The 144179-nt window shown below is 42.0% G+C and overlaps 2 protein-coding genes across 5 annotated transcripts; one reads left to right on the top strand and one right to left on the bottom strand.

Annotated features, from left to right (window-relative positions):
- The first annotated feature begins 10505 nt into the window (after positions 1-10505).
- On the top strand, positions 10506-58461 carry FBXO38 (F-box protein 38). 4 transcript variants are annotated; one of them, XM_037508994.2, is made up of 22 exons: positions 10506-10593; positions 18497-18690; positions 21828-21961; positions 25008-25171; positions 25354-25519; positions 27742-27879; positions 29046-29183; positions 30189-30282; positions 31765-31895; positions 35218-35388; positions 37334-37476; positions 37970-38180; positions 43755-43874; positions 45889-46068; positions 47596-48105; positions 53053-53153; positions 53357-53459; positions 54185-54351; positions 55458-55603; positions 56172-56275; positions 56750-56863; positions 57588-58461. In XM_037508994.2, exons 2-22 carry the CDS (start codon positions 18563-18565, stop codon positions 57764-57766), a joined length of 3342 nt encoding a protein of 1113 aa, XP_037364891.1. In that variant the 5' UTR covers positions 10506-10593; positions 18497-18562; the 3' UTR covers positions 57767-58461. The 4 variants fall into 4 exon arrangements, with proteins under 4 accessions (XP_037364891.1, XP_037364889.1, XP_037364892.1 ...); XM_037508992.2 differs by having other exon boundaries at positions 47596-48330; XM_037508993.2 differs by lacking the exon at positions 10506-10593 and adding an exon at positions 15220-17160 and having other exon boundaries at positions 47596-48330.
- A 31160-nt stretch (positions 58462-89621) lies between these two features.
- Positions 89622-139675, bottom strand: HTR4 (5-hydroxytryptamine receptor 4). The gene is made up of 6 exons (XM_054693971.1): positions 139471-139675; positions 138921-139104; positions 137601-137801; positions 120041-120194; positions 114632-115200; positions 89622-89712 (listed from the first exon to the last, which is right to left on the bottom strand). The coding sequence occupies exons 1-6, from the start codon at positions 139673-139675 to the stop codon at positions 89622-89624; spliced, it is 1404 nt and encodes a 467-aa protein (XP_054549946.1).
- Between the last annotated feature and the right edge of the window lie 4504 nt (positions 139676-144179).

The raw sequence follows: 144179 nt of genomic DNA, 5'->3' as shown, positions 1-144179 counted from the left end.
CTGGAAAAACAAACATCCCAGGACCAAGGACAACATTGTTAATGCTGGCCTTGGTTTCCTTCAGGTGATAAAGGGAGGTAGAGATTGGGGAAATGGAGAGTGGTTTAATTTATGGACAACTTAGAAGGGCAGCTGTTTAACTTCAATGCAGGGATGCTCATCCAGAGGATTGGGCCATAAAGATAAAGATGTAACAAATGGGGAAAGAGAAAGCAGTTAGATAAGGAATGTGAAGATTCCCCACTCAGTAGCAAAGTAAGTGAGACAGCTGACTGGTGGAGCTTTAGAATAATTAGGGAAAGAAGGTCTATATTCCCTGAGACACAACTCTGCTTTGGCTTCCTTGCCCCTCCCTGGCCTGGTTTCCTGGCCTGGGAGTACTACTTTATTTCTGTTCTTTTTCTCCTCAATAAACTTTTTCTTTCTCTAAACAAACTTGCCTCTTCTAGTTTGCTTGCCTGAGCGTCTGCGAACTTCCTGCTGCACCTTCGTGAGACACCAACCCGTGCGGGTCTAGTGGCTGGGGCTCAGCGTTGCCCCTGCAGCCTGGGATCTGTTCCTGGCTGAGAGACTAGGCCTGACAATTCCGGTATCAATATAGTAATACAGTTTTGAGAAAACCCAGTGGGATATGTGGCTGAACTAAGGTAAGGCCTCTACTACAGTAGCCTCCCTCATTCATGATTTTACTTTCTGCAGTTTGAGTTACCTTTGGTACAAAAATACTGTGATATTTCGAGATAGGTGATGCAATCACATAACTGTTATTATTACATATTGTTATAATTGTTCTTTTTTATTATTAATTATTAATCCTTTACTGTGCCTAATTTATAAATTTAACTTTTTAATAGGTATGTATATATGTCTAGGAGAAAATACAGAATATAAAGGACTCTGTGTTATATGTGGTTTCAGGCATCCCTGGGTGGGAGAGGGTTTGGAACATATCCCCAGTAGATAAGGGGGAACTATTAAATAAACTTTAAGACTTGGCTGGATGCAGAATTGCACTCTTCTTTCTGTCTCCTAAGATGAAACTAGTGAGTTCCCTTGCTCATTAAAACTGCCAGCTACCAGGGCCTCCCCTTGTGGCGCAGCGACTGAGCGCTGGGTTGCAAGGCTTCCCGCAGCCTCTACAGTGCCAGTTCTATCCCAGGCCACCTGCGAGGGTCCCACAAAACAAACAAACAAACAAACAAAATAACAAAAAAAACTGCCAGCTACCAATATGGAGTGGTCTGCCTCTTTGCTTGGTCTCTCCTTGCCCTACGATGTTCCTGAGATTGAGATCCACTACTGAACTAACATGAGTAATGCTTCTTTTTTAAAGATTACAACTTTAGTCTTAGCCTATTCTTCCCTCCTTCTGAATGAGACCTTTTAAGACACCAAATAGCAGAGTGATTTCAACTTCCTGAGGGCATCCAATCCAGAGCAAAGTCCCTTCCCTTACATCTTCCTCAAATCAACCTCAGGAACCCAAATTCTAAGATAAATTCTTTCTATTGTCTTTCTACTGGGATGCCCTCAGGCTTCCCCAACAGGCATTCCCTCTTGGTGCAATGAATAGTAAACCCAACTCATCCAACCAAAGTGTTCCAGTGGTCTTGGCTGGGGCGCACTGACAAATGTAAAACTTGAAAATGACAATAAAAATATCAGACTTACTCAAGCCCTCTTTTTCTCACTTCTCTTGGAACACTTGATAGAGACATGAAGGATATGAAACAGATGGTACCTGAACTCTTAAATTAGGGGTAGTATATATTTCATTCATTTATTTATTCACTCCTTGTCTCATACGGTACGTCCCAAATATATTTTTTTAAAGATTTATTTTATTTGTTTGTTTGTTTGTTTGTTTATTTATTTATTTATTCATTCATTCATACAAGCACTGGGTACAGTCAGAAGCGCGGGAGGGTGAGAGAATTCACCAGAGCCAGAGCAGGGAGCAGAGCAGGCAGAAGGACTGAAGTACACTGCTGAGGGGAGCAGCGGGCGGCAGGAGAGGTCTGCGCACCATGTGGGACCCTCCTCCAGTGGCCGGGGAGCAGCCGGGGATCGAACTGGTGCTGCAGAGGCTGCGGGCAGCTTCGCAACCCAGCGCTCAACCGCTGTGCCACGGGGGAGGCCCACGTCCCAAATATTTCACATAGGTAGCTGATGTTATTCAGTAAATTCAGACATACAGAATGAAGGGCAGCTCTCTAAGAACTATCATTAATACAATGCTTTGACAAAAGAAACATCTAAAGACAATGCAACCCTAAGGTGGGAGGAGTGTATATTAAGTGGCAATGAGATTTAACAGAACACCCTTCCCTCAACAGCTGAGTCTCTTTCCACCCTTTCTTCAACCATAAATGACAATAATCCCTTGTTCTTGGGTCCTGCCTGATTCCCTGTCCCAATATAGTCTGACCTTTGCTGGAGCCTCTTCATTCCCAACCCCATTCTCAGTTCCTCTCCCCTACTGATGGCAGGGTCAGTTTGGACTCAGGACCTAAAGAAAAAATAAAAGAAATAAATCTGTATTTTTCCCCGTTAGTCTTACATTCTTTATATTCTTACAAGCAATGCTAGTACAATCCTCTAGGAAATCCACGCCAAGTCACTCTTGGTCAAACCTACTGTTTCAAGTAGAGCTTGCAGTGTTATTCTCATAAGAGACAATTAAAAGATATGTCACAATGACAGGAATGGTAGCACCAACATTCAGTGGGCTAAGACCCTGCAATGCACTGGACAGTCCTACACAAAGAATGGACCCAACCAAAATGTCAATAGTTCTCTTTTTGAGAAGCAGCTCGCCCTTTTGTTCCTTTGGCTGGCCCAATAATAAATCAACACAAGGAGATTATTAGTAAGAGACAAATTTAATTCATGCTCACAGACTTCCATAAGACATGGATCTGACTAGTCAGGCAAGGTTATATAGTTTTTAGGAAGTGGGTAATAAATTTGCAAGGAAAAGCGAGGACAAAGAAACTTTCAGATTTAGATATGATTTGGAAGGAAATTTTAGAAAGGGTTTATTTACATAGGAAAACAGATGTCAGATGTCGGAAACCCCAATACAAAGAGGTGCTGGGAGAAAAAAAATCATTTCATGCTTTCAGGAAGACAGATAATTGGGCAAAGCATCAGTCTTTGGTTTGTCATTTTCCAATTACCTTCAATTAAAAATATTCAGCATGTCACTTAGTTCACTTAGGGGCAAACTATAAGAATACATCACATCACCCCTGCTTCTCTCCAGCCCCAACCAGATATTAGCAATCAATGATAGTGTGTGCACTGAGCTGGATATGACCTCAAATTCTTTCTCAAATTAACAATCCAGGCGTGCCTTGCCAGCCAGATATGGCCTGGAAGATAAAGCCTATTCGCCAGTTCTCCTTTACCCTTTTTTTTTTTTTTTTTTTTTATAAGACCAAGGGAGACTCTGCCACCTGGCATCATAGTCCTATTTCATCCCCTATTCCTGCAGCCATGCCTTGGTCTTCTGACTGCTCTCCCAGTTCTTCTAAGATAAAACCCCTATCAGGAACATGAGCTTTATGGCCAGACCCTGCACCATCCCAACAGGTCTCTCTGAAGCAAACGCCTGACTGCCAGCATTACCTCCTGAACACCACTTGCTCCAGTGTAGCAGGTGAGCTGCACCCCCTAGTGGGGAAACCACTTATTGTAGGCTGAACTTAGCTGAGTAAGACCCAAAAGAAAATCCAAATCATAGTGACTGATATGAAGGATTCTGACAGCAGCCAGAACAAAGAGGGACACATTTCTATGGCTCCTGCACCTAAAAAGCCCAGAAAAATCTTTGGATGCAGATATGGATAAATTCAGACTATCAAAAAATGTTGCAAGAAATTTTTCTTTTCATTTTTTGTATCTATTCATTCATTTTCCTTGATTATGTTTCAATCTCAGACAGGCTTTGCCCACCCCAATCTACCCCCATCCCAATGGTAGTTTCTAGAATTACACTTTCAGAAGAGAACTTTCCTTTCTCCAAATTTCTAACACTTAAGGACTTAAGGCTTCATTAGACTAGTTGGGATAAGATTTCTCAATCAGTCTTTATGGTAACAAGTATGCTTAACTCTCACTAAAATGGATTGAATGGAAGGAAGGCAGTGCAGGATTCAGGATGGGGGCAGCTACCATGTGGAGGAGGTGAGGATAAAGAATTGCTCTCTCAGGCAAAAACAACAAATGCTTTGACACTATTGGTTTTTGATGCCATTTTCCTTCTCTGAGTCAGTTTGTTGTCAGGCCTGCCCAAAGCTCAATCCCCTGATTTTTCTGCCATTCCTACAGTTAACTATTAGTCTTATTATTAACTACTTAGTCTTATTTTGATCAGAAAAAGCTCTGACACTCCCAGGAGCTGAAATATTTTATCTTGGTAGAAAGCAAGGAAATATCACCCAATGATCTAAGCCTCCTGGAGCACACACTTTCATACTCAAACAAAACAATGTGATTTCCCATTCCACAAACTGTGGAATTGTATCCTCCCAATTTCAGAGGACCCCAGGCATTTGTGTTCTCACGGTTACTCCTTGCTCTGTATCCCTAATTTTGCAGAGTTCTCCATCAGCCCTTCACTTCTCCTTCCAACAGAGATATTTCACTCTCTCCCACTCTGGTGCATGTTAGACTCCCCTCATCTTCCTTGATCCCTTAAACATTTTCATGGTTCTTTGGGTGACATGTTTTCTGAAGGTTTGGGACAATAGAGGAGGATAATGGCTAACACAGCATAGGAAACATATCAGGATTCAGTTTCCAAGTGAAACTTCATTTAGGCTAAACAAGAAGAAGTGGGTCTGCGCAACTGGAAGGATGCAGGGGATCTTACTTCAAGCACAGGAGTATCTATGGAGTCAAATAAAACCAGCAACCCCTTCTCCATCTCTGCCCTCTGCTACTCCTTAACTTTCCTAACTGTTGGATTCATCATTTGTCACAGTCTCTATCTGCATGATAAGAAGGTTTATCTTGCCACTCCAGCCCTGTTCCTTGCAGCCCAAAGCCAAAAGTAAAAGGGTTAAGGGTGTTAAGGAGGGCATCCTGGGGCCCAAACACCTCTCCAGTCAATATGCAACTGCAACCCATAGATATGGGTTACACAGTGAGTTTTTAAGTGATTAAGTGTTTAATAACCCCTAAAGATTAAACTGAAGCACAGACATGATTAAATCACATCTATTTAATTCTTTTGAGTCTAGAAATAGTTGTCATTTCAAATATTTGTCATAATTTAAGAAAATATAGCTTAATTAAGAATATGATGGATGTCTTATGATTTCAATTTAAATTTTTAATTGAATATTGATTAAAAGTTAGAATTTTCAGTTGAAAGGATATGAATTTTATTAAGACTACTATTAACATTTTGAGAAGTTACCATTTGCCATACTTATATTTAATTGAATAGTTGTAACATTTATTTATTTTAGAAGGTTTTGTTTTGTTAAATAATTGAAGTGCTTAAAAGGAAAACTTGAGTATTATTTATCCTTCATTCAACAAACCCAAACAATGTGCCTACCTTCCCCTCCTACCCCCCCACCCCATCTTTATATTTTTGAGAAAGTGATTTACCTGTCTGGTTATTTTATTATCAGTCTCCCCTCACCAAACCTAAGGTAGAAACATATCTATATCCCATCATCGTTTCCTTGCACTTAGTCCAATGCCCGGCCACAGTGCGTGCATTCAGTAAATATTCCAGCTAAAAGTGCAATCAGCTTTTAAAAACTGCAAATATCCCAACACCCTCCTACCTCCCTGAAACATTTTGGAATTTAAGGACCACTATTTCTGCCCCAGATTTGGGATCACCATGACTAGCTAAGCAACATCTGCCTGTTCTTTCCTTGTGATACCTGAATGAGACAGATCCACTTGTCAGCAATGGTGGGGCGGGAAGGTTGGGGGGGGGGTGCTTATTCACTCAATCTAGGGCAGGAGAGCTTTAGGTGTGTGAGTGGAGACAGTAGGTCCTGTGTGCAGGTGCTATGCTGTTCATGAAGGGAAATGAGACTGACAATCTAGGCTACAAATGAGGCGTGCTGAGCTTTGGGAATCTGCTTTACATGTTTCAAATGTATGTTTTAAGGTTTAAAGTTTAAGCAAAAAAGAGTTATTCAAAGTTCTGAGCTTAGGACTGACACAATCCACACCATGCCTGAAGGAGATTAATCAGGTTGCCATTCCGAGGAAAACTTAAAAAAGTATTTAAGTTCACCATTAGGCATAGTAGTCAGACAGCTTAAATTTTACAATGACTGCAATATATTAGCTGTGTTGCTTTTTGCAAAAACTTAACCTCTCTGAAACTGAGTTGCATTATTTATAAAATGTGGCTAGCCATACTTAATCTTAGAATGTTCTGAGGGCTTAAATGTGATGATGAATTTTCAATGATCGGTAGTGTGGTATTGTGACTAAGATTGCAAAAACAAAACAAATATACTAAGAACAGAATTTGAGAGTAAGTGGCTAGAGACACAATTTAGTAATGACACAGAAACTATGTGTGGGCAGAGAAAGTGAGTTAAAAAGGGGGTTTGTGATTATTTTGAGTGAACCTGACACTTCGACACCTCCATGACGCTCAGGCATCCTGGCATTTCACTATGCAGGAATTCCAGATTTCACTGGTGTGTACTTTTACAGGCTGTCTCCCAGCCTGCCTAAGAGCACAGACGGTTACCCCAACATTCCCAGTCTTAGTGCCTAACATATTCCAGGTCCCATACAAACTTTTTAATAAATGTTGGCTGATGGTAAATATAAATAATACTTGGCATTTCAAACTATTTTCATTTCTAAAGAGTAGCTCCTTTACTGGCATACTTCTAGAGATCAGGCTAAAAAAACCTGCACAGGGAAAACATAGTAAGGTTAATCATTAAAAAAACTTGAGTTTCCTAAATTTCATCCCTAACCATTAACAATTTCAATCCTTCTTGTCACACAAACTAAATTTTATTCAGTAAGGTCCAAATTAAAATTGAAAAGCAAAGGCTTTGCTGCTGAATGCTTGTTCAGAGCTCATGTTTATTAAAACCTCCCATGCCGGTATTTGTTTTGTGTTTTTGTTTTGTTTTCCACATCTACCACCTTGTGGTTTGTTTTGAAACTGCAATTTTCTCTGCAAACACCTACATACAATATCCTTTCATAGGATTTCTTTATGTAACTATCCTTCACTCTATAATTCTTCATTCAGCACTTTGGATGATTTAGAATGTTTTGCAAATGGACTTCAGAAATACCATATGCTAAGAATTCAGCCCTTGCAGATGCAGCTATAGCAGAGAAGGAAATAAGGTCTCTAAATTATCAAGGAATAGCTAGCCTTTGAGGATACTATTCTAAGTTGATTACCCACTTAGATTCCCTCACAAATACAAACAAGAGTAAGGACATGGAAAAATTGGGATCCTGTACACTGTTGGTGAGAATATAAAATGGTTCAGTTGCTATGGAAAAAAATTAAGTAGAATTACTGTAAGATCCAGCAATTCCACCTGCGGGCATATATCCAAAAGAATGAAAAGTCAAATCTAAATGATATTTGCACTCATGTTCATTGAAGCATTATTCAACAGCCAAAAAGTGGAAGCATTCCAAATGTCCATCCATGGAGCAATAAAATGTGGCATATTTTTGCAGTGGGATATCACTCACCCTTAACAAGGAAGGAAATTCTCACATATGCTACAAGAAGGATGAAATGGATAAAACCGAAAGATGTACTAAGAGAAAGAAGTCAAACACAAAAGGAAAAAAATATTGTATGATTTTACTCACATGAGGTACCTAGACACAGAAAGTAAAATGGTGGTTGCAAAGGGTCAGGAAGGGCAGAATAGAAGCTGTTTGATTAGAGAAAGACACAGAATATCAATTTTGCAAGATGAAAATGTCCTGAGCTGGATGTGGGTGTAGCTGCACAACAATGCAAAGGTACTTAAGGCCACTGAACTGGACACTGAAAAATTGTTTGAACATAAATTTTGTTTTGTATAACTTATCACAATTAAAAAAAAAATCATGTAAAGAATCACTCCTGTGCAGATTCAAGACTGTTTGTACTTGACAATCCTAAAACTTACAATTGAAATGCTTGCCTGTGGTCTTTCTGTCAGTAAATAGAGGCACTCACACTTGAACTTGATCTTTCTGGTTCTAAAGTCTGCATCATTGATCACTAAATGCAGTTTCTCAATTAAAACAGTAATAGTATCCTTCTCAAAAGACCCCGCATTTAAATTCATAACTATGTTTGCCACATTACTCAAGTCCAAGGGCGATGGGGTGACCCCAATGTGCTTCCTGCAGTTGTGCACTTCACGAGGTCAGCAGCCATAGCCACCCTGCACAAATCCAGACCTATAAGCTCAACTAGAACTCTTAAACGCTGGACCTTCTAACAAAGGGATTATCTATTTTCTAACAGCCAAAGTAGTTCCAAGGGAGATCAGAGATCTGTGTTAGAATCTATGGGACTCTTTAATCTGAGAAGATACTTAAAACATTAAAAAATGGGGATTAAGAATTCAAAAACACCACAGTGATCTGAGGTCATTCAGTGGAGGGCAAATGTCCCAGTGGAACAGAGTGCCCTGATGGTGCCACTGGTGACAGTGTGGAACACTAATTCAAGACCCTAATGAAAACCTACATCACCTAGGAATAAAAAAAATCTCAGAGATGAAGTGATATATATCACATACTCTACTTCAAATGTTAAAGCTAAACTAGTTTTGATGTCTAATTATACACAGCAGGCAATCATAGAACTCAGAAAATCTCTTTAGAACTCACTCTAGTTTGTGGGTATGCTTTGCTTCTCTTTCAAAGTAGCAAATATATCTCATTTGTACTTCTAGCCCCACCATGGGGCTTCTTACAAGAGGAATGTTAAGCAAATGAAAAAATATATTCAATTAAAGATTCAACCCAGTTGCACTGAAATAAATCTTACTGAAATAAATCTTACTGAATGTCTTTTATCTATGCCAGGCTTAGTGCTAGACACCTTCATATACAGCTCCTATTTGTCCTTTAGAACAATCTAGGTAACTGAAAAAAAACAAAGAAACAAACAAGGATTTGTTGTTTACTTATTTGAAATCAAATATGAAAGAAAAATATGGAAACATGGAATTCGATTTTATCTTCACTTACAGGAAGAAAGAGCTCTGAAAGCGGGGATTAAGATGAATAAATACATCAATATAATGAAGGTTTGCTGCTGGTTTTTCTTTCCCAAACCCCAAATCAAGTAATATGATTTTATTTATGGGAGAACTAGAACTGTAACTGCTTAAAACAAGCTGAAACCTCTGGCAACAAAGCATAATAGGGTAAGAGGGAAAAGTAAGAATAGAAAGGATCAGAGGTTCCCTTACTTCACCTACAGTCTTTTCTCCAGCAGAATGAGTCACCCCTTTGTCTTCTCAAATAGTGTCTCACCTAGTTTCAATGCATATTACCTTTCCTAAGGGTTATCTGTATCTATTTTACTCTAGGTATTTTAAGCCATTTTTACTTCACATAGGGGAAATAAAACGCAAAATCGAAGATAAAAACCTTGTTTTAGTGCCACTGTGTGCCACGGAGTAAGTCAGTCACCCTCTCCGAGGATTTTTATCCATTAAACAACCAACTAATAGTGTTCAAGTCTTCTGCACTCTTATAAGTCTGTCTGACCCATCTATCCACTTTTGAAAATGAGTATTGAAGTTCCCAATTATATTTAGAAAACAGTATTTCTCCTTTTAATTCTGCTCATTTTTGCTTCACATATGTGGGGGTCCTATTGTTAGGTGTGCACAAGTTTCTCATTGCTACATCTTCTTGCTGTAGTAAGCCATTTATCAACATGTAATATTCCTCAATGCCACCTGTAAACTTTTTTGAATTAGTTATTTAATCAGAAAAAAAAAAACACAACTAAGTTGATTTCTGCTCTTACGTCAGAGTGAGAGTTTTTAATGACACTGGTGCGAAAGCTCTTGGGATACTATAAAACACTGTTAATTGCGTTCAGAGACGATGCACCCAAAGCAGAGAAGGGGTGACTTAAAAATAACATCGTGACTGACCTCAAAACACAAACACATCCCCCCACAGTAGGCACACGTTTTGCGTTGTTAGCAGAAAGAATTCTGGAAAAATCTCTACTATTACTCAACCTTCTTGCAAATGATAAACGCGGCATTTAAAAGCGTATTTAACACCTCACAGCCAGGGACACACCTCGGAGTCGCGACTCTTTCCAGGCGTCGGAATCACGACTTCCGGCGCGGCGTTGCGTCACGTCAAAGACCAGCCCCCGGGCAGTCCCGAAACGCCACACTTAACATGGCCACCAAGCGCGCGCTCTCCGCCACACCCAACAGGGACGCACGGTGCGCGCCCCGCCCCGGAAGACAATATCCCGGAAGTGCCCCAGCAGCGGCGGAGGCGGAAGCGGCGCGGCGGGGGGGTCCGCGGGAAGTGTCTTGTCGCTTTTCTCCCGCCCTCTCAACCACAATAACAGACGGTGGGCCGGCGTAGGTGAGGCAGCGACCGAGGGGGCCCGGGGATTGGAGGCGGGCCGCATAGCCTGGGGTGCGTGCGGCTGGGGCGGAGGCGGCGGATGGTGGATTTGGGGCTCCCCACCGCTTGGATTGCGGGCCACCTTCGGGCCTAGAGTCCAGAGAGAGGGGTTTTTGGATTTGTAGTTCTTGGCCTTCTAGGCCCTGGTTGTGGGGTTTGCCACCTGGTCTAAATCTGGCGGAAGATCCCGGCACACAGAACCATTTCTGGACCTCGATTTCCCCCACAAAATGTGGGATTTGGCCTGGAAAACTTCCGGGCTCCCTCCCATTCTGGGCTTCACGAATCCCATGTTTTAATGTTAAATCAGTGTTTACGCCAGAAAATTGAGGAAGGCCTATACTCAACGTACTAAGGGGATGTCCCTGAGCAGGACGCAGTGACTACATCTCTGAGAGGCAGCCATCCCGGCGATCAGGAGCCCCGAGTTCTAGTCTTACCCCCTCCACTGACTGACTTTGTGACCTTGCCCGTGTTCTTTAGCCTCTCTGTGCCATCTGCTTCTCTGTAAAACGAATGTGTTGGATGCCGCTCGTGCCCTTCCTAGCTCTGAACCGCAGATTCTCAATCCTCTTTCAAGGAGTTTTTCCTGCATCCTGAAAAGCCAGGAGTTCAGTGATCTAGATGTCTATCGTGTTTCTTACCAGACATCAAGCTTGCCAAGGGCAACTGGGGACTTAGAAAGGTGCCTGTGTAGTGGGAAACACTGTCCAGAGACTTTGTTCTATAAACTTATACCAGCAATATAAAATACACACCAGTGTGAAAAATGGGAACCCTTGGTTTTTGCCCTAGAGCTGCTCTGAATTTGCTGGCAAATTACTTCCTCTCTGAACTTGAGCTCTCTCATTTGTCAGATGAAGCTGTTGGCTACTGGTTCTTAATCATCCTCCCAGCATACTTGAAAGAGAAAATAATGGCTTCATGAGATCATGATTTTCTGGGTGAGGGAAAAGGTGGCATGGGGAGGGCTCATGCCATGTATGTAGTCCAAGAGATTGAAAAACCAGTGCTTGTAATTTTTAACATTCGTCTTGACAGTTACTGGTTCAGGTGATCCCAAAGACTCCTTCTATTTTTAAAATTTGTGATTGCTTTGACTCTGATGTCCTCTTTGTTAAAGAATATGGCTGTGTGTGTGTGTGTGTGTGTTTGTTTAGATGACTGTGTGCCTGGAAGTATATGATCTTCAGTTTAAAGAGATGATAATATAGACTAGAAAAGGCAAAACTAAATTTCAGTAAGGTAAAGTAATAAAGTGAAATGAAATTGGATTTAAACTGGAGTTGAAGACCTGGATCCTTGCTTCTTTACTGGTACTAGATGACTGTGACTCTGGACAAGTCAGCTTACCTCGCTGGTCCTCACTTTCCTTGCCTAGAAAATGAAGATTGACTGGATGGTTCTGAAACCTTCTCAGATCTGTTATTTGTTTGCTTGCTTGTTTGTTTGTTTGTTTTCCTTTTCCTCTGAGCAGATTTGTGTGGTGTTTCTTTAAGTAAAAGAGGCTGTCTTAGGTAGTAAATATAGAGGTGCAGTGTTGTGAGGAATGATATCAAAATAAGTGGCATGTTTAATTACTAGGATATGAGCAGTAGCTTTAACAGAAACTTAAAAAAAAAAAAAGGCATTAGAAACCTGAAATACAGGGAGGCCTTGACCACATAAAGTGATTGCGGACACTGGGGGATTTTTTTTTTTAATTTTTATTTTTTAAAGATTTATTTATGCATACAAGAGCTGGGATGCAGGCCAGAGATGCGGGGGGTGAGAGGATTCACCAGAGACAGAGTGGGGAGCAGAACAGGCAGATTGACTGAAATACACTGCTGAGGGGAGCAGCGGGCGAGACAGGAGAGGTCTGCTGCGCCATGTGGGTTGCTTCCTGACCGGCCGGGGATTGAACTTGTGCTGCAGAGGCTGTGGACTGCTTCATAGTGCTTAACCCCTTGCGCCACCAGGGAGGCCCACTAGGGGATTTTAAATGGGAAAAAGATGTTTTCAGTGAGTGTGATGAGTGTAATGAAGGGTAATTTAAATCAGAGTGAATTGAAATAGGTGAAGTTGTTAGCAACTGGTTGTAGAATCTGTCCACTTTGAGGTTGTATCAACTTGGTCTTAGTGGGCAGTCACAGTTGAATGAGGGGATGGATGGAGGGAGGGAGGGATGGAGGAAAAGAGGGAGGAATAGATAGATATTAGCCTCAAGAAAGATGGAGTTTTTCCCCAGTATTGTCAGTAGTTAGAGACAGAATGAGAAATTGATTCAAAATTGTGTAAAAGAAGGGGTTGCTAAGTTTTCTGGTCAGTTGCAAGATGAGTTGGTTTATCTCTGTCTTGTGTGTAATAAGAGACAAATATATCCTGAGAGTCTGTGATCTGAAGATGGGAGTCATTGGTAAAATAAGTCAGGAAGTTGCTGACATGATGGAATAGGTAGAGGAAGATTTTAGTTGTGATAGATTGAGGGAGTAAAGAAGTTGATTTTTGTGGGATTTTTATAGGTATCAGCAATTGTCAGAATTGTGAATAATAAGGATTTAAACTTTCAAAATACAAAGAGTAGTAAGGGAAAATAACTTGATTTTGCAAGCTGGAAAATGTTGGTGCTCCCTGCAAGAGGTGAAGATAGTCTTCAGGATTCAGGATTAAAAGAGAGGGATAAATTTGGGATCAATCAAAATGAACCAAATTAGTAGAGGCTAGTATACTTTTGCTTGGGATGGGAGGAGATAGATTTAAACTGTCATGTTGTAGATTTAAGGAAGACCCACAAACAACTTGGGCTTACTATGTAGATGGAGCTTCCAGAACAAAAATCATGTTTCCTGTGGCTTATCTCTGCTGAAAAAGTGCATGAGGACCATAGGATACCTAGGGCTGCCATTGGCTGCTGTGAGGAGCCGAAATTAGCTGCCCACATACTCTGGTTCGGGAAGGGAGGTGTGGTCAGTGGCAGTTTATCAGCACCAGCAGTCCATCTCTATGCACTGGGGTGTAGCTTCAGAATGCAGACGGGCAGCCGCCACGCAGAGGACTGACTGGATGATGATAGGCTATGTGCTGTAGACTGGGAGTCTGACTTCCCTTTGAGCTCTCGCACCTATTATGTGCCCTTACGCAAGTGACACTGGTTCAGTTTGTCCAGCTGAAAACTGAGGAACAATCTTGGATACGGACCTTTGCATCAGCTTTGGTGTGTCTGGGAAGCCTTTGAAATTGTGTAGGTATTTCAGCATCTGTGAAGCCGTGTGTCTGGGTATGTTTTGTTTTTCTTTTGGGGAAGAAGATGGACAGCTTTCATCATATTCACAGATAGTTTAGTGACCCGCAAGTGGGCGACTAGGAAATCTCTCAGGACCCATTTAACTTGTAACATTAAGGGAGCTGTAACTGTCGGAATGAGTTTTCCTGAGGTTCTTGCTAATCCTGGAAATAAAGCCTAGTGCTGCAAAATACAGTCTTCTGATACCTCTGTTCATCTGTTACATATGTGCTTCTGTCCCTCACTCGCCACAACTTCTCTGCTAGGTCTGTTCCAATTCGTCCTCTTTTTCTGTTGCTGGAAACTCGAGTTTTCCTCCTTTTCTTTTTTTAATGTACTCCTGCTTTTGATTCTTCCCTATTCTGTGGTCCTTCTCTACCTTGTCAAGTTGCTCAGGTGGCAAATGGTGATAGTTTGGAGGTAGGTGTGGGAAGAAACCAAGACACAGAACAGTCATGGCAGTTCTCTATTCTCAATTGCTTTTTCCCTCATCCCACTAAAAGCAAACTAATTAAGAGAGAGTGTCATACTAGAGAGAGACCATTGTCACTTGGGACTTGGCATGGTGTTTTCTTCTCTTATAGGGACACTAGGCCTCAGTGCCCAGAGGAAATGCTTGGCATAGCCTAGCTGGGTACTTGAGTGAAGATATAGCAGGCTTTACTTGAAGCACTTCTGTTGTCCTTTAAAGAGTTTGAGTGATGGTGAGTGGAAGTAACATTTTATCCCCTGAACATTTCCTAGAGGTGTTTACCTAGGCTGGAGAGGCCTGGTATATTCCTCCTTGCTACACGTTCTGATCTGTAAAGCCCCTACGTATGGGATGGAGATCTTACCCACTGCCCAGTGCTAACTCCCAGCATCCCTTCCTCACCACACCTGAGAGCAGGAAATGTCACTGCTCCCCCTGCCAAGTAGGTAACTTCAAGACCAAGTCTTTAATTTTAGCCATGCTATAAGAAACATGTGTATAATTTCACCTAAAATTTTCCTGGTACTGCTAGTTTAGTTAGTATTAATACATACTGTAGGTTAAATAGATTTTTGTGGGCCTCCCCTGGTGGCGCAGCGGTTGAGCGTTGGGCTGCAAAGCTTCCCGCAGCCTCTGCAGCGCCGGTTCGATCCCCGGCCGCTGGTGAGGGTCCCACATGGCACGCAGACCTCTCCTGCCGTGCCTGCTGCTCCCCTCAGCAGTGTATTTTGTCAGTCTGGCTGTTCTGTTCCCTGCTCTGGCTCTGGTGAATTCTCTCACCCTCCAGCACTTCTGTCTATACCCAGTGCTTGTATAAATAAATAAATCTTTAAAAAAATAGATTTTTGTGGGCTTGCTGGTGATTGCCCTCTGTATGATACGTAGCATCATACCTAAATATTTGGCTGAGTTCCAAGCAAGTGAATTTTTATAAACTCAGTGACATTTAAAGGGCAGGCTATTCACTCAAAATTCAAGTGGAGGTAGTGTATTAAGGCAGCTAAATCTGGTTGACACAGAACCACAACATTGTAAAATAATAAGGACCAATAAGTCAATTACAAGATGAGGGAATGGTGTGGATTTGGTGAAGAGAAAAAGGGAGACGGCTAAGGAAGGTTTTTACTTCAGGGATGAAAAATCAAATACGTAGTGGCTGCGAAGGGTTCGAATTGTCAGTTTCATCAAAGCTGAAGCCTGTGCTGAAATAGAGGTGGAGGCTTGTCTGAGTGCTGGAGCGATGCACGAATGGCTTGGTCTGTGCTGGTTAATAATCATGTTGAGGCATTTGTGTGCTGCACTGTAGCTGTTTTATGAAAAAATCTAATTGCATTTTTGCCGGAGTTATAGGCTTGTTGCTGAAATTACTGAGTGTTAGTAAACAAGTGTGCTCATAGGAGCATGAAGTGCTTGGCCGCCTTGAAGCTACTGTTTGCATCTGGAATAAAGAAAAGACTGACAGTCATACACATCAGACATTTGAGGATTTGTTCTGATCAAGGACTTTTTATCATGTCAGGGCAGGAGACTGAGATTCTTTTCCTTTCCCCGGCAGATATCTGGGTGATAAACTTACAGACCAGTTATGATAGTGGAAGCAAGTGTTAGGCCTCGCAGGGTGAGTAAGAGAAGGTTTCACAGAGGATTTAACATGTAGGATTTTGAAGGTAGATTAGCAGTTTTTCTAGGCAAAAAAGGGAAGGGAAGGACATTGTAGTCAGTTAACAGCATATTGGGAATGAAAGATCAGTGTTTAGGGGACCAAGGATATTGGCACAGTTGGTGTTAGCATGGTGAAAAACGAGTTGCAAGGATTGAGTGATGAGATTAGAAGGTACTTTCAGAACACATGGAAAGATTTTATGCCATGGAAACTAGCATTCCTCGTAGGCTGATTCAATTTTTGTTTGCTTTTTAAGAAATGTCACATACATGACCAGGCTAAAGATTTGAAACAATGGAAAAGACTACGAAATGTAAAAACCTTGTTTCTGCTTTCTTGATGTTGTTCTCCCTTCCCAGACGTAACCACAGTTAATATAAGGTCACCTAGCCTCAGTGCAAATACAAGCATTCGTGTCCTTTTTCTTTAATGCCAGTAGTAATATCTTAAGCATTATTTCTACACCTTGCTTGTTTTTCTTACTGCATGAACAAGGAAATGTTGATAACTCTTATTTCAATGTGGAGTATGTCAGGATAAACATTTATTCAGTAATTACTACCGTGGGCCTACTCTGTGGTAGGCTTTGCTGCAGGCATTGGGGAAACCTTCGAAGTCATCCACATGGGTGTTAACAGAGACCTGATAGCCAGGGGGGTGGGTGTAAGATCACTGTTGTGGCAAAGTTGATAAGAAAGCCTGTCGAGTAACTGGGATGTGAGAGATCATGATATATTGAGGATGGTTTTGCAGCTTCTAACTTGAGAATTGGTTAGAATACACAAGGGAAAACAGTTGTGCATGCATGCTTGTGTGTGTGAGAGAGAGAGAAAGAGAGAGAGAGAAGGGGACAATTTGTAGTTGGGGAAGGTCATTTTGGACTTTTTTTTAAAATCAGTCACCTTATTATACTTAAAAAGGAAATTTTCTATAGGGAGAAATGCCTTTATGTTTTTAATTCTGACTAATTCTTAATCTTCTTTTAGTGTATTTGTAGTAGTGGAAGGAGATGGACCAACAAAATGCCAAAGGATGAGAAAGTTTTAAAGAAGTGGTCCCCAGCACCCCATACTACAAATGAATAGGAGCAATGAAAAGAAGATATTGAATTTGCATGATTAGGAGGTCAGAATAACCTGAGAGCAGTGCCAGGCGCTGTCATAGCTGGACAGTGCATCTGGGGAGGGCTGTGAATAGGAGAGGGGCCAGTCTTATAATCAGGAGAGACCCAGTACACAACATAGATATACAAGCCTAAGAAATACGAAGTTTGGTTTAGCCTAGGGGTTTGCTCCCCTTTACCATTGAAACAAAGAAGCCCCAGAACTACACACAGTAGTCCCTGAGGGGAGGATATAATAATGTGTACTCACGCTAACCACAGGTCACCAAGAAAAGCTTACACTTGGCTGAGTCGGCTCTTCAGGAAATAGACACATGCAGGCAGCTTTAGGAACTTTAGAGAATCAAGAATCATTATGAGGAGAGGGAAGAAGTTGCTGTGTACAAGGGACCAAGCACTGTGTAATCTGGAAACCCACTAATTTGGAACAGCAGTTCCGTGCATCACTGTAGCACGATTAAATTTCACCTCAGAAGCCATGTTGTTTGAGATTGAGTCCAGATAATTTTTCAGAATTTTACCAGTGATAATTCATAATGCTGTTCTAAAGAACACTTTTCACATAGTCCTCTCTTCCTCCGATCAACAGAATAAAAAACCTCTGGGTGGCCCATCTTCTGACTTGCCTCCTCCTCCTCTGCCCTTCCCACTTTATTACTCCTGCTTTCTACTGAACCCCCTTCTTCCTCCCTAGTTAAAACTTATTTTAAAAACAAACAACACACATTTGATACACAAGTGAAGGGAGGGGAGGGTGATTGTTTTCCCTCTGAAAATGCACATCAGTTTGTACTGTATTTTGAAGAGAAGGTTTTTGTCAGATCCGTAAGGGAGTGACCCACTGCTGGAATCTAATCCCCTTATGTTATAGATAGGAAAATGAAAAATTTCAAGGGCTCATTCATAGTTTGTGGCAGATCAGGATTAGAAGCCACGAGTCCTCTGTTACCTTCTGCTATGTCAGGTAGTCCTGGAGTAACATGCTGCCAGAGCTGCCTGTGGTTTTACCTTAGTGAAGTGTAATGATCCTGCCTTACATAGGAAGAAATTGATGCTTGGAGATACTGAGTGATTTAGTGAGAAAGCATCACAGTAAATTTTGGAATCCTGGAGTCCTGATTCCTGGAAGTGCTGATTCCAAGTAATGCATTTTTCTATTCTCTACTGTACTTCAGAAAAGGACATTCTGTGCCTCTGGTGTAAAATGTCTGCTAGTTTGAATGTGGAAATAGTACTACCTTAGTGTTTTAAAATAAATATTATCTTACCTGGGTTTTATGGGGATAATTTCTGTGTCTGGATTTGATGTGCTTTTGTTTATTCTCTGCTTGTTTGCAGGTGCTTTGAAATCAAGTAACTAAGAGGGAGGCCTTTGTGTTCTTTGAGACTGGCCATAATACTGCAATGGGTCCAAGAAAGAAAATTGTTAAAACATGTCTAGTGAATAATGAAATCCCGGAGGAAACAATATCAGATGAAACAAAGGATTATATGAATCAACTTTCACATGAAGTGCTCTGCCACATTTTCAGGTAAGCTTTTGTCTGATTGACTTCCATCTACCTGGAATGTGTAAGTGGGAGCACACCCCAGAGCTGTGCTGTCCAGTCAAGCAGCCACCAGCTATAGCTGGTATTACATTTAAATTAGATTAGATTTAAAACCCAGTTCCTCAGTGCACAAGCCATGTATTCAGAGCGAGAATGTGTCTGTCTCTGCAGAAAGTTCTCTAGATTGTGTTCACACTCCAATTCTTACTGACTGATAGGTTTGTTGATTTGTGTTATTATATATACTAGCTTGTTTGTACAATATAAGTCAGTGTTTCTGGCCTTTTTGACAATAACTCAGTGAAAAACAGTTTATTCAGATTGTAGACTGTAAGTGATTTAAACAAAAGTTTTGTGAAATAAAGATTTGGGAATGAAGAGAACCAAGATAGCTGTTGTTGGATAAAACAGACAGATTCCATCTGCAGACTCCATATGTGGATTCAAGTATTTGTGGGAATGTAGTTTATGGTAAATTGTATTCACATGAATGAGGAAAAGCTCGGTGGGTTCTCCAGATGTCATGTCACAACTTAAAAACCCTTTGGAAAAAATTAAAAAAGCACGTTCTTAGCTCTCATTATATGACAACTAAATTCTTAATGGATCTATGAATTAAACAAAAAAGCTTTTAAAATTCTGGACGAAAAGATAGGTAAAATTACTTCTGCGGGGGCCTCCCCAGCACAGCAGTTGAGTGCTGGGCTGTGAAGCTGCCCGCAGCCTCTGCAGTGCCGGTTCGATCCCCGGGCACCGGCGAGGGTCCCACATGGCGCGACAGACCTCTCCTGCTGCACCCACTGCTCCCCTTAGCAGTGTACTTCGTCATTCTGCCTGTTCTGCTCCCTGCTCTGGTGAATTCTCTCACCTTCCTGCACTTCTGACTATACCCAGTGCTTGTATAAATAAAGAAATAAATCTTTAAAAAAAAATTACTTCTGCGGTTGGGTATTAGATGTTACTTAGGTAATGATAGGATATATTCCGAGCAGATTGGACAAAATTTTATTTACCTCATACTCAGGTAACAGTGGCTTACAATACTATACATGACAGAGGTATAGATTCATTCCTCTTCAGTTGTATGTTACCACATGGTCCTACCACCTACTGCCCATAGTTCTCTACCACTTGGACCATGTTTTAAATCTTTGTGGATTAGGTAACATTTTGTAGTTCAAACAGAATATTCAGATGAAACAAATAGAAGGACCTGACCCTGGTTATGAACAAAACATGGAGCAGACTGAAAGAACTGTGAACTTGGTTCTTGAACTTGTTATAAGCACTTCAACTTGGTAGGAGACATTTATTCTAAATATAAAGAGATTTTGCTTTGTGAAACTAAGGCTACTAAAGTTTTTATCTGAGGCCTCACGTTGTAGTAGTCTTATAGTCACTACTTAGCATTATCTACATTAAACAGAAAATTTAAAGAAGCTTATTCTTTCCTACCTGCCATGTTAAATACGTCTTTTCTAAAATGTATTGGAACTCTTAAGCTTCAGCTCTTTTATTGTCTATGAAGAAAAAATACATTTGTTTTTCTAAGGCGAATGTGATGCAGAAGAATCTTCATGTGATGATTGCTGTTGTTTGTATTTAAAAGGGGTGTGATATTAACTCAGGTAAATACATTGGATAATAATCATAACAATTGGTGATTTGTGAAGACATTTAGTGATAAAGCTTGACTTGGAAAACAGATTCAGTATTTTTCATTGTTTATAATGAATGGTCATATAGTTTCTGAAAATTATCCTACTTGTGGTGTCTAAGTATTAGAGACTGTAAGTTAGGGTTATGCCTTTTTTGTTGAAAATTTGATTCGTTTTTAAGGGGAAAATGAGAAGGTTCAGAGGTTTAAAAAAATGGAGCAAATATTTAGTAGATGTACTAGAATTTTTCCCTGAGATTTAGCATACGTTTTGGGATTTAGATTCATACTAAACTGTTAATATCCCTGTTTGTTCTTCTCCTGACATGGATGTTAACTTTTTGCAGATTAACATTTCAGAGCTCATTTCACCACTTGTAAACTAGAGCAGAACTACTACCTGCTGTGTCAGTGCACATTCTAGCAGGAAACAAGATACACTTGGCTGAAATTTGAAGTTGATTTAAAGAAGGGGCTATTTAAGGAAGTGTTGGTAGGTTTGAGGAGACCTGTTAGGAATGTTGAAGAATTGAAGAATTCAGTGAGGGCTTAGTGCCTTCAATCAACTAAGGCCTACCCGGAACAGCAGAGCCTTGTAAGGGAAGGAAATGGTTGGGGGAGCGCTATGTGGCAAAGAGCAACCTAACTTGTAAAGTTGTGAAACAGTCGTGCGGTCCATAATCTGTGACATAATGCCAGCTCCATAACAGGCAGCTTTTACATATTTTAATTTGATTTTTAATCAGTCTAGCTATGTTTTGGAAGGATGTTAAAGGAAAGGGGGAGCTTTCTGATCTTTCAGAGTTTATATTGGTGTTAGTAGGAGCAGAACCCAAGTGGAGGTTAGTTGAAAAGTTTCAAGAAGGAAGAGATAAGAGGAGAGGTTGGAAAAGAGAAAGTTGTAATTAAGATGAGGTGTTCTTTCTTATATGCTTATGCAATACTTTTATCAGAGTGTGTGAACTAAGATGGAAACTCTTATGTACAATTAAATTAGTATACCTATTTGTTAATGAAGAAAATAGTAATTCCTGCATAAGGGTAGTATTGAGAAGTAGCAGAGAGGAACCTTTTTAGCCACTATAGGAAATGGATTCTGTAAAAGCTATGAAGTAATTTTGGTCTTGTTCATATTGATCAGTCTCTTGAATCATTTTCACATTCTCTTGTCATCAGACCTCAAAATACACTGAGATTTAGCATCTTCCTACCTTTAAAAAAATATTTTCTTTGGCCATGAAAACTTAAAGGAGAAAGAAATATTATTAAATACCCTATGGAGGGAGCTCGCATTATTTGCTTGAATATTTGCCAACTTAATCTGTTTTTAGATAAAAGTGATTATATTTATGAATCTTTTCATTTGAGGAGCAGAAGAGTGGAGGAAGGGGAAAAAAATAACCTATAAGTGAGAGGAAGTACTTACTCACTTGATAAATACGAGTTTCTTTCTCTCACAAAGGTACCTCCCTCTGCAGGATATCATGTGTATGGAATGTCTCTCCCGGAAGCTAAAGGAAGCAGTGACCCTATACCTCAGAGTTGTGAGGGTCGTGGACCTCTGTGCAGGGCGGTGGTGGGAATACATGCCAAGTGGTAAGTGAACATAGCCTGGACAGGGTAGTAGCACCCTTCTGGAAACTATATGAGCGTTCTTGTTCTTATCAAGTGTTACTTGTGTTGAGGAAGGCAATGGAAGTAATCTCCTCAGGTGGGAAAGGCAGGGTTTTATCTGGTTTGTTTAGGTTCTAGGTTTAGGTTCGATAAAATTGATTTGCCTGAGGCTTTATACTGTTTTAATGGTCTGCTGTCTTTAATTTTACAATTCTCAAGAAACTTCATTAGTCTCTTCCACAAATAAATGATTAGGGAATACTTACTAACAAAATGTAAGTATCATATTAGACAAATGTCTTTGCTCTGTAATGCAGGTTTTCACAGTTTTCTTTTACCCCTTAACTGCACTCTCTGATTAAACAAATGCCTCCTGTTGTATAGCTGCTCTAGTAGGCCACACATTGTACTTCTGGAACTTTCACATCTTTAGCACTTTTCTAGGCTTATCCTTGGCCTCGGAGATTCAGGTGAAGAATTCAAAGTTAGTGACCTAATCCTAATACATGGGCCTCAGGTAAAGAGACCATCAGAAAAGAAAGTTGATGACTTGAGTTAAGCAAAAGTGTACATGAAGGGAGGAATTAAAATTAAGGGCCACTTAGGCTTTTCAGTTAACAACAGTCCACTAGCTCGTGCCCTTTAGTTATGGTGGGTTAGTAGTTTTAACTCTTTTTAAATAATCTTTCTTCACAATCATCAGATTTTGAAATGTGATATTGGAGCCAGCAGTGAGCCTTAAGAAAAATGAAGATTAGAGAATATACTTGTTTCGTTTTGTTCTGTTGTTTGGATCAGGACAGACTGCCTTTGGGATGCCTGGATATTGTGCACTTTGGGGTGCTACAGCCTCTCTAGAGGGCCATAACTCATAGCAGATGGCCAGAGTGGGTATCAGAGGTACCTTTTGGTGAACATTGTGAAGACCTGAAGCTAGAACTTAACTTTGCAGGAGGCAAACAGCCACTTATACTTTAAAGAAACTTATACATTAAAGAAACTGTTCTAAGGGAAGAGGATTCCTTATTCCAGAGAATGGCCATTGATAGTAGGAAAGAAAAAAAAAATTAGGGCAGTGTGAAAATGACTGTCTTATTGCTTATCTTATCTTTGTTTTAATAGATGTTAGGCCAGCAGAAATTTTGGAGGTAGGATTTTAATGCACTTTAAAAAGAGGCAGGATAGCAAAGCTCCCAAGTCATGCAGTCTTAGGATTAACATCTCTGCCCCTTATCAAGTTAGAAAAGAATTTGTCTGTGAAGTGCTCACTTCTTTCAGGCTGTGATAAATACCTGTGAGCTTGAGACTTTCCATTCCTGCAGTGAATTGAAAGAGCATAAACAGTCTCTAGCCTGGGCTAAGATATCAACCTGTCTGTCTACTAATGCCATCCTGGCCTAGTCTGTGATGTTTAAATTCTGGTTCTTCAATATATTAATGTTACCTGAGGTTTTATATAGTAATTTATAGTTTATGTATGGATCTCTTTCTGTTATCTCACCATTTCTATAAAGAAGGAGGAACTAGAACTTTACCCATTGTTTGGTGGGAGGCAATCTGTAATGTGTGACAAAGAGTATGGTCATTGGCAGTGGTCAGATTTGGTTTTGAATTCCAGCTCTGTCATGCTATAGCTCTTAAACTCAATTTCATTTTCTACATTTGTCAGTAGGGTGATAACCTTTATCATTGGGTTGTAAGAATAGATGAGAGAACATATAAAATGGTTAACACATTGCATGGCTCTATCAGGGAAGTTACTACGGAGGATAGAAGTAAGTAATCTCTGAGGTGCCTTCTGCTCTTCAGTTTTAACTTTAGAATAAAGATACACTGTCACCTGGTCTAGCCTTGTACATAACTTTTGAAAACGAGTTATGTAAGCCTTTGTGATTTGGGAGGTCTCATTTTTATTTGAGAATATTTATATTTGTGAGTAGAGAGTTGACTTTCTATTAAAAACAAAAGACCTTAGAAAATAAAGTAATTATCTGTACGAGGTTTGTCTCTTACTTGTCACACTAGCAGCTCCTGCTGTGGGGGTCACCTGCCTCTGGTCCCATTTGGTTGATTCTCACTATAGTGAGCATAGTGAGCTCCTAGATAAATACCTTTCTGTTCTCTCAGCAGCCTCTTTTTCAGACAAATGAGTCGTCTGAGATGTCCAGTGAGTGATAGTTAAATGCAGGACAGAGCAGTGGATCAGCTAATAGAAAGTAGTTTGAGACGGGTTTAGTTTAGAACTGGTCGCTTCCTGAAGAGCAGGATCATCTCTTACTCGTTTATGTGTGTGTCTGTGTGTGCCTGCTCTGCAAACTCCTGGCTGTTTTAGGGGCCAGAGAGCTTTTTAGGGGGAGGGGGAGGGTGGTTATTGATGAGTTAGGTGATTTTTCCTGAACCGCTGGCCAGATAGGTCCAAATTATCTGAGTTAAAAGTGTATTGTTCCTAGGGCCTCCCTGGTGGCGCACTGGTTGAGCGCTGGGTTGCGAAGCTGCTCACAGCCTCTGCAGCGCCGGTTTGATACCCGGGCACTGGGTGAGGGTCCCACATGGCATGCAGACTTCTCCTACCGCCCGCTGCTCCCCTCAGCAGTGTACTTCATCAGTCTGCCTGCTCTGTTCCCTGCTCTGACTCTGGTGAAGTCTCTCACCCTCCCGCGCTTTTGACTGTACCCAGTGCTTGTATAAATAAATAAATAAATCTTTAAAAAAAAAAAAAAAGTGTATTGTTCCTAGTTGAAGATTTCCGTGCATTAAAAACAGCAGCAACTACAAAAAGTCAGTAAGACGTTAAAAGCCTCAACTATGAAGTGTTAATTCAGAATAAGTGTTTCTGATACATTTCCTCTGTACTAGAAAAGTGTATATTCTGTAGTAACCACTCATTCAGCTGTAGTGTTAGCTTTATGAAAATTTACAAAGCAAATATTTTTGTTGCTGGCCTAACTTTTGATAAAAATTACAAGTGCCTAGTAAATATTGACAAACAGAAAATGAACTTGGCTCTAAATACTTCTGAACTTCTCAGGCTTCACAGATTCCAGTTTTCTAACTCTGTTGAAGAAGATGCCAGACGTCGAACAGCTATATGGCCTTCACCCTCGATACCTTGAGAGGCGAAGGGTACGGGGCCATGAGGCTTTTAGCATTCCAGGAGTTCTGGAAGCTTTGCAGGCATGCCCAAACTTAGTGGTGAGTGCACCTGGATGATTATCTGACCTCAACTGATTGATGAAATAATAGATCAAAGAATGATAGAAAATGCAGCTTCATCCCTAAGAAACTCAAATTTTGTTATGTACTTAAAGTATTATAGCAGCGTTGGATGTTAAATTGTAGCCCTTTCTTATGTTGACTTCTGCATTATTTTCTAGGGTGTGGAAACTTCTCATTTGGAATTGGTAGAATCCATTTGGACATATATGCCACATGTTCATATTTTGGGCAAATTTCGTAATCGTAATGGAGCATTTCCAATTCCTCCTGAAAATAAATTGAAAATTCCTATAGGAGCCAAAATTCAAACTTTACATTTAGTTGGTAAGTACACTTGTGCAAGGTGTGACCTGGAAATGCCATATAATTACATATTCACCAAAAGGGGATAATGGGAGTTTTATATCTGGCATTGTTGACTAATGATGATGGCAAAAGAAATGCTTGTGAGACATTTATAAAAATTTAGATTTCCCATTAAAGAGTCATGCGGCGGGAAGAGGGGAGTGCTACTTCACAACCTGTCTGTTCCCTTTTTGAAAACAGATTGAATAGTTGAAAAGTTGTGCAGTTTTATTTGCTTCAGTGAGTTGGAATCCTGCCCTTCTCCAGTTACCACCTTTTGGTCCTAATTCTACTCTCTGGAGGAGAGTTCTCCAGTACAACTTTCTGTGGTGATGGAAAGGCCTATATTTTTACTCCTTCATTTTTGTTAGTATAGTCTGACTTTCAAAAATTTTTATTAAATATTAAAAAAATGTTGAGTGCTGTGTTCCAAACATTTTAGGTTTTGGGAATAGTCGCAAAGAACTGGGAATTTCTGAAACAGGGTCAGGGGTGAAGGCAGAGTAGTAGGGGGATAAGGAGTTGGTCTTAAATAAGACTGTACACAGTTGTGGAAGGAGAATAAAACTCTGAAGCAACATTCCATATGTAAGATCAAGGAGTGGTTCTGATTAGGGACCTGATTAGGGACAATATCTAGTTTGATATTGTTTTCAGATCATAAAGGGACTCCTTAAAGTCAGAAACTATTTTATATCTCTGTATTTTCCATGGTGTCTGTCACAGTTCATTGTAAGTATAAATATTTGGTAATTTTTATGGAAATGTATTAATTTGTTTGTTGGTTCATTCACTGATTTAACACCATAATGGTGATTCAAGGTGTATAGCAAATTAATGAACATGCTGGGGAGGATGAATAATTGTGTCCTTTGTTTATAGAATGGATTTGAGGCCAAATGTGGGTTGGGTATAACATACAAGCGCATTGTCTGGATCTTTCTCGCCCTTGCTACTTTGGGTTTCCTGGTCAAAAAATTGTCCATGTCATGGTAGATGCTAAACAGACCTTCAAAACTGCCCCTTGCGTCTCAATCTGCCCTTCACTTCCTCTGCCTTTTTTCTTTATTACTCATCCCCAGTTTTCCTTGCTATCTGTTGCCATACGATGTGAATGCAGAGTTCAAAACTAAAGTTAGCTATCCCTTGGGGGGAGAACCAAGTTAAGGGTAATCCTTACAGTAGGTTAATTCTCCACAGATGAACTTGTGAAGAACCAAACATTCAAGTATTCCATTTTGCTTTCTGTAGTTACTGTTACTAGCAGGGCTTCTACTGGTGTGAGTTAATGTTGCATTAAACTGCTTTTGTCACCTACTGCTTATTAAATGCCATCCCTGGATTCTTGGATTTGTCTCAGACATTTGTGTCATTTCCTTGACTTTTTTCTAGCCTGTAGTCTTTAGAATCTGACAGGTTCCACAGCTGGCTTCCTTCCATTCTGAACTTACAAGTTCTGTCTTCTTTCTTCTTCCACATCTCCTGACTTTGCCTCCACTCTACAAGCCCTTTCTTCTGGACATGTGGGTGTGATTCCTGGTGTTATGCCACTTGGGGGTCAGAAGGAGAGATACCTTTATCAATTTGAAATATTAAATAAATCAGTGTTGAGTTTCTCAACTTTCTCAAGTCATGCTCACTGGTTTCCATCACACGTTGACAAATCCGTGTGATTCACATATTTGTAGAAACAGCTTTACTCTCTATCTTTGAATGTCATCCAGAAGACTTTAAAATTAACACCAGTTAGCTTGCTTTTGATTGAGAAATTTAGTTTTCCTGCTGTGGGGCAGTGGACACGGGTAGTCAGCTCTCAGTTTTATGTATTCCTTTTATGTCTTCACAGTTTTGCTTTTAGTAACCTCTTTGCATTTTTGCATCTACATAGCAAATTTGTCCTAACAGAGTTGCAGGGTTATAAGAAAGACATGTATAAAGCAGAAATACTTCTCCTGTCCCATCTTCCCATATGCCTTTTCTAAAGAAATAACAAACTAGTCTGTGTATGGTTTGTTTAAATTGTTCTTCACAAGCTTGTTTTGAATAAGCCCATCAGATAGGCTTTCCTTACGTAATTTGTTCCAGTGAAAATAATCCATGAAAGATAAATTGTCAACTTGAAAAATAGACTCTTGATTTTATACACAGAATACAAGCCTTTTAGTGATTTTTCTTGTTTGTTCTTTGTATATATGTTTTAGGGGTGAATGTTCCTGAAATTCCTTGTATCCCAATGCTAAGGCACCTTTATATGAAGTGGGTAAGACTCACTAAACCACAGCCGTTCAAAGACTTTCTTTGCATCAGCTTACGAACTTTCGTCATGAGAAACTGTGCAGGTATGGTAGACTGACTCATATCTTCTGCTAGACCCACTTGAGAGCTACATTTGCAAATGAACTTATATTATGCTATCACTATTTGTGTTTTGTAACTTAGTTTGTGAAGATAAATGTACATTTTTATTTAAAAACTTTGTTATTAGACAAATGATTTGTGTTTGACTCAGAGCAAAAAAGAAAAAAGCGTAAGACCATCTCTACATATTACTTTTAGGTACTTTTATAGGATTGTTTTAATAAATGTCTGTCTACTTTCTTTGTCTCTGCTCTCCTAATCATCCTGCATGTAAATAGTTGCCTGCTCTAGTCTACCTTAAATACTGCTTTTACGATGGTACTTTCTTGTTCAGAAAACTCCGCTGATACTCTGCTGTAGGGCGTCAAGTGGGACTATCCTGCTTCAGAGTTTGTAGTGCCAGGGCTCCTCTTGAGATTCTATTTCTTACTCCTCTCTAAGATTTACCTTCTTTTAGAGTCACACCTGCCTATTCATTATCACACACAGCCATTCCAGCTTTCACCTCAGTGTCTCTCTGTACTGTTACTGTTCCTTGTCCTGGGGTATGTACTTCCTTCCTCCTCCTTTTAACTTGTAGACATCCTTCAGGTTCTGCCTCCTATACCTTATCTTCCTCTTCTCTTTCTTTTTTATGGAGGGCAGGAGATCATATACTTGGCCTGCCTTTTTATCTTTCAGAATTACTAATGTTGGCTTTCTCTCTGTGGTTAATTGCATGCTCTGTAATAGGCAGGATCATATCTTCTGTGATCTTCCCTAACACTGAATATAGTACTGGACACATTGAAAGATATTTAAATGTTAGAGCTTTTCACTTGAGTAGAGAGTCAACTTTTCAACTTGATTTTTTCCTCCTCACTTATTTTGGGTCCAAAACTATTGAGACTTAAGGGAATTCACAAAAAGTCCTAAATATCTCTCTAGTATAACTGAAAAATCTTTCTGCTAACCAAGTATGTGATTAACAAGATAACTAATGCTTTTATTTGTAATAAAACATGTAAATTGCAGAGAGCCAACAACTTGGCTGTCCTCTACAGATACAGAATTTCAAAGTTAGTCATTTCATGTACGGGTTAGAAAATTCATCTTTAAGGCAATTTACATTGTTCCACTGAAGATTTTTTTTGTTTTTTTTCCTCAGGACCTACAAATTCCTTGAAATATGTCCCTTTAGTAACAGGCTTAGCCTCTGCCCGAAATTTGGAACATTTGGAAATGGTTCGAGTTCCTTTCCTAGGAGGTCTTATCCAACATGTAGTAGAAGACAGTTGGAGATCAGGTATTCAGTTTTCTTTTGTTACTAAATATTGAAAAAATTACTTTTGAAACTTCATTGAGCTTTTATTTTGTTTCTCCGAGTCTTTTTAGAAGAAAGTGCTTGTTAGTAATTGTGTTTTCTCTCTGGCTTATTTGATGGACGTGAGTAATCATGTGCACGGGCAAAAAGAAATTATTGTTAATACTGTTAAAATATGAGTAAGCACTATATTTTCAGGCATTTTTGTCAGTTAATCAAATCTGGTACAAATCCACTACATGTGCTGTGTCAAAGGGATGGAGCAGACTCCCTCAAGAAACAACGGCATTATTTTTATTCATAGCAGTGCTGTTCGTAATAGACCCCCACCCCCATGGAAACAATCCAAATGGATATCAGCAGTAGAGTGGAGAGTTAAATGTGGTATATTCGTAGTAGATTAGTATGCAGCAATCAGAATGAGCAAGCTACACCTCTATGCAGTAATGGAGATGACCATCCACGTTACACTACTCATAAAATGTTTAGTTTTAATAGCTAGACACAGAAGTATGCATACTGGGTGATTTTATAAAAGTTTAAAACAAATCAATCTTCTGAAAATTCATTCAACTATATGCATTAATAATTGTGCACTTCTTTGGTATATATTTACAAGGTTGAAAAATATTGAAAATTTAATTAAAGTTAAACTCGTGCTGGTCTTATTCCATCTGACATGTCAGAGGTTCAGACTTTGGCTAGAAGATGTCAGAATCCCTTCTTTACAATTCCCCCATGAGCTTCTGGCTTTAAGAAAATCTTTCTTAAAAGTCTAAATCATTTGGAGTAATTTTCAGATGCCATCAGAATGTCTTTTCAGAATCTCCTTTTAGGCATTGACTATTATAATTCACCTTGAGATATTAATTTGAATAGACAAACTTAAAATTTAAAATGACTCTTAATGTTTTACTGAGTGCTTTACTGAAAGTGCTATGGTCAAAAGAATGATTGTTGTTTTTATGCCTTTTGTCTCCTAACTAGGTGGTTTTAGAAATTTGCACACTATTGTTTTGGGAGCCTGCAAAAATGCTCTTGAAGTAGATCTTGGTTACCTCATCATCACAGCTGCCCGTAGGTGTGTTTCCTTTTCAGTGTGTCTTTTGTCTTAGAATATATACTATTTTCTGTTTTTCAGAAATTGGGGCAAATATGTGTTTGAAATTTTATCATAACTTCTTCAGGTTTAAAATGCAAAAGAGTTGTTTAAATAGCTGTTGGGTATCACTTAATGGTAGTGTTTTGTTATAACTGAAGACCAATTGAGCTGTACTGCAAACCCAATGAGCTATAAAAGGGCTGATCTCATCAGAGAAAGGCAACTATCTGGAAGTGCTTGAGAGTCCAGGGAAAGTGAGCATGGAAGTCTGATGTCTGCAGTCTTGTGATAATATTTACTCTGTAGAAAGTGTTTCAAATCAGCTTTCCAGGGACCCAACCTTGTAACAGTTTAATGTTTTCTCTCATATTTTCCTATCATCTTAAGCCATATTTACTGTTTCCTATATAGCAATATGTATCCAATAGAATATACTATTTCCTATATATTTAAAGTCTGCCTCTATTTTAATATCTACTATATTTTTATATTTAAAAGGAATTAACCATTTTTTCATTGTAATCAAAGCAAAACTCTAACAATAGAATATTAAGAATGAATAAATAAAACAAAACTGTGTGAATTTAAGTAAGCAGAGGTTATTACCTACTATAAAACATGCTTTTTATTTTTCTTTTAAAGATTTATTTATTTATTTATACAAGCACTGGGTACAGTCAGAAGCGCGGGAGGGTGAGAGACTTCACCAGAGTGGGGAACAGAACAGGCAGACTGACGAAATACACTGCTGAGGGGAGCAGGGGGTGCAGCAGGAGAGGTCTGTCGCGCCATGTGGGACCCTCGCTGGTGGCCGGGGATCAAGCCGGTGCTGCAGAGGCTGCAGGCAGCTTTGCAGCCCAGTGATTAACTACTGTGCCACCAGGGGAGGCCCCTATAAAACATGCTTTTTAGTACAATGGGACATTAAGAACTATCATAAATAAGATATTATAGAAATACCAGCACCAACTACAGATTGTCGGCCTTGACTCAGTCAGATCTAAGAAAGCACTGGAAAGAATTTAAAATTCTTACTGTATAGTTCATTATTAAATATAATGAACACACTGTGCAAGCTATGCTCATATTTAGCAAAATACTCCTTTAAAGGAAACTGGTCTGATATTTTTTAATGGAGAGGGGAAAACTTTTTTGCATCTTCCAACTTTAGGAAAATAAACTTGAAGAGTGTTTACTTAAGGAGAAACCATTGATTCTGATGGCTTTCAAATTTTTTTAATTAAGCTGTTTTATTTTTTAAACTTATTTAAACTCCTATTTGCAACTTCCTTTTTTTTCCCTTTTGCCATCACCAGCTCTTGTCCACTGGTTTTTGAAAGTGGTTTATATTATTGAATTGTCTGCTGTATGAATGTCTAGTATTTGTTTTTAGCCTTCTAATTTCTTACTACACAGTGATGACGACTTTCATTTCACCTGCTATGTATCTCTTTTTCACAGGTTACATGAAGTTCGGATCCAGCCTTCCCTAACCAAAGATGGCGTCTTTTCTGCCCTCAAGATGGCAGAGTTGGAGTTTCCCCAGTTTGAGACCCTTCATCTAGGATATGTAGATGAGTTTTTGCTGCAGAGTAAGACTTACGCCATTTTATTCCTTAGAATTCTATAAGGAACTAACTTATTTGACACAGTGAAACTTGATTTGGGGTGTGCTGCAATTTTCCGAATATAAGACAACTTAAAATCTTGGGTGCTTTCACTTCTTGACAAATGAAACTTTTTAAACTTGAAGTGACAGTGAGTCTTTTTCTGTATTACCTCTGACTGTAGTATATTAAAGAAAACTAATAATTTACAGTGTACCAAAAGAAGATCCTTATCTACATTTGATATTGTCTTCACTGTACTGCCCAAGTTTCTTTCCCATTCTTCATTTTTTTCACAGAATTCCATCCTTGATTCCATTTGTTGAGTTTGATCTGCCATACTTGAAGCTTTTGATGGTCCTCTCAGATGAGGTTCCATTCTCTGCCCATGTTCTTCATTTCCATAATAAGCCCGCTCTGGATTTTCCAGATAGTGTGAGCACATAATGGTCAGTATTCATTTAATGGTGATTGCTGTTGGCAGGCTTATTCACAGCATTTTCTAAAATGTATTTACAATTGGCACCTCATTCCTTTGGGTTTTAATGCATGTCAGTTCCTTAGTCAAACTTTTCCCCACATGGTATCAGTCAGACATGCAAGAAAGTGTCCACCACCAGTGTGTTTTCATTTTTGCAAGAATTAACTTCTCCACTGTGCAATTTGCAGCAAGTATTTCTTAAACTCTTTTTTACCATTTGGCATATTTTCTTTTGGATCTAATTTGCATCATAGAAGAACATTAGGCTTCTTCCTCTGGTCAGAACAGTCAGTGTCAGAGAACTTGACTCTTGCCTATATAATTTTGTGGTATGTCATAATAATAGTTACATTTTTTTTTTTTCACTTTTCTTGGCAATTCTTGTTTAATACAGGTGAGAGATTGAAAAGTCAAATCATTATTTTCTAGCCAAATTCACACAGCCCAATAATTCTTGTAATTTTTATAGCTTTAGAAAAAATCAGCTTCTCACCAAGTTAGCTTTAAAATGTTAAACTGATATAATAATTTCATTAAAAATTAATGTATCTGATACTAAGTTTTTCTGGTTTGGAATGAGGTTGCTAACATTTGGCATGTTTCTACTGTATCTGTATAGTAACTTAAAATGATTAGTGCGGTGATTGGTATTCTTTTTCTGATCTTGTTTTTTGTTCTTCTCAAATGTTCAATGCTTGACACATTTTGCATCCTAATTTAAGATGGCCTCACTTAGGAGCCCTGAAAGATGATCTTTGAGACGTTCTTTACAATTAACTATTTCCCTTACAGTGTTTCTCTCCCCTCGACAAACATTTCCAGTAGAAAAACACTTTACTCTTTTGATGACCAGCATCTTTTACTTTTAAACATAACTTGTTTCATGTTTATTTCATGTCTAGTGATCTTTTACTTTTGATCTTTATACGCTACTCTTCATATTTGATGCAGTACATCCATTTCTTCCATATAGGTATTCACCTGGGTGTCGTTCCTCCAAAGACTTCCTGGGGTTCTCTGCTTCAGAATAGGCTGCCAGGTGTCTTTCGCTGACTAGAGACAAGCAAGAGTCACTTGTTCTGAGGAGTTAAACCAATTAAGAAAAAAGGGGATTGGTCTTCATTTAACAAAGGAAAAGTATGGACTTTATTATAGTCTCTGAGAATTAGAAAGCATCCAACAAGTGGTAGCTTTTACTTCTAGTTGACTGATTGAGAGAAAAGAAACCAAAATGACTTCTGAGTAATAATATCAGGATTTTGAAGAGTGAGACCATCAGGAGACCCTCTAAGAGCAAGATAAGGGGGTAGTCTGAAAGGAATGAATATGAGGCATGGGTTTGTCATATTAGATGTAGCATTTATGCAGATAGTGCCCAAGGAACAGAATCTGGTCAAGATTTACCCTATATTTTAGGATGAAGGCCAGTTTTGAGACCCATGGCAGGAAACAAATTTTTACCAGGAGGTAAAAGAAAATCGCTTGGCTGAATTGTGAAGGGTGGATGAATGTGAATTCTGGAATACCGGTAAATAACAAAAACAGGGACCACAGGAAAGAGACCACAAACCATATAGAAAGTGAAGCTGGGGCCTCCCCGGTGGCGCAGTGGTTGAGCGCTGGTTGCGAAGCTGCCCGCAGCCTCTGTAGCGCTGGTTCGATCCCCAGCTGCAACCCGACCACCGGAGGAGGGTCCCACATGGCGCGCAGACCTCTTCTGCAGCCCGCTGCTCCCCTCAGCAGTGTACTTCGGTCCTTCTGCCTGCTCTGCTCCCCGCTCTGGCTCTGGTGAATTCTCTCACCCTCCTGCGCTTCTGACTGTACCCAGTGCTTGTATAAATAAATAAATAAATCTGTAAAAAAAGAAAAGAAAAGAAAGTGAAGCTGGAAGACTTTGGAGTAGGTGGATTGTCTTAAACATGTTCTGTGCTAAAGAGTTAAATCCCGGTGCAGGACAGCTTCACCAGAGCAAGGGGGTTTTGTTGTATTTTGTGTCACTTGATTGCAAGGACTGTGGAAGACATCTGTGAGTTCCTATATCCTCAGAACTCTGGGCAATGGAAATATAGCTATAAACTAGACATAATCCCTCTTTTCCTTCAAGCTCCTCATAGTCAAACAGACCATCCTGGAGAGTAAAGGGCAGATGGAGGAGAGAAATAATAGGACACAAGGAGTGAGATGTGATATACAATGGTGTAATATAGAATGCAGTGTTCTCTTCACTTAGCCCCCTCCTTACCCCCTAATCTGTGTGGCAGTATTAAGTTCTGAAGCCCCATGGCATAGAGAGGATGTGTTTGAGGCAGAAATCTGTTTTCTGGGGATAGGTGATATTCTCTAACGAATGTCATAGCAATTGTTAAAAATGAATCTGAAACTCCAATGTTTAGCCTTCTCTACATCGGGCCTCAACAGACTCCCTTTTTCTGTAAGAGAGTTGGAATTTTAAGATTTTATTTTCTTTTTAAAAATAAAACTGGAGAATACTAAAACTTCACCTTCAGTGTGAACTGATAAGGTATCTCCCTCAGTTGTGCTGTAAGATATGTCACTGTCTTTTTTTCTTCTCTAAACAATTGGCATTTTTTCTTATTAGCTGTTCCTTGACTTTTAATATAAAGTCTTACTTTGCAAAAGAAGTAAAACCATACATACTAAGTACCTAACCTAAAGTGTACCCAAACTGGAACTTGAAAAGACGGACAGGTAACACAGTGTAATCATAGAGCATGACCACGCTAGATGTTAAGATAATGAATTGGCAATACTCTGTGACACTTAAGAATCTTCTATTTTCTTTTTTTTAATTGATTTTCTTTCTAGGCAGAATGGCTAATGCAGATCTAGTGAAGTATGGTTTGGCTGACGTGGTAGAAAATCCTGGTATCATCACAGATATAGGAATGAAGGCGGTCAATGAAGTTTTTTCCTGTATTAAATATCTGGCAATTTATAATTGCCCTCATCTACATAACCCATACAATTGGATTTCAGGTACTGTAGGTTTACATATAACTGTATTTTACTGATGTTGAAATAATGCATCTTTGTTTTCAGTGTATGTGATTGCATGTCTAATGCCAGTGGATATTTTATATGGATTGTTCGTACACATTCTGGGAACCTTTGATAACAGTGGAAGTATATTCAGTACCTCTTTGAACTCCTGAAATTCCCTGCCTATAAATGAGCACTACCCAGGTTGTGGGTTCAAGCGCCCTGATCCTTATACTTAATTGACATCATTGACTTATTTGACGTGACATTAAAATTAAGAATTGTTACCTGAGATATCGGTAGCTGCTTTCTCTGAATTACCTTCAAAATGTCTCTGAAAGATAAAGTGAATATGTATTTTAAAATAGCTTAAATCAGGTGACTTTTTAACCATTAACTTGAGGTGAAATTTTCTAAGGACTTAAAATCCTAGGGTATTTCAGATGCCCTCCTCTCCTCATCTGAACCCCTGGATAGAGAAGTGTGAATTATTTGCACCTATACTTTTCCTTATGGGATGGAGTTCATTTTCTTCCCTGAGTAATAACTATCTGTTGCTTTAACTACTCTTCTTAAATACCTAAATTCACAAATCTTTATTTATTTTTAAAAGATTTATTTATTGTATTTATTTATTTATACAAGCACTGGGTACAATCAGAAGCGCGGGAGGGCGAGAGAATTCACCAGAGCCAGAGTGGGGAGCAGAGCAGGCAGAAGGACCGAAGTACACTGCTAAGGGGAGCAGCGGGCAGTAGGAGAGGTCTGCGCGCCATGTGGGACCCTCCTCCGGTGACCGGGGAGCAGCCAGGTATCGAACCGGCGCTGCAGAGGCTGCGGGCAGCTTCGCAACCCAGCGCTCAACTGCTGCGCCACCAGGGAGGCCCTCACAAATCTTTAAATAAATTCAGAGCCTGAGAATTTTCATTGTGACATCCACTTTAACCAAAGCCAAATCCCCTCACTACCTATTCTGCTGTCTGAGGTGTCTCTCATGCAGACCACCGCCCCACACAAAGCCCATCTCCACCCTTGTAGGGCTCTGGGGTCTCTGCTGAGATCACTTACTAAGAATGGCCATATCTCACCTGCCGGAAGTGGAATTCTGTCCCTGGTGCAGCAGCACCAAGGAGTTATTGTGGATTATAAATTTAGGTTGTAACAGGCTTAGATCACTTTTTAAAAAATAACATTTATTGGGTTTCTGGTTTGTTTGTTTTCTTAAATACAGAAGAGTTTAAAGAAGAAAACAAAAAAATGGCCTATAATCCCATCACTCAGAACTCCTGTTAACACTTAAAAAATAAAAGTAATACATGCACTTGATAAACAGTATCAAACAGTACAGAAAGGTACAAAATGAAAAGTCTCCTCTTCTCAAAGGTAACCACCATCAATGGTTTCTTGTATATTCTTCTAAACAAATTCTTCTGTGCATAATACAGCCTATACATGTATAGTATTTAAAAATAATTTATATATTCAAAAGGATCTCACTATGTGTACAGTGTCCTTTAGTTTTTTACTTTTCTTTTTTTTTTTTTTTTTTTTTTCACTGAGTATATTTTGGAGAGCTGTTCCTGTGGACAGGCACTTCCTCCTTCATTCTCTTAATGGCCGCATAATAGTCTATTAAACGAATGTTCTCAAATTTCTTAACTACTGTCCTGTTGCTGAATGGACATGTAGGTTGAGTGGCTCACATTTAAATGAAGGCTCTCTTAGTTTTAACTTAATGATTTTCCTAGGTCATGTAGTTCTCACAGTGAAATTAGGTAAGGAACCATCAAAGTGTAGAGTCAGCACGTTTTACAAATCATGAGATACCGGAAACATTAATTTTAAGAAAATGGATGTGAAGCTTCTATGATCTGTCATAAAATTCATCAGTAATGGAGAAAATATTACTCCCTTTTCTCTGACCATGTGTTTTCTTCAACAGATCACTCAAGGTGGGCTCGATTGGTTGATATCAACTTAGTACGGTGCCATGCTTTGAAGCTGGACTCCTTCGGCCAGTTTATTGAATTGTTACCTAGCCTGGAATTTATTTCACTGGACCAGATGTTTCGTGAACCACCCAAAGTAAGTTACATTTGACCGAGCTTTTGTTTATTTTGATACTTCAGATTTTTTTCTTTTTTGTAATATACCTTCACAGTCTCGTTGAATGGAACTTTTTACTACCATCCTCAGTGGAGGCATTAAGTTATATTATAGTGACACATGGCCTCTTTTTTTTTTTTAAAGATTTATTTTTATTTATACAAGAACCTGGGGTACAGGCCAGAGGCTCAGGATTTGAGGTCAGAATACAGGGTTTCCAGTCTGTTGTGTCATTTACTGGCATGCTGTGTGCATCTCATCATCTGTAAAGAAAGATTAATGACTTCCATCGCATCAAGTGTCATAAACCTTAAATGAGAGCCTTTATGCATATGAAATGAAATTATTCATAAGTAAAGTGCTATTGAAGTACTCTTATTACTACCTTAATAAAGAAGACATGAAGGGCTCACGGAAATGAGGTGTTCTCTGTCAACCCAAGTTCATGAGCACGTGTTTTCTCTTGCCTTAGGGTTGTGCTCGAGTGGGTCTGAGTGCAGGCACAGGGATCGGGGTGTCCTCAGCCCTCGTCAGCAACCAGAACTCTAACAATGACAATGATAACAATGCCCAGAACAATGCCAACATCCACGACAACAATCACCACCACCCAGATGACTCGGATGAGGAGAATGACTTCCGGCCAGACCTCCAGCCAGGAGAGCAGCAGTTTGCAGCCGACGGTAACCCAGATCTTTTGTGAGCTCCAGATAGAAATGATTTTTACTTTGGACAAAAAAAAAAAAAAAAATTGCTGACTTTATCCTGTTCACTTCTCCCTCTATTTCAGCTTATCTCTTTCCACATTGAGGAGACAAATGAAGGGGAGGATGAAATCTGCCTAACTGCTTGTTTAAAACAAACTAGCTTTGTGATGCTCCTTGTCTCTAGACTCTGTAAGGGGACTTAGGGGATGGGAAGGGCTCATCAGTGCCATGGAAATTACAGTACAAGTGAGCCTTAGTGGCCTGACTTAACTGAGCTTTACATTCAGAATTTAGGAAAGAAGTATCTCTTAACATCTCTGTCCATGCTCTCTCTCTCTTCTCTACAGAAGTCTCCATTTTGGCTTTTGGCAACGTCACCAGCGACTTTCTTAGGAAAGATGGTCATTTCCGCACTTTCATCTTACTTGACATCTCAGCAGCTTTTGCTGCCCACTTCTGCCATCCTGATCTTCTTTCTTCTATTGGCACCTCTGAAACCATTTTCCTGCTCATGCCTGAAACTGGACATGCCTCCTCAGTTTCCTTTGCTCGTATCTCTATTATTTTACTTTTTTACTTTTGTTATTTTACTTTTGTCCTTGGTATAAAGGATATAAGTTCGTTATAAAAGGCAGATTCCACAGGTCTCCAGGTGGACTCTACAGTCGCTTGCATTTATTATTTCACATATATCATAGTCTTTTAAAAAAAAAAAAAAAGCTAAGCTGGCGAAACAATGTGTAACTTTTGAGCGATGCAAAAGAATCAAGTAAAGGAAGGAAAAATAAAATGAAATGAAACAAACAGCAAAAACAGAAAGCCCCAGAATAAATTGAGATTCAAAAAAATGGATCAGTAAGAATTAGTGTTAGTTGAAATGCTCAAATTAGGGCCATGCTCATTAGGAGAAGTTTAAAACAGTTTAAAAGTTACTTTAGTTTGAAGTTAATATTGACATGTTGACCCTCTTTCATTTAGAATTTTAAAACTTTCCATGCATTGGCCTCTTCTTGGTTTTGGACCATCCCAAGAAAGAATGGGCCTTTATTGCCCTGTTGTATTTAGCCTCACTTGCTTGCATGAAGTAACTGACTTTTAAGGGATGGGCATTTTGCTAAATAAATTAATTTGTATAAATTAAGTGACTTTGCTTATAAACTGCTGTAACAAAACCATGCTGTTATCATTAAAGTGATGACTCCAACAAAAAAAATTTCATTTTCCCACAGATTATGTTCTCAAAATTGTATAACTTGGTAAGGATATTACCTACTATTTGTTTTTTCAAAAGCCTTACTCAGAATGCTCGATTGTAGGCTAGTGTTCTTAACCTGAAAATAATAAGCTTATTACCTGAATTTTGCAGTTCTTTAAAACAGAGGAATAGATGTTCATATCTTGTAACAATTCACATTTGCCTAGCATAAAAATACCACATGCCAAAAATCATCCCTCTGTAATTGCTAAACATTTTGCCAAATTATTATAATATTATTATCTTGTAGTAATTATAACCACAAAAATCTAGTTTTACCCATAAGTCACTTAACTAATCTTCCCTCATGATTTTAAACATAAATCCCAGGGGGGCCTCCCTGGAGGTGCAAGGGGTTAGGCACCACACTGTGAAGCAATATGCAGCCTTTGCTGCACAAGTTCGATTCCCAGCCAGAGAGCAGCCCACAAGGCACAGCAGACCTCTCCTGTCTCGCCCGCAGCTCCCCTCAGCGGTGTATTTCAGTTGATCTGCCTGTTGCGTTCCCCACTCTGTCTCTGGTGAATCCTCTCACCCCCCGCATCTCTGGCCCGCCCGTAACCCCAGCTCTTGTATGCATAAATAAGTCTTAAAAAACAAGACAAATCGCAGGTGCTATTTTTTTTTTTAAGATTTATTTTATTTATACAAGGGTCGGGGTACAAGCTAGATGCGTGGGAGGGTGAGAGGATTCACCAGAGATAGAGAGGGGAACAGAACAAGCAGACTGACGAAATACACTGTGAGACAGGAGAGGTCTGCTCGCCATGTGGGTTGCTCGGAGGCTGGCGGGGATCGAACCGGCACTGCAGAAGCTGTGGACAGCTTCACAGCACTGCGCTCAACCTCCTGCGCCACTAGGGAGGCTTGCAGGTACTATGCTTTTAAAAATGATATGCTGCATCCTTCCTCTCCTTCCTCCCCCCCACCCCCCATTCACTTAAATGAACCTCAGAGTGAAATACTTTGCAGCTTTTTGGCAGTGATGCTAACACCTGAGTGCATCAGAATCACCTGGAGGGCTTGTTCCACCACAGATAGCTGGGCTCCTTGAGAGGTTCTGTCAATAGTTCTGGGTGGAACCATGTAACAAGTTCCCAGGTGATGCTAATGCTAGTCCTTCTGGGTTGGGAGCACATTTGGAGCCTGATTTATGGAAAATCTGTAATTTTGAATCCTGAGGGTGAGGTATCTAATCGTGTTTTACCCAAGAGAGAATAGTTAATGTATCTGTAAAAATAGTTAATGTATCTGTTCAAGTTCATTAAAGTTTATGATTATATTTTGTAACAGGAATATTTTTAGAAACAGAAAATACATTGTAGCTGAACAAATACACTTGGTAAATATTGATGTTTGATATAAAGATAGCTTATATAATTTGTTAAGTTAAAACCATTCTAAAAAAAGATGTGATAAAGTATTTAGAAAAATGAAAATCAAAATCAGCAAATCTCTTGCATTTCTCCCACGCAAAGATACCACCTTCTCATTTAATTACCCGAGACATAAATTGTCTATACCTTTTCCTTCCCACCACCTACCTGCTTTCCACAGTCCAGAGTCCTTTAGCAAGTCTTGTTGACGCTCTACCTGTCTTACCTATGTAATTTAATAGTTTTCAAACTGGTCTCCCTACTTTCTCTCTTGCTCTGTTAAATTAGTTCTTAGATTATCTAGGGCCATCTTTAAAAATGTAAAGCAGACAACATTGCTTCCAACCCTTCCAATAGCTTCCCACTGCCTTGGGAAAAAAATCCAGTTTCTTGACTCGGGTTATAAAGTGCAACATGATGTAGCCTGTCCTCACCTGTGCTCTTCCCCACACTCACTCTCCATGCTCAGTCCTGCTGAACTGCCGCTACCTGTGCATTGACTGCGGCCTCTTAGAACGTTCTTCTCTCCATCTTTGCGTGACTGGCTTCTTCTTGATACCTAGGTCTTAATGTAAATGTTCATCTTAGAGACATCCTCCTTTACCGCCTTAAGTAGTCACCAGTTCATTCCTTACCTCATCAGCCTCATTTAGTTTTGTTACCTCAGATATTACTATCTTGTGTTTTTATTCATTGTTTATTTAAAAGTAACTTTATCCCCTTCAACTGGAATAAGCAGGGGGGGACTAGGGATCTTGAATGTCACCACTATTCTTCACACCTGGGAACAGAAACACATTATAACATTATAATAGATGCTGTATAAAGACTTGATGAGTAGGTTCTATGGGAAGGAGTTCAGTTTACAACTTTTGGTTATTTTAAATACGTCTGCCAGTTATTCTGGCAATTTAAAAAGCTGTTTCTTGTTCAGCATCTTGAAAACCTCATCACGCAGACACATGGATGTATTTATGTTCTAGTGGGTCCCTTTTATTTATATAAGAAAACGTTCTAAGCTTTTTAGCAAGGCTTTCTAAACTTTTCACACTCCGGACCCAGGTAACTTTTTCTTTTGTTTTGGCTTTCTTTTTTTCCTTTTATACCATTTCAACACAAACACCTGTTGTTTTTATCACTGGACTACTTATAGTCCTCTGGAAAATGTTACATGCTTCTTGGTAGGGAAGTATTTGAATTGTGACCTCATCCCTGTGAAACCTTCCTGCCCAACAGAATTAGTGCCTCCTTTTTTTATCTATGTTCCCTATGTACTTTTCACCTGTTTCAGCACTTAGCAAGTATATTCTCACTTTGTTCTCTGTCTCTAACATCTGCTAAACTTTATGCCTCCTTTGAGAGCAGGGATTATACATTTCCCGTCTACTCATAGTTCTGGTAGTATAGGGGACTCTGGAAACAAACTTAAGTTCAAAGTCTTGCAGATTGTTAATACTGCAAAGCCTCAATATTCTCAGCTGCAAAAATGAGGTTCTTCGTGATGTCCTATAGATTGCCGCAAGAAATAAGATATGAAAATATTTAGCAAAAAGCCTGATATAGATGATGTACACTTTAATTACTAGCTGCTGTTCACAGTTGTCCATAAAACTGAATGAAAGAAGAAAGTTGATTGGCTTTTACTGTGGAAGGTTTCTAGACAAGGTCACTCCTCATTTGGTGCTAAATGAACTGTAGATACTGAGGGCTAGAGCTGAACAGAGCTGGGATACTAAACAAAAGAAGGGATGTGTGGTCATGTATATTTAAGGTGAACACAAGCCCAGTTGTCTTTATGAAACCTCAGACCTCATCACAAAATATTCTCATGATAGTTATCTGAATGATGTTTTCCTGCCTTGTTCGTTAACTGTAAGGATTAGTCTTGTTTCCTTAAGTAGATTCTTCAGTTCTCTCGGGGACAGCATTGTTTTTTCCATGGCTGGCTTATTTCATCCAATGGTTGGCTGGTATCCGACACTCCTAGACATTGAGGATGTAAGTGGTAGTAAACGGGGTTGGCACAGTCTCCACTGCCCTCTGGGTCACTGCCAGGCTGTAAATGAGAAGGGCAGTATTGGTATTGTTTGGAGTCAAACTGAGTTCAGGCACACATGCTTCGGTAGTAAAAGGGTATTTGATTGAGTGCCTTCAGGGATTTGGATTTAATCTTAGCAAAGCCAGGATTTATTTTATTTGGGATCCTCTTGGAAGGTGACCATTTTATCTTAAAATGCAGTAAACTCTTTGAAACTTGTCTTTATGAAATTGTTCACTGGGTTTATCCTCTGAAATAATATAAAAAAAAATCACAAGTTCCTGTTTATTGATAAAGAGTTGCATGCAAAGAATGTATTTGAATGATAAAAGTTTAAAATGTACTGGTATATTTGTTAATAATCCTTGCCATACAAACCAAAAATGATACTGCAGCCATTGAGGAACAGGAAAAGAAATACATAGTTTGATCTTGCCTATCGAGTACATGCCCCTTTAGCTGCCAGGTACCACAACACTCATTGCTGCTGAGGCGCCATCAGGTCTGCTGGTAGTTGCCTCTCACCAGAAGGCAAGTAGTATAGAAGGGGAAAGAAAGCTGCTTCCTAGAGCCATCCCTGCTTACATCTCCAAGAGTGAACGCGCTGCTGCTTCTTCACTGGTGCCCTTCTCCCAGCTTCATCTCCCAGCACTCAGCTTTGTCCACCAAGTGATCCTTTCCACTCCATGGTTCCTCTTCTGTAGAATATGTGGGCATTTCTTCTAATGTCTGTGTAATGAAGCACAATTATATGCTCTTTCCCCAGAGTGGGCCTAGTAATCAAGGGGCTGTTCATTCTTCAGGGGCGCTGGTTTTTCATGGCACTGTGGAATTTTAGACCTCTCCTTGTTTTACTGTGACTGTGTTTGTTTTTGTTTAAGCCCTGAATGAGATGGAAGACATGGTACAGGAAGATGGAGAGGTGGTGGCTGAGAGTGGACTTGAGACTCCAGCTCACAGTCAGGCAGTTATTCCTGTGGATGTTGACGAGGAACAAGCAGGTAATCCTGTGACTCCCCTCAATCGTGGTTCTGTAAGCTAGGGCCTGACTAATGAGGAATGGAAAATACTGAGAATGATTATTTTATAACATTACACTTAATGATGTGGTACATGCTGTTACTGAGGTCTGTGTTAATGTTCTTGGTATAGATGGGTGTGTGTGCAGAAGGAAAGCCCTCAATTTCTTGACAAGAAAATAAATGAACTGATTAAATATTCTGCTCATCCATGGAATTCAGAAGAAAATGAATCAAAGGAATATATATATGTATTTTTCTTCTAATGACAAAGTAAAAAAAAAAAATGAAGGGGAACCTTCATTTCGGTGAGAAGTGGAGAGGCTGGCCTGGTCCAGTAAAAGATCAAGATCCATTTTCCGTTGGGTGATTTGCAGCAGGCAGCAGTCTTAAGAAACCTTCCTTTTACAGATGGGGAAACTTACATTCTTTCAAAAGTTTAATTTGCTGAAGACCTCCAAGACAGAAATCAAGAGACAGAATTGAAAAAACTCGTTTTTTCACTTCTGGTCTGTTAGCATAATGTTGTCTTTGAATTGAAAATGTCTTTAACTACCCTTGTTTTAAGTCTTACAGATACAGTCACTTACTAAACAAATGTTTACTGAGTGCCTACTCTGTCAGACATTATACAGTGTGACGAGTGTGGTTCCCTCCATTTATTGATGGAGCAAAATCAGTTATTTATCAGAGAGAATTGGGTTCTAGAGCTAAAAGCTTACAAGCTGTATTGCCAAGAAGATGAAACAATTTTTACATAAATATACATACTCAGATAACCAAATCATCACATGCTTCTAGCCTTTCAAGGATGTATCTGCAAATTCCAACCAGACAGACCTACATCAGTTAAGAGAATTCTCACCAGCCCAATGAATATCTCAAGTTCGCCTTTATTTGCTTTGCCGTCATGCATACATGGGCATAATTAGGAAAATAGCCTTTTTTTTTTTTTCTTTAAGTATAGCTTAAAGAAAACTCTGATAGTTTTTCTTCAGTCCTTAAGGACTAAGCTCTTTTATTTACATGGGCAGGAGGAAGTCTTGGGGCAGCACCTGTAAGTCTAAGTTGGGGTCTGGGTGTTCTATCCTGCCAGGCTTCATGAGAACAATTCCTGATGACCTTGCAATGAGGCACACTCACGCGGGTAGTGTAGCTTCACATGAAGCTTGGGAAGCATAGAGGTGCTGAATATGTTGCCGATGGCTGCAACCTCCATACTGTTTCAATGACAGATTTCTTAAAAGCATCCTTGGACATGCAGTGGGGGCAGTTGGTACAGTAAACAGGTTACATGTGGCCACAGCCCTTTTGACACAACTATTAGTCCTTGTTTTCTTGGTCATCTGGGAGCAAGAACCCAAGAGCTTTAGCCTGTTTTTCATATGATTATGAGTTACTTTGATCATTAGTAGGATGATTTATGTGACTTTTTCAAATAATGACAGTCCTGAAGGGAGGTGCCATCTGATCTTCATTTTAAATTTGCCTTTAAAAATGAGTGTAATGGTGGCTCTCATATTATCCTACTTAGTGCTTACTTACATCATGCTTTGGACTGAAGTGCCGTCACAGTATCTCGTCCAAGTATATACTCCATTAAAAAGAGTGATCTTGGGGCCTCCCTGGTGGTGCAGCGGGTTAAGCGTCAGTACTATGAAGCTGTCCACAACGACTGCAGCAGGAGTTTTGATCCCTGGCCACGGAGCTGACCCACATGGCGCAGCAGACATCTCCTGTCTCTCCTGCTGCTCCCCTCAGCAGTGTATTTCAGTCAGTCTGCCTGTTCTGTTCCCCACTCTGTCTCTGGTGAATCCTCTCACCCCCTGTACCTCTGGGAGATACCCAGTTCTTGTATGCATAAATAAATCTTTTTTTCTTTTTTTTTTTTTAAGAGTGATCTTTGTGAGCCCAGATTCCTGGAAACAGTACTTTGAGTAAGAACCTTTCTTGGTCAAAAATAATGGTTAGGCCTGTGCTTTTTTTTTTTTTTTAGGACCCAGTGGTCTTCAGCGTGTAGTAAAACCAACCCCAATTACTGTTCATGATTCAGAGAGTGATGATGAGGAAGACAGTCTAGAACTCCAAGAAGTCTGGATTCCTAAAAATGGTGCTCGGCGTTACTCTGAGCGTGAAGAAAAAGCCGGAGAGTCAGTGCAGTCCAGGGAACTGTCAGGTGAGAGATTACGTCTTCCTCTGACCTGTAGCGAGAGACGTCTTGAGGACTGACACACTTGGCCTTCCTATAATGTATTCCCGCCACAGCCTGTGGTGCAGTTCACACACTCCTTATGGAGTATGACAGGAGGCAGGAAAGGCTATGGGCCAAGTGAGAAGGGGATCGGGTGGTGCTCTTGAGGGCAAGCCTAGCACAACAAAATGCTGTGGAGTCAGGGCTTGGGCAAGAGGGTGTAAGGATCGTGAGTCCTGCAGTGGAGGCTTTAGGAAGTCGTGGCACGAGGGTATTGAATTAGTGAGAGGCTGCGCTTCGCATGAAAGATGACCGCTGAGTCGTCAAAGCAGTAAGAAGGCAACCTGCCCCGGTTGCTAACCCTTGCAGGTGTGCTTAGTGAGAGTTGGTGACTGCTTTGGTGATCGAGGGAGTCCTGGAGCATGTTCTTACCATCCCTTGCCTCCCTTTAAATCTAGTCAGTAGCTTTCTGCCATTTGCCTCACCAAGGAACTATAATTCTCTTAACTTTCAGGTTCATATTTCTTGTCTTCTCTTCCATTCTGTTTCTCAGAACCAGATGCTTACCACTTTTAGCAAAGGGTGAGGTTTTTAAATTGCCCACTTGTTTTCCTTTGGGTCCCCTACTCCTTAATGTTTTGCAATGTTCAGTATACATTTGACACTGAACTTGAATAGGCACACACACACACACACACACACACACTTCTGTGTATGGGAAGCTCAATTCTTTATTGGAGTCATTTACTAACCATTGACTGATTACTCAATTCTTATTTTATTCCTTTTAAGAAATTCAGAGATCTTTACCCTAAGGTCAAAAGGAGGTTTTCTGGAAACTGAAATTGAGGGAAAATAATGTGACCCACTATAACTAACCTAATGTTTTCTAGAAAATTCAATTTCTGAAGTTAGAAACTAGATCTTCTGTCAGCCAGTCAAAAACTTTATTTCTTTAAACATTTTTATATTCATTGAGCCTTACTGTGCCCCAGGTACTGTGTTAGATACTGTGAGGGATGCAAGAATGAGTAAGTCATGAGAAGTCCAGGGAATCTCTAGTTTAGCTGAAGAGTCAGGTCAGAAACATAGGAAATGCAGTTACAGGACACAAATTGCAAGGATTTGGGGGCGGGGTACGGAAGACATTGAGCAGGGGTCCCAGGCTGAAGAGTTGGTGAAAACAAAGGGCCCAAGTCGTAAGACAGGGGTGTACCTATTAAGGGAAGAGTTTGGACCGGAGGATAGGATATCTAGAGAGAGGGTACAAGAATGGAAAATTGGTTTAGAATTCATTCATAGAGAGCACTGAAGGCTGAGCTAAGGTTCCTCCAGGTAGTCACGAGCGAGTTTCCAAAGAGTTTGTGAGCAGCTGAGTGATGTGGTCGCCATTATACTTTAGGAAAATTAGTGTACATTGTTTCCTGTTCCAAATTTACTCTTGCCTTTTGTCCAGAATTTGTACTGAAATCTTTTCTTTTCCTCGGGCCATTCTTCTTTTTCTGTAAGCAGTAAGTGGAAAAGGCAAGACTCCACTTCGAAAGAGGTACAACTCCCATCAGATGGGCCAGTCGAAGCAGTTTCCTCTCGAGGAAAGCAGCTGTGAGAAAGGCTGTCAGGTCACCAGTGAGCAGATCAAAGCCGATATGAAAGCAGCTAGGGATATTCCTGAAAAGAAAAAAAGCAAGGATGTTTATCCCAGCTGCAGCAGCACCGCCGCCAGCACAGTGAGAGACTCCAGCTCACACAGCACTGCTTCTCAAAGCCCCGACTTTGTAAGGACCGTGAACAGCGGCGGCTCTTCCGAGCCTAGCCCTACAGAAGTGGATGTGTCCAGGCAGTGTGTCTGCTCCCCCGGTGGGTCAGAGGACTCTGAGGCCATGGAGGAGGGAGATGCAGAGAGTTCTGTCTGCCCCAGATGCTGCTGTCACAGGCCCCAGGAATCCCAAAGGAGAACTAGCAGGTGTTCTGATGAGGAACGTCCTTCAACCAGCCGAGCCTCTGTTGTGAATGGCCCGGATGGTACGAGATCCGCCTTTTCCTTTAGGACTCTGCCACAAGGGGGGTCGTCAGGCCCAGCACATGATGAGAGGACTAATGGGAGTGGCTCTGGGGCTACAGGTGAGGACAGGAGGGGGAGCTCCCAGCCTGAGAGGTGTGACGTGCAGTCTAATGAAGACTACCCTCGGAGGCCCCTAACACGGGCCAGGAGCAGACTCTCCCATGTACCGCTGGTATCTGAGTCAGGTATGACAATGCTCCCAGGGTTAGCAACTGCAGGTTAGGACTCGAGGGGCAACAGCTTGTTCCATAAATTTTCTCACGTACAGCCCGTGAGGCATATGGAATTCTGTGTTGGGGTTCTGTGGATCATCCAGATCTTGAACTAGTTTCCAGCAGTGGTGGTGGGTAGGGGGTGGGGGTAAAACAGCTTGTAGAAGAGCCAATCTAGAAAAACTCAAAATAGTTAAGCTATAACAACTGTCTATATTGACCCTAAATTTAATATTGGTTCTGATGTCTGAATCTCAGTAGAGAAACGCTGCTCCCTTCTCACACTTAGGAAAGTTCTAAACCTTAGCCAAAAGGTAAGGACCTGAAGTGGCTGGGGCTTGGGGGTACCTACCATTTGGGTATAGCCTTACATGTATCTCTACAACACTTAGTCATTTTTTCTCAAGTCCAGTTTTGTTTCTTGTTAGGTTTGCCAGGAGATAAGCAGGTAAGTAGTTTAGCTGAGAATTAAGAAGATGTATTGAAAACATAGTTATGATTTCATCTGTAACTAATATTTATAAATACATATTCTAAGGCATTGGGTTAGGTGGGGATCAGCACATTTCTTAGTCATAATTCCATATATATTTCTGACCTTGTCTTAAGCTAGCTCTTGCTTTTATTTTAAGTCATGAATACCCTGTCATTGAATAAAAAATATTTTAAGATTCTCCAAGTCTCCCTCAACTTTAAAATCTTAAAATCATCCCCAGAACATAGCCAGTGCTTTCCTGTGTACTCAAGAGAGCTGACTGAATCATGCGGAGTTAAATTAACAAAAAGCTTTCAGGAGATGAATATGAAAACTTAATTAGATCCTAGTGCTCCTAATGGCATAAACTCATTCAAATGAGTTTTTTTGAATCTTCATTTCATGACACTTTGTAAGTACCTGTTCTGCCATATGATGAAAATCTTTTTTGCAGCTTGAATTTTGTTTAATGATAAACCTCCTTTAATTTTACATAACACAAAATTACCACTGTAACCACGTAAGGTGTCCAGTTCATCAGCATTTAGTGCATCAGTCACATTGTGCCACCATCAGCACCATCCATCCAAACAGAAACTTTATTATGACACTTAAGTCACACAGTTTTTCCTGTTTGTAAAATCAGATGTCCACCTTCATGGTTTCTTTCATATGATACTGTGGAAAGCCACTCTATACCTGGTTCAGATGATTGTTCACATGTTGTCATTCTTGAATCCATTTATTTGTTTAGTTCTTTATTTTAACCTGTAGGAACTAACAGTATTTTTTTATTCCAGATTGTCACCATGTTGTCTCAATACTATTTTGGACACCCATTCTTATGTCATTGTTTTGAAAGATTCTTTCATCATGTACCTTAGATGTATTCAGGTTTATCTTTTGAGCATTCTCTTCTGTTCCAGTGTTCTGTCCTCTTTTATTTTATTTTTTCAAAATCACTTTGTCTAGTTGTGTATTTATCACTTATTGTTGTATTTTATAATTTTTCAAATCTTGGATTTTATTTGGAATTCTAATACATTGATCAGCTAAAAAGATGATTGTCTTTTTTATGGCATCAAGCCTTCCCTTAAAGGTTGCTGCTGTTTAGGGTTTTTACGATAACTCCTTCAGATTAATCATAGGGTACTTTCACTCCTTCTTTTGCCCTATGTTTTGCTCCGCCCCTTTATCATTTCCTTCTGACTTGTTTATTCACTAAAACGTTTTCTAGGCTAAATAATTCCATAGATTTTAAAAAAGAAAAGTCTCATTTTTACATAGTGCTTTGCCCTTTTTAAGGTAAATTACATCTATTACTTTGTGTGTGTGTTTTTTTTTTTTTTAAATCAATTTGTGCATATATTAGGTAAATTATTTCCTAATGTTTCTTAAACATCATACAAAGGTCCATTTACTTTAGCAGCTTTTCTGGGGAAATGTCAAAGTCCTGATTTTAATATTAACCAGGTCTCTTTTTTGGAAAGACTAACAAGTTATTTGAGTGTCTCACAACATATTTTTAATGTTGCAAATTTTTAAATCTCTTAGCCATTCTATTTTAAAAGTTTTAAGGGAGAAATAAAATCCAAACTAATAAACAGAATTGATTGACTACGGAATTTTTTAACATCACTACGAAGAAAACAGTTGAGGTTTTTATTTGGTTTTCAATGTATCACCTTATGTAGGAACTAATATAGTTATTTGTCTCTTGAATTCCTGTTATAGGAATAAACGCCTTTAAGTTGTTATTTTTGTCCTCATTGTGTAATACTTCATAAAATAAGTAGCACAGAAATAATTGGATTGTTAAGAATAGCATATAGATTAGTGCAGTTTTCATAAATACTCACCTCTTTTCCTGACACCAGTGCCAAGATTAGACTGGCCTGCTGGTCTGTGTTTCTACAGCATCCTCCATATGAATGTAGCCACACTGTGTTGTCATATCAAGTTTTACTATCTGTCTCTCCAATAGACTGCACTCCATGAAGGCAGGGACGTTATCTGCTTGTTCACCACTATAGTTTCAGCTTCTAGCACTTGTCTTACATGGTATGGGACTCAGTGAATAATTGAGAACTTAATAAATGCTAGGAACCATCATATGAGGTATATTGATGCTGATGGTTATATGAAATCGCTAAGAATTGTCCCCAAAACAAGAAGGAGGCATAAGAAACACAACAAAGCCTGTTTTCCTTTTAAATGGGAAATCTTTGTTTTTCCCACTTATCTGCATATATATAAAGGGTGACTTAATTTTATAACTTTTCTTAGAAAATAAATCACCATGAATTTGGGCACTCTGGAGAGCAGAAAATTTAACTTTGAACCCCATATTCTGATCAATTAAAGGGGAGGAGAGAGAGCAGTCCAGGAAGGTGAGAATTTTGAAACTGGATCATAAAAGGAGACTGCTAATAGAAGAATCTTACTGGAAGACTGTCATGAAGGAATGGAAACAGACCTGTGTTGGGTTTGTTCATTTCTGTGGCTGGGAGGGGGGGACCAGCACTTATCAGTTGTTACCAGACATGTGAATTGGCTGTCATGTGAAATGTGCTGCCATCCAAAGATTCCTAGTCAATAAAGATAGTTAGATATTGTTTGAAGTTCCCTTAGGATACTGTGGAAGAAGTTAGTTGCCTGGGTTAGTAGTTTTCTTATTTTTCCAGAACCCTACAGGGTTATTTTGACAAGAGTCCTTGGAGGACATTTAATGGGTAGAACTTTGGACAACCTTTTGAGGCCTTAACCAAAGCAACTGCTTTCAATTGTTTTAATGTAGTAAGGTTTCACCAAGATTTCAAATAGTACAGAAAGGGGTTATCAGGTGTGGGGGTTTGCAGTATTTACACCTTGTTTCCCTATCTTTCTTTGTTTCCTGTTTGAAGTTAGCAAATCACCAGGTGGAATATTGGTGTATAGTAGTAATAACTGAAGGACGGTGTGTTGGAGTTTAATTCATGAAGGATAGTTTTACTTGAATATATGCTCAGCTATAGAAGATGAAATATTAAAAATGAGCACAGTGACTTATAGTGTCTTGTTTTAGAATATGTATGTGTTTGCTAAGTTTTAGACATGAATTTAGAACTTATTTAAACAAAATTAGCATAGTATTTGCTTTTGTAATAGTTAAGCTATAATATTTTAGAACAGTACTCATAAGTGTGTTAGGGGATGTCTCACAAGCCCCAAGGTTTGCCAGGTGAAAGAATGCAGGTTTTCTGGCACACTAAATGGCACCAGGTTGCCTGGTTGATTCCTGCTTCCGCTGCTTAGACGTCAGCAAGCTCTTTTATCTTCCATGTCTCAAATGAGGAGAATAATCTATCTCAGAGAACTGTTAGGAGGATTTAAATTAATTCACACAAGCAAAACCATTAGAAAAGTGCCTGACACACAGTAAGCGCTCAGTAAATATCTGCTATTGTTCCTCCATTTACCTATCTGTGATGCATTCATTCATTCAGTAAATGTTGAGTGCCGATTCATTCAGTAAATGTCCAATTTAATTCATTGCTAGGGGCTGACGTTGATACAGAGATAAAATAAGACAGTGTTGTTGCCTTCAAGGAGATTGCAGTTTAAATAGAGAAACAAGAAGGTATACAGGGAGTTATATAACCATATATAATGTTTGGGGACCCAGGTGATTTGTTAGAGCAGGTGTCATTTGAGCTGGACCTTTCAGGTACGGCTGGCCATTCAGAACATGAAATGAAAAATGGTGTTCTAGGCAAATGAGCTAGAGAGGCTTCAGAGGCATTGGCAGTGGGAGACAAGGCTGTGGTGTGGGATAAAACAGAATAGGCGGACTGAAAGTATAGCTCCAAAAGTCAGTCAGTGAGCTGTGCTTACTAAGCTTGTAGTTTCTAATTTGAAGTTGTTTAATAGGTAAATGGTGAGTTTAAACCACCAACAGTACTTAGCACAGGCTGAGTTAGAGAGACTGTGTCAAATTAACTTGTTGGAATAGCCCAGGTATGAAAAGCGATATGATGTTTATTGTAGGTATGTTTGAGATAATAGAAGGTGATTTTGGCTTTGTAAAGGTCAGTGGGAAATAGTAGTCCAACTGCATTCCTTCTGAAACCCCATTGTAGATTTGAGTTGCCTTGATGGAGTTTAGAATTATGCAACTGATTGTGCTCTATTAAAGGAAGAAAGCAAGGCTCAATTTTAGCTTTTCCTCTTGCTTTTTCTAGAGGTTGCCAAAACAAAACCCCGTCATGCCATGAAGCGGAAACGGACAGCAGATAAGTCCACTAGTACCAGTGATCCTGTCATTGAAGATGACCATGTGCAGGTGAAGAGAAAAGCCTGCCTGCCTTTCAGTCCAGCCAAGTTTCTGGATAATGCAAAGGAACTAAAGTTTCCTCTTTATAGTTGCTTTGCCCTAAGAAATTGTTAACAGCTGCTTTTCACTTGTGCCAGTGAAAACATTTAAGCTTGGGGGAAAAAAAAAAGTACAGGAAGATATAATTACATCTAACTTTTTTCTCCTTATAGGTTCTTGTGTTAAAATCCAAAAATCTTGTTGGAGTCACTATGACCAACTGTGGAATCACAGACCTAGTGCTAAAAGACTGTCCCAAGATGATGTTTATCCATGGTACGTATTTTAGACCCATGTCACAAAAGACATCATGAATGCTTTTAAAGAATTAGGGGCCAGGGCCTCTCTGGTGGCACAGCAGTTAAAGTCTCTGCCCTATCAAGCTAACGCCAGCCACTGCAGCATGAGTTCAATCCCCGGCCAGGGAGCTGACCCACATGGCGCAGCAGACCTTTCCTGTCTCACCTGCTGTACCTGTCGGCAGCTTATTTCAGTCACTCTGCCTATTCTGTCTCCCTTCTCACCTCCTACACCACTGGTCTACACCCCAGTTCTTGTATGCATAAATAAATAAATCTTTTTTAAAAAATTAGCAACCAATAAATACTCCGATAATCATTTTTTATTTTTTCAAAGGGATTATTATGTTGGATTATTTCTAATCCTGTCCTCAGTCTGTAGTTTTCAAGTAATCATTCCTTAGTATTTGTGCGGTTTCATGTGCAGAGACTTGGTTCATGTTTTATAATAGTCTTTTCTTAAGTCTCCTCCCAATAGCAATTGCTACCTGATCTGAAAGTAGGTTAGCAGCACATGTGGAGTAAATGCACCCCAGCTTGAGTCCTGGCTCTGCTGTTTCATGGCTGTGTTGCGCTGCATGCATTCTGTGTATAAATCTTTGTTTTTTTTGTGGGGGGTGGTGACTAGACCATAGTGTTTAACTACCACTCTGGATTTTGTATAATTTATTTGTAGAATTGACCACTGTTTTCATTTTGTAGCTACCAGGTGCAGGGTATTGAAACACTTAAAAGTAGAAAATGCACCAATTGTAAATCGATTTGACTATGCACAGTGCAAGAAACTGAATATGGACCAGGTACTAGATCAGATACTAAGGATGCCTCCTGAGAGAAACCGCATCATATACCTTCGCCCAATGCAGCAGGTGAGTTCTGCCCCTCTGATGACTTGCATGACGGTGATTTTTTTAAGTCATGGCTTTTATTCATTTGCTTAGCCCTCAGTAATGATTCTTTAGAGTCAAAAGAGTTCTTTTACACTAGACTATCTTGCCATTCCTTTTCCTTAATGCTTCTCTGCTAGATTTTTGTGGATTTTTAGCAAGTTGTATGTTGAAAGGAATTGATATTCAGCAAGTTTTTATTTACTAACCTTGCTTTTTACTGCGAGTGCAGATTCTGGTTTCACGCTGCCCGATTCAAAGTCTGGTTCACTGGCCTGAAGCAGATTACTTCACTTTCTTTATCTGTGTCTTGGTTTCTTTATCTGTAAAATTAGAAAAACAAAAACCTACAGTTATGGTGGTGGCTACATTAATATATGTGAAGTACTAGAACAGTTGTGAATATCTAGTAAGCAAACATGTGGTAGCTGTTATTACTATCATCATCATTATTGAGAGTAAGCTTTTTATATGAGACTCAGATGCCAAAAGAAAGTTTGAAGGAAATAGTAAACTGCCTTTGCAGTGAATGTTGCAAAAGGGTGGTTTCAGTGAATTATTTGCTGAGTGTCTGTTACTTGCTGGGCTGAGACAGTCTCAAATCCTCATCCTTTCCTCAAGAAGTTTGCCTTTTTGAGGAGGCAGAATATATGCCACTAAGACGGCAGAGTGGGGTTTTATAAGTAGGCGTTACAGGAGAAGGAGGGAGTGTGAGACATGATACAGGAGAAGGGCATGGTCTCTCCTCAGGAAAGAGCAGTAGTCCAGCTCTGCATGTGTCAGTGCTTAAGCCAGTCAAGGATATTAAGTGGATTTCTGTCATGTTACCTGAGTCCGATTCTCTGTTTTAAGGGACATTTATGTAGTGAGGACATACAAATATCTGAGCTTGCAAGGAAGAATTTGCTTAAACCTCACTCACAGCAAGGCACGCTATGTTCATAGTTGAGTATGACTGTTTCATTTTCAAATCAGCCTAAGATTAAAAAAATTGAGGGCCCAAAGAAACTTTGGTCAGGCTTTAAGTGATAGATTTCTAAGGTGTTCTCTTCCTCAGTCCAAAGCCCGCTCTGTGTTCTCTTCCATAGGTGGATACGCTAACATTGGAGCAGAAGCTATTTAGTGGGCCCTACCCCTATCACATCTGTATCATCCACGAATTCAGTAACCCCCCTAATGTCCGGAACAAGGTGCGCATTCGCAGCTGGATGGACACTATAGCTAACATCAACCAGTAAGTAATGAGGGCTCTTGGGTGCCTTTTCAGTCACTTCCTGTAGCCAGGGCTCGCAGAAACAAGTTCTGATTATTTCTGGATGGTTTCATCTGGACTTTTCAAGCCATGAAGTATGTGAACTACAATATGCGAAAATTGGAGGGAAATGAGGACAGACACTAAAAAGCATATATATACACTTAGAACCTTTTATTTTCAAACTTAAAGAAAAGTCACAAAACAGACTGTCCATGTGGATTTGACTTCATTCCTTCAGTCCCAAGGCATGGAAAAGAGATCAGGCATTTAGAATAATGTTGTTTCACATCATCAGACAATTAGGCTTTTCATGCATTTCTTATATAAGTGTTATAATCAAGTACCTTACACAAGATGTTTGCTTAGAGACTTTCTCTCTTGAGAACTGAGATGATTTTAAAAATAGTAAAAGTCGTTTTGTCCTGATCAGCTATGTATTCGCTAGTTTGGAAGTATCCTACTTCTGTTAGGACAGTTCTTTCTACCTCACACCTCCGCATGGTTTTCAGTTCTGTAATTTTTATTAAATTTTTCCCGTTGCCTCCAGAGAGCTCATTAAGTACGAATTCTTTCCTGAAGCCACACGAACTGAAGAGGACTTAAAGAAATACCCCAAGTACCCCTGGGGGAGAGAAATTTATACTTTAGAAGGTGAGCATTTACAAATGGTTGGAAAATTAAGTAGCTATTAACTGGCTTGATGGCCAGATTGTCTTAGGGGAGAAAATGTTGGGGATTCCTGGTCATTAGAACTCAAGTGGTTTGAATATCTGCAGATAGCCGGGGCCAGTCTTGACTGTCCCTGAAATCATCGGAAATAGTGTTGAAACATAAAAAGAAGAAAATTGAAACTTGCTACAAGCTTGAGGGTTGGAAGTGACTTGCAAGGCACCTGGCTCAGCCTCCTTATGTGCAGAGAGAGAAACCAAGGCCTAACGAGAGCAGAGCAGGAGCGAGACTGTAGGACCGACAGTGGCAAAGCTGGGATGGGAGTTTACATCTCCCTCTCCAGCGTTTGCCAGCCATGAGGGATGAAAGCACGTTTACCTTCTGCTCACAGTGCACCGCATGGTTGGCTGGCTTGGCCTTCACACCGTGGCAATGTTCATCTGTCTTCTTACTCAGGTGTTGTGGATGGAGCTCCATATTCCATGATTTCTGACTTTCCTTGGTTGCGATCACTACGGGCAGCAGAACCCAGCAGCTTCGCCAGATATGACTTTGAAGATGATGAAGAAAGTAATTATGACACCACTTGATTTGAGTCGTATTGTGTGACATTTAATATTTGGTGTGAGAGTCAGGAGTGTCCCAATGTCTAAAATGCTTCCCATATAAATGTCTTTATTTGCTGTTTGTTACTCTTTGCATCTCTCCCTATGAAAGTTAGCTCTAATGCATACATTAGCTAATCAGTTGCCTCACTGGGGATAGATGAGATGGGGTTTTGGGGCGATTCCTTCAGACAGATTTTCCTACTGAAATGTTTTTAGTATCATTACACCTGACTGAGGGATTTGTCAACTATATTGTTCAAAATTGTTCCGGTTACACTAATTCTTCTGAGCTGCTGCTTCTTAGGCAGGTAGTGTTTGGGAACTTATAATTCAGGTGTAGGTATTTGGGGGGAAACTTGAAGGAACCATTGACAGTAGTTCCCTAAATGTTAGCACTCTGTCCATTTGTATGAAGCTTTCTAACAAATACTATATGAAGATACAGATTTCATGAACTATGTGTATATACTTGGCTTACCTCTCAGTGCATCTCACCTGGGCCTTTAATCATGGATGCTGTCTTAGGCATCAAACGCATAAACTGATGGGCCCTTTTTCACAGGCTCTGTGTGCAGCAGCCACGTAGTAATGCAGTATGTGGGCATATCTCGTGGACCGACTTAGAGTAACATTCTAAATGATTCTGGTAATCATTTATGTCTCCTCTTTTCGTTCTTATTTCCAAGGCACCATCTACGCTCCTCGAAGAAAAGGGCAACTATCAGCTGACATCTGTATGGAAACAATAGGAGAGGAAATTTCAGAGATGCGACAGATGAAGAAGGGGGTGTTCCAGCGAGTAGTGGCCATTTTTATCCACTACTGTGATGTCAATGGAGAGCCAGTGGAAGATGACTACATTTGATCGGGCCTCGTCCTCTGCAGCTACTCTGGCAGACAGCTGCTGGGGCCTTCAGCTGCTGGAGGCTCCTCGGGCACTGGGGCACGCGCTCGGGGGGGCCCTGGCTCAGTTTGATATATAGGAAATGTACAAGGAACATTGAAATTGTATACGAAGATTTGTACATAGAGGAAATATACAAAGACAATTCCTAAGTACCAACTTTATATCATATGTTTATACAATTTAATTTAAAAAGTCATTCTGATGAAGGCAGATAATTGGAAAGAGCTCATTTTGTTCATTTTTCCTGATTTAGTTCATAAAGTGTCACTTTTTGGCTGAGCCCCATTTACAATATTCTTAATCACTGTCCTCCCCTTAAATCTGTGCCTTTTTCTTCTCGAGCGAAGCTGAGTAAATCTGTTGAAGAGTGTTCGTGTCTTGTGTGCTTTTTTTTGTGTTACTATTAAAACACCACCTAAACCCTATGGTCAGAGACGGTTCTATGTTTCTGTACATAATTGTGGTTCCTTTTTCTCGTGGTATTATAGTTGCCACATTTCTTAAAATCAAGTAAAAAGACTGAAGGAAAAATGGAAAAAGACTGAAGGAAAAATGGAAAAGTTTCCAATTGCATTTCTAGTTTTATTTATTTCCACATCAATTGTGTATATGCTTTATCTTGAATATAAAAATAAAAGTTTATTAAAAGCTTTTTTACTTGCCTTGGACCTGAATCCCTTATTTTTTTAAAAAAAAGAGTAGCAGAAATTACACAGCAAAGGAATGTGTAGAGTCATGTCTACAGTTCCAGTGTAATCCAATTTCTGGTTTTGTTTTAGTTTGGTCGCTATAAGATACTCAACTCACATAACTCCTTTAGAGCAGAACACCAATACTGGGCACAGCAGTCTCTCCAAAATACCTGTCATCAGAGGGCACCCCTTTCCTTACTTGAGGAACATTGCTTTGGTGTGGCAGTGATCCCTGCAGCATCAGAGTTGGGTCAGGAACATAAAAGGGTCAGAACAACACCTGTGTTTCAGGTCTGGCTTTGCACTTGCTAGCTGAATGGCCTCGGCAAATTGCTGAAGCTGCAGATCTGTGGGAAAGCTATACAAACTCCAACTAGAGGTCATAATTAAGGTCTTTATGTGGTAAGGGCCCTTAGAGATTATCTAGTCCAATCTGCTTATTCATGGGGGATAAACAGATCCAGAAGGGACAATGCCTCATCCAAAGTGAAGAAGTGGTTAAGGCTAGTAGTCGAAGCTCTTGATCCCCAATGGGTTGTCTCTGCCTCTATGGTTGATGTCCATAGAAATGCAAGGACATCAAGTTTTCCTACCACGAAATTAGTGTGACCATCTGTTTTTCTACAGAGCTCTCTTTAAAGCCTTAAAAGCTGTTGGTTAATAATGTGAAAACTATGGTAGCCCAAACCTGAAGTAAAAAACAACTTGTAATTACCTAGGTCATTTAATAATGGATTATGAATAATTAGTAATAATGAATGTTACTCTAAACTTGTAACTGCCCAAGACTTCATCTTTTTTTTTTTTTTTTAAGATTTATTTATTTATTTATACAAGCACTGGCTACAGTCAGAAGCGCGGGAGGGTGAGAGAATTTACCAGAGCCAGAACGGGGAACAGAACAGGCAGACCGACGAAATACACTGCTGAGGGAGCAGCGGGCGTGGCAGGAGAGGTCTGTCCACCATGTGGGACCCTCGCCCGGCAGCCGGGGACTGAACCGGCGCTGCAGAGGCTGCAAGCAGCTTCACAACCCAGCAACCCAGCAAGCAGCCGCTGCGCCACCGGGGAGGCCCCCAACACGTCATCCTTTTATCGACATATTCAAAAGAATGTTAGGTACCATATTCTGTCATTTCCTTACTATCTTTTAATTCAGCTTAAACTCTCATTTCACTGAAGGAATATGTTTCACCTTCCAGTTTCGAACCGTAGTCAGTAGAAGGCAGGAAACATTCCAGATAATTTTAAAGAACCACAGAAGCCCCAACTCGGCCAAGATTCCATCTAAATTTTTTTCACTGTAACCATAATCAAATCAGCTAAGTAATGCTTAGATCAGCCACTAGAGGCCGCTGTTTCCTAACTTGGTTTGTATCATCCAGCCCAGGGGTAGCGTGTACAGCAGAGAGGCCAAGTCATTCTAAAGATGCCTAACTCGAGCAACCGCCTGGGAGATGCCTACTCTACGCATTTGGTAAATGCACATGAAATGCATGCTGCGCAGTGATGGCCTCTAATGGAGGTCCGCATACTTTATGGGGCTGGAGAATCAAACTTTTGATTCAGGTGTGGCAACCACTCGATTATTGTGTGAATGCAGCCCAAGGGGCCACAGCAAAGAATGGCCACGACTTCAGGAAATATTTAGGGACACAAATTTGAATTTTAGGTAATTTTTACATCACAATATAGTATTCTTTCAATTTTTTCTCCCCCGACTACTTTTTAAAAGTTAAAACCTTTTTGGGAGCCTCCCTGGTGGCACCAGGGGTAAGACCTATGAAGCTATCTGCAGCCTCTGCAGCATGAATTCGATTCCCTGCCAGGGAGCTACCCACATGGTGCAGCAGACCTCTCCTGACTTGCCTGTTGCTCCCCTCAGCAGTGTATTTTAGTCAATCTGCCTATTCTGTTCCCTACTCTGTCTCTGGTGAATCCTCTCACCCCCCACACCTCTAACCTGTACCCCAGTTCTTATATGCATAAGAAAATCTTTTAAAAAATAAAAAAAGGGGGCTTCCCCTGGTGGTGCAGTGGTTGAACGCTGGGCTGCGAAGCTGCCCGCAGCCTCTGCAGCGCCTGTTCAATCCCCGGCCGCCGGCGAGGGTCCCACATGGCACGCAGACCTCTCCTGCCTCGCCCGCTGCTCCCCTCAGCAGTGTATTTCGTCGGTCTGCATGTTCTGTTCCCTGCCCTGGCTCTGGTGAATTCTCTCACCCTCCCGCACTTCTGACTGTACCCAGTGCTTGTATAAATTAATAAATAAATCTTTAAAAAAATTTAAAAAAAAAACCTTTCTTACCTTACAGACTGGAGGAATTGCTACACCAGCAATAGAGAACTGAGTCATCCTCGTCTATTCAACCATGTGGCGCAGGATCTGGCACATTTTCAAAGGTCTTAAGAAGTGTTCAATGGATGATATATTCCAGAATGTCAAGTCCATGCCGAGCTTATGCAGCGGGGTGTGAGGGTCCTAACAGTCTCTAATACAGCTGGCACTACAGTTCTCAAAGCAACTACAGATGGGAGATCAGGGAGTCTGGGTCAGGTTCTCACTCCCTTCAACAACCGCTATCTGACCTGGAAATGGCACACCCCTCTATTGGAGCCTCAGTTTCCTCAACTGTCAAACATACTGGCAAATAATTACCCACCCACAGGGCTGTCGCGAAGATCCAAAGGGAGCACAGGAAGGGTTGCTTCCATTCTGGTTCCCCTTACTATGAAATAAGGGCTTTTCTGGATTGATCTTTACATATTTCTTGAACCACATCCCAGAATGAAAGGAAGCAGAGAGCAGTGACGGGGCTATAGTAAGAAGTAATGAGACGAAGCATTTTACAAGTGTTTACCAAATGCTTCCCCACGCCTTTCTACTAACACTTTAGGTATAATACTGGCTCCCCGCTCGCTGTTGAGGAAACAGATTTAGTAGGTTTAATAACTTGCTCAGAAATACATCCAGAAAGGTGTAGAAGCAGGGTGCTGCTTTCTGATCCTAAAGTTCCTTGAGCAAAGATTCTCCGCTCCTCAATGAAGGGAGGGGGCTAGTGAGCCGAGGGAAGTGCCCCCAATATCTCCCCGCCGTACCCTCCCACACACATCAAGGAAGTTTCCAGGTCAGAGCTGCTGCCAGTGGGCCTCCCCAGTGGCGCAGCGGTTGAGCGCTGGGTTGCGAAGCTGCCGGCGACCTCTGCGGCGCCGGTTCGATCCCCGGCTGCTCCCCGGCCACCAGAGGAGGGTCCCGCATGGCGCACAGACCTCTCCTTCTGCCCGCTGCTCCCCTCAGCAGTGTACTTTGGTTCTTCTGCCTGCTCTGCTCCCTGCTCTGGCTCTGGTGAATTCTCTCACCCTCCCGCGCTTCTGACTGTACCCAGTGCATGTATAAACAAAGAAACAAACAAATAAATAAATAAAAAACATGCCTCTATAAAAAAAAAAAAAAAAAACTTCCAGAGCTGCTGCCAGTGCTTAAACTTGAACCCACTCCAGCGGCCCTCCAGATGGTTCGCACGGACAGGGGGGCTGCTGTTCTGATGCAGGCCCCAAATCCCCACACAGACACGGGGTGCAGCCTGAGTTCGGGGGAGAAGCGACACTGTAAACCACAGTGTGTGTAGTGTGAAACACACACACAGAAGCTGGAGAGAATTACATGTATTAATGTGTTAACATGAGATGATGCCTAAGGGGTATCGTTAAAAAAGACATTACAGATTATTTTATATAACAATCGTATTTATGTATAAGAACAAAGCATGTTTTCATATTTACATTTATACATTTGTAAACACATAGGATGCGCTCTTGAATTATATTAACCAGGTGAGGGCAACAATCACTTCTTGGAAGAATAGGATTGAGCTGCAGTCCAGGAGTAGTTTCTGTACGGACATTATTACATTGAATAATGGGAATGGATGGCAAAAGCAGTATTTGTAAAACTCAAAATTTGCAGACTGAAAATAAATAATTTGTATATTTAGAAACCAAATAGATCTTAAGAGGAGGAGGAAGAAAGCACTTTGTTAGGATGGAGGGGCCGGGAGTGTTTTGGGCTGCGACCTGCCCCGTGTCAGCCCCATGTCCTTGGGCAGATCACTCCCCCAAAATGTCTGCTTCCTTTTTTGTCAAATGAAGTCAGGAACCCCATCCCACAAGCTGCCTCAAAGACTCAGAGATGTGGTAAAAGTACAAAAGATGGGTCATTTCTGATGGGACCATGGGGAATGTTCTCATTAACACACATGGGGTAGTGACACTGCCTTCCAGCAGGGGCGCTCCTGGCTGGAGAAGCATCCCCCCTCCATGGAAAAGACTCTTGTGGATTCAACCCCTGATCCCCAACGTCTGAAGCTGGTTCTTCAGTCTCTCCCAGCTGCTGAAGACTGGAAAGACCACAAAAGATAAGTGTGGAAGGGCCTTTCCTGCCAACCAACCGAATCAACCAAAATCACCCGATTTTCCCAACTTCATTTAAAGACAGCAGTTGAGGCTCAGAGAGAAGAAAGCGGAAGAAAAACAATAGAGTAAGTGGAGGGCAGAGCTGCAGACTGGATCAGAACCACAGCCAGCTGCTCTCTGGGTCCCGGCTGCTGCCCGGGAGAAATGTGTGGCGACAGGAGGGCAGGGGCCACCCCTGGCAAGTTCACTGCGCTTTCCTGGCACAGAGTCCCATATGCCCAGGTGGAGAGACTGCATGTCCTGCAGAGCAGCCGCACACCCTTCTGACAGCGGTGTTCCATCCCAGGTGGCACCTGCCACTCCTGTTCCCTGGGCCCGTCCCCAGGGCCTCAGCTGACCATCTGGAAAACGGGGTCATTTCAGTACTTATCTTTTAAGAATTTTAAGAAAATGAAGTTTGATGACCATGCAAAGCACTTACCGCAGACCTAGTAGAAAGGGCCTCATCAGAAGGTCGTTTCTCTTATCGTAGATACACTATTATTTTTGTTATAAAGTTTGGGAGTTTATATCTGGCCAGTTCTCACTCAACCCTTCCTAGAGCCCCTCCGCAGAGGTGGAAGGCGCCTCATCACGGTCTCTCACCCTCCTTTTTAATCACTGAAGTCCTGAGCAAGCTCTGATCAGGCCTTGGCTCGTACTTAGAGCACAATAACCACATTTTGTTTCCATTTATTTATCTCTGTGGCTGCTTTTTATGGTAAGTGATACTGACTTTCTAATTTTGAATATTGATATAATGTCTCTAAGATAAATTCATAGAAGTGAAATCTCGAATTGACTTAGATAAAATATTCCATCAATAACAGTACAGGAAGGACATATATTTGGTCCAAACCCTAATGGCAGCCCTTGGATGACCTTTGTTGGAACTCAAAGCAATCCTCCCAGCTCCCAGATCATCTCCACTCAGCACTGAGACAAGGGAGGCAAGTGCTGGCCGGGGCTCAAGGTCACACTGTGTCCCAAACTCAGGCCTTTGGTCCACCTCTGATTTAATTCAAACCAAACATTCAGGCTCAGTTTTCTAGGTTGCAGAAAGAGATCACAAATTATGGCTACAAGAGGTAAATGCTTTAGTCTTCTTTCCCCCCTACACCAGCTATCACAGGAAGGTCTTTGACCAGAACAAAGCAAAGTAGTAGAGAAAAATAGAAGGCAACACTGAGCTCTCACTGAAGAGCCATATGACGCCAAAGAAGAGAAATGTGGAGACAGCCTGGCACCAAGAAGACAGGACTCTGTTCTTACTTGAAGATGGTATTAAAGGTGATTTAGTTATAGCCCCTCTCTGGCCCCCCTACACCCCCCCTCCTCCACCCACGTGCCCACCCCTGCTCCCCAGCTGGACAGCTTCAGGACAGAGCATATGAACATGACATGGAAACACGGATGCGGCAGGATGGTGAAATCCCAGAAAGAATGCGTTTTCCCACAAACACAAACTTGAGTGTCAGTTGAAAAAGCTGAAGGTCTTTATCTCTTTTGCCATCTAGCCTCTGATCATGAGCCAGACCGGCAGATTGAGGGCTTCTGCCTGGACCCTCCTGGAGGCTGAAGAATCCAGGTGAGAAGAGAACAGGTGAGTCCAGTTTACCCAGGTGTGGAGCCAGCTGGCCGCAGCTACCCTGCGATGGCCAAGGCCAGTCTGGTGGATGTGGCCGGAGACATGTGTCCCTCCACGTTCCATCTTGGAAGCTTCTCTTCTTCACCCTGCAGAAGCTGGGGTGGGGGCGCGGGGGAGGGCTCTCAGAGAGGAAGCCGAGATACAGGTCTCCTCCTTCCTTGGGCAAGTGCCAAGTCTCCTCTGTCTGAGTCTGCCATCCACCTGCTATCATCCCCGGATTCCCAGATGCCAGATGTAAGCAATGCCAGGCTAGCAGTTGGCCACATAGACAAGCCTAGTCCAGTCCTCTGAGATGTCACTAGCCCAGCGCTGGTCCAAAAAGATAGCAAAGTCTGCTTATGAGCCCACCTGACAATATCCCAGGCTCCTGTTCCCACCATCACTGTCTTGTCCCTGGCCCAGCGTGCCTGTGACCTCCACAGACACCAGCTATGGCTGGACACGGAAGCATGTCCAGAAGGTGAGACAGTTGTGTGCCTGCAACAAGACAAGGTCTTATTTTCTCACCTCCGTTGCATTGTGGGTCCCGCCTGAATCCCAGCCGCCATTTACTGTGGGAGACCTGCGGCTGAGAAGTAATATTTATATAAGCAAATATATGTGCTACGTTCCTGCGAAGGGAAGCATTTCACAGGGAAGAAGTCTTCCCGGATTTATGTGTGCTGGTCTGTAGGTCGTGAAGAAACTTATGGACTTTGGGGGCATGAATCAAAGTCCAGCAGCTGCCCCAAAGCACTTCACATACTCCTCACTGTGAACTGGATCTTAGAGTCACTGTTAGTCCATCCCTCAGAAGTGCTCTGTGCAGGGAGAACAGAGTGCACATTCAGGCAGCATGTTGAGAGTTCTGGACCCCCAAGTTCACGGGTTTCTGCTTTTTTCATGAAAAAGTGAAGGAGGGAAATATAACTCTAAGGCTGACTCATCATCAGCACGTGCAGAGTCCCATTGGGGGGCTGACCAAGCAGCCAGGTTTGCTGGGGGTTTTCCGGGGATGTGAGACTTTTTGGTGTTACAACCAGGATGACCCAGGTCCTAAGTGGGTCTGACCAGCTGACCACCCTTCCCATTATGTCTGGGGTCCGAGAGAAGCGGGGTAGGGGTGCTGATGGGTTTTTGCCTTTGAGGATGAAATCCTGATAAGGAGGCAATTGTGGCTTCTGAAGAAGTGAAGCAGGGTCAACAGACCAAGCAGAGGACAAGGACAGTTGGCGAGGTTAGACACTTCTGGCATATCTTCACCACGAGGGTTAGTTCCATAGGCACCCCTTCCCCACCTCTGTTGCCAGACCCCTAGGCATTGCTGTAAGGACCAGCAATAAATCCTTTCAACAGGGCTTTTAATCAGCAGCCAAAAGAAAGGCAACTGAGTCTTAACCTGGGGGCATAGCTGATAAAGTAATTTTGCAGCAGCTTTGACCTTGAAAGAGAAGCATCACTTTCGGGACTTGGGAGGACATGACATTCTGATACACGAGATATAAAAACGGTAACCCCAGGAGCTTCACAGGCAAGGAGGCCAATAAGTTTCCCAAGAAGTTGGTCGGGCCACAGGTATGTCTTTTCCTGAGGGCAGACATCACTTCAGTACAGGTCCCTGAAAGTCCCCAAAGAGGTCTCATGGGAGCAAACTGTTTCCTTCTCAAAATCGGTTGTAAGATGATTCTCAATCACCACCCTCAGTTTTACTGTAGATCCTTTTCCAATGGAAGGGAAGTGAATCAAGTTTCCTTTCAAATGATCCGAAAGCCAGTGTTCCAATGAGAAAGTGTCCTCTTTAAACACACATATACTCAGACTGATTGTACAGATGCCTTCGGGTAATGGGTCCCAAACACCAACATCAGCAGTTTCCAACGTCTCTCTCCAAAGGAAAGAAAAGAAAAACGCGAGTGATAGTAAACCAAAAATCTTCATGCTTCACTTGTCCAAACCACTGACTTCCAGGCAGACCTCCAACTTATGTCAACCCAACTGCATCAATTTAAAAGAGTGTTGGTTAATTCTCCCACCAAAGCATGTCTGGAAGAAGACGGCTAGGATGCTAGGAAATTGGAGTTGCTGGGTTTAGAGAGAAGGGTGGGTGGTGGCAGATGGTTGTCTTCCAACATGTCAGGGATCTCAAGAAGTGGGGTCAACAGCCGGGCCCCAGATAGAAGCTGGAGCAGATCTGAGTTCCAACAAAGGAAAGAGCTTCCTTGCCATTAAACCTTCCCTGTAATAAAAGGAGCTGCACCAGGAGGTAGTGAGTGCCTGTCCCTGGAGGTGTGTAAGCTGAGACAGGCCATCTTCCAGGGATCCCAGGGAGGGCGCCACTTCTGCTTTGGGTGGGAGGCTGGATCTGATGGTGCTTGCAGCTCCTTCACAACTCTGAGGTCCTCCATGCTCTGGCCTTGGGTCCTGCCCAACACAGTCTTCCACGTACCTTCCCCCGGCCCTTTGTCCCACTGTCTCGCTCCTCACTAGCGGTGATGAGGGTCAGGGGAGATGCCAGGGGATCCTGCTCATGCAGACATGAATGGGAATGAATGGCTTAGTCGTGAGCCACGTCCTCCATCAGAAGCATGATTCCAGAGATTCTGGGTCATTGTGTATGGGCAGTTTCTCAAGTTCCTGGTGATGTCCACTGTGCAGAACTGTGTACCTAGGCAGGAAGGAGAGAAGCCATGAGAATTCAACAGGCATCCTTCAATCTCACCCAAGAGAGCACTCACGCTACTCTTGACGTCATTTCTACTGCATGCATCTGTTAGAGTGGTGAGGTGGGGCTGGATGTCGTAGAGAGGGTGAGCCAAAGAAAGGCATCCAAACTGCTCATTTTATTTTTTTTATATTTTTAAAGGTTAATTTATTTATTCATACAAGAGCTGGGGTACAGACCAGAGGCATTGGGGCCTGAGAGGACTCACCAGAGACAGAGCGGGGAACAAAACAGGCAGACTGACTGAAATACACTGCTGAGGGGAGCAGCGTGCAAGTCAGGAGAGGTCTGCTGTGCCATGTGGGTAGCTCCCTGGCCTGGGATCGAGCTCATGCTGCAAAGGCTGTGGACAGCTTCATAGGTTGTGTCCCAACCCCCTGCGCCCCCAGGGAGGCCCTAAACTGCTCATTTTAAAGGGCAAGAGTGGAAAGTCTGGGTCTGGAACCCAGATTTCTTTCCTCCCAACCACGTCTTGGCTTCTTATGTGACTCATCCTAATGAATCTTAGACCAGCTCAAGTTCTATCTGATTACACCAAGTTTCCTCTCCCAGAGAGGGTTCTGTGTTTAGCATGTCGAAATGCTGATTGAGATCAGCAAAGCACTCAGAGCCAGAAACAATGTACTCTGATTCGTTTTGATGCCACGAGGAACATTAAATCAATTAGATGAATCAAACAAGTTGACTCTAAGAATCACAGAGACATTTACTACTTGACAACTGTTTATTATTTTCTGTATTGTCACAGAGTTGCACTCAATATGTTAATTGCACTGAAATCAATCCCAATTGCAGCCTTGTCATCAGTAACCCAGATTCTTGGGAAATCTCTACAGTTTAAGACAGATCATTGCTCAATGCTCTGAGACCAGTGTCAAGTCCATTCAGTAAAACACACATGTGCACATATGTCTTGCCTTTCCCAAGAGCTTCCCTTCTGCCTGTGGTGCCTATGAGCATCACCCCAGGATGCTTCTGGAGCTCAGTAGAGACAGCGCCTTCCTGTAGCAGCCAGATCCAGTTTGCAGCCTTTGCAGTTCTTACATAACCAGCTTCACGGCAGCCCCTCAACGGCATCCGGCCCATGCCTCCTCCTCAGAGCTCTAAGTTGTGCTCAGTTGGATCCCTCTTCCGAGTTTCTAAGTTTTGTGACTCTTCCTTTATTTCCTCAGTCATAGAGATAGCAGTTTTTTCCTTCAATTGCTTCCTTCATAACAGTTCAGAGTCTTCTTTTTTGCCCTTTCAGTAGTTAACTACTATAAGCCTTCTTAATAATTTGATTTTTGTTTTTTTTCTTATATATATTTTCTTAACAAATTTGTATATTTTTGTATTTTTTAAAGATTTATTTTATTTATTTATGCATAGAAGAGCAGGGCTGTAGGCCAGAAGTGGGAGGGGGTGGTGAGAGGATTCATCAGAAACAGAGTGGGGAGCAGAACAGGTGGAATGATTGAATTGCACTGCTGAGGGGAGCAGTGGGTGAGAAAGGAGAAGTCTGCTGCGCCATGTGGGTTAGCTCCTGGTCGGGAATCGAACTCGTGCTGCAGTGGCTGCGAATAGCTTCACAGTGCTGTGCTTAACCCCTTGCACCACCAGGGAGGCCCTTAAAATATTGTTTAAATGACTGGTATGGTTTCTGTCTCCTGACTAGATCCTATGAGATGTGTGAGGATGCGTGACATGTGCATATCTGGGAGAAGAGTAGCCAGTGCAAAGGGCCTGAGGCTACTTTAAAATCTGACAATTTTAAAGAACAGCAATTTTGAAGAAACTGGGGCCTGAGGCCAAAGGAGTTGGGGAGGGGGGCGGGGCAGGCAGGGCAGTGGAAGGAGCTGAAAGTTGAGGTCTGGAAAGCAGCTAGAGCCAGAGTGTGGGGAGGGCAGAGACACAGCCTGCAGATCCCCTAAATTTTACTACCTGTGAGGAGGACTATGGAGGTTTCCAAGCAGTGCCCTCCATGACCTGAGCAACCTCGAGCTGGCTCTCTCTTGTTGCTCTACTGAGAGGAGACAGAAAGGTGGTGCCAGAGAGATTAATTCAGGGCTTATAGCAGTCACAGGGTGAGAGAAACCAGTACCCCACCCCAGTTGGTGGCAGGAGAGGTGGTGAGGTTTCCTGACATGGAAACGTAACCCTTAGCCGCTTTACTGCTGTTCTCATTATACCTGGAGGTTTGGCCTTTACAACTTGTCTCAGACTCTGTCTTGTGTGTTTGTGTTTCCCTTGCCAGCCAGAGGGTGGGTTCTGCAGCACCGGGACCAAGCCTGACTTGATTCAGCCTGATCTAAACCAAAACAGGCTCTACTGCTTACTGGCTGTGTTCCATTTTCAGTAACAACATACATTATCTCATTTATTTTTCATAATACTCAGTGAGAAAGCACTCTTACAAATGAGAAAACTGAGGCTCAGAAAAGTCAAGCAATTTACCTAAGGTCGCAACGCCTACAATGCCCACATTTTTAGCTTCAAAGCACATGTTCAAACCTTTGCCCTGCTTATGGCCGATAAGTCACTTTCACTGGCCAGCAGTGGCACCCTGGCCCACACTAAGAGGCCATGCTGCTGTTTCTGATGCTGTTAGGAGATGCACTGCCACAGGGCACAGGCCCCTCCTCGGCACCTTCCCCACATCTCTCCAAAGTGTGTTTCTCGTGTGCTGATGAGTGAGTTGTTAGGAAATGACTAGAAAGGGCTTAGGCCGCAGTGGGCATTCAGACTTTATCCAGAGTGCAGGTAATGGGCAGAAACTTTCTTGAGAGATGGGGTGAGCAGATGGGTGTGTTTCCCACTGGTGGTGTATGACCATGTCCTGGTGGGGGACACGCACAAAGGGGGGCCCACCTGAGGTTCCTTGTCAGGACTCTGGGAAAGGGCAGTGTGTCTGTGATGGTGCTCTCCGTGCGCTGCTGTTCCCCAGCCTCCAGGAGAGAGGTTATTTTTATTGGGTATTTTCACTTGGATGCAAAAGTAAGTCCTCTGGGCAGATGTGGGGTCACCTGGATGGCCCCTCACACGCGCCTGCCTTATGATTTGAGTTCATTGGGATGTGGCAGAAACAGTAGCTGATTTCTGTGGCATTTCTCTAACTAGGATGCATGCACCCCGCAAGTCTGTGGCATATTCATGGGGATCTACCTGGCCTCAACTTGAGAAGTAGTGGGCAAAAGAAAGCAGGTGTCACTGGCAACAGCATTCAGATCCTAACCACCATTTACCAGCTGTGCGAGCTGGTCAAAGAGATTAGTTCCACCAACCTCACAGCCTATTGTGACAATAAATTTCACATCGAAAGGATTTAGCACAGGGCGGGGTGCACAGTGGGTACAGGAATATTCACTCTTAGGGAAACCAAGGTTTAGAAAATGTGATTTTCCCAGGGTTCCAGAAGTGGTCTCCAATGGACTGGCTGTGAACACAGGCTCTGGAGGCAGACACGGGTTACAGCACGGCTCTAACACCGACTGAATCTGAATTATGATTATTATCTCCAGATGCCGCAGGTAGCAGTGGATATTAAGTGGCATGATACACATAAAGCACTTATTTTAATAACATCCTCGAATATTTTATAATTAGAAGGGTGCCAAGCATTCCCCTCTCCATAAATGTCGATTAGGGACCTCCCTGGTGGCGCAAGGGGTTAAGTCTCAGCATTATGAAGCTACCCGCAGCCTCTGCAGCATGAGTTCTATCCCTGGCGAGGGAGCTACCAACATGGCGCAACAGATCTCTTCTGACTCGCCCGCTGCTCCCCTCAGAAGTGTATTTCAGTAGATCTGCCTGTTCTGCTCCCCACTCTGTCTCTGGTGAATTCGCTCACTGCTCCCCATCCCCACACCTAGGGCCTGTACCCCAGCTCTTGTATGCATAAATAAATAAATCTTTCAAATATGTCAATTAATACTGTGGTTACTTGATGACAGAGGTAAGATGTGAGCTCAGTACTGGATTGCAGATTTGGTACAGAAATCTGCCTTCGTAATCGATTAAATGTCTGTTCATTTAGAAAATGATCACAGGACTGAAGGAAACCATCAAGGTGGCTTTTCAGATAACAAAACAGCCCTAGAGAGAGAAAAACTGTCATCTTTCAGAGTGCCAGTCTCTCCATGCTCTGTTCAGTGTAAGACCTTAAGTCTCGCAGCTGAGCAGAGCCCAGATGTCTGGGTATACCTGGGCAGCTCCAGTCCAGATGAAAATCTCACTGCTCATTATTTACAATAGGTAAGATATGGAAACAACCCAAATGCCCCAAAATAGATGACCAGATCAAGAAGATGTGGTACATATACACCATGGAACATTATTTGGCAATCAAAAAAAATAAACTCATGCTATTCGCGCAACATGGATAGAGCTGGAAGGGGTTATGCTCAGTGAAATAAGCCAGAAGGAAGAAGAAAAATATCAGATGGTTTCACTTATAGGAAGAATATAGGGGAACAAAGTAAAGGATCAGGAAAAAAAACAATAATAATAAATAAACAAAACAAAATTAGCAGACAACTATAAATCAGAAACATTCTACAGGGAGGGGGAGGCAGAGGGATCAAAACAGAGCACAAGGGACCACGGTGATGGTTCATGGGTGACTTGGTGGTGGGAATTTTACGGGGATTCACCTGAGAGAAGAAAGCATACATTGTACAACAATGAACAATGATGTGATATATATGTATAAATATATATTACGAACATTAAAAGAAAAAAATCTTACTGTTGTTTCCCAAGCAACAGCGAAGAGGGAGGCAGCTCCTCCTAGCTGGGCTGCTTCCCCTCTTTGCATTAATTTACTCAAACTTGATGGGAACCACATTAGGCTTGCTAATTACCTGAGTCTACAATTCATTCACTGAGCAATTAGCATCGCACTTAGAGCAGCCTGCATGCGCTAATTAGCTGCATCATAATAGCCCCCTCTGCCTGCCCAGCCTCGCATTATGAGGAAATGGTCAGACTTTATTACACAGCACCCGGCCTTCCTCCACATGGCAGTGCTCACACAGTGCTCACACAAGCAAGAAGGTGTTTTAATTATTAAAATATGAGGTGCACAGGTTTAAAGAGATTCATCCCCAAAGCAGAGTTTCATGAAAGCCTGAACTCTCTCACCTGGAACAAAGCTCTCACACTGGGTGTTTCTGTGATGTTCAGGGAGGAACAGGAATTTTACATCTAGACATTTAGTCCGTCAGTCAGTTATTCATTTAAGAACACATTTGAGTGCCTACCACAGCCTGGGAGAGTGCCGCGCCCCGGAGTTATCAGCGTGGCGAGGAAAGCTGTCCAGACCCTGTCCTCATGATATTCAGTTTCTGTGGGGTACCCACAGTTAGAGGCAAGTCACAGTCTCGAGAAGGGTCAGGAATGAGAGGTATTTGGTGACTCTAGGGAGCATTTCATAGGGGATGTGACCAAGTTAGCGTGTGGGTGGTGAGGAATGATGGGAGATGGGGGTCTGAAAAATGGGTAAAGCTAACCAGGCAGAGGGACAGGGTACCAGCAGAAGGGCCAGCAGGGGCCACACCTACAGTCTAAGAGGAGGGTGATGCAGAGGCTCAGTGCATGAAGGGCGTGGGCATCTCCTAACAGCACAGAAACTGGCTAAGCCTGTCAGCAGAAGGGTGCATGGGGACGTCATGTTTTGGAAGAACATTCTAGCAGTGGCATGTAGCACAGACTGAGGTGAGGTTGGAGTGGAGTCAGGTGGTAAATCAGGAGGATGAAGAGTGTCCAAATGAGTCAAAGATTATGCTGGGTCACTCAGTGGATGCTGATGCCATTTACCAGTAGGTCCCCATAACTCCAACCTTCCCTTCTCCAGGAGAAACTTACCATTTCTTCAGTGTAGTTCTATTCTGCTTGGTAGGTAGTTCCACTCACACTAACTGGTTCTTGTCACTGGAAAACAGGATGCCAGCCTCAGGGTCTCCCTGGTTATTGGTGGCACCAGGATCAAAATGGCCCAGCCGTTCATTTCACATGGGCATGCACAGCTGATAGAAGACACGAGCTGTTTCCTGGCTGTGTGCCCCACGCCTGGTCCGGCCTCTCCCATGCCTTGAGGGGCTCAGAGTCTCCTGAGTGTGCTTCTGCATCCAGCCCTTTCTGTAGCTTGTGCCTGTCATCTGAGGAGTGAGCCCACCCCTTCGGCAGGCACTGCCCCCTGGCCAGGAGAGAGTTCACAGGGGCTCTGCTGCCACCTCCTGAGTCTGTGGCTGGGGACCAAGAGACACTCTCCAGGTCTCGGTGCTTGAACTGAGAAGGGGTTCCCTGGGGAGATGGGGTTTGGCTGTGTGTTCACAGAAATGGAGAACGTGGTCCCTACAGGGAAGGGTGAAGCTGAGGTGCAGTGCAAAGCAGGCAAGAGATGAAGGCCTCAGAGAGATGGAAGGAGGAAAGCCAGTCCCCGAGAGCACCCCGTTTCTCATCTGAGCACCAGTGAAAAGCCTGACAGCCTCCTGCTCTGCGGACCCGCGAGCCGGCCCTCTATCTTTACAGCAAGTCTCCCTTTGTGCAACTTCTGTCCCACTCAGCTTCACTGGAGCCCAGTGGATGCCCTGCTCAGTCTCTGCCTGTCAGCTGCCCATGCACTTTGGTGTGACATTATATCTTCTGGGGGACAGGAAGAGGAAGGGGGAGACGGAAGCTCAGCCCCTCCACACATCTGCTTTCGGAAACAGCTGGCTGAGCTTCTTTCTGGTTCTCAGCCTCTCACTGGGAAGGAGGAGAGAGGCGAGGAGGCAAGAGAGGCCAGTGGCAGACCAGCTGATTACAGGGAATAAACAATGATAGCTGATGTGGACAGAGAAAAGACACATAAGAAAGTCAACCAAAACTCAACAGAGCAAAACCAAAACCAAATGACAGGGGTCATTTAGTACCAAAAAAAAAAAAAAAAAATACATGTATATGCCAAACATCACTCAAGGCCTTGACTGTCATGAGGACAGCTTAATAATGGAAATTCAAAACACAGTTTTGGACAAAGTTACTTACAATCTGACTTAATAGTGGGGAAATCCAAATAAAGTCTGTCATTCAGATAGCTGTATAAGATAAACGCTAATCCTCCAGCTTTGAGGGGTGCTGTGTGGTTATGTACGTTAGCATTGAGGAGGCTGGGTGAAAGTTCCATGGGAACTCTGCAGGATTCTTCTGCAGATATACAAGCATTTCAAAATAAAAAGGTTTGGAAAATGCTGATTTATTCGTAGTCACTTGTTGGAGAAAGAGGAAGGGGTTCAGCACTTCTAGCCAATAAAATGAGGTGGGTGGGGCAGGGCATGGCCAGATGTCAGACACAGAATGCCTAAAGAGCCCACCTCACCTGGACCTGGGAAACTTGAGCTCCTGAAAGGAATGAACACCAACATAAACTTTTATTTATTTTTTAAAGATTTATTTTTTATTTATACAATAGCTGGGGTACAAGCCAGAGGCACAGGAGGGTGAGAGGATTCACCAGAGACAGAGTGGAGAGCAGAACAGGCAGACAGACCGAAATACACTGCTGAGGGGAGCAGCGGGCGCGACAGGAGAGGTCTGCTGCACCATGTGGGAAACTCCTTAGCTGGCCGGGAACTGAACCTGCGTTGCAGAGGCCGCGGACAGCTTCACAGCACTGCACTCAACCCACTGCGCCACCGGGGAGGCCCTTTGTTTATTTATTTATTTATTTATTTATTTATTTATTTATTTATTTACTTACTTTTAAAGGTTTATTTATATGCGTACAAGAACTGGGGTACAGGCTAGAGGTGCAGGGGGTGAGAGGATTCACCAGAGACAGAGTGGGGAACAGAACAGGCAGACTGACTAAAAATACACTACTGAGGGGAGCAGTGGGTGAGACAGGAGAGGTCTGCTGCACCATGTGGGTAGCTCCCTGGCTGGCCAGGGAATGAACTCATGCTGCAGAGGCTTCAGATAGCTTCACAGTACTGTGCTTAGCCTCTTGCCCCACCACGGAGACCCAAAACAGATTTTTTAAAACTAGGAGATAAAAAATAAAACATAGCTCCCAAACCAGAAGAATCTTTGGCTTTAGATCAATAGCAATCAAGACACAGAAGGAACACTGGGCCTGGAGTGGGGGTGGGGCAGTCTCCACTGACAAGGTGATCCATACATGTGTTCCCTCCACCTGGGCCAGGGAGGACGGAGGAAGAAACAGAAACCAAGGACATGTTGTCGGAAGAAGTCAATGGGCAGACACAGACAGACCCGCCAAGGACGTGACAGACTTACAGAGCACGTTCAGAGTTACACAGGAACCGGTCTATTGCAGAAGAGCAGGAGGAAGCTGGAGATAAAGGAACAGCCACTTTTGGTTGAAACAGAAAACAGCCACAGATGAGGGAGAGCCAAGCAGAAGTTGGGAAAGAAAACAGAAAATGCAGGAGTTAGTAGACAAATGGTTTTCGCCTACACGAGCATTCTAGTCACTTCAAAGTGCCTCCAAGGGTGGGTCGGGAGGTGTGTAATTAGCATACATCTTGGCCAGACCCACTGCACATCACATGGAAGAGCACTTTTACAGCTCGTAGCTCGTTCTCACACCCTGGGGAGCTTACAGAGCGGCTACTACCTTGATTGGTCAATTAAGGAAACAGGCAGAGAAAAGCAAAGTTGCTCCAAGAGGGGGTGGCCAGTGAGCGGCCAAGGCAGGATGAAAGCCAACTGTACCTGTTAACTTTCAAGGAGTCAAGGCCAAGGTCTGCACACAGTCACCCTTTCTCCCTTCCCTCTTCCTCACAGCCAGCCGCCCTTCCTGGCAGGCCCGGATGCATTCCTTACAGGAATGAATCACCCTGCATAGCCCACCAACCTTGGGAGGTGAGCTGTTATCCATTTTCTGAGAAGGAACCTTAGACTTAGAAGTAACATGGCCAAGATAATCTGGTTTCTAAGAGGGAACCTGGAGTCCACTCCAAGGTCCTCTGACTTGGAAGCACACCCTTAAACTTGGGAGGCCTGGGTCTCAGAAGTGAGCTTCTGAAAGCCAGAACTTCTGGTGCCCTAACCCGGGCAGATTCTGGGCCAGGCAAGCAGTGGGATTTTTTCCTTCTCACTCTCTTGGCCCTATGCCAAGAAGGAAGGGTCATCATTTCTCCTTCATGTTTTCCAGAGAAACCCCAATCTCTGTTTTAGGAAATCCCATCCATACATCCCCTCCATACCTTCAGGACCCCCAGACTCTAAAAGACTCTCCCAAGTCTGCTGTGTTCTTCCCTGTTCAAAACACCAAGTTGCCCTTAGGTGACACATGAGACAGGCAGAAAATCAGAATCCTAGAATTAGGATTTTGAAGGGTAAAGGAAGAAAATAATTCACCTTGGTGCTAATAATTCATCTGTAGCTAATCTCTTACACTGTGTCTACAGAGAAGAATCTGGAAATGTAGCTGTAGAGATTCACTTCCTCCTCCAGACAGCCATCTCTGCCACCTCAGGGTGCTGTTCTCTTTCCCTCTTTTACACAACCATAGCACGTTCCACTTCTATAATTTATTGGAGAATATAAGCAGCCTTGTGACAGCTCTTGACTTGTTACCCGCGACTGTACTAGCATATAAATAGCACATTTCCAGCTAAATCACAAGCCTGTGGGAGAAGATAAACCATGTCTTTTTCATCTAGCACAGTTAAGTTTCTGCTGACCTTTGGCTATGCTGTGGTGGTTGAGAGTCAAATGTTAGAATTTCAGTCTCAGATCCCTGACTTAGAAATTTCTCTACCTTGAGTGTCCTTCTGCCTCAGTTTCCCCATCTGACATAGTGAAGATGACAGGCCCTCCCTCAGGGACTTACAGTGAGGGTTAGTGGAGCAGGACATGTGCTCGTTGGGTCAGGCACGGTGGTGTGCTTTAATTAGGAAGCCGGAACTATTTCATTCAAACTAAGATAATTACATGATTGAATGGTGATTTGGATTCCCAACTCTCGCTTCCTTTAGCTGGTTCTCTCTAGTCCTTCCCTAGCCTGATGATGAGCCTTGGATCTTTCACTACCCAAGCTCTCTCACAGTTACCACCTCACACTATGTCTGTTCTGTGAAAATTTCCAATGTCAGCAATTCATAGACAAGGTGACAAATGAAGAAACTCAGAAAGAAACTTTTAGTGGACTCTAAATAATCAGTTGAGAATTTAAATATCTGGATATCTGTGTGTACCACCAGGACCCTGCCACTCAACGTTGCATTTTAGTGTCCATATTGGAGCTGAAACACTCCTGTGAGGCTGGAATTACACATGGGGTAACAATTACAAATGATTATAAGAATGTATTTCTGGCACAGGTTTACATGTATATAAAATATTTACATTATATATATCATACATATGCAAATACTATAATATATTGTATATGTTGTTAGGCCTTTATAATTATTTAATTAGACATTTAACAATTCTTAATTTATTTCCTATTAAATGCAAGTAACTATCAGTTTTCTTGAACAGAGCCCTTAATGCCTAAGGAATGAAATTTTGAGAATGGTAACATGTAGGTAAGTTGTAGATGTGTCTGAAAGCAGTAGCAAATTCTGGCAAAAAACTTTCCTTGTGAAAATCTCAGAAAATGGTGCAATTCTTCAAACACTTTTTTACCCTCTCCTACATTTAAACACTGGAGAAGGGATTCAAGTTACACATCGTAGAAATGTTAAGTAGAAAGTCAAACTTGATTTTCAGAAGTGTCATAATTTGTCTTGAAGCCCTGACTCACTGTCTCTGTCCTGGTCACCTTGCTGAATGAACAGCACCTTTTTCCTGTGGCCTCAGCTCTTTGTATTTTCACTGGCTGGGTACGCAGGTCAAGTGGCACCCAGTTAAATCTGTTTTTCGATACAGAGATGGCTCCTTACATTTGTATTGCAGATCACATCTTACAAAGTTGCCTGAGATCCAGTATTTTCTGGCTTATTCACCATACACTGATGCAGGGATTGAAAGGGAAGCAAGTGACACACATGCCACTCCACTGCCCAGACAAGGCAGGACGCTGGAAATGATCGCCCTGGACCATGCTCGCTGGTCAGTCTCACCTGAAAGTCGAACATGTTCGATCCAGGAAGGCAGGTCAGGACCCTGAAAGGGCTGGATGTCAGCATGGCTGCTGTGGCTGTGATTTGGCTGGCATGTGACAGGCCAGGATGGGTGGGTGGTGGTTAGCCAGCTGCCTGGCAGCAGGTGTTAGGAAAACTCAAAGCCAAGAAAGCAAGACTCCTGTGGGAGGCAGAGGAAGGGCCCGGCGAAGAGCTATGCTCCTAGAATAATGCCTGAGTGTTCCACACGGGGAAAGCCAGGATGAGCTGGGCAGGCACAATTTGCAAACCCCGGCTTTCCTCATTTATTCCTCCCTGTTATGCCTAGAAGAACTCTTTGCTCCTTAAAAGGGTCTTATCCACAAATTCTGAGTTAACGCCTCATAAGAGAAGACTCCATCTGACCTGACAGAGGGACCAACAGGAGGGACCCTTCCGGAGGGAGAAGGCCATACCATCATCCTCCTCCTCAGAATGGGGGTCTGTGGATCCCAGACAACAGCTGGGACACAACTCACTGCATCTAAGCAAAGCTCACTGTCATAACCAGAGGCAGATCATTGACTTCTCCCAACTTGATGAACACCATCTACAAAACACACTTCCGTTTATTCTGTCCTGTACATCAGGGACAATGGTGAGGGCTCCTAAGGGAAATTTTCAGGCAGATCCATTGAAATACACTGCTGAGGGGAGCAGTGGGTGAGACAGGAGAGGTCTGCTGTGCCATGTGTGTGTTAGCTCCCTGGCCGGGGATCAAACTCAGGCTACAGCAGTGATAGCATTGAGACTTAACCCCTAGATCACCGGGGAGGACCAAGACCCTCATATGTTTTGATGGAGAGACAGCATGGTATGGAAAGTGGATGTACCTTCAGAATGCAAAATCTGTTGCCAGTCCGTACTCTGTATCTTCCTGGATCAGTATCTATCCCTTCCCTTCTCTGGACTTGAAGGACATCCTATACCTATCACTGGGTCATTGGGAACTTCTAATGAGAAGTCAGAGATGATACAGCAAAGAAGAGCTGACATTATTTAGTACCTCCCATACACATAGACATTATATCGGTTAACAGCCACTAACCTCTTTTGGAGAACTGGGAATAATGGTGGTGATATTCCTAATAACAGCTAACATTTCACAGACCAACCTCCCATCTCTGCATTTCATGTGTGTTAACCTATGTAAACCTTATGTCATTAGAAATAAGTACTGCTAGCAACTCTCATTGACATCAGATACAGATGTTGGAAAAGCAGATATAGAAGTTGGGCAATTTGCTCAAGAGAATGTTGCTGCGAAGGGGCCATGTAGACTTGAACATAGGCAGTCTGGTTTTAGAACAGGTATTGGCAAGTCTTCTTAATAAATGACTAGAAAGTACTGAGATATGTTAGTCATTAGCATGTCCATTGGGAGAAACTGAGGCTCTGAGCGTTAAGCTCGAGGTCATGCAGGCAGTACAGGGCAGAGTCTGGAGCCAGACCATGGTCACCCATCTCTGAAGTCCTACTTTGTGTGCTACTGTGGAGGAGGGGTGAGTGTTATTCAAGCGTTCTCTGCTGCCCATTCTTCTCTGTTGTTTCTTCACCTGTTTAGTTTGCTGTTGTTGATGCCTATTAACAAATATAACCTCTTAACAAATATAGCAAACATTTTTAGCTCAAGGGTCATACAAAAGTAGGCAGACGACTAACTCAGCCCCCTGAAATTGGCTATCCCTTGCTTTAGAAATCATTCTTTTTTTCCTGAAGCCTATGAATTTTATTTTTTTAAATATTTTATTTTATATAATTCTTACATCATTTTTCATTTTTGCACAATGTATGCATTTTCATTTTGGTTATATTCCCCCCTACAATTGCATCCCCCTTATTTTGACCCTACTCCTCCGTGTAGTGTGTCTCTGGGTTATAGTTGCTTGTTGATTTTGAGAAATCATTTTGGTTTTACAGATAAGGAAACCAACACTCAAGCATGGAAGTAGCTGAAATCAGGACTGTTATGCACATTTGTCTGCTTCCAGAAACTGTGCATGCGTGCTTTCATGTGTGCTATTAAAATGCCAGGCGTTATCACTGAATTAGGAATGCTGGACTCATGCCAGTCAATTTCCAAAGAGAACAGGCTTTTTCTTCTCAAAACAGCCTCAGGACAACAAGGCCAACTGAGCACTGGCCTACCCCGAGCTCTAGCACTGCCTGGCACATTGTGGGCATGCAATACACCCCCGATGAGGGAAATCACTCTTATTTCTGATTGGATCCAGTGACTCACCAAAATCTCAGCCATTTGTTGAAACTGTTCTGAGTTTTGAGTTTGAATATGTAAATGAAAGCAATGACATATTCCTTTACCTTGTCTATAAGGAATCTGGAACAACTTATGAGATCATTTCTAAGAGCTATTTGGAGGTAAGATCATGTTATGTGAAGAAATATTATATTTATAATGAATCATTGTGATGACCAAAAAAACGGCCCTTGGAATCTGTATTTATGACCCAATAAATAACCACTAAGCAGCAGTAGAGCAACGGGGTATGGCGGGGGGTGGGGGGGTGGTCTGTGACTTTATTAAGTCAGTGTTGTCATCTCCACCAAGATAGTGACATTAAAGCAGGGATTACTTTTAGCCTTCAGAAACTAAATGAGTTTTTCGAAAAGGCATTACAAATTTTTAGATCTGAAAGGTGTGCACTTACATCTCTAAAGCATGTGTTATAGACCCATGTTATCTCAAAAAATTATACACCTAAAAAATTTCATGCATATGTCCAGACTTTTGGGGAAAAACCCCTGGATTCCAACATACTCTCAAATAGCTCTATTATGACCTAAATGTTAGAAATACAATAAAATTGTTAGCTTCCAGGAAAAAGAAGTTGTGTGGTATGAACTGAGAGGTGACAGTGGAACTGTAAAGAAAAGACTAGATAGCAGGGGCCTCCCTGGTAGTGCAAGTGGTTAAGATGCAGAGCTATGAAGCTATCTGCAGCCACTGCAGCACGAGTTTGATCCCTGGCCAGGGAAGTGGCCCACATGGTGCAGCAGACCTCTACTGACTCACCCGCTGCTCCCCTCAGCAGTGTATTTCAGTACATCTGCCTGTTCTGCTCCCTACTCTGTCTCTGGTGAATCCTCTCACCACCCCCCCCCGACCTGTACCCCAGTTCGTGTATGCATAAATAAATAAATCTTTATAAAAAAATAAAGAAAAGACTAGATTTCAGTTTTTCAAAGGAAGTAAAATTTAGAGACTAAATATAAGAAGCATAGAATGTGATAGAAATTGGAGATGACTTCCCACCTGAAAGTCTAGAATAAAATGATGATAATAAATAATAATAATATCAAAACAACAATAATAGCATGTGTAATAGTAATACTAACATATTGCACATGTTGCCTAGTATTGTATATTTTAGAACATAGTATTTTAACCAACTTTGCTTAACTTTTTGCCTAGCTTTCTCATTTTTGTGACTTTCCCACCTATTAATGTGGAAGCGATCAAAGGTCAAAGGAAAAACCTGATTGATTTCTTTCTCCTTTAGCAGCACAGAAATCTTTGACAAGTGAATAAACAAAATTCCCTATGGCAGGCTAGGACACTGTGTCATGGGACATTTGGGACCCAGAGCGTCTTGCGGAAGTCACCCAGTTGATCAGGGCAGAATTCAAGATGGACTCATTATCCACGTTTTCCTCTGTCGGGGAGGCCACCATAAGGGAAACCATCCGCTGAAATGGGAAGTTCTGAGTAACAAAGAAATGCCAGGAAATTAGAAAATAAATAGAGGCTGCTCTCTGCTGTGAGGGCTACTATTAGATGAGACAGAATTCTGGAATGACTTTGACCTTTTACAAGCTCAGTGTTTCCGGAAGGCTGGGTTGGGAAGAGGAGACACATAATAAGGGTGACCCTGATTAGATCCTCTCTCCTGGTTCCTTCTGTTGACTAACATCCAAAGGCCAAAGGCCAGCTCTCTGGCCAACTGGGACAAGAGGTCCACCAGAAATGGTGGCTTGGCTGTCAGCTTGGGGCTTCTCACTCAATACTGTGAAACCCTGGCTGACTTCTCTGTCACAGAGCCTTAGTAACTGATGACTCATGGTCTCCCCATGACAAATTCCTGAGGATGATGGAGAGATTGCCAAAAGGCTTTGGAGAAAGAATGAGGGGTGGAGGGGGTTGGTCTGTGTTCTGGCCAAGAATTTCATCATTAAGCGGTGGCATATGGGGCCCCATTTGGATGCTGTTGACAAGAAGACCATATACAAACGATTACCATGCTAATTCAGGGGTCCAAGGCTGGAATCAAATGACGTAACCCCCTAATGGCATTCAATACTGGTAAAGACTCAATTGAAATTAAATTATCTGATTCCAACCAAGTTTTTAAAAACACAGATAATGTTTGCCCTTTCATCAAAGATTCCAGACCAATTTAAATGACTTCATGCAGGCTATCAGGATGTTCATAGATATTACAAAGGCTTTTTTTTAATTTCAGAGGCAGGGTGTCCTCAAAATTTGATGGTATTGTTTTGGTTCCTTACTTCCTACAGAGGCAGAAAAGTAGAATATGATTCCAAAGAAGGGCAACACTAGGCTCTGTTCATTATCATTGAATGATTTTTGTTCAGAAATTTAATCCCTTTAATTCTCACTTATCCATAAAAATGGAAGTTACATAAAATAGCAGTGAAAATAATAATAAAAATCACCAATTATCTCCCTTGTGGTATTCTAATTGTTATCATATACACAATTGTACTTAAATTATGTAACCTTGTAAGTTAATGCATCTATTTTACCAGTAAAGAATCTGAGGCTCAGAGAAGTCAACTTACTTACCTAAAGACACACAGCATAGGAAGCTGGCATTCAATCCAGTCAGTATAATTTTTGAGGATTAGTGTTACAAAGTATGTAAAAAGTCAAGGTCACACCCATGTAATTTGGATGCTTGATGAAGTTGAGTCCCTTCACCCTCTTAGAAGATGAAGTATGATGACTGCTTAGGCAACTTGAAGGGACAGGCATTTTGGGTGCTCTATAGCCACACAGTGAATGACATGAAACTCCATTTCCTGCCCGTACACATCACATACATCTTCTCTGACTCCATCACCAAATCCCCATCATTTCCATCTTCTCCAGAAAGTCTTTATAGCTCACCCTTTTCTAGATTTCACACTGACATGGAAAAACCACTGCTTGATGTTTTCATCACTCTCCACCCCTAGTTTCTCTATACCCTTACACAGGGCGCCACACAAGGCTTTTGAACTTCAAATGTCATAGAATGTATAAATAGCAACAGCTACACTTGAGGGAGCACTTGCTGTACCCCAGAACTACCCTCCACTTGTCATTAGCTTCATCCCACTGAAGCCTCCCAACAGCACTCTGGGAAGTCTCTTCCCATGCGATGGAGAAACTGAGGCTCAGATGGCCAAGAGTATGCCCAAAGTCATACACAGCCAGAAACTGGCGGGGCCAGCTCTAAACTGCATCTCTCTGATGGCAAAGCCCAAGCTCTCAACCACAAAAAGCCTCTCAATTTGCAGGAAGTGAAACTTAATCCAGAGGAGGACAGGACCAAGGCAGTCACACAGCTAGTGAGGATGCTGGGAAAAGGAGACATGGATTGTTTTTGAGCCAGCCCTCACCTCTGAGCCTGGTGACTCACCACATTCACCCACATCCATGGCTGGGTCCTCCTTTCATCCACTCTGTGCTCTGGCTCTCACTAAATGCTACTATTGGTCAAATGGTGACCAACATGCTCTAGGACCATATGATGTCAACTAACTCACGCCACTTCAGTCTGCTTCACCACTGCGTTCTACAAACACAAAACTAGGCTTAGGCTTAAGTTCTGTTGCAGTAAACATCAACCAAACTGGGGTGTGGAAGGTTTGCCATAAATCAGAGAAAAAATAGCATTTTAAAATTCAAATCCTATTGTTACTTGCTTTATTCAAAATCGTCACTGAAAGATGTTCCTCTTATCAGCATTTGCAGGGGGTGGGGCAGAGCAGCAATGAGACATGGCGTTAAAAGAGCCCAGTAGGAGGGGCTCAAAATCTGGTAAGTCTAGTTTCAATTTAAAAAAAAAATAAAAGCCAAAACTCTGGTTGGGAAGCTCAGAAAGGGCATAATTAATGAACCGCACTGAAAAGTATAGCAAAATATCATGAGAACAAATAAAGTGCCTTGGGGACTGGAATAGGGCAAACATCTCATGCTGTCGCGGAGGCCGGAGAAGAAGCCAAGGAGAAGATGGCATTTGAGATCTGAGGTGAGGGGATGTGTGCCCACTGACAGAATAGCAGGACCAATGGCCTGAAGGTCAAAGGCAGGGAAGAAGTGAGGGGAGACGAAGCATATTGTCAGCTTGGCAGGGTAACTGGAGACAAAACTGTGAATGGCAATTTAGACACGCTATGGAGAGCCCAGAATTTGGCAGGCAATGAGGAGCCCCTTGGGACTCTGATGAGGGAAATGGCATGCTCCAAGTTGTGTTTTTGAGCCCGACGCCCCAGCCCAGATGAAAGATATCATCAATTGCAGAAGGATGATGTCAGAACGGACACAAAGCAATGCGTGAGAAAAAACTACTGATTATATAGCTAGATTGAATTTCCCTTATTTCCTATGAAATTAATAGTTTTAATGGGAAACCAATTTCTGACTGGCCAAGAATAAGTATTTTACTTCCAATTAGGTGCTTTGGGATTAGTTTATTAAAGTCAGTGAAGAACACTTTATAAATGCATCGTTATTTGCACTTGATCTTAGCTAAAAGGTGGAGAAATGATAAAATGCATCTTTATTTGTTTACAGAAAGCCAAGACTTATGGGGAAAGAAAGGCAAAGGGGAGAAGATGTATAAGAACAGACTCCATCAGTTTCAAGGACCTTCATGTTGCCAAAGAGCGCACATCTCAGGACCAAGTGACGCAGCATATAAATGCCCCATATGGCTGGGCCTGGGCTCCACTTCTGGCTCCACTTCCAGCTCCAGGCAATCTCTGCATGCTTGGGGAAACTCCAGGTCAACTTCTCTCACATGCAGCTCAGTGTCTTCCACTACTTTGTGGAGTTTTGTAGAAAAGGCTTCCTACAAGATCTTCATTGCAGTTAGCTGAAGAATAGTAACTAAAGCTACTGAGTCATTATCATCTTTACTTCCTTTTCTGAGTCATTATCATCTTTGCTTTTCTTTTTGTGTCACTGAGCTCCAGTAACACAAGCTAAAGCTCATTTCTGATTTAGAGTCTTTGTGTTTACTGTCACCTGTCTGGCACATATCTCTCTGCTCAGTGATGACAGAGGTCCCAAGGGTCAAACAGAAGAGCTGCAAGCTGGGACAAATGTTCAGCCCCCAACTGGCTGATAGGGGTCTCTCCACTGCCCTAGACTCAGAGAATGTGGGTGTTGGATTTCATAGACACTGAGTCTATCAATATTTCCAAAAATGTTTCAGCAAGGAGACATTGGATTAAAAATCTCAAGCAAAGCCCTCTGTATGTCCTCTACCTTGATTGGCTCCTATGGTTGTGCCTGGGGAGTGAGTGCCTGGACTAGATTCTCTTCACCATCCCCTGCTCTTGGGGTGATCATGTCAGAGAGGTCTGTCTTAGTGCTTAAGGCCCTGATGAAGATGGCAGACATGCACACAGGTAGAATCACATTATTGAGGGCCCTGAGCTTCTGGTTTTACCTGGAGGAGAACCTGATACCATGGACCAAATTCTCCAGCTTCTAAAAACCCAAAACTTCCAAGGGATGGGTTGGGTATGAAGTGACAGAGTAGCTACACAAAACTCATGCATGGTGTTCACATTTGACAAGAGATGCCACTTGAACCCGCTCCACTGATCTGTGAGAGTCCCAATCTATGAATTTGGCACCTTCTTGTATATTCAATATTTGGTTATTAACTTTAAGACTTAAGCTCCCCCCCCATGAATAATCTATATAGACATATATGAAATGCACAAATAGAAACATGTATAATTTATTAATGCTCATCAATAAATAGAGAGAATTTATTAATGAAAATAACAAGCTTATGTAGGCTGCTGTTTTTCCCAAAACACATTCATGAGAATTGATTCAAAAAGTTGACCATCATAAAACCAAAAAGCTCTCTGCAGAAACAAATTAAAATTGGGGACCCTAGTACGTTCTAAGTTTTAGCTTTCAAATCAATCATAGATATCACTAATGAGTTCAAAAAACAAGATACAGCCATCACTAAAAGTTGTAATCCTTTGAAATTATATAATTCAGTTCCATGTTTTAGATACTGTTCCACGTACTTTATATGACAATTATACAATGGGACTCAGAACATCATGAATGATATGAGAGGCCCCATTTGTAATTCTACTTTACTAAAAAATGTAAACAAAACTAAAGTGTTAGCTAAGTAACATTAAGCCATAACTAACAATAATTTAGACTATTAGATTAGGAAAAGTATTAAAAGTTATCTGCTTCATAGTAAACTATGTAGCATTCTTAGATAGTCATTGATAATCTGGTCCATGTTTGAGGTTTGTTTTTTTTTTCTTTTCTCATAGAACATTAACATATTTCTACAGGGTGGGGATCATTTCAATGACCCAGGTCTTTTTTACCCAAATGCATTCTTTTATGGCATTTGACTTTTTTCCACATGTTTTTGAAGTTACATGAAGATTTAGGCTCATTCTTTGCAAAATCAGCCAATAGTTCCCATCTCTCTCAACCCAGCCCTTTAGTCGGAGAACAAAATTGCTTTGAACATGTTTCAAATGCTCCCAGTGTTTATGGCCCTTGGTGTGACCAAATGAAGAAGGTAGATTAGGAAAAACAGATGCTCTTGGGATTGTTTTTCAACAGAGAAAGCTCACTTTCTAAATCATTTTACCTTTTGGGGTTTAGTTCTCAGTCTTTGAGAGCTCAAGAAGCATCCAAAGTCACCATAGTCATAATAGACATACAGAATGGCATTTTATGGTTTACAGAATGTTTTTTTTTTTTACCAACCAATGTTTTATCTTCTCCTCACAACGACTTCATGAAGTAGGCAGGAGAGATTGTCTCTGAGGCCAGAGAGGTTCAGTTACCAGGTCAGGGTCACACAGGAGGTCAGCACTGACTCAGTGCATGTGCTGCTTCTGCATCACCCCATCTTCACTGCATGCTCCTGGGGGCAGTGGATGGGCAGGGCAGATGTGGCAGCTAGAACAAAGACTTTGGGTCTCATCACCAGGTTCAGAATCTTGGGCCCAGAGTCTTGCTGCTCCCTCCTTTGTAATAGAAAAGGGACATTCCCCAAGTGGTGTTGCTCCTAAGCCCAATCTAGTAAAGGTAGAGAAGGAGTGAGTTGCAACAGCAAAGGGGATTGGTTCAGCCAGAGTTAAGGTGCAAATCAGGACTTAAATAAACTTCTTCACATTTGACAAGAGATGCCACTTGAACCCGCTCCACTGATCTGTGAGAGTCCCAATCTATGCAAGATGCAAAGCTTTTTTACATCTATATAATATTTCTCTTTAGAGGCTTTTCCTTTCCCTAAGGCAATACTTTGTCCCCAACCAAACTAAGCCTTCACATGATGCAGAATTCCTTGTGGGTTTGGATGGTTTGGGGACAATCTTTTCTTCCTTATTCCAAAGTCTCTTTCCTGTGCAGCTTGATTGCAGAACTAAAGTAAACATCAACGGAAATGATAACTGATGCCTCTTCAGCAGCAGGAGCAAAGCGGGTGTGGTCAAGCCCTGAGATGCTATTAACTCACAGCCAGGATCAAGTTAACTCACAGGGCAGTGGGACGTGGTGGTGTTCACCTCCTGGGAGCTACACTCTAGGGCAGTTGGCAAGAGCCATGGATTTAGCTTAGAGAGAAAGGTACCCGGGGTAAGCTGGAGGGCAAAACTGGCAAGGTCTAGAAGGCCCACATGAAGAGGGTAGTTCCTTTGAAACAAAGTCAAAAGGCAGGCAGGCATCCCATGGTTTTTAGAGGTAGCTGATGGCTGTAGCAGCATCTTGTTCTAGAAACAGAGAGGACCCTTAGAGATTCCCCAAGTTCCAACTTGAATCAACAGATATAGAAAGTAAGGTCCAGGGATGGGAAGGTAGGAGGTCAAGATATCACATCACATTTACAGCAGAGCTGGGGCTGGAGTTTGGGGCCTCTGGCTCAAGGCAAGCACTGTCTCCCACCCCAGGGCCAGTGGCCCTGCCTTCACCTGGGGGACAGGAGTGGGCAACAGAGCCACAGGTCTCCACAGTGTGAGCTTCCAACAGTCCTCTCCTTTGGGAGCAACAAGCCAGACTCAAGGGTTCTGAATTGGTACTGTCGTGGGCTTCCCCCAAGGCTCCAGGGAAAATTTTCCAGTTGTTCATAAATACGATGATCAAAGCCATCAGCCCAGCCCTAACCCTGGTTCTTTAGGAGAAGGTGCCCAGCTCTGGCCCAGGAGAAAATGAGGATCTCAGAAGAGAATGTGAGGCCACAGCTCAGGGCCAGTTGTCTTCTGCTTTCCCCCCCTGGTTCTGCAGTGCCCCGGCTTCTTCCCTGGTGAATAGGCAGAGCAGGCCCTGCAGCGCAGAACAGCCCCTGGACACAGGAAGAGCAGGTGGAAGTCCGCTGCAGATGGGGGAGCTGGCCCAGAAAATGCACGTTTGGGCCCAGACACAGGGGAGAGCATCTGGGACAGGGCAGGACAAGGAGGAGACAGTGCGCATTTGAACGTGAATGTGATAGACATGAACAGTCAGACGTGTGTGGTTCAGGAACACGACCAGCCAACAGACCCCGAGAGGGTGTGTTTGGACAATGTCCATGAGCAGATGTAGCAAAGAAAGCAGATTTGAGATGTGTTTGACTGCAATGGGGCAAAGGGATTGACTGTGTTTGGAACAAGAGTGAGACAGACAAGCACAGGAAGGGGACATATTGGGGACAACAGTGTGATTTAAGGGCAAGATGCCAGGAAGAGGGACCGCTGGAATGAAGAGATCCCTCCGTGGGGAAGCCTGGAGGAGATTCTCCCATGAACCACAGGCTGTCCTGTCCCCTCACTGCCTGGAACGCCACTTGCTGGAATCCTGGAGGAAAAGCCCAGTGGGCAGGGGTGGCTGCACCGATGGTGGGATGTGCCGTGCAGAGGGTGCCAGATGTGGTCATGTGAGCAAGCAGCAGTTAGCACCTGGCCCTCTCTCAGAAGGATGCTGTCTTCCGGGTCTCTGCCCAGGGGCCTAAGTGTCACTGGGCTGGGCAGCCACCAAAGGAGAAGTTGCTGGGGGGTGGCAATGACTCTCCCAATGGCCACCACACTCCACTGCATCCCTAGAGAGGGGAGAAGATGGTAGAGTCTCAGAGTTGGAATGGGCGTCACAGATGATTTGAGAAAGAGCCCGCCCAGTGTGAGAAAGCCCCTTGTGCCATGCAGATGGAGGTGCTTTAGCCCCTGCCTACAATTCTCTAGTGGCCAGTTCCACCATAATACATTTGATCAACTTAGTATTTGGAAAGAGCTTATTCTTGTTCAGCCAAAGCTGTTTCCCGACAACTTTGACGCCTATGGAACTCCTACGCCCTCCAGGACCACTTGAAATTCTGCCCTCAACCCAGTTTAGTCTCCTGGCTTTCTTTTCTCCAGGTAACTCATTCCTGTTTTTGTCATCCTACACTTATTATGATTTTCAGAGTCCTCTGAACAGTCTTTGCCAGGGTCATCACTCTTGAAATACGGCTTCAGGAAAGAGCACATCTCTATACGGTGAGTCTGACTTTCTTCACACACATTTTGCCCTCAATTTAGTTGATTTCCATGAACATGGTCAACATTAAGTTCATTTGGAACAAGGGCTAATATTGGCTTAGCCTGACTCTGATGTCAACTTTCATCTTTTGGGCCCAATCAGCTGTCAATTCCTGTTTAATATGTTTATGCAATTTTTGTTATTTGCTTCTTGGAGGCCAAATATATACCACATGTCTCATTTAAACTTCATTTCACCAGATGCCCAATTAAATTTGAATTCCAGATAAACAATAAAAATTTATTAGTATGAGTATTGTAAAAAAAAAATAAACTTCATTTCATTGATTTGTTCTCATTTTAGTCCACAGAGATCATTCTAAGTCACAATGTCAACATTCAAGATCTGACTACTTAGGATGGACTCAAACTGGACTTTAAGGATTTTATAAGCCCATAGGAAGGTCAGATAATCTATTTCTGCCTAGGTATTTCACTTTAATTTAGATATTTTTGGCTTTAGTGGAGATAAAAAACAAACAAACAAAAAAAACCCCACTGAATAGAACAGAATTTGAGCAAAATCTGTGTAACACGAACATAGACAGCCATCCCCTAAATAAGCAGCATTCAGTATGGTTAAGCAGGGACCTCCATGGGTACCTCGTCCACAGCCTTGCTGAATATCTCTGTCAAGCAGCAAATCTGCCCTAACAAATAATGAAATTAGTTGGCCCGAATCAATTTTTAATGAAATAACATTGATGCTCACAAATCACTTGTGTAATAACTGTCAGAATTTTGTAAGGTCTACTCAGCTATGAGTTCAGAGTTTCTACAGTGTAGCTTTAGTCTTTCTTTGAGAACTGGGGTTATATTTTCTGGTCTCCAGGCTTCCCTCATTTCCCAAGTCCCAGAAAGAGCACAATCCAGAGCCCTTATCAATGAGATCCTTTAAACTCCTGAGATATAATGCATCTGGATTCGGAGACAGATGTTTCCCATCAATCCAGGGTGTAACTTTCTCTCTATAATAGTCTCTTCTTTCCAATTGGAAGATTCTTCTTATTGCAGCAGAATTTGCAAGATTTCTTCTCTAAATAATAGGAGCTAACTATTTCTGGGTTTGCTCTGAACATAGATTTGATTCTTGTTTGATTCTTGTTTCTACATTCCTTCTTCCAGATTTTTCACATGAAATTTTCAAGTGTAAACTCTCTAGATAACACAAGATGTGATCTTCCATTCTCACATACCTCCTTCTTGATATTTTTAGCCATCTTATTCACTGAACATACCCATTAAAAAGAATAAAAAGAATGAACACAAAGAAAGAAGGGAGGGGCCTCCCTGGAGGCACAGGGGTTGAGATGCAGCCTATGAGGCTATCCGCAGCCACTGCAACACAAGTTCGATCCCCGGCCAGGAAGATACCCACATGGCACAGCAGACCTCTCCTGACTTGCCCTCTGCTCCCCTCAGCAGTGTATTTCAGTCTGTCTATTCTGTTCCCCACTCTGTCTCTGGTGAATCCTTTCACCCCCGTCCCCCCCCACACACACCTCTGGTCGGTACCCCAGTTCTTGTAAGCATAAATAAATAAATCTTTTTTAAAAATGAAAGAAGGGAAGAAAAAGGGATGGAGGGAGGGAAGGAAAGGCTTTTCATTTCTCACTGGCCAAATTCCCTTCCTATCATATTTATTATTCTCATCGTTGTTAATAGCAATGACAAAAACAACCCATCCATTAGGGCAGCACCCATGTGTCAGGCATCAATTCAAGTATTTTGTATCCATTTCACAGATAATGAGACTAAGTTTCAGAGACTTTAAGTAATTTGCCCAAATTTACTCCGTTAATAAATGGCAGGATCAGACCTTGCAATTTTGACTCCAAAGACTGTGCTCTTAATCATTCTCACTCATGGTCTTCAGAACTACCACTGTTAAGTCCAGTGTACGTGCTGCTGTCACCAGCACTTTCTTGTTACTCTATGATGGTAAAGGTAAAGGTCATATGTGCAGGAGTACATGTAATATTCATTCCACCCGTGGAAGCCTGCAGTATGATGCAGCTACTCCTTTTCTTGAAACACAGTGTGACAGGGATGTCAACACAGTGTAATTTTCTACTAACCCCTTCTACCTATTGAATTCTTTGCCAATTGGCACTTACAGTGTCTATGATGTAGAACTGGCGAAAGCAAGTAGAAAGCGGAGGGGGGGAACCCTTTGGAGGCAGATGTAAAGTATGGAGGACACAGAAAGAGGGGCTGGGTGAATAAACAGCAAAGAATGAGAAGAGAGGATGGAAGACAGGGCAGGGAGTTTCCAAGACTTTATGTTGGCTAACTCATAAAATCCTTGCAGGGATTCAAGTAATCCCTTGAGGGATTCAAGTAAAGATTGGTGGTACAGCAGTGGAGCGCTGGGCTGCAAAGCTGCCTGCAGCCTCTGCAGTGCCAGTTTGATCCCCGCCCACCAGCGAGGGTCCCACATGGCACGCAGACCTCTCCTGCCGTGCCCGCTGCTCCCCTCAGCAGTGTATTTCGTCGGTCTGCCTGTTCTGTTCCCCGCTCTGGCTCTGGTGAATTCTCTCACCCTCCTGCACTTCTAACTGTACCCAGTGCTTGTATAAATAAATAAATAAAATCTTTAAAAAAAAAAAAAAAAAGATTGAGCTTACTATGAAACTGCTCTTGGATGCCTGACACCACTCTTTTTGATCAATCGGGCCCTTATCAAAGAGTCAAGTCATGGAGAAAGATGGACAATGGCCCAGCCTCCTCAACAGACTCACAGTATCTTGGCACAACAGAATGACAGAGCGATCTTGTGTCCCAGTTGACCATTGCCAGTCTCAGTTTACATTATTGTATTGACCTAATGGTCAACAGTTAATAGTTTCTAGTCATCTGCCTTTTGGGTCCTCATTCAAGATACAAAATAATGCATGTCGGGCCTCCCCGGTGGCGCAGCGGTTGAGCGCTGGGTTGCAAAGCTGCCTGCGGCCTCTGCAGCGCCGGTTCGATTCCCGGCTGCTCCCCGGCCACCGGAGGAGGGTTCCGCATGGCGCGCAGACCTCTCCTGCCGCCCGCTGCTCCCCTCAGCAGTGTGCTTCGGTCCCTCTGCCTGCTCTGCTCCCCGCTCTGGCTCTGGTGAATCCTCTCACCCTCCCGCGCTTCTGACTGTACTCAGTGCTTGTGTAAACAAAACAAACAAACAAACAAACAAAGAAAACATGCCTCTATAAAAAAAACAAAAAAAAAACAAAAAAAAAAAACAAAACAAAATAATGCATGTCGTTGCTTCCTGAGAGACCCCCTTCCAATGCAATCGATTACATTGAATGCACATGGCTTAACACTTACTCACTTCCAATGACACGATCACTCTAATAACTCAGCAAAGGAAGCAAAAGAATGTAGCAATGTGAATAGGCAGCCAGAAGACAGCGACCTGATGCCTTTTTAGCATCCATCCACGTGTGACTGGAGATGATGGAGTGTCTTTCCCGTGCCTCGCTTTCCCCAGTAGTGAAAGAGGAGGAGGATTATCTGTTAGATCCTCTGCAGCTCTGACATTCTGATTCTATGAGTAGCAGAGATGGTGGGTGACAGATACAGACCTTCTGATTGGGCACCAGCTGTGTGTGGGACTGTTCTCCAAAGCTGTGGTAATTGCTTCAGATTTGGCTTTTAATATTCTATTGTTAGTATCTGATATTTTATATTCTGTGTGGAAGAGGTTTTGCTGGAAACATAGGAAGGGTAATTTTTGGATTTGGATTAAAGAATCTGAAAGACTTCAATTTCTGAATCTGTGAAATTACATTGCAAAGCTGTTAAATGTATCTGGGTAGGCTAGGAGAGGGCGGGGCTGAGATGCCACAACTTAAAATGCAGCGAGATCACAACTGCTTCTCCTCAAACATATGCTTGATCAGAAACATTGGCAGAGCTGCTCAAAATCCCTGATGCAAAACATCATTAAAAAAGAAGCTCTGGTATTTTAACAGATGAGTTTTAAAAATGTAGTTCCTTATTTTACTTATGTACAACTTATGAAGCATTTCCCTATCTTTGTCACATTTAATCTTCAATACAAACCTGTAAGGAAGCAGAGTACAGAATATTACTTCAATTTTAGAAGAGGAAGAAGGTGCAATGTAGGGACATGGATTGATTGATGGATAATAGTGGACTCAGTGCTGTAAGTCAGGCGTTCTGCCTTCCAAACCAGGAAGACTGTCCCTTGGGAAACATGGAAATGATTTGTGAGATGGGAAAGTTTGGGGATGAGCTTTAATATTAAAAGTCAAAGAAACTGACTTATAACTAATTGTTTTCCAGAAATATGAGCAGAATGAAGAGGAGGGGAAAACGAAGGGAAGGAGAACGATAACTGGCTAACTTATCTTTCATGAAATGCTCCAGAGACGTGGGCATTAGTATTTTCTTGGGTGCCTATGGCAAATGCAGAGTCTCAGGACCCACACAAGACCTCTGATAGTGGTCGTGAGAGGTAGTGGTAGGGTGAGATGAGCAAAAGCCTGCATTTTTTTTACTTTATTTTATTAATATTTTATTTTATATAATTCTTACATCATTTTTCATCTTTGTACAATGTATGCATTTTCATTTTGGTTATATTCCCCATACAATTGCACCCCCCCCTTATTTTGACTCTAGTTCTTCCTCTTCCCGCCTCTTCCTAATCCCCTCGCCCCGTAGTGTGTCTCTGGTTTATAGTTGCTTGTTGATTTTGATTATTACTTTGCATTGATTAGTCTTTTTTCCTGGTCTCTTATTTAGGTTTTCTAAATTCCTGCTATGAGTGAGACCATCCGGTATTTTTCTTTTTCTTTCTGACTTATTTCACTTGCATGATCCCTTCTAGCTCCATCCATGTTGCTGCAAACTGCATGTGTTTATCTTTTTTGATTGCTGAGTAATACTGCATTGTGTATATGTACCACATCTTCTTGATCCAGTCATCTATTTTTCGGCATTTGGGTTGTTTCCAAAGCTTAGCTATTGTAAATAGTGCTGCTATGTGGAGATTTCTTGACCTACTAAACATAGAGCTTCCATATGATCCAGCAATTCCACTCCTAGGTATTTACCCAAATGACACAGAAACAGTAATTCCAAAGGGCATCTGCACACATATGTTTATAGAAGCCTGAATTTTAAAAACATGCTCAGCTGATTCGTAGGCATAAGGGAATATGAGATTTCCTATGCAGGTGGATACCCGGATATTCTACTCATACCTGACAGAGCTCCCAGTCGGAGACTTAGGGGGCAATAAAGAAAAAGTCCAAGTGAGTAGCGAGATCAGAGATAGAAGGATGATGCATCAATTATGCCACACAGAGAAGCCCTGAAATTCACATAAGCTGCTCATCTTAGCAAAGTAGAGGAGGGGATATTTATTGTTTTTCATGGTATTTGTGATGAAGAAATACAAAAGGAGCTGGTGATAAATCATAAAAATGAGAAGGCAAAATAATTTATTTTGATAATTTCTATAATTATTATTTATTTAGATGCATAAAGAAATATTTTAGGTGTTCTTTGTGTGATGAAAAATAGAATGTTTCAATACACTAACTGATTAAAACCTGATGAATCATTTATAAATCACAAGTACACAGACTGTGCTAAGTTATCAGTATATTCAATTACTCAAAAGGCAATACCCTAGATTAATTTCTTCATTTGATTTGAGAGTCACCATCAACCAGAATAGAATATTGACTCTGGAAGATTTGGTATTTCCCAAACATGGGATGTGTTCTATGGGTGATATGCTAACTACTGTGTACAGTATTCAATAATTTGAATCAGAGTAAAAGGATTCATATTTCTTTCACTTATTCTGTTTATTTTAAAGAGTCTCAGTTTCATCCCAGTCTGACTTTAACAAATGTCTAATACTTAATAAATGGACAGAGTTGTTCTCAGGTTCAGAGTCTTTGCAAACAATGTTCAATAATGTCTGCAAATGATGAAATCTATGTGATTGGATTGTTGTGAGCTTATACGAGAAAATCCATGATTTGGGGGCCTCCCTGGTGTGCTAGGGGCTAAGTCTCAGCACTACCAATGTAAAGGCCCACCGCAATGGCCTAAGTTCGATCAGTTAAATTTCAATGAAGAAAATTTACACAAACAATAATTAGTTTTGTGTTCATTGCATTCATTTAAATAATCATCTCTATATGGCTTTGCATTTATGATCAAGATATAGAGTTTCCTTTACAAATATACTTATTTAGAATAAATAAATATTTAAAGACAAATGGTAATAAATGATAGCATGGGTATAATACTGGTATGGTAGAAATTGTGAAAGCAGGTGATAAATGTCCCTTTGTGACAGATGAGAGAACTGAGCTGCAGAGAGCACAGTGTCGTGGCAAGGACATAGAGCGGTATAGCCACAAGGCAGGAGCTCTGGGCTCTGAGGCGAGTCCTCTGCTATTTTGTGCTACTTGCTGAAACTCCCTACATAGCTGAGGTTTCCCAGTTTGGAATGCCTAGCTGTGTGATCTTTGTATTCTCAGGGGCTCTTTAATTCCATCACCAGCCCCAGAAAAATGTCCATGTTTCAAAACACCAAAATGCAAGATTAAATCAGTGGACATGAGTCATTCTAATCCCAACCTGCTTCTTTCCCTATGTGTCACTAATGCACCTGTAACAATCTCCTTGTGAGATTTCGCCCCCACTGTCTACCAGCCTAAATGATAAATAAAAGGATTAGAACTTTCAGTCTTTTGAGGATCAGACTGTCTGCCTGTGTTTTCTGCTGAACAATTTCAATATGACAGAGCCAAAACAAATCTAGGAGAAAAAATGCCTTAAAAATATAGTTTTATAATAAAGAGATATTTTCTGTTTATCATGTGCTAAACAAATCATGGATTTCTTCTTAAAGATTTTATTTATTTTTGCCTGGAAAAACTGCAGTGCCTGCCAGAGGTGTGGAGTGGGGGTGAGAGGATTCACCAGAGACAGAGTGGGGAACAGAACAGGCAGACTGACTGAAGTACACTGCGGAGGGGAGCAGCAGGTGAAACAGAAGATGTCTGCTGTGCCATGTGGGTCAGCTCCTTGGCCAGGGATTGAACTGAGGCCATTGCGATGAGCCTTTACATTGGTAGTGCTGAGACTTAGCCCCTAGGATACCAGGGAGGTCCCCAAATCATGGATTTTTTCATATAAGCTCAAAACAATCCAATCATATAGATTTCATCATTCGCGGGCATTATTTGAGTGGAATGAGGCTTATTAACACGTCCCAAGTCAAACACCTAGGGAGAGGTAGACCCAAGAGCTGAACAGGGTAATCCAGCTCAGTCTCACTGCACAAGCACACCCCCTCAAATGAACATCTTCACCAATAGGCATCTAGCAACTAGATACTGCAGGTAGACGCTCCTCTTGAAAAGCTGCCCAGTGGGGCAGAGGGTGTGTCTGTTACGTAGGAGTACTTACGATTATAAATGCAGTAGACCTCTCCTGTCTTGCCTGCTGCTCCCCTCAGCAGCTTATTTCAGTCAATCTGCTTGTTCTGCTCCCCGCTCTGTCTCTGGCCTGTACCCCAGTTCTTGTATAAAAATAAAATAAAAATTAAAAGAAACCAAAACCTTAGAAATCTGACTGTATAACTAAGGCTACCAGAAAGAGAGGGGCATGTGGATGCAACATGGGGAGGGAGTGCAATGGGCCATGGTGGAGGACTACGGGTGTCTGGTGGTCAGTGTGATGTGACAACACCTGCAGGGGGTGATCATCTACCCCTAAACCACATTCAATGTTGTAAACTAATGTTGCCTCAATTAAAAACAAAAAGATCCTATGGGATGAGTGGAGTTTCCAAGAAAAGGAGAAGTAAAAGATTCCAGAGGAGGAAGTGATTAGTGAGTGCTTGACACTGAGGGAGTGGGGATCACGAAAGTTTAGGGAGCACAGGAATTGTGCCTGAGGAATGAGGAGGCTGGAGCCAGGCAGGAAAGTGAGAAACAGCATTTGAGGCAAAGGCAAAATAATTCACTGTTTATTGGGGGAAAAAGATTAATCTTGTATGCTTATTGCATAGAGAGTTAGGTCAGGGGAAGATTGAGGAAAATGAGTTGCAGAGCCAGAATAGGTCAGGCAAGAGGGCTTTCTATGCCTTTCACCATCTGCCCACTGCAAGTTACACTCTATTGTTCAAGGTTATTCTATTACAACTCAATCCAGCTGGCATTTACAGTACAAAATTCACACATGTCTCAATGACCTTTCCATTTTCTTGAATGATACACACTCTATACATAGTTCCAAAGAAAACCAGAGGCAGAAAAGATACTATAATTTTCAATCTTGTCAAGAAAAGGCCCTAAAATCACTATATATGTCAACAGTTTTTGGTTCAATCCTAGAACCAACCCTCTTGGAACATACCAGATAAAGTAGACCAAATGAAGAGGAAGTTGTCCAGGATGGCCCAATTGTGTGCACACATTTGTATTTGTGTGTGTGTGTGTGTGTGTGTGTGTGTGTGAAGAGAGAGAGAGAGAGACAGAGAGAGAGAGAGAGAGAGAGAGAGAGATAGAGAGAGAGTAAGAGATGGTGTGAACCATTAAAAAGGAGAGTAAAATAATTGACTGTGAGGTTGTTATGGCAGGGACCTTGCCTGTCCAGCTCTCTGCTGTATTCCTACTGCTTAGGGCAGTGCCTGGACCATGCTAGGCATGTAATGAAAAGAGAATGGATAAATGAATAAGTGAGAATTTGGGCTAGGAGTTCAGGGACTTGGGTTTTGCTTTTTGTTCTCCTGATGTGCCAGCATTATCTTACATAAATAACTAAGTCTCTGAAACTCTACTTTCTTGTCCTTAAGTACTGGGTTCAGTAGTCCAGTTCAGGTTATTCTTAACAAACTTTGACAAATAATAACCTACTGGAATGGTCACAGGAGACCCTGGAGGGGGTCAGTGCTCATGCTTCTGTGCACACTGACCCTCTCATGAGCATGCTTTAATCACTTTTAATGTTTGGACTTCCAGGTAAGATTCCATTTGAACAGATTTCCATACCCCCCACGATGTTAGCAATCACTACAAGTAATAAAACTCTAAGCTTTCATGACACTACAATCCAAGGCAGTAGAATGGGACCAAATTTTGCAACATTGAGGGCTGCTCTAATTACAGAATGTCTTGCTTGGATAGTAAGAACCTGCCTTTCATTGGGAGGAGAGATAGATAGTTGTATTTGCTGAAATATTTGACCAGGTCTTCCAAAGCCCGTCTCATGTATAAGAACCAAATGTGAGACATTATTGTAAGAGTTTCTGGTGAACTAGCAAGAGTATAGTTAAGGGACTAAGAGCAGGGACTTTGAAATCATAGGAGCATGTGTTAGAATGCTGGCCTTGCCACTTGTCAACTGGATGCCCAAGCTCTGTTATCACTTCCAGCTATAAATACTTTGGCCAAGGTGTGTAATGTCTCTGGGTTTCAGTATCTGCATCAGTAAAATGTGTACAATACCTGATCCATGGAGGATATTAATGATACAGGAGATATCTATCTATCTATCTATCTATCTATCTATCTATCTATCTATCTATCTATCTTACAGCAATATATAGGGAGAGGCTATATTACACCCAGCTCAACGTCTGGCATATAAATGTTAGAAGCTAAGATGATGATGTTGATGATGAAAGTGATGGTGTCTGGACCAGATCCAGGAAACTGGATTGTTCCTAAAGCAACTAGTTATTTTACATGACAATCATTTATATACAAGTACACACACTGCACATGCACACTCCTTTCCCTAAAGTCAGAAACTCAGAGCAGACAATGCCAACTTACAAGCGGAGGACCAAATGAAATTATCAGCAAAGGAAATACATGTCTGAAAAAAAATGAAAGGAACATGAGCAGGCACCAAATATATTTGCCTATCAGGTTTGTCAAAATATAGATTGTGAATAGGGCCTCCCCTGGTGGCACAGCAGTTGAGCGCTGGGCTGCGAAGCTTCCTGCAGCCTCTGCAGCACCAGTTTGATTCCTGGCTGCTGGGTGAAGGTCCCACATGGCGCGGAGACCTCTCCTGCCGTGCCCGCTGCTCCTCTTAGCAATGTATTTCATCAGTCTGTCTGTTCTGTTCCCCACTCTGGCTCTGGTGAATTCTCTCACCCTCCCGTGCTTCTGACTGTACCCAGTGCTTGTATAAATAAATAAATCTTTAAAAAAATATATAGATTGTGAATAAAAAGCTCTCCAAGAATAATTCTGTGAAACATTTCAAAGAATCTAGGTAAAAATAACCTGAAATAGGTAGGAAATGAGAAAAGACATTTCAGAAATCATGTTGTTGACCAGCAGGCTCTTGGCTCTTTGGTTGAATGCACCCCAACCATAGCTGGTCGTTTCCTTACATAACCAGTCATTTACTGGGTTTTTTCACTCTGGTTAGAATTGATTTCTCAGCATTTCTAGCAGGACAGCTTCAACTTGAACTTGAACTTTCTGCATCTCGCCCTTCCCCACAGGTCTCCTGCTGTTGGATTTTAAGTTCATTTCCTTCTCCTCCCAAAGACATTCCTCAGGAACTGTTATCAGGAGGAAATGACGGTGATTTTGTCACTAAACCATTTTCCTCAGATGTTGTTCTGACAATAGAGAAGTGTTCCAGAAAGAGGAGATGTGGTCATCTAATCTATGTTCCATCTTTCTGACTAATTAAGATGTTGGTTATAATAATGACAACACAATTGATCAATATTTACTGTGTCCATATGTATAGCACCTTACTCAAGCCTCGTAACGATCTCAGGAAGCAAGCAAGGTTACCCTCACTTTGCACATGAAGGATTTGAGGCCCAAGGTGAGGAGCTTCCAAAGGATCACACAGTTTCGAAGTTACAGTGAGGTCGTCAAATACCAAGTTGTAAGTTTTTAACAATACAGAATTGTTTCATAGGTACCCCAGTTTCTTCTAGATTGGAGTTCTGCTGTTCCTCCCAGAGCCTCCACTTCTAGTCCTAACTGGCTCTGTGGGAGAGAGAAAGGGCATGAAAACCACATAGTGGATGACTCCTTAATCCCAACCATGACTTCTTCTCCTTACAAATCTTTAAACAGCGATTCCTTGCATAGTAAAGCCTCAGACAACAGAAGTTAACCTGATGAGTGGATATGACAATATTTTCCTCAAACAGAATCTCGGACATTGAGGCTGGGGGGTGAATTTCTTCCTTTGAGGGATCTAGATTTCCTACAGTCACAATTTGCCAGAAGAATGACAAAGGAGAAGCGAATGACCCCGCAACGGAACAGTGTCACCCTTGGTGCCTCTCTTCTCACTGGGAGTATTTCCAGAAGGTCGTTGGTTTCAATCAAACAAAATGTGACATGAGCTGAAGTAGGTTTAATTGCACCTGGGAGGTTCTGTAATTCACACCATCAGAAAGGAAAGGTCTGAGGATGCTTTCACCCTCCCCACCCCTTCCTCAGCCACGCTGACTAGAGATCCCTCGTCCATCCAGGGACGGGTGGTCAATCAACACTCCAGTGACCAGCAGTCGTTCGATTTCCTACTACTACTTGATTAGGAATTCTCTAGTAAGGCAGTTCATTCCACTGGTGCTGAAATACGGATTCTTATATAAATGCAGTCCTGCGTCTCTCCCTCTCTCCCTTGTCTCCCATGCACACGAGTGGGATCTCTTACTCCTATAACAACCCTTAGATATAGAAAATTCAGGCTGATGAGCTGAATTTTCTTTGTTCAAGCTCAACACGCCCAGTTCCTTTGCTGGGCTCTTCTATTGCTCTTCCTTTTCTCTTCCTATGCTCTGAATTTGGCAAAGAAAGTCACATGGTGTTTACCTCTTGGGGGCACACTCTGGTTTGTTGGGGCCTTTTAGAGGATGAAGCTTCCCCACCTCTATGGGCCAGCGACCTGCATCATCATACTGTGGATTCAACACACACTTGACGGGGGTATGGTTTTCTGGCAGGTCTCTTCGTGTGCTTTGGAGGCGATTCCTTCCTGAACAGCTGCTCTGACTAAATTGGGAGGGTTGTGTCCCTGCCAAGTACATGCTGTAAGAGAACAGGCTCATGGAGCCCGCCTGGTGGAAAGGGCTTATCTGCAAGGTTACTGCTGGCATCCATGCCACACAAGTTCAGGGCCTTCCTCCCGGAAGCAACTCCTATTGCCTCCCACGAGGCTCAGCTTTTCTTCCTGTGTCTTGTCTTGCAAATGGATATGGATTAAGATCAGCCAAAGGATGAGGTGGCTGCCCTGAAGTGGGCAGATAAGAACACACCTCACCTCCTGGCCTTATTAAGGGCCACTCTTGCTGTCACCTGGAGTCGTAAGGAGGTTCTGGATCGCAGAACCCAGAGGATTAGTTTAAAATGGGGTTTCTGAACCTCGACACTAGTTTGAATTTAGAGTCTTACAATTCTTTGTCGGGGGAGAATATTTGTGTGTTGTCAAGGGTTCAGCAGCACCCCTGGCCTCTGGCCTCTGGATTCCAGTGGCATCCACCAGTGTGACAAGGAAGAATGCCTTCAGACCTTCCCACATCTCCCTGCTAAGTAAGAACATCCCAGATTGAGAACTGCTGGTCCAGACCCACACAATCTCAAGTAGTTTGAGATACAGAGTGTGGCCTAAACTTGAAGCATTAACTACTTGAATGTCTTCATTGTATCGGTGCTGAGACAGGAGGGCTGCTTGGGGATCAGTAAGAGATTACAAAACAGGCTTCCTGCTCCACCATGAATGACAGCTCCTCCTGACCTGGCTGTGCATAAGACATAAGCGTTTCTGGAGCTCCTAAGACATAAGCATTTCTGGTGTATTAACAGAGAATCGCCACGGCAGAACCAGGCCTAGCTACTGATTAAGAGCTCCTGGGACACTCGGAAGGAGAGAGGATTAAGGGCGAGGGCACAGCCCTCATTGCTCCCAGTTCTGACCTTAGGTAAATGGCCCTGGCTTTCTCTGGAGCTTGGTGGTGTCCAGGGCCTGCCCTGCAGGATGGCATGTGAAGCTCCTCTTTATTGTGGGCACTGATCTCAGAGGGCAGGGCGACAGAGCCCTAACACCTGCACAACAGGTGTACCTGCAGAGCTATAGAGGAAAGCAAACACACCCAGGATGAACCGGCTTGCTCAATGTGGCTAGCAGGCTTCATGTTGTGTCAAAGATGCTTACAGGTAATTTAAAAGCCAGAAGGCATATTCAAAACAACAGTCCAACTGTTTTGCTCGGGGCATGATGTACCCGGGAAATAAGCCTTGTCTCATGTTGCTTCAACAATTATTAATAAGCAGTGTGATTAATCTAATTTAATTCATTGCTGGCTTTTCTTCTAGCAGAACTAACTCTAATTCCTTATCTAAGGAGCAGTGTTTAGAACACAGAGGTTTCTCCTGACTCATTTTTTAAGAAATGCTTATCAGGAAGCAGAGTGACTAAGTGGGGAAGGGTGTGTAACTAAGATATGGACAATGTTATATATACAGTTATAAAAAGAGTGACAGCAGCCTATGTTCATTGAATGCTTTCTGTGTAACAGGAACTAGACTCAGTCCTATTTATATGTTATCAGGTGCAACCTTAACAAAGGCCCTAGAACAAGGTTCTAATATTTTATCTGCTCCTTACAGAGGAGGAAATAGAGACTGAGAGATGTCTGATCCCATTATCGAGGATATTAACAGAAAATGGCAGATCTGATCAGGACAAAAGCCCAGGTACACTGGACTCCAGCACTGAAAGTCATTATGCTACACAGGGTAGATGCCTTTGATCAAGTGCCAAAGCTCACTTTCCTCTAAGTCAGTGGCAGGAGATTTTCCTTGACAATATCTTAGTAAAGGAGAGATGTTGAGACCCCCAGCAGTTTAGTCCAGAAATAGGATTTCTGAAGGGCAGCTTAAACTACTTGATTACCAAACCTGTGAAGGGTAAGTGTATTTTGTAAACAGCACTAGCTCTTCTAATCCTGAGCACTTGTGAGGCCAGTGGAACTCTTCCTATGTTGATATTCTCACTGCTTTCCTGGTGTGATCTCAACCAGACCAATGTTTTCTGTGAAGCTTCTTCAGGTGGGGGTTGGGACAGGGCTGGGGCAGGCCAGTTGCATGGATCAGTAACCAGCAGAGGCAGAAGGGATTCCAGAGCTTGGCTTAATGATCTGCTTGTCGCCATCTTGAAACTGTTAAACTTAAACTGTTAAACTTTGTCTTTGACTTATAATTCTTCAGGGACAGTGAGTCTGCAGGTGAACAGAGGCAATATACAATACATGTGTGGACACCACAGTGTCTTCTTGCTCAATCATATCAGCAATGTTCCATGAACACAGAATCCTGGTGGACTCACCATGCACGAAGAATCTAGCAAGACAAGACTCAATGCAAAACCAAGCTAAGCATATTATATGTAAACTGCTGGCCTTTCTTTCATTGTCACTCTGTAACTGCTTCCCAAACATGCTTTCCACAGATCCTGGATCTATCCACTGGCATTCTCTGCTCATGTTTCAGACTGACACATTAACGACAGATGAAGGGGCAATGCCTATGGCCCTAGGAGACCACAATTTCCATTTGAACCAGAACTTGCTAAGTGTAGATAGAAGACCATGATGTCCTAAGAAACAGGAGCCAGTAAGGAGCCCTATCATGCCTCTTTTTCTTGGGTTGGCTCCCTCTATTAACCAGCCACGTATGCTGAAAATGTTGACATAGAAAGAGTAAGATAGGACAAACCACTGTTCCTTTCTCTTCCAACCCTCCCTTTCTCATCTGTGAGCTGATGGTACAGTGTTAGTCATGCATCAAGAAGTGCGCATATCTGGGTTGCGAAGCTGCCCGTCAGCCTCTGCAGTGCCAGTTCGATCCCTGGCCACCAGGCAAGGGTCCCACATGGCGCGCAGACCTCTCCTGCTGCCCGCTGCTCCCCTCAGCAGTGTACTTTGTCAGTCTACCTGCTCTGCTCTCCCCTCTGGCTCTGGTGAATTCTCTCACTCTCCCACGCTTCTGACTGTACCCAACACTTGCATAAATAAATAATTAAAAAAATGTGCATATCAGGAAGTGAAATAAAGCAGTTGTGTTAGTTTTGGGCACTGTCTGGTAAAAGCAAAGTAAACAAGCAAGTGTGTACTATAAAATATGATGTGTGTCTTTTTGGTGATTCCACATACAAGTTAAATGGTCTTCCATTTGCACTTAAAACTGACATTGCACAATGTTAAAGATGAATGGCAAATTTTATGCTGATAATTTAAAATTATATTTTATTTTTCTATTGGGAAAAAAGGAAAAAGAAAATACTCAATGACAAATTGAGAGGGAGACCATGAGGAAAGCAAAAGCCTTCGTATCTTAATACTTTCAACTGCAATTTTTCTGCCCTTTGAGTAAAGGGCCCCACATTTTCATTTTGCATTGGGCCTACCAATTATGGAGCCAGCCCTAGATGGGGTTAGGGGAAATCAGCAAGGTCATCCTCATCCATCTTTGATTTACCCAGATTAAGTCTTCTTTGGCTCAAAACAATGAGGTAAATATTGAATCCAATTGTAACCTCCAAAGTTCAAGGTAAAGGTCAAAAAATGGGTTTTAAATGTCAAACAACCTTCCCCCAACATTAGCGGAAACCTCTAAGGATACCAAGTAAATAAGATCTAAATTGTTTCCTCATCCACAGGTAATCTTCCAATCCACAGTGTGAAGAGCTTTATTTCAAAGGGGAGTGCTGGTATACTGAAATTAAAATTTGGCGAGTGAATCCACAGCTACTCCAGGTATGGAACTAATAAACATTTTTTAGAGTGGAATAAAAACTTAAGATTATACGCAGTCAAGGTGAACAAAAACATATGCTAAGAGCATCCATTCAACAAATCGAGCAGATACATTAACTGAGCAATGTGCTACCCCTTGGTGGGACTTTTGGGAATAAAATGGACATATTACCTGGCCTTACATATGGGTAAGTGTGTCTCCCTGCTGGGGAAACAGATAATGAACAAGTAAACCAAAAACAAATGCAACAATAGTGTTTGATTGTTGTTATTTATAAATGAAACAAAGGGAGAATTTTTTCTGCTGTATTTTGAAGTGATCATTTTCTCTTTATCTCACACTCACTTTAACTTTATCTCCATCCTCATATTTTCTGCCTCTATAAATTCGAGGTACAAATTTGAATATACTAATCCTGTGCATGGAAATGTCAAAGACTTACATAGTACATCCTCTCGACTCAGTTTGCTTATTATTAAACTTTGGTTGGTAACAGTAAATGTGAGAGAGAGGACAGATTGCCTCCTTCCAGAGGGAAGGCTCAGACAGCTCTAGAAATGTTTTGTTCAGAAGATTTTTCATGATGATGGAAATAGTCTGCATTTGCACTGTCTGATCCAGTAGCCACTCACACTAAGCACTCGGAATACTACTCATGGTTACCCTACTGGACAGCACACTCTAAAAGGGCCAAGTCAATGGAGAGCTTGCTTGTCAGGGGCTCGAGGGTGGATAACAGAAGACAGCAACCAACGTGAGAAGCAAGAGACTCTTCAGGAAGGGCTTGCAGAGATCCTCAGCCTTCTCAGGAACTGGGTGAGTGCTGTAGACCTTGAGCAAGGTCTACACTTGTAAAAGAACTAAGCCTGGCATGAGAGCAGAGAAACCATCCCCAAAGCCTAACTTTGCATGAAATTTCTGTTTGTATTACCTAACTTATAAATAGTCTGTTCTTACAACATAATTATCTCTCTCATGAGGACAGAGCTTTGCATAAATGCAAAGTAATTTCACATCCAATACCTCGGTTGATTTTCACAGTCAGGGAGTGAGCTAGGTGGGACAAGGATTATTTACCCACGAAGCCAAAACTGGAATCCTCAGTGGATTTCATATAGAGAAAATCTCTGCTTTAAGGTTACCATCAGCACCCCAAGTACCCACACCGTTTTAGATCATCTGGGCTACTCATCATGCAGATGGTTTAACAGAAGAGAAGGTAGGCTAAGGGAGAAGGAGCAGAAGCATTCTTTCAGCGCTCTCTCAAGCCTCACAATGTCCCAGGTACTTTACTAGGATCCAAGGGTACAACAGTAAACAAGACTGGAAAGACCCTGGGCATTTATGTAATGGACACAAAACTGCATAATTAGTTCTCCAAAGAGCACCCATTTGGGTTAATGGGGCTTGTTCCTATCACTTGTCACTATGAGTGACAGGTGCCCAATGGCCATAGTTTATGTGGTGACAAGATGCCTCCCAATGGGGAAAATCACTTGGCTTGAAGGAAGACTGAACTTAGGCAATCTTCTAAAGACATTTTCTCCCATATTTTACCAATTAACATCAGATAAAATCATTATGCTTTAAGAAACTTGAAAAGAGCCTAAGAGTTAAAATATGTCATAATCCTGAAGCACAAACAATTCCAGAACGCACTGGAGAGTTCTGATCCATAAAAGTTTAGGACTGTGGTTCTCAAAGTTTATTACACACGAAAGTCATTTGGCAAAATTGTCATTTTCCTAAACCTGCCCTGATTCAGGGAATGGGTTCCGGGAACATGTATTTTTACTAAGCTCCCAGATGATTCCAATGCAGGTGACCTGCTGACTGTTTATAATCAATCAAACTAAAAAAATAAAGGTTGCAATTAGCCATAGCCATGTTCTGTAGACTTTTGATAACGTTGCACAGAGAGTGATGGAAGAAATTCGGGTAACAAGATTGGAAAAGGAAAGTCACAGAAGGCACAGAAAACTAAATTATACAGAAAGGTCATTTCAACAAAAAAGATGCAGCTTGAGTTTGTCTTGCACAGAGCAGACCTAAGGTCAATGGGTAGAAGTGACAGGGATGGAGACTTTAAACTCTGTTGCTGCCCAACTACAGAGCAGGCCTATCAAGCAGTGCACTTCTCTCCCTGCAGGGGCTCAAGCAGAGAATGGGGGACTCCCATCCAGTGATAGCAGTGATGATGAGAACACTGTTGATGAGGCAAGAATCCCCTCAGCTCCCACTAAATCTTGTGCACTCCTCCAGGCATGTCCCTGGTCCTGTCATGTGTTGCTTTTGTGTCTCCTTGCTCTGTTAGGCTGTGAACTCAATGAGATACCGACACCAATTCTCATCTACCACCTCCTACACGGTGCCTGATAAGCTAGGTGCTTACTACATGGTTACTGTGAATCATGCTTTGGAGCCTAATAAATCAAGTCCCAGAATCTGGAAAGGTCTGATGAGTTTCCTATAACTACAAAAAAAAAAAAAAAAAAAAAAAGAGAGAGATTTTACAGCAATCTCTTCTGCTATCCTCAGTGAACTTTGGGTATTATTCCTGCTCTTCAGTAATGTTTTCAAGTTTCCTCTGATAAAGGAAACTTTATACTGTCTTTATACTTTATACTGTCTTTATACTGCCTTATACTGTCCTTTTATATTTTAAAAATAATTTTAGTTACTACGTCTGTGAATGACACTGTTTTTCCCAATTTGCATTCTAATTGGCTTTGCCAGTATGTAGGAGTCACTGTATGCTGACTATTACCTAATGTCTGGACATGCTTGTGAAGTGTCTTAGTTTTCAAAGTTTATAGTAGATTTTCCTGTTAAATGATTGTAGTGTTTATTAAATGTGGCAGTTTTGTCCTCCTCCCCCCACCATCTCATTTTGCTTGTGCAGTGTTGAACAGGTGGAAGCCTTGACCAGGTTATTCTCTTTCTGCCATTATATTTGCTGTGGACTTTCTAGAGCAGGAAACATGACCTCAGTAACAGTGAGGTGATACTGGTGGATGCAGAAAACATAGACATGGGACCAGGGAGTGAGAAACTGGCTCCAACTCCACTGAGAACCGGTTCATACATATGATGAATCTCTTAGAATCCATCACCCACATGTACTATGCTTCTTTTTAATGTGTGTGTGTGCTTACAAATTAACTGTCCCAAGAAATATTTATAGGACATTAATTTTGTGTTTGGAAACTATTTTTAAAAGATTATAACCTATGCATATATATTACTATTTCATCAGTCAAACAGCTGGTAGCTTTACTTCTATTTTGATCAAGAATTAGATACTCACAAGGAAGACACTTACCCAGTAGGGAACACCAAACACAACCACAGCGCCTCTGCTAGTGTGTTCACCCAGTTTCTAAGACTTTCTTGCAAAGGCATATTTTACCCCTCTGCTTGCTCACTAACAAAATGTTCTTCTAAGTCAAAGGGCTGTAAGGACTAAGACTAACCCTGGAAGACCTCTTATTCTAAACCAGTGCGGTAAGACTGGCCTGTTTTAGTTCAACTGGGAAGGAAAAATTCTGTTCTGTCAAAAAGACTTCAAAAGAAAAGGTCCCTCAGTCTTGGGGGGGTGTCATGACCTGACTCCCCAAAGTGATTCTCGGGTTGGTTGTAGACCAAGTTCTTTTTACTTTTTTAGGGTCTCAAGGAAGATTAAAAACAAAACAGATAATTTTTAATTTTGGTTATTTTTATTCTTCATAAGCCTGAAGACAATCCTGAAAATCATTAGCAAAAAATATATTGATGATTTGAAGATGTGCTTTTCTGTACATCCTGTGAAGGATGATAGAGTACATAGAAAAGAAAAAGTCATAGGAATGTTTGGTCTTAAAGGAGTTAAATAAGGCATTTTGCAGACTTCACACAGCACACATGCCATGTAAACAGTCCATTTCTATGCACAGGAAGTAGAAAATAATAACCCATTGAAGAAATGTGAGAAGAGATGGGTCTAAACTCTAGAAGAAAAGTTTAACATCAGCATTGAAGTGGGTTTCTTTTTTTTTATTTTTTTTAAAGATTTATTTATTTATTTTATACAAGAACTGGGGTACAGGCCAGATGTGTGGGAGGGTGAGAGGATTCACCAGAGACAGAGCGGGGGACAGAACTGGCAGACTGACGAAATACACTGCTGAGGGGAGCAGCGGGTGCAACAGGAGAGTTCTGCCGCGCCATGTGGGACGTTCGCCGGCCAGCTGGGATCGAAGGGGCACTGCAGAGGCTGCGGGCAGCTTCACAGCATGGTGCTCAACTGCCTGTGCCACCAGGGGAGGCCCGTGGGCTTCTTTTAAATGGATTGTTTCTTTGAATACCTCATAGGTCCCCAGAGCGAGAGTCAAGATGAGATTACTGAGAATAAATAGGTCCCTCTGACCTGACCTTATTCCCTTTTAAGAAGAGACTGAAAAATGCCTGGACTTGAACAAATTATAATCATTTCTGGCTTGATAAAGAGAACTATGAGCAGGATGGCAGAATTGAGAGATGAATAAGTGGCTCATTGATGATCCAAAGAGTCAGATAAACATGGGAAATGTGACCCCGGCCTCACTCCATGTAGGCTGAGCAGGACAGAGCTCGGGAGGAGGAAAGACTTGGCTCTAAACTGTAGCTTCTTCAGGGATTACTTATGTCACCATGGGCCAGTTCCTTACCCTCACTAAACTTGATTTTTCTCATCTTTAAAATGGTGATAATTATAATAGCAACTTCTTTGGTCATTGTAAACATTAAATGTAATGACACGATCAAAAATTCTCAAATACAGTATCTGTCAAACTTTTCTGAATGATGTCAGGTGCCATAATCATTATATTGATGATGTAGAAGGAGGGCTATAATCAGCTGTCCAGTGCCTTGCCTTAGAGGAGAACAAGGAAGGCACACTCACCAAATTTCAAATTTCACACATGCAAGTATAAATTTATTCAGGCATCATCCTATATGGCTGTGATTTATATTTTGTCTGCAAGTTGAATTTGTCCTTTATTTTTATTTAGCTCCATATTTTCAATACCAAACCCATGGGTTTTTGTCTTTTCATCTTTAAGTCTGCCTCATAATGTGTTAGTTCTTCCTCACAGCCATAGAGAGTGTCTAGATTTAGTAATGTGGTAAGTGATAGTTCCATTTATGGATATAGGGAAGACTCAGGAAATTTGCGGGCGGAGATAGGATATAGAATTCTCTTTTGGACACACTGAAGATTCCTAAGAGGCATCTATATGGGGTTGTCAAGGAAACAAATTGGATTTTGAGGTCTGTTGCTGAGAGAACAGCTATGACCTGCAGATATTAATTAAAGAGAGGTTGGCAGCCTGAAGATGGTATTTAAAGCTACTGGTGATTAAATCACAAAAGTGAGAATGTTATTTGAGAAGATTATCAAAAACCAAGGCCTGAAGGACTGCACAATTTTGAGGCCAGATAGAGAAGGAAAAATCTGTGAAAGATACTAAAAGAGAGTTACTGTTAGGACAAAAAAAAAAAAAAAAAAAAAAACAGAAAAGTGTGGGGTTTAGGGAAATGAATGTAAAAATATTTCGAGAAAGAAAATGATCTGATTATAAGAGGTCAAATAAGAGTACTATTTTCCAAGTTTGAAACTTCTATATAAAACTTAACTGAAGTAAGAAGATAGGGAGAGGTATTTGTAAACTATATAACAATGTATTAATATTAACAATATAATAAGGAACATCTGGAGATCAGTAAGAAAATTTGGACGCAGCAGTCACATAAAGCACCAAACATGAAGATGCAGTTTATATAATAACAAGGATACATAATGTTATATAAGAATAAATAAATGTCAGTAACTTTTAAATTAATTAATAACCAATTTAAGAGAAATTCAACTTGCCAGATTATTTGCAAAATGCAACATAAATGAAAGGTTTCTTCAATTAGCAAAATAATAAAAGATGCATAACAGTGTTGGTAAGATGAAGGAACAGAAGCTACTTTCACACCTTGCAGATGAGAATGCAAGTAACCCCAGCTTTCAGGTCAGTTTTATAGTAAATATAACATTTTAAATGCCTATCCATGTCATCCCAGCAATTTCACTTTGGGCAGCTATCTGAAATACTGACACAGCACAAAGACACATACAAGGACATTAAAAACAGTTTGTAGTGGTCAGTGGTTGGAAACACCTACATAACCACAAAGGGAAATAATTAAATATATTTTAATATTCATTTTTAGTAAGAAGATTATAGAATAGTTAAAAAGGAATGATTTTAGATCCAGATGTTTAGAGGTGTAATGATCTCTAAAACGTATTGTTAAGGAATAAGAAGCAAGGTGCCGGAAAACACATGCAGAATGGTCCCATTTATAGTAAATAAAGGGAGAAAATCTATGACTTTGTATGCTTTTCATTAATGCTCATGAATGCATTGAAAAGATCACCAGCCTAGAGTGAGTTGTGGTACCTGAGACCAGGGTTAGGATTAGCAGGACAAAAACTGATTTTGCTTTTCATTGTTTCAGCTTTGTATTTCTTGGTTTCATCTGATTTGTTCATGTCCTGCTTGGGCACTTTTAAGAAAAATGTAAAATTTTCATATACGGTGTTAGGCTAAAACAATAAATCTGAGGGATTAACTGTATGATCGTTTAATAGTTCCTGTGTATCAGGCAACATCATGGGTATTTGTTTATAGAGCAATGACTAAAACAGGCAGGATCTCTGTCAATGCAAAAGATCCTATCCAGGGGATTTAGGTCTCAAGCAGTTTTCTCTGTAGAGATTGCACCTGTTCTTCAAAGACTGCTCAACACACACTCACCCCATTCCCCAAGCCCCTGAAAAAGCCTGATCTGCTCTTTTCATGACCTCATGACCAAACAGAAGGAATAAACCACGGGGAGCAGATGCATTGACCATTTCTGCTCTGCTCTCTGCTTTACAGTCCCACAGCAGCAGGCATAAACAAAACAGCGGTAGTAAAATAGTGTTTTTTGGCTGCCCTAGAAATCCCCAAACTCTTTCTAGGATTGTTCTTTTGGGCAAAGCCCACCCAGTTCTAAACAACCGACTTAGCCAACGTATTGCAGGAGCATACTTTGTTTGTGAGTTGTCAACAGCCTGTACTCAGGCAATTGCTAGCTTAAATACTAAAACCTATCTGGCACCCACACAGAAGTTCTCATCCACACATTTTACTGTATGATTGTTTTTTTTTTTTTAAATAACACTCTCTAAGTCATAATAATTAGGAGAGAATGTCAGCATAGAGGCGTATTCCCTGAGACCCTTCTACCAGCAGGAATCTTAACACCAAACTAGGCTTCAGTTACAAATCTGTCCACACTGGTAGCAGAAAATTGAATTTATGCTACTGAGCAGCCTCTCAGGCAAAGCGTATATATTTCATAGGAATTCTATTTTCTTTTCTTACACATGCAAATGAAAAGCCCCTATTTCTCAGCTGCCAGCACAGCTGAATACTGTCATCATCAGAAAAATTAAATGCTTGTCTGAAAGAAGGAATTGCTCTTTAGAAATTCTTATGCATCTCAGGGCAAAGAAAAAAAGTGCCGTTGACAAATTCATCTTTGCTACAGTACAAATATACTTACAACACACGGCTTTTCACTGCGAGCTCAAATCTAGCCCAGGGTAGCCAAAAAATTCTCGGGGTTTGGAAACAGGCATTAGCACAAGCCACTGAACATTCAACTCCAAAGTCACTCCGCCATCATCAACTACGTGACCTTGAGTAAAGCACTTGACCTTTCCACATTCTTTCATTTCCTTTTCCTTCTTCATGAAGTTCTCTCTTCCTGGGATGGCTTCCTTGGCAGTGCCTTCAAGTCTCGTATTCACATAAAACGCTATTATACAGCATTGCCTCTGATTCCCTTCAGTCCTTCAGTGCCTTTCTTACTCATATCCTCTTCTAGATGGTCCACATGTTCATTATATCATTCATCACTTCACACTACTTATTTTATGCATACTTATCATATTAGCTTATCACATTATTTAATGGTCTTCTTCGGGTATCAGGCAGTATCTATTATCCAACTAATATCAATAACATTACTAGTAGTAGTATGTGCCAGATCCTGTACAAATACACCATCTCTAATTGTCATGAAAACTCCAAGATGGGAATTAGTACCATTGTTTTTTACAGTTGAGGGAAGTGAAACCAATCACTGAGAGTCAATAATCAAGTCTATTTTACCTTAAAGATCATGCTTTAACAACTACTCTAAAATGCTACTTTAAATTATAGTAGATGGTACTATACCAAGTACCTATCGGATGTCAGGTTCTGTGATTGGTATCTGCATACATTTAGCTACTTTGAGCCTCACAACAAAACCCTCTCATGCAGATATAGTGATGATAATCCCAATTTTAAAAATGAAGTGAGGGCTCAGAATGGCTCAATGAATTGCCCAGGGTCACAGAACTATAGAGACTGGATTTAAATGTAGGTTAGTCTCCCCTAGAAACTGAGCCACTACCCACTACTCTGTTCCACAACCAGATGGCAGAATTTTCTTCAATCTTTGTAAATAGTGCACAATTTTTCAAGAACAGCCCCCATGGAGAGTTACCCCTTCTGAGTCATGAAAATAAACAAAATCGATCAAGCCCCTAAGTACTCACCTTAGCACATGTGTGGATCCATTAATAGTTGTGGTTGAACAGGGGACAGTCTGGCCCAAAATGGAAGGTCTTCGGTAGCGCTCATCATCACAGCAGAGGATGATGAGGAAGGCACGTCTGAAGGACTTATTCAAGAAGGCGTAGAGAAAGGGGTTCAACCCAGAATTGATGTAACCGAGCCAGAGGAAAGCAGTCCACACCTGCCCAGGTACAGTGTAGTCTATGAAAGGATCCACAATGTTGGTGACAAAGAATGGTGCCCAACAGAGGCAGAAACAGCCCATGATGATGCAGAGGGTCTTGGCTGCCTTGGTCTCTGTCCTCATGCGGTGGCTGCTGTGCTGGTCTGCTGGCTGGGGTCTGCCCTGGGAGGGGGCTCCTGCCCGCTGTAACATCTGGATCTGGTGGGCATGCTCCTTTGCCGTGACATAGATGCGATAATAGGCCAGCACCATAAGGAGAAAAGGAATGTAGAAGGCTACCACAGAGCAGGTGATGGCATAGGGCTTGTTGACCATGAAGATGCAGTATGTAGAGTTAGAGTTATGGTTGAACTTCCTCTTTTCTATCTGAGAGTTGGGGGAAAGAGGAGATGAGGAAGGGAGAGGAAAAGAAGAGATAGTAGCAGAAGAGTTGTGCAAAGGATAAAAAAGACAAGGATGAAAGGTATTGGATGGTAGAAAGAAGGGGACAGGAAGGGAAGGAAGAGTAAAAAGGTAAAGGGAAAAGAAAAGAGAGAAGGTTTATCAGCAAAGGGTTTTTTTTTTTTTTCTTATATGTTTCTAGCACACAACACTATGATGGAATGTGACTATATCTCAGGCTCCCAGGGCTGGAGGGCCCAGGGAAGAATGGAAATAAAATGGGGCCAGTGTCATTAGCCATTCTCTCTGCACAAGCAGTAGAGGAGTTGTGCCTGTCTGTTATGTCTGTACACAATTTTCTTTCTTTCTTTTTTTTTTTAAAGGGATTTCTTTTGTAATTTTTTTTAAAGATTTATTTATTTATACAAGAGCCAGGGTACAGGCCAGATGCATGGGAGGGTGAGAGGATTCACCAGAGACAGAGTGGGAAGCAGAACAGGCAGACTGACGAAATACACTGCTGAGGGGAGCAGCAGGCAAGACAGGAGAGGTCTGCTGCACCATGTGGGTTTCTCCCCGGCCGGCCGGGATCGAACCTGCACTGCAGTAGATCTGCCTGTTCTGTTCTCCACTCTGTCTCTGGTGAATCCTCTCACCTCCCGCACCTCTGACCTGTACCCCAGTTCTTGTATGCATACATAAATAAATCGAAAAAAAATGGTTATTTACCCTCCAGTATAAAGATATTCTCATATATAATCTTTTAAAGCCATTCTCCTATATTATCTCTTCCCAATTTTGTTGTGTTAGTTTTCACATCTAATTCTACAATCCATCTGGAATTACTGTTTCTGTAATAGTGTAAGATCAAGATTAAAATTTTACCTTCTGGAGATCCAATTGACTCAGATGCATTTATTGAAAGACCATGTTTCCTAGCTGCACTGCAGGGTGAGCTGAGCCCTAAATCAGGGAGCTGTCTACACAGGGCTCCATATTTGGATTTTCTATTTTGTCCCCTTGGTTTCTTGCACAATATTGGTTTAATTTGTTTGACTTTAGAATCTTGGATATCTGGTAGTAAAAGTCTTTAAACTCATTCTCCTTAAGACTGTTTTGGCTATTTTTATATCTCAGAATTTCCACATAAGAGTTAGAATTAGCTTATCAATTTTAATAAAAGTCTCCTAGCATTTTGATTGGGTTAGAAAAGGATGATTGAGGAAAATTAAGATCTTCACAATGTGAAGTCTTCCGTGTCAGAAACTTGGTAATTCTCTCCCTTTATTGAAGTCTGTGGCAAATCTTCTCACCCCTCAGTTCTTGTATGCCTAAACTAAAACAAATCTTTTTTTAAAAAAATTATTTTAGTAATAGTTTACAACTTTTGTGTAAATGTCTTACATATATTTTATTAGTTTTATTCCTAAGCACTTGACATTTTAGTCTATTGCAAATGACAATGTGTTCAAATTCTTAATTCTAATTGTTTGTTGTTAGTATATATGGCTCAGTGAAATTTTTTAATATTGTGACTATCTAGCAACTTTCTTAAATTAGTTACTAATATTTTCTCTCTATATTCTTTTCAATTTTCTTCATAATACTCATGTGATCTGCCAATGATGACAATTTCACCTTTTCCTTTCCAACATAACACTAATTTTTTTCTGGCATTACTGAACTTGATAAAACTTCTATGATAATTTTGAATAAAAGTGGTAACAGTGAACATCTTGTTATACTTCCAGTTTTAGAAGGGGGATATATTTAATATTCATATTAAATATGATTACTTGCTATAAGTTTTTGGTCGATGCACACTATTTGAGAAGTTCCTTTTTTCTTAAATGATGGGAATTTTTTAAAAATCATGAATGAATACTGATTTTTGTCAATGTATTTTGGGGAAGTAATAAGATGACAATGTGGGCTTTCCCTTCTTTATTTTATTAATACAAGGATCTGCATTGATCGTGTTACATTCCTGGAATAAACTGCACTTGTACTGGATACTGTGATACACTAGATTCCTTTTAAGGATTGAAAGACTTTTCTCCCGACCTGAAATGCTGCCTCCTAACAGCTGTTAGTCATCAACCTTCTCTAGGAATAGCCCGTGGTTGATGAGAGAAATGTAACCCAAAGACGATGCCCTCCCTGAGGTCAGCCTCTGGCCAGTGGGAATATACACATGGAATAAATATCAAAAGTTGAGGGCCTCCCTGGTGATGCAAGGGGTTAAGACACAACCTATGAAGCTATCCGTAGCCATTGCAGCATGAATTCAATGCCCGACCAGGAAGCTACCCACATAGCACAGCAGACCTCTCCTGGCTCTCCCACTGCTTCCCTCAGCAGTGTATTTCAGTAGATCTGCCTGTTCTGCTCCCCACTCTGTCTCTGGTGAATCTTCTCACCCCCCACACCTCTGGCATGTACCCCAGTTCTTGTATGCATAAATAAATAAATCTTTAAAAAAAAGATATCAAATTTTCATACCCCCCAGCTGTCCACTTAATAGTGGCATCCACATTTAGCATCTTCTGTTATATGACAAAGTTAGAATACACCTTTCTATTGAAATGACATTTTTATCCTCAGGAAATAGCTTTTGTTTTTACCTCCAGTGATATTACTTTCCTTTGTTTTATGATGTACAGCAGTATAGCTACATCAGCTTATTCTTCATTAGTTTGTGTTAGTTTTCCATTATTTTATTTCCAACTTTTCTATAACCTTATATTTCATGGGCTTCTCTTCCAAGCAGCCCATATTACATATTGACTGGTTGATGAAGATGTTATGAGCGAGACTCACAGGAACCTAGCCCCGAATTTTCACAAGAAGCAGTGATTAAATATTTGCTAATTCAGTGTTTGTGGCAACTTCATTGAGCCTGATAACTGTAAGAAGGATCCACTGAAAATGTATTGTGAACATCTGAGTTGTGCTGACTTCTTCTTTTTTTTTTAAAGATTTATTTATTCATATAAGAACCAGGGTACAGGCCAGATGCGTGGGAGGGTGAGTGGATTCACTGGAGACAGAGCGGAAACAGAACAGGCAGACTGATGAAATACACTACTGAGGGGAGCAGTGGGCAAGACAGGAGAGGTCTGCCATGCCATGTGGAACCCTCACTGGCTGGCCGGCAAAGAACCAGTGCTGCAGAGGCTGCAGACAGCTTCGCAGCTCGGCGCTCAACCACCTGCACCACCAGGGGAGGCCCAAGTGCTAACTTCTTTCTAGGCATAGTCAACATGCAGTTGAGCAGAGGGATATGAAATGCAGTCACACCTAGTGGACCAACTGTGAGGCATCTTAAGAGTAAGCAGATGCCCATCCCTGGTTATAAGAAAGCAGGGGATGTCAATATCTTATTCTCATAAATGAACAGCAATTCCCTAGGTTACTTGCCTTGGAAACTCTCTCTCATTAAGTGTCCTGATGCACAGAAGTTGATGCTTCCAAACATCATCTCCACTGGGGAGAAATTTTTAACACAAACATTAAGAGGATAGGTTTCCGGGGCCTGGACTTACCCCACCACTGCCTACCAATATGCCTTTAGCTAGTAACTTAACCTCTCTGATCTCAGTTTCCTGAGGACTATAGTAGAATGTACTTCATGGCACTGGCGTGAGGCCTGAGTGAAGAATGATGAAGTGTGAGCTACACAGCAAATGTCCCACATTTGTTGGCCATTATTACTATCATTCTATTGGCTTTTGGAAACTGGAATTTCCCTCTCCCCAGGAAAGAGAAAACTGCAAGTTTGAAAGAAAAGGGATAGCATTCAAGAAAAGATCCAGACAGGCCCCCTTTTACGGACCCCTGTTCATTTCTCCACTGCTGTGTCCCCAGCATTTCTTTCAGAAGCCCAAGGAATGCTTGTTCTGACATACCACATGCAAATCCTGGCCCAGCCTTGGTGGGGATATCCTTTCCTGGACAAAGAACAAGGCAAGATTAGGGGCTAGGAATTGGGTGTTGAGAGGAAGAGGCAGTGCCTACTCTAACCCACCCTGTGGGGTTGGAGCTTACTCTACCTCTGCTCCCTAGTCCCCTTCCTACCTGGCATGGTCCTCGGGTCAATTTTAAAGTGACTGCCTAACAACTTCCTTTGGGGATATATATCTTTGCTAATGAGTCCAGACAACAGCTTTTGATCTTCATCACAAGTTTGGTATTGCAAGCGTAGCATATTAGAGCTGGGTGACTCTTAAAGGTCATCTCAATGGTGGTGGCAGATGTAAATCATGCTGCTCGCCTGCACCCCTGAAAGGCACTATTCTCCACTGAGGGTCAATGAAAGTGGCCCTTCAGGAAGAGGGTCAGTGACTGACCTGGATGTAGGGTTCAGTTCTTTGACCCAAGGCTTTCTTCATTCTCTAGAAGCTTCTACCCACAAGACCGAGTGTCTGTGGTTCATTGTAAGTCTTGGAGCCTCTCAGCATGGGATGGGAAGGTCTCTCAGGCACATGGCACACCTCAGGCTCTACAGGCTGACTGAAATATTGGATCTCACTACTTATGATGCCTAAGACTGGGCATGTTAGCTTATCTATTGAGCCTTAATTTTCTTACCTGGATAAGATGAGAAAAGGATGTTGTCAGGATTGTAAATATTTTGCATACTTTCTGGCACATTTTAAGCACTCAAAAAGAGTAGCTTGCCTTTTTGGTTGCTATTGTTGCCACCCAGACCGCTATCAGAATCTTTCTTGGAATATCCATCCAACCTGGTATTGTTTCTTTACTTAGAATTCTAAGCAAACAAAGTTAATCAGACAGTCAACCAAAAGGGTCTGCCAATACTCACCAGATCGATGATGCCAATGTTATTCCAGCCTTGCATGATGGGGAGAAAAGAGATAAACATGGGGATGACCCAGCAGCCACCCAGCATCAATGCAATGCGCAGAGGGGTCATCTTGTTCCTGTAGACCAAGGGCTGGCAGCAGATGGCATAGTACCTGGGGAGAGAATAGAGGGTGGGTGGCATGGGAAAGAAGGAAGGAGGAGGGGACAGGGAGGATAATTGATGGGAGAGAAGGGAGGAGACAGGGAATGAAGAAGGGAGATAAGAGGAGGAAATACTGGCAAAGAGGATAATTGGAGGGAGAAGTAGAGAATAAAAATAAGGTGGGAAGAAAAAAATATGGTGGAAGAAACAGGAAAGTGTGTGTAGGCAGAGAAGGGAGAAAGAAGCTAGAAAATAACAGAGGAGAGGAAGAACCAACTGTCCAATAACATATGTTATACCGGCCAATGAGTTTCTGCCAATGTGAATGGAAACTTCACATCCCATCTTGCAAGGCACTGCGAGGAGCAGGCCCCACGGCTCTACTCTCCCAACACGCCTGTGGAGCCTGCCACACACCTGAGGGTCCTGCTCTGTCTCAAGCACGGAGCCAACACACCCTGGGCATTTTAGGAGCTTCTGTCCCGCTCTCTGGGCCTCAATATTCAGGCATCTGTTACCCTTTGTGATAACAAGTTGAGGTGACTGTGGTTCATGCCTCCATTTGTATGTTAAGACCATGACTCAGATTTGCTCACCTCCCTTGATGGCCTACCTCTACAGAACCGCTCTCTGCTGCCCTGTACCAACCTTATCTGAGGGACCTATTTAAAATGCAGATAGAAAGGATCTCCAGAATCAGAACTCATGGAAGAGGGACCTGGCATTGATAATGGCAGGTCTAAGTTGTTACTGCCGTTTGCCTGCTCTCCTGTCAGGTGCAGGCACTTCCTGACCTCCCTGTGGTCAGATGGGTCCAAGTGACTGGTCTGGCCATTGACTGGTGATAGAATTGACATGCTTTACTTCTGGCTCAGATCATGTAATTTTCTCTGATGCCAAGAATGTAAACTTGTAACTATTTCTTGTGCTGTCATTTACTGTCTTCTGTTTAGGCCCCCTCCCTCTATCAGGGTCTGGTCTTTCTGATAGGACTCATCATACACCTGTTTTTGAGTCCATGTTTTGCCTATGGCGCTTTCTTCTTACCTCCAGGTAGGGGTCTTGTAATTTGCCCCATTCAACGATCTAGTCTCTAACTCCCAGACTGCTCCTTGCATGTGAGTCCAGCCGTGGCATCCTTGCTTCCCTGCCCAGGCAGTTCATGAAATTTGACAAGAGGCAAATTACCACAATAGGTCTCTCAGCTATTTGTCTTTGAAAGGGTCAAAGAATAAGCATGAAAGACAGCCTGAAGGGTAAGTGTATTCTGTAAGATCTGTAGCATTTAATGATGAACCGCCCCCTTACACTCATTTTATGCAATTCACGTTGTTAATTTTCTCCACCTCTTCTTTTCTTTTCTTAAATCAAAGCATAACAATATAACAATGGCTATGTTCTTTGAAGAGGTGGTGGTAGGATGAGCTGCAAGAGAAGGGAGAATGAGAAGGAAAGCCCAGTGTGGGAACTTGAGAAGAGGCTGCCTCAGAGCTGGGAGGGGAGGATTAGACCCTCAAGGCCTCAAGGAGAAGCTGACCACACGCTTCCGGGAAGCTGCCATGGCCAGCAGGGCAGTGGGGGTCCTGAGCTGGACTAAAGTGCAAGGAACAGTAGACCCAAGAATGGCGCAGGGCGCCCTCCACAACTCATATTCTCTATAAAAAGTGACATGGTAGTAAAATCTAACAGAAGACAACTCCGTAATGAAAGACCCACCATTAGCTGGAATTACCTCCATGCTCTTGATTTATAGGAAAAGCAAGTGATATCACAGTGGTAAATTTTTTTTGAATGACTCTACTAATAAACTTTGCTCCCTTCCTCATTGCCTGCTAGAGGGCCTAGATGAGACATGTGGTGGTGTTCATTTATTGCTCTCCCTCCTTTCTGTCGGCACTAGCATTCCAAACCCACTGGGAGTCATTTGCTTTCTCTTGCTGCAGAGCTGTTGGGAAAGAAAATGATGGGACTCTGACTTTTCCAGCTAAGGAAATCAACTAGACCTTCCCCTGGGGTTCTGATCACCATGCAGAGTGAGGCAGAAATGGGCCAGTCAGGGGAGGACCTCGGCCCCCACACAGCCTCCTGGCAGGCTGGAAGTGGCTCCTGCTCCTTGCACAGCCAAGATCTTGCCCCTCCAGGTTCTCATTCTCTCTCTCTTCCTGCAATATAAAAGCCATCTTCTATCTTTCCAATAAATTCCTTGGTGCGATGGGCTGCAGGATGCTCACCTCATCACTCTAACTTCCTCTGCTCCTCCCAAATCCTCAAAGGATTATTTAATTTTTCATAAGCCACTTTAAAAACAATTCAAACATAAAAGCACTGAATCTCAGAACTTGAAGTATCCTCAGAATCCTGTAATCCCCAAATCCCTCCTAAAAGGAAATGTATACAAGCCTGTTGAATACACGTAATTCAGCAAGGCCTACAACAGGGCATTGAAACTTTTATGTATTCTTGCAATAAGAAAAGTCTTCTCCAAATTCCAGTTCCTGTAACTTCCAGTTTTCCCCTCTGGCTTAATTTATTTTTTATTTTTTTAATTTATTTTTTACATCATTGTTCATTTTTATTCATTTGAAAACAATATTTGCTTCCCCCTCCTCAGGTGGTGTCCCCATAGAATTTCCTTCCCCAATGCACCTGTGCACCATCACCTCAGTCCCATGTGCTCCTCCCTCCCTCCTTCTGATCCCTCTCCCTCCTCCTCCCCTGCAGGATGTCTCTGCTTTATAATTGTCTGCTTTTGTTTTGTACTGTTATTATTTTTTTATACTGATGTCTTATTTGGTTCCCCTATATTCCTGCTATAAGTGAAACCATCCATTTTTTTTTTTTTTTGGCACAGTGATCTGACAGACACCAGAGAGAGTTTTTACATTCCTTTGAAGTCTTAATTTCTGCAGGTAAAATCAACCTGGGGTGATTATGTCCACCAAGGGATATTTGGCAATGTCCAGACACATTTTTTCTTGTCACACTGGAAGGCTGATGCTACTGGCATCCAGTAAAGTCAGGGATTCTCCTCAATGTCTTAGAATGCCGACTGCTCTACATGACCAGAATTTCCCGGTCTACAAGGTCAGGTGCCGAGGTTGAAGAACCTTGGTTTAGAGGAGGTGACTTTCACCCAGAGGAGGGGTGCCAAGGCCTCTTTGTGGGCTACAAAGCCATTACCACTTCAGAGTGGGGTACCCCAAAGAAAGTACAATAGTTTGGTTCATTCTTTATGCACCAGAAAAGATTAGTACATCACCTTCCGCTCTGTCCACCTTGATTTAACCATAGCCTGGGGGACACCTGGACATTTGACATATCAGTGCTCCCTCAAAGAACAATCATCTTCCCCTAACTGACTTCTCAGTTCCAGAGATGTTTGCCTTGTTCCCCTTGTATCTTCAAGGCCCAGAACAGTGCTAAATATAGAGTAGATGCTCCCAAGTGGGATGAATAAATAATAAGTCCTTAATCATGGCCAATTAAAATAAATTCTATTAGAATATGGAATCAGGTTTTGTGAGTGGGAAAGGTCATATCTATTAAAGGGAAAAGCTTTCTCCAACAGTGTCTTTTTCTTTATTTATGTATGTGTTTTTTTACATCATTGTTCATTTTTGTACAATGTTTGATTTCTCCTCTAAGGTGTAGTCCCCATAAAATTCCCACCCATGTTGCCACAAATGGCATGAGATTATCATTTCTGAGTGCTGAATAGTATTCCATTGTGTGTGTGTGTATACACCACATTTTTTGATCCAGTCATCTGGTTTTTGGCATTTAGATTATTTCCAAATCTTAGCTATTGTAAACAGTGCTGCAATAAACATAGGAGGGCACGTTTCCTTTCCTATTAATGTTTTTCTGTCTTTTTTTTCCACAGCTGGATATAAGTTTATTGTGGCACTGAGGTGTACAGGGGCTAGTATGGCCCACACTGCTATATGATGGTGGTGGAGGAAGCTCAGGACAATGAGGGGGTGGGTCAGGATCCAGGGAACCCCAGGCTCTGGCCAGGAGTCCAGGCAGTTTCTGTGTCCTTTGGGTAGATTCCTAGGAGTGGCATTGTTGGCCATTTGGTAGCTCAATTTTTAGCAGTTTGAGGGTCTCCACATGGTCTTCCACAGTGGCTGGACCATTTTGCATTCCCATAGTGGCTGGCAATAGTTATCTTTTAAGTTGGATTTAAGAGAATATGTAAGGATGGTCTAGGAGAAAGTATAATTGAGTGATGTCTATAGACATTATGGACAAAGAGTATATAGAGAGAAATTTTATAAACATGTATATATATATATATATATATATATATATATGAAATACCTACCTATACATGTCCATATATTCACATAGCCGTAAACACGTAAGAGTACAAATTAGCTGCATCCTAGGGTGTTTGTAAGGAAGTAGAAGGATATAAGCTTAAAAAAACTGGCTGAAGGGCAGCTCTCAATGCTACAGTACTCAATTTTCAGGGCACCTCCAGTAGTTCAGAAGGGGGCCCAATAATTTGCATTTCTGATATGTGCCAGGTGCTGCTGCTGGTGGTGGTTTAGGACCTCACTTTGAGAACAGGCCTTAGAATTTTTTGATGTTATGCTAGAGGAGTCACTGAAAATGTTTTGAACTGGAAAACATCCTTTACAGTCTACACTGCTGCATGTCCTGCCAAAGGAGCTGGACTGCACCAGGTTCAAGAGAAGGAGAAATGGGTTCCTGGGGGGAGGTAGTCTCGCTCTGCTGGGAAGGCCAGGGTGGCTCCTCGGGACTAGACTGATCTGCAAGGTCTGCTCCCTGGTCTTCCCATGGACAATTCCATTCTTCTTTAAAACTTCTAGAAAACTTTCACCAAGTGGTTAAAGAATGTTCAAAGGTTCCAGATGGCCAGGATTAACTAAAATGTAGCAAAGGTATTAACAAAGTAATTTCTTAATGCAGAATATCTCAAAGTATTGCTCATAGAGCTCTATTAAAATCCTCTTTGGTAGACCAGCCACCAGCTTCCCCAACTGCAGCCATGCATGTGTAAATGTGTGATCAAGATTGCTTTTAAATGTCTCTGGGGACACAATTTACTTTGACAACTCTTAGAAACAGTCGTGTATTTTAAGCTCTAGGCTAATCTCTTCTCCACTCCTCCTGCAATTAAGGAAAATTCTTCCTCCTCATTTCCTATCCTTTTGCCCCCAACTACAGGGAAGGCAGAAAGAACAAGGAGAACAAGTTGGTATTTTAGACTCTCAGAATTAGAGGAGATTAGACCTATGGCTTCGCTCTGGTACCAGCTCTCCTGACTCAACCATTCATAAGCTTTGTGGTCTTAGCATCAGTTACTCAAGCACTTCAAATCCACTTTTCTCAGCTTTAAACTGGGCATCGTTACATTCATTTCTTCACTGATTGGCTGTGAGAACTGATGAAACAGTATGTTCAAAATTTAGGAAATCCCTGGCATATAAAACTTGATAAATAGTAGCTATTTTTTTTTACTTCTACCTCCATATAGATATTTATATCTATTTATAATATTTATGCATATTATTGTAAACAAATTCAAATGCACAGGGGCTCCAAATTATTTAACAAGTACAACAGAAATCACATGGTACAACATCTCTTCAAGAGATGTACTCAAGAGTTGATTCTAAGAAACAGAATGATCCCCAAAGGTGAATGGAAGCAGCACTGAGTGTTCTTTGGCTGCTTGGAATGAGCTCGTATGTGTAGCATCCTCTCATGGACTTAGTCCAGGACCAGCCTTCCTCTATGTGAGATGAATGATGATGGCATCATGGGTGATCATCAAGGTCCAATCGCTAGTCAAGATCAACTTAAGAAGAAAAGAACATCAACCATAGTAGAGAATGAGAACTGGAATAGAATCAGGTAAACAAAACATTCAGCACAGACTTTCTTCACAATTCCTAACACAACAAGCAAATACCAGTCATCTTTAAGACTTAAGACTAAGGGGACAAAGAGCTCCACTGAATCAGTGAACTTATGAATTATGAGGGGCGTTTTACCTGTAACAAGAATCAGTAATTCTACTTCCAGTTATTGCACAGAAAATTTTCCTTCCAACTTCGGACAACTTTCTCGGTGTCTTTGTTTTCTGAAGTCCAAAAGGTGGCTTAATTCCATCCGAGCTTTTGTGAGAGGTTGCAGTTGTGCTGGATTAAGGATGACAACAAATTCTTGACTGCTTCTCTCACTCAGAGGTGGGAGTTTGCCCCTCCTCCAGGATCTGGGCTGCTTTGGGACTTCATTGACCAGTAGACTCCACTGGAGGTATGGTACATATGTCCCTTCTCAGAGTCATGAACTGTCATGTGAGAAATCTAACTTGGATCAACATGAGATCACATATACATACCTAGGACCACATGAACAGGAAGAGGGGGCCCAGCTGGGCCTAACTTTATGGACACCCCACGAAGGCAACCTGCCTTGGATCTTCCATGTCAAGCTAATCTCCAACTAAACATCATCAACGAGCTTCAATCAAATCCAGATTCCTGATGCACAGAATTATGGGATCTAACATGAATACAGTGTTGTTGAAGGCACTAAATTTGGGGGTGGGTGTTATATGGCAATGGATACCTATGACAGGGATAAGCAGATAATTGATAGTCCAGGGTAACTGTGGGGTTCACTGGCTAACAGCCCTTCCTCCAGGAGGTGATCCAGTCACATTTTGTGGCAGAGGAAGAGACTTATTTTTCTGGTCTTCATATCGGGTTTGCTTCTATTTTAACTCCTCTACTTCCCCTTCAAGGAAATAGGGAGAGAAAAGCAGCAGTAGCTTCAAGAGAAAAGGAAAAGCCTTGAGCTCTGGTTCCCAAGGCACTTGGCAAGCTGCCAGGCACCTGGAGGATCAATAGGGAAGACCCAGCAGGGGTGTTCATCAGGAGCCTGGGACAGGAAGGAGTGATAATGCAGGCAAGAGCATGAAACACATGGGTTCCAGGAAAGAGCAGTAGGGATAGGGGTCAGAGAGTGACTCCTTTTCATAAGAGCGGATTGATAGCAGATCAGCCTTTGCAGGAATCACAGTCCCATGCGCAATCTGCAGATTTCATGTTTGCTGCATTCCTCTCTGCTAAATATTCTTGATAAGAACACTTACAAGGTGACTATCAGCTAGCTGTCAAGGAAGGTGTCTTCCTGAGTTATTACAGACTAAAGGAAAAAAGAATAATCTTTCCAAAATGTCATCTGAAAACATCCTGGCAGGGCTTATTGGGCAAGGTGACTGAGATAAAGTTTAAGATATGTGACCCGATCAATCTTCATGCAGACACAAGATGATGGTCTCACTGACCTTTCCAGGCTCAGTCTCTGGAAGGTTCTTTCTGGCCTCTTATCTGAGATCTGATTTGTGCCCATCTCTGTCCTGGTGTTTTACAACACCTTATATGTATCTTCTGTTCTCTAATTGTGTTGTGTGTCTGCTCTCTAATTGCGTTTTCCTTGTGTACTTTCTTCTCTACTTGCAACAACTACTACTTGTTCTTACTATACACACTACGTATTTAGTGAGGGCACACTAAGTGCTTCTATGTTGTATCTGATTCCTACAGCAATGCTGCAAAGCAGCCCTCATGTTCCACATTTTAAAGATAAAGAAATGGAGGCCTAGGGGATCTAAGTCATTTGCCCAACATCATACAGAATTTAAATTTGCATCTACCAAAGTTTATGTGCTGGTATCATGCCCTGGTAATGCTGGTAAATGGGTAAGGCCAGACAAGGGTGACCCCACCTAGGAAGAGGAAGGAGGATATGCAACATTCTAGAAGCTGTTTGAGCTGAGGACACACAGGAAAAGAGATATTTAAGAAGAACCTGACTGATAAGATAATCTACAAAAATAATACCTAAAAAGCTACCGCAATCATATAGAATGAGGAATAAAGAGGAATAAAAAGGAATAAAGAGAAAGAAGGTGGATTTGAAAGATATTTAAAGATAAAATATAGCTACAATTTGGCATCCAGCTGGTCATGGTAGACAAAAAATGACCTCAAAGAGTTACATTTGAATGACTAAAAGATGACTAATAGATGTACCTTTTATGTACAAAGTGGAAGAGGAGTTAGTTTACAATGGAAATTTCCACTTTGAGCACATTGGGTCTGGAAAATAAACAGATGCTTAAGACAAGGTATTGAGCAGGCAGGTAGAAATAGGGACCCAGCACTCAGAGGACCCCAGAGCTCAGCATGGGACAAGGGGACAGGAAAGAAGGGTGCAGAGGGGCAGGGGAAGCCACAGGATACCTGAGAGTTACCAAGGAGAGAGGGGGGATAATCAGAGCTGGAAGGTTGGGGGTTCATCTTGAAGGGCACAAAGTTCCTCAAAAAGAAGACACTATCAGCGTATAGGAAGGCAGCCACTAGAAATTTGCAGTTGCAAAGGAAAACAACAATGGAATAATCCTCGTGGTTAATATTTATAGGAGGCTTACCAGGGTCTAGGAACTGGTTTACATTCTTTGCATGTACTCAATAATTTATTCTTCATACACTCCATGTGGAATATACTATTAACATAATTTTACTGATGAGAAAATAACACCCAGAATATTGAGGACTGTGCCCAAGATCACACAATCAATACTTGGTCAAGTTGCGGCTGAATCCAGGCATCTAGCAGTCCAGGCCTCAGCCATAATCACTTGCTATATTGAGAGTTGTGAAAAGGTAAAGAAATAACACCAAAGACAGAACAAAGAACCACATCTTGGAACAATCTATGTGTAAATAAACACGCCAGGGGGAGCACCTGGGGGGCTGTAATAAGAACACATGAATGGATCAGATGAAGTCTGACCCTCAAGGACCTGAAAGTCAAAGGTGAGACCGAAAAATAAGCCAATCATTACAATGAGTGATAACTGCTATGCTTATCTCTAATGTTCTACAAGTCCTAAGAAGAAGAATCACCAAATCTTTAGGAATGAACTGGGCTGGTTGGTGGAGAAGTGACACATCTTGTTTGAATGTTGAAGAAGAGTAGGTGTTCACTGAGAAACGAAGAGGAACTAAGGGCACAGGAAGCAACTTGGAGTTGTGAGGAGACGTATCATACAGAGCATGCATGGGTAGGAGTGGAGGTGGGAGAAACATACTAAGGACATGGGAAAAGGCAAGTAAAGAATTAGACCATAGTGGGTAAGGTGTCCCCGAGAAACCTCTGGAGCACTGCATATGCTGTTTTTTTTTTAAGGTTTATTTATTTATGCACACAAATATGGGATAAAGGCCAGAGGTGTAGGGGGTGAGAGGATTTACCAGAGACAGAGTGGGGAAAAGAACGGGCAGATCTACTGAAATACACTGCTGAGGGGAGCAGTGGGCAAGACAGGAGAGGTCTGCTGTTCCATATGGGTAGCTCCCTGGCTGGCCGGGGATGGAACTCATGCTTGAGTGGCTGAGGATAGCTTCATAGGTTGTGTCTTAGCCCCTTGTGACACCAGAGATGGCCTGCATATGCTGTTTTATGGAAATGTCTTTCCCCTGTGCCTCTGCCTCGCCTCCCATCATGTGTATCATCCACAGAGCCCAGATTCACCATCATAATCTTATTCCCCACTAGATAAGAAACCATGATTCAGCATTATCTCTGGTTCTTCACTCCTGTACTCCCATGCTCAGTTTAGCTCCTGGAAATGAATAAGTCAGTAAGTGCTCAATAAATGTCCCATGAAATGAATATAAAACAAAGAGTTCATATCTGTTGAGTTCATTCAACTCAACAAATATTACTATCATGTGTAAAGCATGAACCTGCCCTCAAAGAGTATATGAGAAGAAGAAACTTATGCTGTGATTTCCTTGTAGAAACACATTCCAATCCTATTGGGAAACAAATATAATTCTGTGACACAAATGCCAGTGATAGGCTCTTTTAATTTATACTTTACAAAATTGAGTTGTGCTCCAGAGAGAACATTATAAAATGCAGACACACTTATCTCCAGCATAGGGTGAAATATATGACCTTTGAGTCAGAGTTATATATTTTACAAGTAAACTTTTTTTTTTTTTTTGCAGAGAAGAACTGGGGTGTAGGCCAGAGGTGTTGGGGGGTGGGGTGTTGGGGGTGAGAGGATTCACCAGAGACAGAGTGGGGAGCAGAGCAGGCAGATTTACTGAAACACATTGCTAAGGGGAACAGTAGGCGAGACAGGAGAGGTCAGCTGCACCATATGTGGGTTAGCTCCCTGGGTGGGATCAAACTTTGGTCGTAGCTGTGATAGTGCTGAGACTAACCCCTGGGCCACCAGGGAGGCCCAAGTAAGTCTGTTTTAAAGGAAATTCTGTCAGTGAGAAACTGCTGTGTGATTTTTGCAGATAAAAAGTATCTAGTTCCTGGTCTTCCAAGTTCAGTTGGACATATTAGAGAGGATATCTGCAGTGGTATTTTCAATGAAGTCAAATAATTTTTTAAGGAACTGCATTTGATGCCAACTATAGGGCAAAGTATGGTGTGATCATTGAAAGGGGATCAGAATGACTGAAAATCTGAAAAGTATTCATATGATGCCCATCGAAGGGCCCAGGATGCGTGGCCTACTCAAAAGAATACTTGGGAAGATAAACCTCTGCATGTGGAAGACCTTGGCCACTGACATTTGGCCAGTCTAACAGAAGTTAATAATTGCTATTCAGGCCTGCTCAACAACCCTTTTTACAGTGGAAACTGGCATTCTCCTGGGCTTTATGATTCTGGTGAAGATTGCAGTCAAGGTGCCTCATCCCATTAATCACAAAAATTGGTCACGAGAAGACCAATGTTCTTTCATGAGAACTAGCATGTATAATTCTCTTCCTGCAGACTCCTGGGTTATGGATGGTTTAAAATTCATATTGTCTATGTCACTCTCAGTTTGAGAATGAATCCAACAAGAAAATGGCTTAAGGCTAAAAGTAAAGAGAGGAGGAGACAGAGAGAGAAAGAGACAGATACACAGAAAGAGAAGGAAAGGAGGAGACAAAGAGGGGAGGGTGAAAGAGAGAGACAGAAGCTGAGGGACAGAGTTAGATGAGAGGATCTTGTTCAGTCCTTGTAGAGAGCCATGTCTGAAGCCACACTTTCAACTAATTGAACCAATTAAATTAATTTGTCACCTGCTGCTGAAAAAAACTTTACTGAGATATCATCTGTTTAGCAAATTTGGTAAGAACATACATTCAGGCAATTCATTGGTATATACAAAGTCTAGCTTCATATATACACATGTATGTATATGTGTGTTATATATTTACAAATATATATATATATATATATATATATATATATATATATGGACAGCCCTCTGAAAGGCTTATTTAAAACAAACCCATTTGATTTTTAATTTTAATATTTAAAGTAAAATATGTTCACATAACAAGTCTGCTTGTTGCATATGGGGTGACTGAAATTTACCAGAGACAACTCTTTACAGTTGTGAATTCTAGGGGGTACAGCTATGAGAGTGGAATGCAGGATTTTTTATGTTCTGCATATAAAACGACTTTTTTTACAGTGCACAGATATTATGCCATGATTTTTAAAGCTAGTGATTAGAAAAAAGATTGTTGAAAAAGAGCAAACATGAGGTAACAAACTGGGATGATGTCAATGAAAACGAACTTGAGGGTTCCGGAGAGAGGCTCCGGCTGCTGCTGACAGGAGCCAATGACAGGGAGGACCTAGGGTGTTTTGTGAGAAGGCAGAGAGAACACTGTGGTCAGGAAGAATTCCTCACTCCCCGCCCTGCTCCGACCTCTGGGACTCCTAACACTTAAGTCACACTGTTTCCAGTGACCCGAGGAATGTGTGTCCCCAGAACACTCTCAGCTGAAAGGCACTTCTGGGTGCACTCGCATTCACCAGTGTTACCTTCTAGCACAGGGAAAACTGAAGGTTAAGATGTATATTTTATTTTATTTTATTTTTTTAAAGATTTATTTATTTATGCATACAAGAGCTGGGGTGCAGGTCAGAGATGTGGGGGTGAGAGGATTCACCAGAGACAGAGCAGGGAACAGAACAGGCAGATTGACAAAATGCACTGCTGAGGGGCACAGTGGGTGAGACAGGAAAGGTCTGCTGCGCCATGTGGGTCACTTCCCTGGCCGGGGATTGAACTTTGTGCTGCAGTGGCTGCAGATAACTTCATAGTGCTGCGTCTTAACCCCTTGCACCACCAGGGAGGCCCCGAGAAGTATATTTTAGAAAGCAACAAAAGTAAAGTTTCCTAAGCAAAACCCAACTGACCATGCAATGTAGCCAGCAACACCCCACTGTCCTCTAAATCATCACTGTTACAAACAACATGCAGTTTCAGAGAGAAAGAGCCTCTCTCTCTTTCATGTACACTCAGATATAAATATCTATATATTTATTTTATAAAAGTGGTGTAATTCTAAACATTAAAGTCTGAATCCTGCTTCCCCTGCCCCCACCATCTGCCAGGGATATCATTCTAAGATAACACGCATTTCTCAACAGCGGGAAGCAACAGGCAGACAACCAAAATACACTGCTGAAGGGAGCAGCGGGTGAGACAGGAGAGGTCTGCCGTGCCATTTGGGTCCTGTAAAAGTTACGTGACACTCCATGTTTAAGCCCGATACTCCATCACAGATGCTTGCTTGGTTCTCACTCACCACAAAACCTTAGCTTGAAATAATCAGCCTCAGGGTAAAGTTCTTTTTTTTTAAAGATTTATTTATTTTTATACAAGAGCTGGGGTACAGTTCAGAGGCATGGGAGGATGAGAGGATTCACCAGAGACATAGCGGGGAGCAACAGGCAGACAACCAAAATACACTGCTGAGGGGAGCAGCGGGTGAGACAGGAGAGGTCTGCCGTGCCATTTGGGTATCTCCCTGGCTGGCCAAGAATCGAACTAGTGCTGTAAAGGTGGCAGACAGCTTCACAGTGCTGTGCTCAACCCGCTGTGCCACTGGGGAGACCCCTCAGGGTAAGGTTCTTAATGCAGTTTTTGAACTCCCATGACTCATACGCTATGATACATGTATTTTAATTATGCCTTGGGAATTATTTTTAATGATGCAATAAGCCTTCATTAATAGAATTCAATTCTCAAAGCATCAGGAAGCACAGTGGATGGAGAATGGTAGTTGGGGAAATGCATTTTATAATATTAGCAGAGTCCTGCATTTAGTTTGATTGGGGTCTGCCATCTGGGTGGAACTAGGAGTCAAAGTGGGCACTTCTGCTGGAGAGCTACCCACCAATATCAGTCACCTGACAGACTGCCAGCAGCTCTTGAGAGGAGAACAGGACCTCTCGCCAGAGGTCAGAAGGTGAGTGATGATATTGCACCTCAAGGACACAGCCTCTCTGTGCTTTGGCCCAGCCCAACTGTCAGGCTGGGACAGACACCGCAAGAACAGAAGCTAGATGACAAATACAATCAGATTCTTCTGGGCTAAAACATTGCCTGGAATGTTCAGGGTGGAACTTCCAGCCCCATGAGAATGTTACCCTTGGAACAGGGAATACTGGAGACAGCTGGCGAGTTCCCCGCCTCCCAGAGGAAAACAAACCCAACGAAGCCATCTGACTCCATCTTATGTGGTATTAGAATTTTTTATGTCCGCTATCAAAGGAGGGAATGGAATTATTAGCAGCACTCCTCCAAAAGACAACATGGCGAACACCCCACTTGTTTACCAAAAGCTAAACTGGTATTTACGTAATTATTGGTAATCGCCCGCTCCCCATAAAAATGCAAGTTCCAAAAACATGGGGACTGTGTCTTACTTAATGTCCTTGTGCTTCCTCCCATTGGGGAAGGCAGAGGCATTTAAGAAAAAAGGAAAGAATTGATTTTAATCAAAATTGCACTAAGTGCTAGTGCAATTTTGAGGAGTGGGTTTGAGGAGATCGAGGGAGTTTCTGCAAAGAAGAAAGGATTGAGTTAAATTCTGAGAGACACATAGAAGAGGAGTGGGTAAAGGTGCTTTCCTGGCAGAGGGAGGAGCCAAGGCCCCCAGATGGCTGAGCACAGAACAGGGGACAAGGGAGGAGGGCCCAGCAGCTGGGGCTGCAGAGTGAGGTTGGCAAAGGACAAGGGATGGGGGCATAGGGCTGGGACACAGACAGAATGTGTTAGGGAAAATCCTGAGGGCCAAGGAGCTTGTTTTTGCTCCTCAGTGCAATGAATATCCTTTGGCGGGTTTTAAGTAAAGAAGTTGCATTTTCAAAGGATGGTTATGAGCTCTTACGAGTGGTGAGTGGATGGGAGGAATTTAAAATAGATTTGAAGAGAACAATTAGGAAGTTGTTACCATGACTTATGCAAGAGTTATTAGCTTGAACTGGGGGAATCAGATGGCGAGAAATCGCCTAGGATGTGTTTCGGAAGAGGAATAGGACTTGTCATTGTTTACATGTAGGGGAAACGGAGAGACGGCACTGAGAGGGAACGCCTCGTGGCCAGAGGACACAGCGGCCAGAGCAGTTGCTCCCCGAGAAGGGGTCCAAGTTTAGAAGGAAAGATCATGGTTTACAGAGGTTATTCAAGAAACTGAAATTAATATCCACTAACCCTGAGTGCTGGCCAAGGGGGTAGGTGCTATGCTTATAAGGCCCATGGGCTTTAATGTAACCACAGTCCTATCAAACAGGCACTATTGTTCCCGATTGAGAGATGAGAACACGGAGACTCAGAAAAGCTTAGTAATTTAGGGCCAATCACAGAACTAAACATCAACAGAGCTGGGATTTGAAGCCAAATCTCTTCCGTTCTAAAGCAGCTAGTCTCAGTGACCAACCCATAATGTATCAGAGAACCCAGGTCTGCTCGGAAGACAGCATGGCCTCAAATGAACTGGATCATTCAGGTGAACTGTGAAGCCAAGTCTTCCAGGAAACCTCAGTCCTGCTCTCGGGGCTGCGGGAGTGTGTGCCTCACATCAGGAACGCGAGTTTACTCTTCCACTTCCTGCCTTGCTCGTTTTCATCCCTCTTTTTTGCCCAAATGCCAAGGTTACTGCCAGCTTCCCTGACCCACTTGCTCTGCCTTCTCCAAGTCCCTGTAATATTTTCATCATTGTTGCATTTTGTACTATTAATATTTTTTTACACTGATGTCTTACTTGGTTCCCCTATATTCCTGTTATAAGGGAAACCATCCAATATTTTTCTTTTTCCTTCTGGCTTATTTCACTGAGCATAATTCCTTCTAGCTCCATCCACGTTGCTGTGAATGTCATGAGTTTAACAGACAATTATAAAGCAGAGACATCCTGCAGGGGAGGAGGAGGGAGAGGGATCAGAGGGAAGGAGGGAGGAGCACAGGGGACTGAGGTGATGATGCACAGGTACATTGATGAAGGAAATTCTGTGGGGATGGGGGAAGCAAATATTGTTTTAAAATGAACAATGATGTAAAAAATAAAAAAAATAATTATTAAAAACAATAATAAAGTATCAATAACAGCAAAAAAAAATGTTTTCACATTTCCACTCACTCTGGCCATGATCACATGCAGGCTACCCATTTCCATATAATTTCTACTTCTTTATATTCTATTATCTCTAATAAGAGCTTTTATATACCACATTTACTTACTGTCTTAAAAAGTCTAACAGGTGGGCCTCCCTGGTGGTGCAAGGGGTTAAAACTCAGCACTGTGAAGCTATCACAGCCACTGCAGCACGAGTTCAATCCCCGGCCAGGGAGGTGACCCAAATGGTGCAGCAGACCTCACCTTATATGCCCACTGCTCCCCTCAGCAGTGTATTTCCATCAGTCTTCCTGTTCTGTTCCCCACTCTGTCTCTGGTGAATCCTCTCACCACCCCCCCCCCAAATCTCTGGCCAATATGCCAGTTCTTGTATGCATAAATAAATAAATCTTCAAAAAAAAAAAGTCTATCAGGTACTAAGGTCAGATGTTGCAAACAGACTAATAAATGCCAGTTTCAAACTATGTCATACTATGTCACAGCGTGGGTCTGGCTGCTGACCAGCAGTTCAGTCTTTGCAATGCCATCACTCTAGCTATAGACTGGAGTCTCATTACATGCGCATTTAACTTCAGCACATTTAGCTGGAGGTTCTCTCAGAACAAGAGGGTGAGCACAGCTTACACAGAGCAGGCCTCTCACCTGCCAGTCCAATCTGTGAGCACCTGGCCCACCCAAGGAGCTGAATCTGCTGTTCCTCCAGAGGTTTTGGCCCCTAAGGACCTTCCCCATTGTGAGTTATTCCCTGGGTAGACTCTGATTTTAGTGTTGAAAGGTACATATTTTAGATAAGCCGCCTCTCATTTTAGTCAGCTACTTTTCCTATTTCTCCACTAGATACAGCCTCCGTATGTTGGGTGACTTGAGAGACAGTGAGAGATCATCCCTGGTAATTGTGACAATGTGCAATGTGCACCCTACCATCCTTTGGGAGCTAACCGCGTAGATGTGACTGCACTGGTGCCTGCATGTTTGTGTCATCATCCAGCTTTTTTTTTTAATTTTACTTATTTTTGTGTAGAAGAACTGGGGTGTAGGCTAGAGGTACAGACGGGTGAGAGGATTCACCAGAGACAGAGCAGAGAGCAGAACAGGCAGGTATACTGAAATATACTGCTAAGGGGAGTAACGGACGAGACAGGAGAGTCTGCTACGCCAGGTGGACAGCTCCCTGGCTGGGGATCAAACTCAGGCCCTAGTGGTGATAACACTGAGATTTAACCCTTAGGCCACCAGGGAGGCCCCATCATCCAGCTTTTAAGCAGCACTCTGCCTTTGTTGCTGACTTCAAGTGAGCAGGAATTGGAAGGGGTGTGGCTATAACTGATAAGCATGTGTATCCAACAAATGAGGCGAAGACGGAAACTATTAGAGCCCCCTGAAGTCAAGTGAGAACAAAACGATGTAACTGGAATAAAATACAGACCCAGCCCAAAATGCAATCATTGGAGATTTTAGAGTCATTTTTACCTTTCTGGAAAAGAGGCCTCCCTCACCATCACCTGTCCAACCCACATCCACAAATAAGATGATCACAATGACACACTGTCAGGAGAAATCATATTCAAACACAGACACTCTCACTCTGAACCACACCTGCTGCCACTGGGCAGATGTATTGATTCTCAGAATTTTGTTCATGTCATCGGTATAAAATGCAGATATCTACTGTCAACTTGACACTGGCAGCTTTCACCTTCTGGATTGTAGGTTCCTTGCAGTTAGGCTCCAGGCCTTAGAAAGTGCCTGAGTAAAAAGAGGCCTCTGTCAAGACTGGAGAGTGAATAATGAATCATAACCAGGTTTGCTTCTAGGGACCCATTTCTTCTAAAGCTTTAGTGAGAAAGGAAGACACTGCCTAAAAGCCACCAGATGCTCATCCCCAGCATGGAGCTCTGCTGTGCACACTGCCCTGTCCTTACCTATCCAGAGAAATGCAGCACAGGTGAAAAATCGACGCCGTGGTGAGCAGCACATCTAGTGATGTCCTGACCAGGCAAAACATCTCCCCGTAAATCCAGATGTCTTGAACCAGCTCGATAGCGCCAAAGGGCATCACCAGCACGGAGACCAGCAGATCCGCAAAGGCAAGAGATACAATGAAATAATTGGTTTTTATCTTCCTGTGAATGAAACAGTGTAAGGAGGATTCAAGGGGGAAGGATGAGGGAAGAAAGGTGAGGAAAAAGGAGCAAGAGAGAAAAGAGGGGGAGAGGGAGGCAGAAAAGGAAGGGAAAAAGGAGGGAAGAAATAAGAAGTCAAATAACATTGTGTGCTCAGCTTCCCCTTCCCTCACTTTGCTGGAAAGATCCTCCCCTAGCTCTCTCTGTTTTATTCTCCTCTGGTCACTCTGCATCCTCGGGTCTTGGTTCTGTCATTCTCAGGGACCCTCCCAAGATGCCTGTCTCACAAGTGGTGGTCAAATTCCTTCACTTTCCACTCTTCCACTGACTAGAGTGTGTCTCACATGTGTCACCTCTCAGAGTCATGTGTCCATGCACCACCACTAGATGAGCGCACATCTCCTTGCGGAGAAGGAAGTAGATGAGGTAGGCTTGCCCCTTGTATCCCCTTCTATGTCTCGATGACTCACTTCAGACTGTATGCTGGAATCACCTAGTGGATTTTTATAAATATCGATGCCCACATCTCACCCCAGATCAATTAATTGAGGGGCTTTGGGTAATTTACCCACCCGCCCAGGGTGGGTATGTAAAATACATACACCCAGCTCAATTTAAATTTCACACTAATAACGAATAACTGTTTAGCATACGTATATCTCAAATGTTGCTGGGGATGTAGTTATCCTACACCTTTGTCATTTCAGTAAGGTTTTCAGTGGATCTAAATTGCAACCAGGACTGAGACTGAGGAGGCAGAAAAAGCAAAAGACCCATGTTTAAATCCTCAGTCATTCACTAGTCAGCCACCTCTTCCCAGAACCACTGAGAAAGTGGGACGGTTAGGTGAGATGTGCTCTCAACAAGTGTGTTATATAAAGTGATCATAATTATTAAAAAATAACAGCAAAGCTGAACATGGGGGAAAAGGCACCACAGAAACATACTTAAGCACTGACACTGGTGTTGTTCCCATGTATCTTCTTTCATAATTACATAATTACTAATTATCCTTTCGCAAACACATTTGTAATGGAAACTGTAAGTTGATACCCCAACATTCCCAAGAGAGCCCAGGGGTGCACCCAGATCTCCTGACCAGCCCTCCCCCAGTCTCACCTAAGCTGCCTGTCCCTGCACACAGCCACCATCACCAGCAGGTTCCCCAAGATGGCCATCAGGATAACCGCCGAGAGGAACGTGAGCAGCACAACCTTCTCCACTGACCCAAAACCCTCCTTGGAACTGGAAGACACACACACAAAACAAACAAACAGAAAACAACAAAGAATTGAAGGACATTCTGAGACACAGGAAATAAAATTAATCTTTCTTCATTCAACTTCAAGATGGTAACCCTCACCATTAGCAGCTGCAAGATACATTTATTGTGCACCTAATATGTGCTAATGCTGCCCCCTTTCATGTGACTCCAGCAACCTTCAACAAAATAAGAGACAGTTCAGAGAGGTGCAGTAACTACCCTAAGGTTGCACAGCTATTCTCCATCAGAGACCGTGTGGCTTTCCATCAGAGTGCTTACCTCAGCTTGTGCTCAGAAATGTATTTGGTTGATGTCTGTTCTGTGCACCTACCCACCTACATTATAAATTTCATGCAGCAAGGACCTCATCAGTTTTATCTGATGACAGATTCCATTTCTCCATACCATTCACATTTAGGGATGAAGGAAAGGTGGCGGTGGATGCATGAATGACAGTAACTTTTACTGGGACTGTCAGACTATATACAAGGTTCACTAGTGTTCCAGACTTGCAGAAGTTGCTGTGTGCATGTGGGCTCTCCAAGAACAGGTCCTTGCTTGAAAGTTGTTCTTCAAGAGTTAACCTGGACAGATTGATCTCAGACTCCATGAAGTCCATTGGAAAAATAGTAGTCCACCAATAAGCTGAGGGCTCCTTTCACTGCCCTGGACTTCATACCTTTTGTTGCCCAATAGGACAGGTCAGACTGGTGTTCTTACTAATTTCCCCAAAGGATTTGATTCTGTAGACCCTGCCTCCTGTAATCACAAAATTTTATTTTGCTAGCTTGGAAGTGAGTGTACCTCATTAAAAATAAAGGATACGGCCTGCAGCTATAGTAAAAATTTTCTTTTTAATTACCGTAATAAAAAGTTCTTTTTAAATGAAGTTTCAAAGCATCATAAAACTCTCAATCCATGACATACATTTTTCTATGGGGAAACTTAGTTCCCAGAGAGGGGAATGGAGTTGTCAGAGCAGGTTAGGGACTGTTTTGGGAGAGGCTGCTGACCCACACCTCTGGGAGCACTGTGTCCCGAGACCAAAAAATACCTGCATTTCCTGAGCTCCTCTGACCGAAAACCAAATGGCAACCACTCACCAAGGCCTGGCTCTGGCCTTTTCCCAAACTTTTTCCATTACACCTGACATGGAGATAAGGTGTGCACCTGGAATAAGGAACCAGCTCTATAGTGATTGGAGAATCAGAAAGCCCCACCCCTCTGCCAATGAGTGTTATGATAGATTGAAATTTTTAAAAAAGATTTATTTATTTATGCATACAAGAACAGGGACACAGGCCAGAGGTGTGGGGGGTGAGAGTATTCACCAGAGACAGAATGGGGAACAGAATAGGCAGATTGACTGAAGCACACTGCTGAGGGGAGCAGCGGGAGAGTCAGGAGAGGTCTGCTGTGCCATGTGGTTTACTCCCTGGCTGGGGATCAAATTCATGCTGCAGCAGCTGCGGATAGCTTCATAGTGCTGTGTTTAACCCCTTGCGCCACCAGAGAGGCCCTAGATTGAAATTTTTTTAGCTAGAGTTTAGGTGGAAAGAAATATGAGGTATGTTTATATAAATTAGCCCCCCACAGCTGAATTCTATCAACAGTACAAATATCAGAGGAGAAATATTTCATTCAATAAAGACCAAGTCTTCAATTTGGTGATGTGGCTACCCAAAATTAATTTAACCTTAGTCCATGTGAATTGCTTTGCAAAGCATCTAACAAAGGAGGTGACAGAGGTTTTTTATTTCCCTTGTCCTTTCCAAAGACTTTGACTCAGAAGCCCTCTGAGACTTGATCCCCCCAACATCTTTCCATAATGTCAACCCCCATTTAATATTCTCCGACCAGCAGATAATTTTGACTTTCTTGATAGCATTAATTCTTATTGAAGTTATTTATTAATTTATTCTTAACTGGACCTTAGTCCCACAGATTGTGCTTATCATTTCCCCACAGTTCCCAGCACCTGGCCTGGGTCTAGTTTATAGTCTGTATGGTATGTAGGTGTGTATAGTACACAATAAGTGCTCAGTTATTTGCTGATTGGGTAAAAGGGAGACATTTTGTATTCATTATGTTGAGGTTTATTTTTCAATGTTTTTGAAAACTTGTTGATGGTTGGAGAAGATTTTACCTACAGAAAAGTAGACTCAGGGCCTCCCCTGGTGGCACAGGTGGTTGAGCGCTGCACTGTGAAGCTGTCTGCAGCCTCTGCAGCGCAGCTTCAATCCCCGCCAGCTGGAGAGAATCCCACACAGTGCAGCAGACCTCTCCTGTCTCACCCGCTGCTCCCCTCAGCAGTGTATTTCTTCAGTCTGCCTGTTCTGCTCCCTGCTCTGTCTCTGGTGAATCCTCTCAGCCTCTCGCACATCTGGCCTGTACCCTGGTTCTTGCATAAATAAATAAATCTTAAAAAAAAAAAAAGGAAAGAAAAGTAGACTCAGGCATAAGACACAAAGGCTATTTAGAATAATCTAAACCAGTGAAAATGTGAAATGGTGCAGCATCTGTGGAAAACAGTTTCTCAAAGAAAACTTGTTCAAAAGTTTCACAAATGGCTAAGTATAGAATTACCATGATTCAGCAGTTCCAAAGAATGGAAACCTGTACACCCATGTTCACAGCAGCATTATTCACAATAGCCAAGAGATGGTAACAATTCAAGTGCCCATCAACAGATATGTGGAAAAACAGAATGTTCTAGAAACACACTATGGGACATCATCCAGCCATAAAATGAATAAAGTTCTGATACTTTGCTACAACCTGGATGAACCTTGAAATCATTATGCTATGTGATAAGTAGGCATAAAAAGAAATATATTATGTGTCTCCACTCTCATAGACATATAAAGTAGAATAGTGGTTAGCAAGGGCAGACATATAAAGTAGAATAGTGGTTAGCAAGGGCTTGGGGGGAGGGGAATAAGAATTTACTTAATCACAAAAAGTTTTTGCAGCTATGAAAAACTATAGAAATGGGTAGTGGTGATGGTCGCATACTTGTGAATCTCCTTACTGTCACTGAATTGTACACACAAAATGGTTATTTCATGTATTTGTGGTATAGGCTAGTGTATAGGGATGAAGACAGGAGGGGACTGAGTGATTGTGGGTCCCTTTCTTATGGATGACTGATCTCAACAAATCTTCATGGATTCCCCATCAACTGCCCCTTGCCATTGGAACCACCTCCCTCTGTCATCTTTCCTCTGGTAGGAGAAGAAAACAGCTTCCCAGTGTCTGTGGTGAACAACTCGCGCTCCAGAGAATGTAAATTTCACAGCTAGTGGGAACGTAAGTCAGAGAACCCCAAGCTCAATGGTACAGCTCATGTGTGGTATGACAATTAGCAGCTCATTTGTGGTATGCCAAGTAGAAATAGCTTGACATTAAACTGTGAGTGACAAGCAAAATTTAACCATGGAGAAACCTTTTTAATTAGGCAGAACTGTCCATTGAACTAAATGTTAGTCCAGTATAGATAATTAAAATGAATTAGGGACCACTTCTGTAAAATGCACATTAGCTCCTCAGGTTATCTTTGACACCCTCTGAGAGAATAGTCAAGCACTCTCAGACTGTTTTCTCACCAACGAGCTATATAGCCCCTAGCCTGGTTCTTTGACAGTTATGAAAACTTTGCTTTACCTTTTTTATTTTTGCTTTATTAATGATCTCTTGATCCATTAATAAAGGAACTTCACAAAGTTGCAAAATTTGTTTACTATTTTCTCTGCTCTTAATAAAAGAAAACCTTCAACAGTAATTCTGGGTAAATTTTCACAACTATTGGTGCACATGAAAGTGGATTAAAAATGATGAAGTGTTATAAAAATAAGGAACCATTGTTATTAATATCAGAAACCCACATAAGGGCAATAGTTAGGGAAGTTTTAGGTGATGCTTTGTTATATCATTCAGAACAATTAGTTTCAAAGACACACACACGTGCACACACACACACACACACACACACACACACCCTTCACTTTAGCAGTTATCAAGAATCCTTTCCTCTATTTTTATTTTCCACTGACCTAGTTAATAACAGCTATATAACTTCAAAATAGTCACTTCTCTCTCTGAGGCTCAGTTTCTTCATGGATCAATTGAGGAAGTTAGATTAGATTTCTCAGTTAGCAAATATATATTGTCTGCCAACCATATGACAAGTCCCGGGATATAAGAGTAGAGGAGGAGCATAAAGCCCCCACCTTCATGGAGCTTGCACTACTGATGGAGAGTGATGATAAGCAGGTGCACACCAAAGAAATAGCATTACTGACCAGTGTTTCAAAATCACACTCTCCAACCGTAATGTTCATATGACTATTCTATAGTTATGGTTAAAGTGTGGATTTCAATCCCAATTCTGGATCTGAGGTGTGGTCTGCAGGTCCGCATTTCTCATAAGACCACAAGCTCAATGATGAGTGCCAGCAATTTTCAAACTGCCTATCTATTCCTTAACCCCGATCAAGTACATCAACTGGGTGATGTGGTGGAGAATCACTGAATAAGAGGAGAATGTTAGGTAATCAGAGAACACTGGAGGTGACACTTAGCTGAATTTTGATCTGTATGGATGATCCTTGAGTTAGAGGATCCAGAAGAAAAGCAAGTGCAAAGGTCCTGAGACAGAGAAGACTTTGTATTCACTATTGGGGGGTAATGAGCAAAGAATAAAGAATCTGAGATGAAGTAGCTCTCCTGTCTACCTGTGACTAACAGGTGTCTTTTTTTTCTTTCTCCTTTTCCTAGTACACCTGTCCTTTTAAAGTGACAGAAAAAAAAAAAAAAAAAGAACCTGAGATGTGTGTTGAAAAGCAGATACATGCAGATCCTGTGGGCTTTGTAGGGACTGGTGAACAGTTTATATCTTACTAGACAATTAATGAAAACATAATGAAGTGACTTAAGGAGAAATGTGACATTGCAGATACAGATCTGAGAGAAAGTAACCCTATCAGGTACCCTCGCCAGGCAAGGGGAGGCAGTGCTTGGAGTAGGATAGGAGCTGTGGAGATTGAGAAAAGTGGATGGGATGAAGAGACACTGGGAAGTAAATGGGTAGGTAAAAGCAAAAGATTCCAGGGAAG

Source organism: Talpa occidentalis, unplaced genomic scaffold (assembly GCF_014898055.3).
Source record: "Talpa occidentalis isolate TD23 unplaced genomic scaffold, MPIMG_talOcc4v2.1 talOcc4.13, whole genome shotgun sequence".
NCBI classification, from domain to species: Eukaryota; Metazoa; Chordata; class Mammalia; order Eulipotyphla; family Talpidae; genus Talpa; species Talpa occidentalis.
Note: the sequence above shows the minus strand (reverse complement) of the source record. Positions and strands in the feature narration are given on the sequence as shown.

Coding starts and splice junctions, on each gene's coding strand:
- FBXO38 (XM_037508992.2), top strand. CDS start 18,563: ATGGGTCCAAGAAAGAAAATTGTTAAAACATGTCTAGTGAATAATGAA. Junction 25,172..25,353: donor AGGCATGCCCAAACTTAGTG/GTGAGTGCACCT, acceptor ATTATTTTCTAG/GGTGTGGAAACTTCTCATTT. Junction 54,352..55,457: donor ACCTTCGCCCAATGCAGCAG/GTGAGTTCTGCC, acceptor TCTCTTCCATAG/GTGGATACGCTAACATTGGA.
- HTR4 (XM_054693971.1), bottom strand. CDS start 139,675: ATGGAGTCTGAGATCAATCTGTCCAGGTTAACTCTTGAAGAACAACTT. Junction 139,105..139,470: donor TTCATCCCTAAATGTGAATG/GTATGGAGAAAT, acceptor CCTGTGTCTCAG/AATGTCCTTCAATTCTTTGT. Junction 137,802..138,920: donor TGCAGGGACAGGCAGCTTAG/GTGAGACTGGGG, acceptor TTTCATTCACAG/GAAGATAAAAACCAATTATT.